At 47.7% G+C, this 141554-nt stretch overlaps 8 protein-coding genes, 2 long non-coding RNA genes and 4 pseudogenes across 13 annotated transcripts; 8 read left to right on the top strand and 6 right to left on the bottom strand.

Moving 5' to 3' along the window:
- The first annotated feature begins 2888 nt into the window (after positions 1 to 2888).
- Positions 2889 to 4938, top strand: LOC103634253 (glucan endo-1,3-beta-glucosidase 7-like; annotated as a pseudogene).
- Positions 4939 to 5961: 1023 nt separating this feature from the next.
- LOC100274090 (uncharacterized) lies at positions 5962 to 15436 on the top strand. Of its 2 annotated transcripts, none has more exons than NM_001148469.1 (10): positions 5962 to 6175; positions 10698 to 10759; positions 10867 to 11383; positions 11592 to 11689; positions 11780 to 11996; positions 12078 to 12266; positions 12343 to 12507; positions 13121 to 13264; positions 13838 to 13894; positions 15030 to 15356. In NM_001148469.1, exons 1-10 carry the CDS (start codon positions 6092 to 6094, stop codon positions 15141 to 15143), a joined length of 1647 nt encoding a protein of 548 aa, NP_001141941.1. In that variant the 5' UTR covers positions 5962 to 6091; the 3' UTR covers positions 15144 to 15356. The 2 variants fall into 2 exon arrangements, with proteins under 2 accessions (NP_001141941.1, XP_008651123.1); XM_008652901.3 differs by lacking the exon at positions 5962 to 6175 and adding an exon at positions 6339 to 6483 and having other exon boundaries at positions 15030 to 15436.
- Positions 6506 to 10691, top strand: LOC103633056 (uncharacterized; annotated as a pseudogene).
- Positions 15437 to 15471: 35 nt separating the features above from the next.
- Positions 15472 to 16312, bottom strand: LOC542005 (anther-specific protein 3). Its single transcript, NM_001111653.2, has 2 exons — positions 15884 to 16312; positions 15472 to 15728 (listed from the first exon to the last, which is right to left on the bottom strand). The coding sequence occupies exons 1-2, from the start codon at positions 16206 to 16208 to the stop codon at positions 15724 to 15726; spliced, it is 330 nt and encodes a 109-aa protein (NP_001105123.2). The 5' UTR covers positions 16209 to 16312; the 3' UTR covers positions 15472 to 15723.
- A 1529-nt stretch (positions 16313 to 17841) lies between these two features.
- On the top strand, positions 17842 to 22276 carry LOC100193125 (uncharacterized). 3 transcript variants are annotated; one of them, XM_035960376.1, is made up of 7 exons: positions 17842 to 17978; positions 19019 to 19185; positions 19297 to 19361; positions 19523 to 19567; positions 21161 to 21285; positions 21405 to 21513; positions 21920 to 22276. In XM_035960376.1, exons 2-7 carry the CDS (start codon positions 19038 to 19040, stop codon positions 21953 to 21955), a joined length of 528 nt encoding a protein of 175 aa, XP_035816269.1. In that variant the 5' UTR covers positions 17842 to 17978; positions 19019 to 19037; the 3' UTR covers positions 21956 to 22276. The 3 variants fall into 3 exon arrangements, with proteins under 3 accessions (XP_035816269.1, XP_008650870.1, NP_001131757.1); XM_008652648.4 differs by lacking the exon at positions 17842 to 17978 and adding an exon at positions 17983 to 18482; NM_001138285.1 differs by lacking the exon at positions 17842 to 17978 and having other exon boundaries at positions 18338 to 19185; positions 21920 to 22255.
- Positions 22277 to 60216: 37940 nt separating this feature from the next.
- LOC111589759 (uncharacterized) lies at positions 60217 to 61280 on the top strand. The gene is made up of 2 exons (XR_002748888.1): positions 60217 to 60789; positions 60891 to 61280. It is a non-coding gene; the product is annotated as an uncharacterized lncRNA (long non-coding RNA).
- Positions 61281 to 62398: 1118 nt separating this feature from the next.
- Positions 62399 to 64866, top strand: LOC100193825 (ATPP2-A13). Its single transcript, NM_001138907.2, has 3 exons — positions 62399 to 63381; positions 63726 to 63844; positions 64173 to 64866. The coding sequence occupies exons 1-3, from the start codon at positions 63040 to 63042 to the stop codon at positions 64600 to 64602; spliced, it is 891 nt and encodes a 296-aa protein (NP_001132379.1). The 5' UTR covers positions 62399 to 63039; the 3' UTR covers positions 64603 to 64866.
- LOC109941184 (rRNA biogenesis protein rrp36-like) lies at positions 64786 to 68395 on the bottom strand. Its single transcript, XM_020541702.1, is given in 10 exon segments — positions 64786 to 65381; positions 65473 to 65515; positions 65634 to 65677; positions 65679 to 65726; positions 65926 to 65958; positions 66520 to 66594; positions 66679 to 66733; positions 67066 to 67118; positions 68051 to 68186; positions 68322 to 68395. Coding segments are annotated over 10 exon segments (660 nt in total). The 3' UTR covers positions 64786 to 65282.
- A 10411-nt stretch (positions 68396 to 78806) lies between these two features.
- Positions 78807 to 81001, top strand: LOC100280475 (uncharacterized). Its single transcript, NM_001153395.1, is given in 4 exon segments — positions 78807 to 79506; positions 79601 to 79857; positions 79967 to 80113; positions 80229 to 81001. Coding segments are annotated over 4 exon segments (1005 nt in total). The 5' UTR covers positions 78807 to 79250; the 3' UTR covers positions 80574 to 81001.
- A 7991-nt stretch (positions 81002 to 88992) lies between these two features.
- On the bottom strand, positions 88993 to 92690 carry LOC109941183 (cyclin-dependent kinase B2-1). Its single transcript, XM_020541701.1, has 9 exons — positions 92638 to 92690; positions 91061 to 91214; positions 90688 to 90736; positions 90360 to 90532; positions 90055 to 90228; positions 89876 to 89969; positions 89713 to 89782; positions 89477 to 89626; positions 88993 to 89230 (listed from the first exon to the last, which is right to left on the bottom strand). Exons 1-9 carry the CDS (start codon positions 92688 to 92690, stop codon positions 88993 to 88995), a joined length of 1155 nt encoding a protein of 384 aa, XP_020397290.1.
- Positions 92691 to 92818: 128 nt separating this feature from the next.
- Positions 92819 to 106660, bottom strand: LOC103634252 (uncharacterized; annotated as a pseudogene).
- A 2436-nt stretch (positions 106661 to 109096) lies between these two features.
- LOC103633055 (UDP-glycosyltransferase 85A2) lies at positions 109097 to 111793 on the top strand. Its single transcript, XM_008654738.4, has one exon. The coding sequence runs from the start codon at positions 110058 to 110060 to the stop codon at positions 111549 to 111551; it is 1494 nt and encodes a 497-aa protein (XP_008652960.1). The 5' UTR covers positions 109097 to 110057; the 3' UTR covers positions 111552 to 111793.
- Positions 111794 to 120803: 9010 nt separating this feature from the next.
- Positions 120804 to 121492, bottom strand: LOC103633053 (uncharacterized). The gene is made up of 2 exons (XR_002263814.1): positions 121372 to 121492; positions 120804 to 120981 (listed from the first exon to the last, which is right to left on the bottom strand). It is a non-coding gene; the product is annotated as an uncharacterized lncRNA (long non-coding RNA).
- A 5980-nt stretch (positions 121493 to 127472) lies between these two features.
- On the bottom strand, positions 127473 to 129419 carry LOC103634251 (dnaJ protein homolog; annotated as a pseudogene).
- Positions 129420 to 141554: the final 12135 nt, after the last annotated feature.

The raw sequence follows: 141554 nt of genomic DNA, 5'->3' as shown, positions 1-141554 counted from the left end.
TTCATAGAAATTACTACCTTGTATGATTCTTTAGGGAGGATCCACTCCTCCAAGTATGAAACAACTCAAAGAAAGGAAAACTTGCATCCCATAAAGGATAAGTTGAGGAGAGTTGTCACAACTTATGGAGATAAGGCTCTAATCCCTATCTCTCAATCTTATCTATGTGATTACATGTTAACCTGGGATCAGGGTAAAATAATTGTGAAATATGTTGGTGTCCACACTAAAAGAAAAGTGATGAAGAAGTGTATGTGGGTACCAAAGGCGTTGACTAACACTTAAGGACCTAATTCAATTTGGGTACCTAAAAGCATGGCCTAAATATGTGGTTGCAGGTCTACTCCTCCGGTGGATCAAGCTGGGTGCTTGATAGTGGATGTACAAATCATATGACCGGAGAAAAGGACATGTTTCAATCCCTACACCTAACCCAAGAGTCACAATAAATTGTGTTTGGGGATAGTGGTAAGAGAGAAGTGGTTGGTATTGGTAACATTCCTATCTCAAGCAACCAATGACTCTCAAATATTTTATTAGTAGATTCTTTGAGTTACAATCTATTATTTGTTTCACAATTGTGTGGAATGGGTTTCGATTGTCTATTTACCATCACTCATGTGAAAATCCTTAGAAGGGAGGATTCCTCTGTTGCCTTTACATGTTGGTTGACTGGCAAGCTCTATCTTGTTGATTTTAGAACAAGTGGAGTGTCATCCGACACCTGTTTAGTGGCAAAATCCGATAAGGGCTGGCTTTGGCATCGCCAGCTAGCCTACGTTGGCATGAGGAACTTGGCCAAACTTCAAAAGGATGGACACATTGTTGGACTAACAAATATTATTTTTGAGAAAACAGATTTTGTGGAGCATGTCTAGCAGGAAAGCAACATGGTGCTCATCTAAAGAATGTGGTCACCACCAAAAGTCCACTGGAACTTCTTCACATGGACCTCTTCGGTCCAGTGGCATACATAAGAATTGGTGGTAGTAAGTATGGTTTAGTTATTGTTGATGATTTTTCTTGTTACACTTGGGTTTTCTTTTTGAGTGATAAAGGTGAAACTCAAGAAGTCCTGAAGAAGTTCATGAGGCAAGCTCAAAATGAATTTGAGTTAAAGATTAAGAAGGTGAGAAGTGACAACGGGACGAAGTTCAAGAATACCGGTGTTGAAGATTTCTTGGGTGCCGAAGGAATCAAACATGAGTTTTTGGTTCCGTACACTCCACAACATAATGGTGTTGTGGAGAGAAAGACTCGTACACTTATTGAAGCCACAAGAACAATGTTGGAAGAATACAAGACACCGGATAACTACTGGGCACAGACGGTCAACACCGTTTGTCATGCAATCAACCGTCTCTACCTCCACAAAATATACAAGAAGACAACTTATGAACTTCTTACTGGTAACAAACTGAAAGGGAAATAGGCTCACTACTTTTCCTAAATAATTTTGGTGGTTGAATTGCCCAACACAAATAATTGGACTAACTAGTTTGCTTTAGATTATAAGTTCTACAGGTACCAAAGGTTCACAACAAACCAATAAAAAGTCCAAGAAAGGGTTCAAATAAAAAGAGCAAAAGACAACCGAAGGCTGCCCTGGTCTGGCGCACCGGACTGTCCAGTGTGCCACCGGACAGTGTCCGGTGCACCAGGGAGATCAACTCCAAACTTGCCACCTTCGGGTTTCTGGAATTGCCCTCCGCTATAATTCACCGGACTATCCGGTGTAGCACCGGACTGTCCGGTGTGCCAGCGGAGTAACGACTATCTGCGCCAACGGTCGTCTGCAAAAGCTACAGGAACAGTGAACAGTGCGCGACTGCGCGCGCAGAGTCAGAGCAGGCGCTAGAAGGTGCACCGGACAGTGAACAGTGACTGTCCGGTGCACCACCGGACTGTCTGGTGGCCCCACATGTCAGAGCTCCAACGGTCGAACCCTAACGGTTGGGTGATGTGGCTGGCGCACCGGATAGTGTCCAGTGGCGCACTGGACTGCCCGGTGCGCCCTTCGACAGCAGCCTTCCCCAACGACCACTTTGGTGGTTAGGGCTATAAATACCCCCAACCACCAACACTTCAAGGCATCCAAGTTTTCAGCCAACACATTCAATACAAGAGCTAGTGCATTCAGTACAAGACACATAGAGTGAATCAAAATCTCTCCAAGTCCTAATTTCACTCAAAGCAATAGTGACTAGAAGAGAGAGTTTTACCGTGTTCTTTTGAGCTCTTGCGCTTGGATCACTTTTCTTCTTCCTCCTTTCTTGTTCTCAAGATCATTGTAATCAAAGCAAGAGACACCAAGTTGTGGTGGTCCTTGTAGTGGACTAAGTGTCTCGTTTGATTGAAGAGAAAAGCTCACTCGATCTAAGTGACCATTTGAGAGAGGGAAAGGGTTGAAAGAGACCCGGTCTTTGTGACCACCTCAACGGGGAGTAGGTTTGCAAGAACCGAACCTCGGTAAAACAAATCACCGTGTCATCCGCTCTTATTTGCTTGTGATTTGTTTTTGCCCTCTCTTTCGGACTCGATTATATTTCTAACCTAACCCCGACTTGTAGTTGTGCTTAAACTTTATAAATTTCAGATTTGCCTATTCACCCCCCTCTAGGCGACTTTCAATTGGTATCAGAGCCCGGTACTTCATTAGAGCCTAACCGCTCAAAGTTATGTCGGGAGCTCACGCCAAGAAGGAGATGGTGACCGGCGAGAAGCCCGCCACAAGCCACGGAAAGGCTCCATCGGGAGAGTCCGGCAACAAAAGGGAGGAATCACCTCCCCACGTCAAGTCGCACCGGAGTGGCGACAAGAAGAAGAAAATGAAGAAAGCCTGTCTGATTACGCGTGTGAGGGTCAGAGAGGAGGGAGGGGCTGTGGAAATGACGGGGAGAAGGGAGCTTCTGTTGCTTGCGCTCTTGGGAGTCCTTCAGCTAGCTCTTCGTCTACCTTCCGCAGGTGAGGGTCTTCGGTTTCGTAATCGACTCTTGTCAGTTCGTGAGAGCTCTATTGTTAGCTGAATGAAACACTTGATAGTACTACCTTTCTCTTCTTATTTTTTCCTTTTTGTTTCTTGTGGAGTTTGAACTGAACTACTATTCGCGATGATGGTTGCCACTTGCCAGCTGCAAAATTCAGTCTCAAATAGAAATTTAGCTTCACTCGAGCTTGCGGTTAAGATGCCAGTGGCACAGTCCAACCTTCTCAGTCTAAATCTCTTCTTGAGCTGTTGCTCTACGCTATTCTTTCACCCTCATCAAACTATAGCTGTCTGTCTGGTCAGACGGCTTCCTCCATTAGTTGTCTCGTCTGATAGAGAAAGGAACAAGTGCTGGTGTGGAATAGGAGTCGTGTCTGCATTCTCTGGAGCTCTCTGAGCCACACGAATCCACGCCCACCGTCCCCTCAGGGCTTGTTCGGTTGCTAGAGGATTGGAGGGGATTGAAGAGGATTAAATCCCCTCCTATTCAATTTTGAATAGGAGGGGATTTAATCCTCTTCAATCCTCCTCAAAACACTAGTAACCGAACATGGCCTCAAGGTGTTAACATGCCATCAGGCCACAACGACATGTAGTGATGTGCGGTGAAACAGACACGGTGACACCATCACCTAATTACATACAGATACAGTTCTACAAATGTTTTTTAATTCACGTGTTTAGACCGGACTTCGCCCTCGACGTGTCGAGCACTCGAGCTTGGAAGTGGCTTATGTGTTCATTGGAGGTCTTTGGAGCACGAGAATTTTTTGAAGAAACGTCTAGCTTTTATGATACCCAGTAGATTGAATGGTTGATGAGTAGAAGAAGTACATTAAGCTGAGACACGTGTATGCTTGCAGCGTCGCAATCCTTCATCGACATCAACTACGGCGAAGCAGCCGACAACCTCCCACTGCCATCGTCCACCGCGCGCCTCGTCAAGTCCACGATCATCACCAAGGTGCGCCTCTATGGGACCGACCCGACCATCATCTCCGCCTTCTTCGAAATGGGCGTATGGCGTCTCCCTCCTCCTGGGCGCCACCAACGGCGACATCGCCAACCTCGCTTCCTCGCCCGCCGCCGCCGCGGCCTAGGTCGCCGGGCACCTCCCAGCCTCATCACCGACTGTCTCCATCGTCTCTGTCGGCCACGAGGTCCTCTTCGCCAACGCCTCGCTCGCGTCGTGGCTCATCCCGGCCATGCAGAACCTGCACGACGCGCTGCCGCCCAACTCCAGTGTCAAGGTGTCCACCGTGAACGCCATGGACGCGCTGGCGAGCTCCGACCCGCCCTCCTCCGGCGCGTTCAAGCCAGAGCTCGCGGCGACGCTCGACCCGCTGCTAGCGTTCCAAAGACCGACTCGTCGTTCCTCATCAACCCGTACCCCTACTTCGCGTACCTCAGCGACCCGCGGCCAGATACGCTGGCCTTCTGCCTGTTCCAGCCCAACGACGGTCGCGCCGGACGCCTGGTCCGGCCTCACGTACACCAACATGTTCGACGCGCAAGTCGACGCCGTGTGCGCCGCGCTGGATGCCAAGGGGTACAAGGACGTCGACATCGTGGTGGCCGAGACCGGCTGGCCGCACAAGGGTAACCCCGACGAGGCCGACGCCACGGTGGAGAACGCGCGCGCCTTCGTGTCGGGCCTCGTGTCGCACCTCCGTTCCCTGTCCAGCATGCCGCGCGCGCCCGACAAGTCGGTGGTGACGTACATCTTCGCCATGTACGACGAGGACCTCAAGCCCGGCAAGGCGTCAGAGCGATACTTCGGGTTGTTCCAGACCAGCCTCGCAGAGACGTACCCGACAGGGTTGTTGAGGAACGGCACGACCGGACTGACACCAGCCACGACCAGTGGCAGAGCTGGGATTTCTCTAAGTATACAGTCAGATATAGCACTTTCATACCGGCTAAATAAATTAAATCGAAAAATACATAAATAATGCCACATATGAACTTTATTTGGACACAATAATTGTAATTGAAATAAAATTGGCTTAAACAAACGATTAACTAATTAAAAATAATAATAGATCTTCATCTCTATAACCAATTTATCAATTGTCTGGGTGGTTTTCGTTAGCAAAACGATACTTGTTTACATCACCTGCAGAAAGCTTAAAGAAGAAAAAAGTGATGTTTGGTTTATTCAAAGTTGAATGTTCTTGTTCCTCAGACAGATTTTAGCCGGAGATTTCAGCAAACCTGATTTTAGCAAATCTTCTAAAGTATCCATATACAATACAATATATCTAAATACTACACACTAGGCTGACCGTCTACTGACGGCAGTCCACAGCCGCTGGGCGCCTAGTTGCCACGCTAACTACGTGTTGTGTGGCTGCTTGTCCGCCTGTACGTCACGTCTTCTCTCTACGCCGTTCTTGGCTACTCTTCTAACCCTAGCTAGATAGTCCAAAAGTAGGGCCCAGGCCCTAGTGGCCATAGGCCTATCTACGCTCCTGGCCACGACGCCGCCGCCAACGACGTTCGCCGCGGTGCTGAAGCCAACACTAGGACAGCAGCCACATGTGGGGTTACAGTATGATACAGGGAACTTTCTAATAAGAGTGCCTCCGTCGGTGCAGGTGACTCCAGCGCAACAAGGCTCGACGGCGGCAGCTTGGCCTTCCGGCCTCTGCAAGCTAGGGTAGGGACGACTACATTAAGAGGGACCACCATAGCTTGCACCACCCTTATGATCTATAAATTTGGAATAACCACCAGACCATATATATCTTAGTATTTAGAAATAAACAATAAAAATATTTGTAGCTTAAACGCCGTTTCTCACGCTCCCCGTCTCGTGGCAACGCACCGTTACGACCAGTAGATATATTATTTATAGAGTTTAGTTGAAAATACAGCGGAGGACAGAGAGTGTGGAACTGTGGATCGTACAACTCAAAGACTAGCAAAGAGGTCAGGTGACCGGCTCACCGCTCGGAGTCGCGGCTTCAGAAATCAGAATCAGAGCACCTGCCTCTCTTCAGTTTGTTGCCGTCTCTCTCTCTCCTCTTGACGCAACTCCTCTCCTATCTTCTCTCTCTCCATCGCTCCCTCCTCCGCGCCGCGTTGGCACCGAACCCTCCTGTCATGGCAAGGCCGCCGAAGGAGGCGATTGATACCTTCATCAGCATCACGGGGGCGGACGAGGCCGTCGCCGTACGCAAACTCGAGGTACCGCCCAAAGGCCTTTCCCTTTTCCTTTTCACTTCCCCCTGTTCAATTCAGACTCCGGAATCTGGCGAAATCGGTTAGGCTCGTCTTCGATGTGGTCATGCTGGGGCGAGCGTTAGGGCTTGGTGTCTAATCGTGTTTTCGGGTGTGTAGCGGATGGAGTTGGGGTTTTGGTGTGATGCGACGAGATGTCATCGGGATCAGGTGCACCAGATTTGCATGCCAGCCTTATTAACCCACATGGCTTTTTGAATCGTGGAGTCATTAGCAATTGCTGGAATTGGTGTGCAGTTACGGAATGGATTTTGGTACCAACTCTCCTGTCTCGTCGCTTTTTTTTGGTCCCCTTTCTGTTTTTTTATCTTTAGTGCCTGTTTGTTTGGTCGGAATTGAATCTCATTCTAGGAATATCATTCTAGCAGTTAGATTCAGTTGGAATTAAATTATCTAGAATTATATTAATTTCAATTTTTTTGTTTGGATGTGCAAAGAAAGTAATTTTTAGAATTGGATTCTAAATAATTGTTTGAATAATCAGAAATTCAAATGAAACAACATGGCACTAGTTTACCAGATCCGATTAAATGTTGTTCAGTTGTTCTGCAGTTGCCGCATGTTCGGTTTGCAAGAACAGTGGATGAAGAAAAAATGCAACAGTAAAATCAAACACACCTTGACGTCGACGGTTGATCAACAATCAATATTACCTATGTCAATCTCTCAGCAGTCAATTTACATCATCTGCCACCTTCCCTTGCGAGCCGCCGAACCCTCCCATCCCGCTGTCATCGTGGCTGCTGTGTATACTATCAGCGGCGGCTGTGCTCATGAGCTGCTGCTTGATCTCCTTGTAGTTGTACTCCACCGACACCTGCTGATGGGCTTGCTGGTGAGCATCTGCAGCTGCTGATCAGCCTGCAGTTGTCATGCTTCATTCTGCTGCCGCCGTTGTTGTAGCCGAACAAGTAGCCGTCGAAGCCCAGCTCCTTGCCATGGCCATTGCCGTACTGTGGCTGCTGCTGGCTATGTGCGCAGCCGCTGTCCCATGAGCTGCAGCTTTGCTGGTCTCTGCCGAACACGATCATGCTGCCACTCTCCTCTTTCACCACATGCTGCTGCTGCTGAAACTGCTGCTGCGTGTGCAGTAGTGACATTGGGATGCCAAGGCTGGCGATGCCGGGGCTTAGCATGTAGTCTTGGTGTCAAGGTCCGTTATAGCGATGGCGGTACTGTAGCACGCCCTTAGGTTGGTTAGATAAAGATAATGCTCGTTTGGGATAAGATTAGAATTAGAGATAAGATTAGATCTAGTGCTTAAAGGTCAAGTAACCCTCTATATATAAGGAGAGAGATTGTATCAATTGAAGGTAAGCAAGAGATTAGAAGTAAATCCCTTCTCTCTTGTCGGCCATGGGCAAAGCCTTGCAGCCGGCCTCCCCAGCGCCCTCTAACCCTAGTCGTCGCCCTCAAACCCCTCGCCTCACCTCCGTAACCCTAGATCCATAACAATCTAGTATTGGAGATGTCAGGCCCTCCACCCACCACCGCCTCACCTTCGGCGTCCTTTGCGCCACCACCGGCCGCCTCAGTCCCTGCCCTTGCGTCACCGGCGACGACATCGACCCTCACCCTGGAAGTCGTAGCCCAAATGGTTGCCGATCTCGGTCGTTCCGGGGCGGCCATCACCGTCTTCCTCTCCAATTTTCCACCGCCACGGCACACATCCCATACCACCCTTCCGCCGCCGTTGCATGCATTGCCGACACCACCGGCATCGGCCCCGCTCTCCCTTCCAGGCTCGATCCGCCCACCCAGCGCCTCGACGGTACCATGCCTGCACATTCATCTGTTGCCCATGCCGCCGTCACCTTCCCCTATTCCATCATACGCCATGGCTATTGGGGGACCCTAGTACACCATGCCTTCGTCGCAAACACAGATTGCGACATCAGGTGCAGTTAACCCTCAGGGAGGCCTACCCCTTTACCTCATCTCCATGCCACCATCACCATCACCAATTCCATCGTACGCCCTCTCATCCACAATGGCGCTGGAATTCACGATGTCAACGTCTTCTTCACCGACCCCGTCGTTCACCACCCCCATGCCTATGCCACCACAACAACACTGTGATGATGTCTTCTACGGGGGCATGGATGGCATCCGGGCATCGACGACGTAGCTACAGGTGGTGGCACGCTGCCTCCTAGCGCGTCGGGAAGGACATCACCACATCTTCAAGCGGTGGTGCATAGTCGTCCCAGCAACCTTGCAGCAGCTCACGAAGAAGAAGGCAATTGCGCGGGCGAGTGCTGCAAGGTGTCAGCGGCGGTGCGATTGCAGGCTGCGGCGCGTGGCCTTCTAGTGCGCCGACAGATGCTCGAGGCAGCCTTTGCGGGAGTCGAATTCGGCACACGGGGCCGCGACCTTGCCTTGTTGGACGGCCATCAGCAACCGCGCTGGCCCGCTGTCTCCAAGCACGAGCATGGTGCGTGTCACGCGGGCGACGAACTCCAACTCTACGACAGCGGCGGTAGGGAAGGCGCTCCCCTCCTTGTCATCGGCAAGGGCGTACTGCTTAGCGCTACCACATTCCGCTACCGGCCGACACGAGGGCGCCTTCGCTGGTCATTGTTGTGACCTATTCCAGGTGGCCATCCTTGTGCTCCCCTTTCGTTTAGCGTCCATGGGATTCAGGTGGCTACACACGTGCAGGTCCATGCGCGGAGGGTGTCCGTCTTATCTTAAAGGGTCAAAAAAAATAAAGAGTCGTGGTCTAATTCAGATTTGGAATAATAAAATAAGGCGAGATGTAAAATCTTTCTTTTTAGGTGTTAGGTTTGTGTCTAGCGGAGTTATCATTAGCGTCATCGTTAGGTTGCAGCTCGAGGACGACCTCTTGTCCAGGAGGGGTGTAGTGTCAGGGCCCAAGAGGGCCTGCTACAGTGACGGCGGTACTGTAGCACAACCTTTGGTTGGTTAGACAAAGATAAGGCTAGTTTGAGATAAGATTAGAATTAGAGATAAGATTAGATCTAGTGCTTAGAGGTCAAGTAACCCTCTCTATATAAGGAGTGGGAATGGGATTGTATCAATTGAAGGTATGCAAGAGATTAGAAGGAAATCCCTTCTCTCTTGTCGGCCGTGGGCAAAGCACCGCTGCCGGCCTCCCCAACGCCCTCTAACCCTAGTCGTCGCCCTCAAACCCCTCGCAGCCCATCCAGTGAACAGTACCGCGGGTATTGTAGTACTGTTTATCAGCGGGTATTGTAGAACAGTACGCGCCTCCCCAACCAACAGCCCGGCGGCGCCCAAGTGTCGGAGTCCTGGTCCTAGACCTCAAACCTACCACTCGTACTACTTCCGTAACCCTAGATCCATAACACCTGGTGTGGCAGTGGAAGTGCTAGTGCAGGGATGATGGGGTTGTAGTGGAGGGCTCCGTAGGCACTGGAGAAGAAGCTGTTGTAGGTTGCCATGGGTAAAGATGGCAACATTTGTTGGAGCATCAGGTTGAGGCTGGGCTGGTGGTGCTGCTGCCGCGGCGCGGTGAGGTTGTCGGGACGGTGGCAGAGAGGCGTCGGGAGGAAGGGAGAGGAATCCTTTTCCATCTTTAGAGGCTAGGAATCAATTTTGGCTTTCGATTCGGGTCAGGAAAGTAAGTAGAATGTTGATTTCCGATTCCTAGAATCAAATTCTAATCCAGCCCAATTCCGAGTTCCGACCAAACAAACTGACCCTTATATAATTGTCATCAAAAGTGTCTCTTTTGTTTCAAAAAGAAGGTTCAATTTCCGTTTCACTCAAGTGAAAAAGGGTCCATGTTGGTCACAGGGCATTCAGTTTGATTGGCTCATTCTGTTTAGCAGTATTTCTGTATTTGCAGAAATATCTCGCTTTTACATATGGGTGTTTATAGTTACAATTCCACGATAAGCCTGTTAGAGTGTTGGCTACATTTGAATATTTGATATACTATCATCCAATGTGCTCGATCCAATCGTACAATGGAACTCACATAACAATATTGTTACCTTGCTATTCCTATTGTTTTATTTTTCAGGTGTCTAGATACTGTAACTCTTATCTTTAGATACCACCTATGAAGTGGTAGTTAAACTGCAGCACTATTTTGCTTCACTTGACTAAAATAGGGTTCAAATTGGTCACAGGGTATCCAGGTTGGTTAGCATCGTTTTCAGTATCTGGTCCAGTTTGCTGTCCATGTTCGAAATGATTACTTGATTTATTTTGCTTGTACTATCTGCAGACATTTCCTGTACTTATTTACATATGAGTGTTCATAGTTACATTTCCAATGAGCCTGTTGAGTGTTGTCTACACTTGTTAGTTGTTACCATACTATCATACAATGTGGCAATGTGCTCGATTGATCTTAAGAGCAAAATCACATAACAGTTTGTTAGCTTTCTATGCTATGATTTCTCTTTAAGAAAATTCTATTTGCATCTGTTTTTACCTATCATCTAGTCATAGTGGCTAACTGATTAATGTAATCCAGGAACATGGTGGTGATCTTAATCGAGCAATAAATTCACATTTCAATGATGGAGACAGCATATTGTAAGTGTTTCAGCTTTCCTAAACATGTTTTCTATCATTCTTTGGATATCGAAGTTCGTTCCTGGCACTCATACTGTCCAGAGTAGTAACATGTTTATTGTTTACAGGAACGGAATCAGTCAAAACGCCATGCCTGCTAGTCGTGATGATATGATGGACCTGGATGGACCACTTGATAATACATTTCAAAGATCTTTGTTGCCAGAGAGTTTCCGTGCCCCTTTTGCTCTAATGGATCCAAATTTCCAGGACCAATTTTTTGACAGAGTTGGCTCCACTGATGGTGTCATTCGTGAACCGCTAGTTTCACATCCAAGAGAGGTGAGGGAGATACCTATCGAAGTTAAGGATGGTGATCCTCAAACAGGTTCATCTGGCCAGGATGTTACTGGAAATGAGTCTTCAAATGGCCCTGAAGTCCCTGAAACTATCATAATTGATGATGTGGACGGTGGATTGTTATCTGCACCATCTGTTCCACATCCTATTATTCCTAGCAATACATCTACTGTGCCAACTGCTCCTCCATTGGTTCATGTTAATGACTATGATGAGGACATAGAAGAGGAAATGATTCGGGCAGCAATTGAAGCTTCAAAGAAGGATTCTGAAGGACTGGCAAATGTAAGCTAGCTGTGTGCGTTTGTGCTTTTTCTCTCCAATACCGATGAGTGCATGCACATATTTTTCTCCACCATCTTTTGCGAATCTTCAATTTTGCTTTAGGACGTCTGTGTGCATGTTCACTTGTGTGTCTGTGCTCATATTTTGTCCCCAACATGCTTACTTGAACCTATCTTGATGTCATCTCTAATTTTTCAATAATCATCAGATAGTCGAGCAAGGAGGCCAGCATCAAGAGGAAGTGAATTTGAGGGACCATTCTTCTGATAAAGCAGGCATGGAAACCGCAAATGGAATAGTTGAGAGGTGAATGTTAACTTTACTACCCACCTCTTCACTCAGGCTACCCTACTACAGTATCATTTGATTCCTTATACATGCAATTTCCTTTTGGAGGCAAGGACTAGCTTCAGAAAAGGCTGGAACATCTAGGCAACCAATAGATGACGAGAGCTTCCAGGAGGAGGCTGAAGATGTAGAAGAACAGCCGTTAGTTAGGCGTCGTTCTCGGCGTGCCCCTTCTGAGGACAATGAATTACCAAAAATAGTGCACCCAGGTGCTAGCCCTGTTCTGAACAATCACCAGTATAATGGAGATGATTTCCCATCTGAGGTATTATATAATCTGTGGTTCCAATGTGCGCTAAGACATTAGATGGATTTGTTTAATTTCTGACGTCTTTTTACAATAAAGTGGGGTGGCATTTCTTCTGAGGAACATGATGAAGCTGTTATGCTTGAGGCTGCAATGTTTGGTGGAGTTCCTGAAGGACCAACATATCCTTTCTCTATGCCTTCTCACAGAACCTCTACTTATTATCCCCCAATATCTCATTCTCCATCACCAGCATTAACTGAACAGCGGTTATTACGAGAGCAGCAGGTTTGAGGTCTAAGATTTATCCATTGCTCATAATTGCCACTATGGGTGAGCACTTTTATAAATTTTAAATTTGTAGGACGATGAGTACCTTGCATCGCTACAAGCTGATCAAGAAAAGGAGTTAAAGGCCCTACAGGAGGCTGAGCTCCGTCGCCTTGAAGAAACAGCTGCGAGAGAAGCTGTTCTTGAGAAACAGAAGCAAGAGGAGGAGGAAAGGCGTAAAAAACAACTTGAGGAAGAGGTATCTTTCTGTCACATGTAATCTGCAAGGTGAAGGGTTTATAGTCAACTATCTTAAACACTGGAATGCTAGACTACAGCATCAGTTCATCAGTGTGATCATATAAAACTCAGTTCTCCTTTTGTCTTATGTTTGGATGTATATTGGTTTAGGTTTAGGTTGTGAGTTGTAGTCATTATATTAATGTCATATGTTTATTTGGGAGTTGGGACTGTAAACCGCTGTCTTCTTTACAGGAGGTTATGACAACTAGCCACTTCATCTCACCAATTTCATTTTGGCTTAGGGTCTATTTGGATCTCATTCCCATATTGAAGTTCTGGATTCTATAGTGAATGTAGAATCTGGTTTCTGGATTAAAAAAATAATAAGTGGGTGTTTGAATCTTATTCTTATAGTGATCATTGCCTCTGCATAGTGAAAATCTCGCCAAATAATGGGTTTGGGATAGATAGCTGGATTCTAGAATCCAATTGTTTGGATCTCATTCTCATTTTTCTTAGGAGATCCAAACAGGACTTTTGATCAGTATTTTCATTGTTTATGGTTTTTTTTCTTGCCTGGATATTTGACTACTATTTGTCATGTTGTCCCTGATGTTTTGATTAAATAGGAACTAGAGTCCAGTCTCACTTCGAAGCAAGCATCATTACCACCGGAACCGTCTCCAGACGCAGAGGGTGCTGTGACAGTTGTAGTCCGAATGCCTGATGGTAGTCGACAGGGGCGCCGCTTTCTCAAAACTGATAAACTTCAGGTAAACAATTTTGAGATGCTTGAATCCAGAACAAAAACTAGGGATGAAAGTGGGTATCCAAATTGTTAGGATAAATTCAATATTTAATATATATACACACATATAGTGTGTGTGTGCGCTCGTGCGTGGGGGTGTGGGGGGGGGTGGGTGTGTGTGTGTGTGTGTGTGTGAAATTTGATGGTAATCTTTTATTATGTTATCAAGCACATTATTACAAATAAGAATAGAATTGTGCATAAATTTTTTTATATTATTTGTTCCCTACAGCAAAAAAGTTGAAAAATATTTGTATCTGAATTTTATATCTACCATTTAAGATATATGATAAATTTGAGATTTACCTTTTATGAATCTTTACAAGCCCAATGCTAAGAACAAGAATATGAATTTGCTTAGCATATTCTATATCCTATTTATTCCTAATTAAAGAAAAAAGATCAAAAAATGATTTCTGAATAAGTATCCATTTTCACCCCTAACAAAAACATATGCTAGCCGAGTAGCCGTCTTTCCTTCTTTTTTCTTTATATTTTATATCCAGTGATTAATACTTTCTTGCTGGCTTGCCTGCAGTTCCTATTTGATTTCTTAGACATTGGGAGGACTTGCAAGCCAGGGACCTACAGATTGGTAATTGTCTACCATTCGTTTTTAATGAAATTTTGTGTTAAAAATAACTTGTCAGTTTCCTGTTTTCTCAAATAAATCAGATCGAGTTGCTTTATTCATAAGTCAGGGTATGCTACTACGTGGCTTTTGAGCGATGTTTCATTGTCTCATGGATGCTTCTGTAGCATTAAACGTGAGAGTTTAATCTCACCACAACAAGCATGGGTGATCACAAGAAATACAAAACAGCCAACTAACCAAACATTATATTAGCAAATGCAACTTACTTATAACATGGCAACCAAACACAAACACATTGTGCACACTTATGCTGGCTTAGTCTATCCTGCATTAGACCCAATGCAGTGAATTGCTAGTGCAAGCAACCAATTGCTCCCGTAGTGTTTCCTTTTGCTTCTATGAAGGCTATGAACTGTCAGGGTTTATTCTAGTGATCTATTTATCTATCAGTCTTACTTTGCTTCCAGGCCATCACTTTCCTATGTCTGATATTCTTAAGAAATGTTATAAGTAGTTAGGTTGGTTTCATATCATTGCTCTGAAATGGTTTGCAGAAAAAATAATAGAAACCGAAATCCCCTTGGGACCCTTCTCATTTCCCAGGGTGAGTAATCCCTAGGGGTAACATTTGAATAAGATATTTAGTTACATGTGGGGGGTTTTCCCTCCCTAGGTTTAGCCTTCCAAACTAGCCCTGAAACTCGTGCTTTCCTGGGAGCATTCGGGCAAAATAGTAACTCCCTCCGTTCCCAAATAGTATTCGTTTTAGTTATGATTTTTCTTTCTATATTCAAATGGAGGATGATGAATCTAGACACCCATAAAACAAATATTGTATGAATCCACTAATTATCTAAAACGAATTTTCATTTGTGACAGGGAGTATATATTTGGCTGGATGGTGTTTTTTTATTATTGTACTCATGCATCATCTATGGCCATTACATTACAGTTAATGACTGGTGACCAGGCAGCTATCCTTGTTTGAAAGTCCCTGATCCAGAGTTCAAGTCTTTTTAACTATGGAACATTGACGCGTAGTCAATTCTTTGACGAGTTTTCTTGTGGCACCTTTTCATTCTACTGTTTAAATCCGCCCAGCCTTGTACCTTTTTCAACATTTCGTATCATGCAGGTGAGGACATACCCAAGGCGCACGTTTACCAACAGCGAGGGTGACGTATCATTCAGTGATCTTGGCCTAACAAGCAAGCAGGAAGCCCTGTTTCTAGAGCAGATCACGGGGTAGAGGATAATCGTTAGGCATGGTTAGAGATACCACAGCTGGGCAGGAGAATTTTACACAAAATACTTGCACCATATCGCCAGTGAAAACTCGGTCTGTCAAATTGGTTGGGTTGGTCGAAGAAAGGTTAAAAATTCTTTTGTGGCGCCATGTGTCGTGACGCATTGCGCTTTGCATGCAAATTGGTTGGGTTGGTCGAAGAAAGGTTAAAAATTCTTTTGTGGCGCCATGTGTCGTGACGCATTGCGCTTTGCATGCTTTACGTTATTATATATATGCGTGATACTTTATACCTACGCATGCATGATGATTCGTTTCAGTGAGCCCTGCTGTGCAGAGTGGGTTCTGTATTATTGTTGGTTCTTTGAATCAAAGCGATGTTGCACATTGCACAGCCACAGGCCGGTCGTGTGCGTACAAGATCGCAAAAGGGCACGCGACCCTCAAGAGTTTGCTTTAGCATTCACTACGAATGACGGAATGAGGACACCGAGTCGACTCGACGCCGGTGGCCTTTTATTATTCAGCGTGTTTGGATCCCTTGCCTTTTGCCCAGTGCATCGCACTGGCTATCATCAGCTCATTACTCTGCACGCATGACAGCAAAGAGCAAATCATCAGCACGGCATATAAAAAACGACAAATAAAGACACATTTTTCATGCGTGGCGGATGGCGGCATGGCGCAGTGTGTGTCATTCATGGCGGATCAGCACGACAAATAACTAGAGATGGAGGCCTTACGGCAGCTGACTGGCGGGAGGCCGCACTTGGCCGGCAGGCTGTTGATGATGCTGAACGTTCCGCAGGCGCAGTCCCTGGACACGGCCCCCAGCGCGGAGCAGCACTCCGGCCCGGGCGCCGGCGGAACCTGCCCCGGCAAGGGTGGCACGCTGTAGCGCAAGCAGGGGGCCAGCCCGCGCAGCTGCCCCGCGCACGTCTGCTGCGCCTCGGCGCCACCGCCCAGCCCCGCTGCCAACACCAGGAGCAGCAGCAGGGACAGCGCCGCGGGCAGGCCGCGCGGCTGCACCTTGCCGCCGCCGGCGGCTGTCGTCGTCGTCGCCGTCATTATTCCAAACTGAAAAGCACCGGCCGACCTGACCGTCGTCTCGCGTACGCGGACCAGCAGCGTGCGTGCTGCTTCGCACGTACTGGCTCTGGACTGGGTCGCGGTGTGCGTGTGCCGTGTGCGCGCGCTAACGGCGGGATTTATAGGCGTTCATTAGTGACTGTGGCCTCGAGAGCGACGGCGGCGAGCCTCGCGTTGCTCACCTACGTCTACGTGCGCGGCGGCCGCGCGTTTGGATGGAGGAGCGCCTTGCATCGCAAGCGTGTGAGCCACCGAACGTGTCACACACGCGTCGCGTACGCAACTTGCTCGTGGGCTCGGTTGGACTGACGTTTGGAGCGGCAACAAACAAGATGCCATGATCGCGATGTGTTGGGCCAATGCGGCGGGCATCGCGACGATCGCGGCCCATCCAGCAAGGAGGCGGCGCTTTGAGTTGGCGACACACATTGGCTATCACGAGGCTTCATGGCCCAACACATGTACAGTACGAATAACTGAACCTCGCTAGGGGGGAAACCGGGAAAAGCGGTAGTACCTCGGTCTACAAATACAATCAACATTCCGCAAGTTGAACGCTCCTTTCATCGGAGCTAATCTTTATATTGTTCTAACCATAATATTGAGATCGAGTTGTGTTTTTAAGTTGTAATTTAGGTTTTGTCTATTCATCTCTCCTCTAGCTAACTTTCACTATGACCGACTGATCGATGGAGTTGCCGAGCGATCGCCGTGATTGTTATCGGCTGAAGTGAGACTAGGCCAGTCGATGTTGACCACGGTGTTGGAGCACGCATGGTTAGTGACCTATCTTGATTGGTATCTACCATCGGTAGCTGACTTGGCATTACATGATTGGTCGGTGTTATTTTTTTAAAATTTTCAAAAAGTCTAGAAAAATAAAAAAAATTGAATCCACCAGGTAAATAGAGGGGTGCAAATAGAAATTTACAAATAATTAAACAAAAGCATCGTAAATAGCAATATAGAACACATATAATTATTTTGAAGCACACCACATATAATTTTTAGAAACACATAGTTCATAATGTAATATCAATTCATATTTTCATATGTTCACATCTTTTAAAGAACTCCATTCAGTTCCAGTGGCATAAACATAACATAACTATATAAGTCAGGCCAAACAATAGTAAAATTCTAAGTTTGAACAGCCACACTTGACAAAATAAAATTTAGTATATGTTTAAACATCTAATGAGCATTAGACTTAAAGAGAAGTAATAAAAACCAGCATTTGGTAATCACCAAAATCATGTGTGAAAAAAGATTTAAAGTTAGTATTCTAAGGTTTATTGACTCCCGTAAGTGAAAAGTCAGATCCAGATTCATTTTGTTAGTCCCTTCGTCTCAAAATATTAGTCGTTTTAGCTCTTGATTTTTACGTATACATTTAAATAGAGGATGATGAATCGTGACGCATATATAAAATAAATACATTCTTTATTATATGAATCAACTAAAATGGTAAAACGAATTTTATTTTAGAATGAAGAGGGTATTATTTTACGGAACAGATGTAGACATATAGGTGAAATTTTACATCTAAACACATCCATTGGGTACGATTGATGGCTACGTATAGCACAACAGCCACTCGAGGAGCAGTCGAAATGGGTTTGAGTGCCAAAATCCTGCGAGATCCATCACCTGGAAGCTACTGTTCTGGACGTACCTCTTGGTTTTGCTCGTGCGCTGTGAGCCACACCACAGCCACTATCTGTGCGACGAAGACCTGCCACCGGTTTGGTGAGTTTACAACTCCCCTTGATGCCACTTGTGAGTGAACCTAGCAGGCTAGCAACCTAAGCACATTATTAGTATTTAATTTGCTAAACAAACGCTGCAAGGTGATGTGACGTGTTCATGGACAGCTAATTCCAGATGCGTCATTACAGCATCCGTAGCTTATCCTGCGGATTAGGGCTTATAAAATCGAGTTTAGTTAACGAGAACGATATGAAAAATGAAGCAGTTGCATAGTTGAGGACTTGAGACAAGAACAAGGTCACCGAGAAACAGAAAAAAAAAAGAACAAAAAGGAAGACAGCGAAGTTGTCTACATCACTTGACTTGCGAGCGACCGCGGCTCACGTCGGCTGCATAAATTGCTTCGTAGACTAGTACCACACAGTTTGCGAGAAGGGGAGAGGTAGAGGTTCCGAGGTAGAGAGATAGAGAGGAGGAGAGGGAGGGCGAGGCGGCGGATCCGTCACTCCGTTCTTCTCCGCTGATCTGGAGGAAGGAGGCGAGGTACGCACTGCTATCTCCTTCCAGTTCGTTCGAGAAGACGGTCGTTGGGTGATTCGGCGGGCGCTCCTGTTCTGTAGTAAAGTTGTTTGTTTTTTGTCTCTTGTATGTTTGGTTTCTTGATCGGAAACAGAAGTCCCAAATTCTTTCTTTTGCTTGGTCAAGTGCCAATTGGGAGGCAGAACGGAAGACAGAACCTCCATGCGAACTTTAGTCGCGCTGATTTCGATGGAATCGGAACTGATTTAGGTGTATTTTAGCTCTGATTGTTCTTGGCAGGAGTACAATTTTAGTAGCACCGTTTGATGGTACGGTTCTTCTGGGTGGTAAATTGCCCTTCCTGCGACGCGATGTCAGACTTCGATCTCTGTTGGAAGACGCTAGACATTGCAGACATAAATATTTTTACTGCAATCATGAGCTCGAAATCCAAATGTTAATCAGTTCACAGTTCAGACAATCGCTTGAACATGTTTAAAAGCTGGACGAGGTTTCATCTACTCGATTGAATCCTCGTCTTCGCCGCTAAATCGTTGCAGGGGAGTTGCAAATCCATCAATGGCCACTCCAACCACCTATTCAGTCCGCATATCCTCGGAGACCCACAAGATTGAAGCCTGGGTGGTGTCTGACGAAGCTTTGGCCAGGCAACTGCAGGAGGAGGAGAACACGCGTGACGCTGCTGCCGACACCAGAGAAGTCGCCGGTAACAGCTCTCTGAATCTCCCCCTTATTCAGAAGTGATTGCGTTAGTTACTTAGCTGTAGTCAACTAACACGGTCACTGGCCACATGTCCATCCTTCATTTTCTATTCAGGCAATGTACCCTTGGAGTCATCGTCACCGGCTGTTGAGTACAGGCCTGCACAGAATGCAGCTCAGGTTTGTTGTTTGGGCACTCTTGTCTTTGAACCTTTTGGTTCATTGGGATTGTCGTCTTACTCTTACATGAAAAAGACTCCATTTGTCTCAACTTACTCTTACACGAAAAGGACTCCATTTGTCTCAACTGGAAATGTGACGATGATTTGTATCCACATTAGGTTGCAAGGGAAGACAATGTGGACCCAGATAATATGTCATATGAGGTATGCTGATATTGTTTCCTGTGATGGAGTGGAAAGAATGATATGAAACTCTCATCTCATGTAGGATATGCTAGTAGGCAGTAGCAAAGAGAAATTATTTTCGGAATTTTTGTAGTAGAACAAATAGCTTGGAATGGAATGAATGATCTGAAATTCTCATCTCATGTAGGATATGCTAAGCTTCAAATTACTTTTGGGGTTTTTGTATAGAGCTAGTTTTTTTCTTTCCCTGAGGGCTAACTGAAAATCTGGTGCATTATTTCCTATCAACAGACTAAGTGCATCCAGCTAAGATTGAATGTACATCTCTGGGGAGGCTTAACCTTTTTAGAAAAACTAAATGATTGGAAGGGATGCTAAGTTCGTCAGCAGTCTATCTTTTCAAGTACTCTTTGACAATATAATATTCAGTGTATACAGCATGTGATTGGAGTCCAACTATCCAAGCATATATGTCAGTAGGTGAATATTGATGGAAGAAAATGACACAGCGCTTCCTTTTCTCTGTGGACATTGTGCTAAGAGCGAAGTGCATCAACAGTCTCTAAACTTGTTTGATGATGTCCCCTAGGTCCTAGAACTATTAATTTGTAGTTTTATCTCCCAACTTGCTAAATATGTCTCTTCAAGGGGGAAAATATGTTTTGCAAACTCTATCTCTTGGTGGAAAGTGGAAACATGAAAACTCGTTCAAAATACATATTTTGAGGTCAATTTTACTAACCAGTGTGTAACTGCCCATCTACCATTTCTCTCCTCTCTCTCATAAATTGAGCAACACCCACAAGGGTGGACCGGTGGAGCAACATCTTCAAAGATGTTTGGGCCTTGAGTGACACAAAGCAAGTTCGGGGACCTAAAACTACAAATTAGTACTTTTGGAACCTGGGTGACACCTCTGAACAAGTATAAGGACCGCTGGTGCACTTCACTCTTGTGCTAAACCCTAGTGCTAGTGCCACTTCTAGATAGTGAATCTTGAGACCACAAAGCTGAAGTATTCTTTAGTGCCAATTATATGGTTTGGTCCATTCCTGTCCTTGAGTCCTTGTGCACTATACAGTAGAAACAAGGGCAGGCTAGTGGAGCTAACTTCAGGGTTTTCTTTGAACGGAATGCAGGAACTCTACCTTTCAATTAATTAGAAAAAGAGGGTTTATGTACAAGCAACAGATAGAAACAGCGTCTTTGGCCAGAAACAGGAGAAAAGGAAAATGAAAACTCTCCCTGGATGCTAACTATAGCGTTGAGTTAGGTTCACAAACTTGAAAAGTTGAAAAACACATAAGAGCATGTTGTTTTGAAATATATAAGAGTGAGCAGATCAAGCTGACTTTCAGGTTATAGAACAAGAATTAGGATTAATACATTCCAGAAGCAGCTGGGCTAGGCAGCAGCAGCAGCTGCTGCTGCATCTTTCAGCTTTAACTAAAATCTACTCCCTCCGTTCTTTTTTATTTGTCGCTGTTTAGTTCAAAAATGAACTAGCGGGTGACAAATATTCGAGAACGGAGGTAGTATCACTTATGGTGGATTTCTTGATAATATTATTTATATGGAACTCTCATTTAGTTTATTCTGTAACTGCTGTAGCAACTACAAGCATTAGGGGAAGCAGTAGGAATTCAGTCCAGAGGGTTATCTGATGAGCTGATATCTTATTTGGAGCCATTTAGGAACAAGTGCACTTTCTTCTCCAGGAAAAAGAACAGTGAGGAGTATGTAACCGCATAAATTCAACTTTGCCATATTTGCTCATCCTTTAAAATTTAGAAGTAAAAATTTTGAATCGTTAAGTTGCTGACAGATACATCGCTGCACTGTACCTTCCCTGCAGATGTGTGATCTGCAAGACAACATATAGAAGCCGGCAGAAATTGATAAGACTACCCTGCAGCCACTGTTATCACGCAGATTGCATAACTCGTTGGCTTAAGATCAACAAGGTAAAGTTCTGTTTTTTGAAATACAAAAGGAAAATCTTCCTTTTTACAGATGGTAGTATATGCTTCAAAGGTTTAATCAATTTTTCTGCTGATTATGAATACCTTGCAGTCTGGGGCTACCATGGGGGGTAGTACAAATCAATGTTTAGGAAAAGGAAAATTTTCAATACTAGTGGGTAAAAAGCCAAAAAAATAATCTAAGATAAGCACCTAATGAATACTTAGATTATATAATGCATCCTAATAATTTGTGTTGTTTATTTTGACTCTTAACTTATTTAAGCTGGATTGTATAATCTAGAGGGTAAACAAACAGGACCCAACGCAGTTTCAGGGCATGTGTTGTTTGAATCCATTCGGTTTTCCATTAGAGTACCACCTGATCTCCACCTGTGTGTTTATTCAGGCATGCCCAGTCTGCAACGAGGAGGTGTTTGGATGAACTGCAAGGTTCCTGGCAGATGCTGCGGTTTCATCGTTACTTGCTTGCGGCATGCTTTTGAGAAGACGTTGGACGCATAAGGTCCATTGTTTGTGATTATGTTGTGAGCCTAGTTTGGTGCCCTTTGCTTAAGAGGACTGGCTCTGCCCATGCATGGGTCGGTCTACACGTGTGCTAGTAACTGGACCAGGTCGCGTTTTGTGATGCGTCTATCCATCTTGGTTTTATCACAAATTGATAGATCTGTTGTGTGGGTAGTTTGGTTGCCGTTTTCTGAATATAATGGATGGTGTTTTTGCCCCCTTTTTGGGAGAAGTTCAAGCAAAGAGCAGTTCAATACTGTCGGCGTTTCGAGACCGGGGGTCCCCGAGCCGACGAGTGAAGTGTCGCCGCGTGCCCCAGCCCAGATGGGTCGACGCGAGGCCGAGCGCGAAGGGGGGAAAGCGAGGAGGCAGGAGATGGGTCGTGAGAGAGGTGGAAATCCCGCGGCCTTCGTGTTCGTCCCGCGCTCAGGTCGGGTGCGCTTGCAGTAGGGGGTTACAAGCGTCCACACGGGGGAAGGAGCGAGCGGCCTCACGCGAGCGCCCGTCTCGTCCTCGTTCCCGCGCGGCCGACCCTCTCTAAGAGGGCTCCGGTCCTTCCTTTTATAGACATAAGGAGAGGATCCAGATGTACAACGGGGGTGTAGCAGAGTGCTACGTGTCTAGCGGAGGAGAGCTAGTGCCCTAAGTACACGCCATCGTGGCGGCCGGAGAGATTTTGGCGCCCGGTTCGTGTGATGTCGTGGCCGTCGGAGGAGCGCCGGAGCCTGGTGGAGGGACAGCTGTCGGGGCCGTCGAGTCCTTGCTGATGTCCTCTTGCTTCCGTAAGGGGGCCAAGAGTCGCCATCGTCAGGGAGCGTGCGAGACGCCATCATCGCCTATCTGGCGGAGTGAGCCAGATGGGACGCCGGTCTTGTTCCCCGTAGCTTGAGTCAGCTTGGAGTAGGGTAATGATGGCGCCTCCTGTAGATGTGGCCGGTCCGCGCCCTGGGTCGGGCGATGTGGAGGCTCCTCCGAGGTCGAGGTCAAGTCCGTCTTCCGTGGCCGAGGCTGAGTCCGAGCCCCCGGGTCGGGCGAGGCGGAGTTCGTCGTCTTCTGGGGCTGAGCCCGAGTCCGAGCCCTGGGTCGGGCGGGGCGGAGTACGTCGTCTTCTGGGGCTGAGCCCGAGTCCGAGCCCTGGGTCGGGCGGAGCGGAGTTCGCCGTCTTCCGGGGCTTAGCCCGAGTTCGAGCCCTGGGTCGGGCGAAGCGGAGTTCGCCGTCTTCCGGGGCTTAGCCCGAGTCCGAGCCCTGGGTCGGGCGGAGCGGAGTTCGCCGTCTTCCGGGGCATAGCCCGAGTTCGAGCCCTGGGTCGGACGGAGCGGAGTTCGCCGTCTTCCGGGGCCTAGCCCGAGTCCGAGCCCTGGGTCGGGCGGAGCTTCCTATGGTGTGCGGCTGGGCCTGACTGCCTGTCAGCCTCACTCTATCAAGTGGCACCGCAGTCGGAGTGGCGCAGGCGGCGCTGTCTCTCTATCAGACTGGTTAGTGGAGCGGCGAAGTGACGGCGGTCACTTCGGCTCTGTCAGCTGAGGGGCGCGCGTCAGGATAAAGGTGTCAGGCCACCTTTGCATTAAATGCTCCTGCGATTTGGTCGGGGTTGCTTCTTGGCGAAGACAGGGCCTCGGGCGAGCCGGGAACGCATTCGCCGCTGGAGGGGGGCCTCAGGCGAGGCGGAGATCCTTCGGAGTCGGCTGCCCTTGTCCGAGGCTAGGCTCGGGCGAGGCGTGATCGAGTCCTTCGAATGGACTGATCCCTGACTTGATCGCACCCATCAGGCCTTTACAGCTTTATGCTGATGGGGGTTACCAGCTGAGAATTAGGAGCCTTGATGGTACCCCTAATTATGGTCCCCGACAGTAGCCCCCGAGCCTCGAAGGGAGTGTTAGCACTCGCTTGGAGGCTTTCGTCGCACTTTTTTGCAAGGGGACCAGCCTTTCTCGGTTGCGTTTTTGTTCCGGTGGGTGCGCACGAGCGCACCCGCCGGGTGTAGCCCCCGAGGCCTCGGAGGAGTGGTTTGACTCCTCCGAGGTCTTAACGCCTCGCGCAATGCTTCGGCTGGTCTGGTCGTTCCCTCATGCGAGCTGGGCGTAGCCCGGGTGTACGGTCGGGTCCCAAGTTCTCGGGCTGGTATGTTGACGCTGTCAACGGTCTGGCCGGAGCCGGGTTTGCGAGAGCAGCCCCTGAGCCTCTGCACAGGGCGAGAGGGCGATCAGGGACAGACTCGACTTCTTTATATACGCCATTGCGTCGCCTTTCCGCAAGGAGGAGGGGGGAGAGCGCCATGTTGCCCTCGATGGGCGCCGAACATGGTGTCTCCGGTGAGCTGCAAGCGGGTGATCCGAGCGGATGCCCGTGCCCCATTCGTTAGGGGTCGGCTAGGGGCCCAGAGGCGCGCCCAAAAGTACCTGTGGGTGATCTGCCAGACCCGGTCCCCTGGTGACGGGGTCCGAGGGATCGATGCCTCCCTCTGATGGGATTCTGTTACAAGATCGTTCCCGCTGGTCTCGGAAATGTCCTAGGGTACCTCGGGAGCGCAGCCCGAGCCTCGGTTATGTATCGAACGTACCCATGGTCATCCCTCGCTCTGTGTCTGAGGCAGCTGTGAACCCTTCGGGGGCCAGCCTTCGAACCCCTGATCAGTAGTGGGCGCGGAGCCCGAGTAGCCTGAGGCGGCCGTTGAACCCTTCCGAGGGGCCAGCCTTTGAACCTCTGACCAGTAGTGGGTGTGGAGCCCACGTGCTCTGAGGCGGCTGTTGAACCCTTCTGAGGGGCCAGCCTTCAAACCTCTGATCAGTAGGGAGGCTCGGAGCCTGGTTCCTTCACAGGGAAGGATCCTTTCTGGGGTATCCCCCTTTCTCGGTCCCTGTTGCAAGAGAGAGAAAGAGGAAAAAAAGGAAAAGGATACGAAATCGAACGACGCGGCGTACCTTTTTTGACGTGGTCGTTATGGCGAAGGCGAAGCGTCGCTTGCTTCTCCTGCCAGAGGCGCCGCCTGTCCTGCCGCGGAGTTAATGCGACGGGGCGAGTGGTTCGCGGGGCAGCCGTTGCGCGTGCGCGAGCCGTTCGAGGAACGGAACACGGGCGCGTTGTCTTCACGCCGTGAGAGAGGGTTCTCTCGCTGCCCCCGGATGGGACGTAAGCTTGGCTGACGACGTGACCGCTGCTTCTGCCTGCCTGCCATCGCCATCACTGCCAGCCCAATTTTGACCGCATTTGACCGTCGCGCTTGGCATTGCAGGGTTGCCTCGAGTCGCGGTATTGTCTCCGCAGTCGAGGAGGCGTGGTAGTGGCGTGAGTGGTGGTGCAGTTACTCACACGTAGCAACCGGCGCACCAGTTGCATGACGCGTGGGCCTGGTCCTCCAAGCTGGGCGCGTTGGAAGTCGGAGAGGTGCGCCCACCTGGCGCGGTTGCATGCCGCCTGCATGGCTGCCCGCCCTTTCGCGTGCTGGTCTGGGCAAAAGTGGAGAGCCATTTGTAACCGCTGGGCGGTTGTACGCACCGCGCGCGGTGGTTTGGCTTCTTCTGCCCTGGGCCGGCTTGCATGACGCGTGGGACCTAGCCCCCGCGCCGTGGGGGAGGACCTTGGAGCGTGTTGGAGAAGACTCAGCCCACAATGGCTGGGGACGCAAGTAGGGAGAGTCGCCTTTAAAAGGAGGGTGACCCTCTTGGAAGGCGACCGTGTCTTCGCGCTCCCTTATGCATCGTATCTTTCCACCTTCCAAGCCCCCGGATGGGGGACATCCGCCGTCTTTCTGCTTCGTCGGAGGAGGAACGCAACTCTACGGGAGTTGGTACCTTTCAGCCGTCGTTCGGCTTCAAGGATTTTCATCATGCAGCCCGGCTACACCCCTCCGCCGGCGGTCACCCAAGACGGTGACCTCCAGTTCGATGGAGGGGGAAAGCGAGCCGGGCTGCGGCCTCTGCCCCTCCCTCAGCCTCAAGGATTTTCATCACCCTTGCTGGGGCGGAGGGCGAGGCGAGTTGGGAGGCCGCCTCCGCGTGGGTCGGTAACCCTTTTCTTCCCCCGGCGTCTGGGGGAGAAAGGCATCTCCCAGCTCCGCGGAGGCTTCCCCCAGGCATGCCGGGGTAGGCGGACTGCCGTTGCTCAGCCAGGGTGCAGCATTCCGTCCTCCGCCCGGACGATGGTTGCGCCGTGTGCGGGCCGGCCGCGTCCAGGCCTTCCTCGCGCCGACAGCCGCATCAGTGGTTCGCCCAGCACGTCGTGTGCCGCGAGGGCGGCGCTCATGTTCTGGGCGGCTCCGGCGAGGGCGAGGACCCGTCGGTGCGCTTTGAGGCGTCTGGCGCCCGCTGGCGCGGTCCTGAGGTGGCGGCAGCTGGAGAAGGCTTCTTTGTCAAGGAGATTGCCAACTCCGCCCGTACCCCTGGACCTCCGTCTTCCGGCCTGAATGGCTTGTTCTCGTCCTCGGTGAGCGAGAGCCCCCGTGCCGTAGCGCCCGCCTGGAAGCCACTGCTGGAGCTGCTTCTCCGCTTGGGGCGGAGGTCATCGTTGCTGCTGCCAGAACGGGCGGCAGCGAGCCACCCGTCGGCCTTCTGTTGCTTCGCAGGCCCCCCAATCGCGTGGGGTTGCTCGTACCTGCGGAGGTGGAACCGGAGTTCCGTTTGTAATGGCACTTTGAGTGCCGGTGTTTTTGTTCATTGTGGTTGTCGAGGCCTGAACATGTATGTAATTTCGGCACGGAGCCGTGCTTTTTCCTCATTTTCGAGCACTAAGACTCGCCTGTTGGTTGTCTGAACCGCTTCACCAAGCGCGAGTCGCCTCGTGTAAAGGCGACGAGTGAGGTATCCGTATCCCGGAGGCGTAGGAGTCCCTCGGCTCGGCCAGCCTTGTTGTCCGAGGCTTCCCTCGCTTAGTTAGAGGAAAGCCCTCGGCCGCTCTTCGATGAGCTGAGGCCAGGGGTAGCGGTGCCAACGCAAACAGAGGCGGAGTTGGCTCGAAAAGAAGACCAGGTCGGCCGGAGCCTGGCCGGGTCGTCCGTTAGCGGGACCAACACCGGAATCAACCTGCCGAGGCCTCGGGCCAGGCTGATGTCCTTGGGGGTCAGCTAGCCGAGGCCCCGGGGTGACCGGCCGAGCCGCCTGCTCAGGCCGGATTCTTGGAGAAGACCCCGACGGCGATGGCCCGGGCTTGGTGATGACGTTGTCCTTCAGAGCGGAGACCCTTGGACCGCGTCGTCGTCCGAGGCTAGGTCGGACCTCGCCAAAGGTGTTGTCGATGCCGAGGGTGCTGCCGCTCCCTTTAGCCGCCAAGATCCGAGCCTGCAGGATCGGATTATCTTGTAGCGCGTGTTTTCTGCGGCCGCCGAGGCCGAAACACACCCTCTCCGTATTGTAAAGCCGCGTCTTCTTTCCTCTTGTTTCGAGTATCTGGACTTTTTTGTTGGTAACAGAACTGTTTGTGCGAGCGAAAGTTGCTTCTCACGGAAGGTGATGAGTGAGGTATCCGTATCCCGGAGGCGTAGGAGTCCCTCGGCTCGGTCGGCCTTGCCGCTTACGCGCACTCTTACCCGTCCATGGGGTTCTGTCACCGACGCAGTCGAGAAGGCTCGAAGAATCGCTCCGGCGGAAGAGCTTCCGAACATGAAGACTTGTTCGGTCCGCGGAATCACTTATCCGAACGTGAGTTACTTATGGCAGAAGGTGATGAGTGAGGTATCCGTATCCCGGAGGCGTAGGAGTCCCTCGGCTCGGTCATCCTTGGCTACTTACGTGTACTCCGTCGTTTTCGGGATCCACTTTCGAAGTAGTCAAAAAGCACGAAAGACATTCCGGCGGAAAAGATCTTTTTTCGAGGAAAATTTCGACGCAGAGGGGGTTCCCCCCTTTTAGCCCCCGAGGGAGGGTCGGGCTTTGCCGAGGCAAGGCTGACCCTTCCTTGATGACTAAACTTTGCGTGGGAGCGAGGTATATGAACAACTTGAAAACATCTTAAGGGTAGAAGCGACGTAGCTGTTGGATGTTCCAAGCGTTGCTGTAGACCTCGCCTTGACTGTTGGCCAGCTTGTAGGTTCCGGGCTTTAGAACTTTGGCGATGACGAACGGCCCCTCCCAGGGGGCGTGAGCTTGTGTGACGGAACCTCCCAAGTAATTAGGCCCACCTACAGTTGTCCTTGTCTAACAGACTTCAGACACCCTGTAGATGTTCCTAAGTCACTTGACAAGCTCGGTATCTTTCCTTACCTCACCAGGAACGTTTCACCCGTCTTGCAGACATTACAGAACATCGGAGATAAAGAAATGCGGAAGCAATTACATAAACTTACATTTATTTAGAAAGTAAGATTAAGTTACTTATTACAGACCAGAACTAAAGGCGAGTGCAGAGTAGTAATATTATACAAACCAAGGGAGGCACAAACTCCTCCCGATAGGCTATAAGCAAAAGATCCTAAGTGGAGGACCGAGTCCTCCCGCACTTCAGTCTTGTTTTTCCTCATTTGGTACCACCTTGGAGCAAAAGCAACAAAAGTTTGTCGCTTCCTCACCTAAAAACAACAAAGGGATAAACCCTGAGTATGGGATACTCAGCAAGTCTTACCCGACTAAGGAAAAGACTCTCAAGGGGATGCTGGATAAATAGGAGTCAAGGAGAGGCTTTAGCAAAAATCAACTTATACTTTTGCAGAAGTAGCTTACTAAAGTGAGTCCTTACTTTCAATCTTTTAACGCCATGTTAAGTATTAATAGACTCCATTTGCATCTAGTCTAGTTTCACATCACATCAAGACAACATCATTTTTATCCATCGTGTTCGCCTCTTGACTCTAGGTTGTAGAAAAGTGACCAAGTCTTCATAACCGCGAAGGTACGGCGATCCGAATCGATTATACTCAGCTGAGGATCTCCAATCACACGACATATGTAGCACTTAACCCTTGCATATGTCAACCCGCCACCGGGGTTCTTAAGACCGGATCAGGTTCACGCAGACCGAGAGCACAGATACACCACCGTCCAGCCTCTTGCCACGGAGGGTACACGCTACTCTCGCCACCGCTCCACGCCCATCTCGTGTTGTCTTATTCCGGCCTTAGTCTGCCCGAGGCAAGGCTTACCCATGACGAGGCATGTGACCAGTTAAAGGGTCCTCGGTCAGCACGCCTACATACGCGTTAATCCTTAACCAACCTGGGTAGAACATCACCTGTTCCTACCCCAAGTTTCCATTTAAGTATTTCCACCCTTAGGAATGTGTCTGTTCCTTAGGATGAAAGAGCATCACGGGGAGCTTTGCAGTAAGATCCCACTATTGCTCCAAATGAAAATATTCTTGCAGGTAGAAGCTATCCTCTCCATGGTTAAATTGAGGACAACTTCTATCCACAAGATCTAAGCAAGGCTAAGCATTTTTGTAAATCATAATTTTGATACTTCACAGAAGTATCTATAAAGGTATGGATATCAAGGAAAGCAATGCATCAAAGGGTTTCAAGTAACTCCTATGAACTTAATGCACATTTCACTAGACTTAAGTGTGCGAAAAGTATTTAAAAACTCAAGGAAAGGGGTTGCATGCACCGGGGCTTGCCTTCGTTTACAGGTGATTCAGGCTCGGATCCACAAATGTCGAAGTAGAAACTATTCCCGGCCTGAGTGTCCAAAGGTGGTTGTACTTGCTCTTCAGTTACTTCTACCTCTTCTTCTCGTTCTAATCATAACCATACATATGTATAAGAATGGATGCCATGGGATGCTCATGAGGATGCAAAGACAACATAAACTTATTATTTATGTCTTGAATACAACTTGCCTTCACGGGGTTCCGGGAACTTAGGGTTTCCGGAGTCGGTAAAGGAGTTCATGGAGCAGGGGGGAGTGTTTTGGGTTTAGTGATCAAACAAGGTCCAACTCAAACCAAACTCTACCCATGGCTTCTAAATAATGTGATAAGCTTACATAAAAAGTTTGGGAAATTTTGGGCTTATTATTTATTCTCTAAAAATCCAGAATCAATAGTTTAGGTTATTTTAAATACCCTAAAATTCCTTGTTCAAACTAAAAATCATAAAACTATTTTTATTAAATACTATGGAAAATAACAAGCCTAGGAAAATTAGTCTCATATTTTTAGGATTTTTCTATAATTTTCTACAGATTTCTAGAGTTCTGCTGTAAAAGAAAAAGGAAAACGATAAAACAGTACTGGGCCGATTCTGGCCCAACAAGCCCAGGTCCAGGGAGAACAGTGCTCGCGCCCGCGCGCGCGCGCGCGCCCGCGCCCAGGCAATTTTGCAGAAAGGGCCTCGCGCTTCTGGCTAAACAGAACTAGGTCCCTTTACTATTGTTTTGAGTCACTGACGGATTGCACAAATTCCCTTGGGGTTCTGTCAATTCACAACACGAGATCCCCGACGGCGCTCAAGCGCGGCCGTGCTCCGACGTGCAAGCAGACCGGCCGATTGGGGCAGTGACCGGTGCTCCCGAGCGACATACACGGAATTAAACTCCTACGGAGCATTTCCCCTAACCTAATTGTACTAATGGTGGACTGGGGAGTTCCGGCCACGGTGGCCGTAAGCAAAATGGGGACATGATCGTGTTCCCGGCGACCCAGGGCGGTCTAGTTCGATTCAATGCTTCGGTAAGCATCAAGAGGACACAAAGATGTTGAAACAAGAGAACCGAGGGTGAGATCGGACCTGAAACGGGCTGTCCACGGCGAGCTCGATTCACGGCGGCGGAAAATGGATTTGGGGGAAACGAGAAATTCAAGTGCGCGGGTGGATGATTGTGGCCGATTAGCGGTGGCTGGATGCGTAAGGATGTGGTGAAGCTCACGGCGGGGTCAATTTATAGAGCTTCGAAGCGGTGGCACTTAATTTGATCGCGATGCGTCGACGGCCGGAGAGGAGGAAGAAGCACTGGCTTCGCGGGTACGTGGCCAACGACGTGGCAGTAACTCCGGTGAGCCACGGAGGGTTCAGAGAAGGTCATGGCGACACGGTGAAAGTGTAGAGCCACGCGGCACCCGGCCGAGAGGCGGCGGTCGACGGCGAGTACTTACCGCCAGCCACAAAGTCGAAGGAAGACAGGGGGGGGTTCGTCGGAGTGGTGGCCAGCTCACTGGTGACGAGGACCTTACCGCGACAGACTTATCTAGTGACCGCCGAGCACGAATCACAGCGACGACGATCGACGGCGACGGCTACCGGCGACGGGCACGGGAAAGATCTTCTTCAGGTTTAACGGTTACTGTACCATGGCCATAGTTCATCAGTGCACCAGACCGAGCGAGTTGAGAGCCATTTTTCTCCAGATTTCATGTGACGACAGGTCCAAGTCTCTGCACCAAAGTTGTAGTGCTACATACCAGCTACAACTCAACTATAGGACTTGATCACATTTGAGCACTGGATCCAAATCAAAATCAAGCTCAAAGTTCACCCCATAGCACTGCAACTCTGAAATTCAGCTCCAAACAGTCTGACAGCCAGTTTTGGACTGGGTTTTTCTCCAAATTCTTCATAACAACTATGCTTGCACCCTTTAGCAAAGTTGTTCTCCTATAATGGGTCTTCAACTTTGATGTGGTGACCTAGGGCAAAAACCCTATGCTTTGCAAGTTACAAAGCCCTAAAGTGGAGCCTTTAACACTGAATTTCAGACTTAGTGTAGAACTCAAATGAGGTCCATTTTGCACTTAAGTCCAAATCTCAGGGTTTGGCTTGTAAATTCACATATTTGTGAACCAATTGGCTTTAGATGCATAAACATAGTAGTTTTTACATTTTAGTCCAAAGGTTCATCACTTTTGCACATAAGCCCCTAGGGTTTGGACTTAGAGTTTTCCAGGGTTCCAATTAGGGTTTCTGGTATCCCAGGGGTACAAAAAGTGATTCAAGTTTATTCTTAGGGTCATTTTATGACTTTTACCCTAAAGTCTTTTGGTTTTCTTAACTTGGGTAAAGTTGTACCCCTTTAACTACTATTTAGGGTTAAGTCCATTAACCAGGGTTCCATTTGCAAAAACATTAAAACAATACAACTTGTTTGAAATTTTTGCCTAGTGAATGCACTCTAGGTGTGTCAAACATATGCAATGCCAATGCTCATGATGCCATGCTCAAGTTTTAGTTATAGTAACACCAGGGGTGTTACATCCTTCCCCCCATAAAAGAATCTCGTCCCGAGATTAAAAATCCTAGGGTAGGGAATGGTAAAGGAAACGCATCACATTTTTATTTCCTTATTTTTGGTACAAGACAGGGGTGATGTGGGGGTTACTTCTTTATTACAACAGCTATACAGGCTTTACAATTTACATGAGGCTAGGAAGCCTGGGAAATTCTTATCTAAAAAGTCTTGGGTTTCCCATGTAGCCTCATCTTCCGAATGTTGGTTCCACTGTATCTTGTAGAACTTGAGAGTCTTTCTTCGGGTGACCCTGTCCTTTTGATCCAGAACTCGAAGAGGATGTTCCGAGTATGTTAAATCCGGTTCCAGGACAACATCAGTCACTTCAACGGTTCGATCAGGAACCCGAAGACACTTCTTCAATTGTGACACGTGGAACACGTTATGCACGGCAGACAATGTTTCGGGGAGCTGAAGTCGATACGCCACTGGCCCATATCTTTCCAGAATAAGAAAAGGACCAATATATCGTGGTGCAAGTTTTCCTTTAACTCCGAAACGCGATACGCCCTTCATTGGTGATACCTTCAGGTAGACATAGTCCCCTTCAAGAAAATATAAGGGCATTCGCCGTTTGTCTGCATAACTCTTTTGCCGTGCTTGAGCTTTCTTCATATTATGGATAATTCTATGAACCTTTTCTTCAACCTCTTTCACCATATCAGGTCTAAAGAAGTATCTTTCTCCAGGTTCAGACCAATTTAACGGAGTTCGACACCGACGTCCATATAAAGCTTCAAAGGGTGCCATCTTGATACTTTCTTGGTAGCTATTATTATATGAAAACTCCGCTAAAGGCAGACATTCATCCCATTTCAGTGAGAAATCCAAGACACATGCCCGCAGCATATCTTCAAGTATTTGGTTCACTCTCTCAGTTTGTCCACTGGTTTGAGGATGATAGGCCGAACTGTGGAGTAATTTAGTACCCAAGGAGTTGTGAAGTGCTTCCCAAAACTTGGCTACAAATTGAGGTCCACGATCCGACACAATGGTCTTTGGAACACCATGCAAACTGAGAATACGGGCAATGTATAATGCTGCATAAGTGGCTATTGTATATGTGACTTTAACAGGTAAGAAGTGGGCAATCTTCGTGAGTCGATCAACTATAACCCAAATAGAATCATACCCTTTGGCCGTCCTGGGTAATCCCACAATAAAGTCCATACTGATGTCTTCCCATTTCCATGTTGGGATTGGCAAAGATTGTAATGGACCAGCAGTTTTCATGTGTATGGCCTTGACACGTCTGCAAGTGTCACATTTCGCCACATAGCGTGCAATTTCGATTTTCATCTTTGTCCACCAATAATGTTGCTTTAAGTCTTGATACATCTTAGTGCTTCCGGGATGAATAGAATAGCGACTAAGATGTGCTTCATCCAGAATTTGCTGGCGGAGCTCTTCGTTCTTTGGCACTACTATGCGGTTTTTGAACCATATCACACCCTGATCGTCTTCCTTGAAACACTCGGCTACTCCAGCCTTTATCTTCTCTCGAATGTGCTTCATACCCAGATTATCCTTTTGAGCATCAATTATTCTTTGCAAAATGATTGACTCAAGCCTTAACTGATTTAGAGTCCCTTGATGGATGATCCCCAGGTTTAGCTTTTCCATTTCCTGACACAAAGTGTTCTCGGAAGTCTTTGCCATAAGACAGTGGCAGGAAGTCTTACGACTCAATGCGTCTGCCACCACATTGGCCTTGCCTGGGTGATAATGGATCTCCAGTTCATAGTCTTTAATAAGCTCAAGCCATCTTCTTTGCCTCATATTTAACTCTGACTGGGTGAAGATGTACTTTAAACTTTTATGATCTGTATATATGTGACAGATATTACCCAGCAGATAGTGACGCCAAATCTTTAGGGCATGAACCACAGCAGCTAGCTCTAGATCATGAGTTGGATAGTGCTCCTCATGTCGGCGCAACTGCCTTGAAGCATACGCAATCACTCGGCCCTCTTGCATCAGTACATAGCCGAGCCCACTGCCAGATGCATCACAATATACGTCAAAAGGTTTAGTGATGTCCGGTTGAGCCAATACCGGAGCAGTGGTCAATAGTGTCTTCAATTGCTCAAAGGCTTCATTGCACTTAGAGGACCAATTGAACTTAATGTCATTCTTCAACAAACTTGTGATTGGCTTCACAAGCTTAGAGAAATCTGGTATGAATCTGCGATAATACCCAGCTAGTCCAAGAAAACTCCGGACTTGGTGAACAGTTGTTGGGGGTTTCCACTCCAGAATATCTTTGACCTTGCTAGGATCTACCGCAATTCCTTTAGCCGATAACACGTGCCCCAAAAATTGAATTTCTTCCAGCCAGAACGCGCACTTGCTGAACTTGGCATATAGCTGATGTTCCCTGAGGCGCGTCAATACAATCCGTAAATGCTGAGCATGGTCTTCTTCATTCTTAGAATATATCAAGATATCATCGATGAAGACTACCACGAACTTGTCCAATTCAGGCATGAACACCGAGTTCATTAAGTAAGTGAAATGGGCAGGAGCATTTGTGAGCCCGAAAGACATTACCAGGTATTCAAACAATCCGTATCGCGTAGTAAACGCGCTCTTCGGTATATCCTCGGGCCGAATACGGATTTGATGATAGCCCGACCTGAGATCAATTTTGGAAAATACCCTCGCCCCAGTCAGTTGATCAAATAAGATGTCGATCCTTGGAAGAGGGTACTTATTCTTGATAGTGACCTCATTTAGGGGTCGATAATCCACGCACATTCTCAAGGTTTGATCCTTCTTCTTAACAAAAATGGCGGGACAACCCCACGGGGACGAGCTTGGCCGGATGAATCCTTTATTCAGTAGATCTTGCAATTGAGTCTTCAGTTCCGCCAATTCATTAGGGGGCATGCGGTACGATCTTCGGGAGATGGGAGCCGTACCGGGCTTTAGCTCAATTACGAATTCTACATCTCTTTCAGGGGGCAGTCCAGGCAAATCTTCCGGAAATACATCTGGAAACTCACATACTACCGGAATGTTCTTGATCTCCGATACAATAGCTTCATAGACTCTACCAGAAGCTTTGGCTGGATTGGTTGCGGGGAGAGTCAAGAAAATCTCTTCTTGGTTATAGCTCAACCTGACGGTTCTGAGTTCAGTGTTGAGGATTGCCTTGTATTGGGTTAACCAATTCATTCCCAAAATTACATCTATATCCTGGCCTTTTAGAACAATCATGTTAGCAGGAAAGTTCCGTCCGGCCATTGTTACTGGCACTCCATAGGCCACTTCTTTAGTATAAATGTGTCCCCCAGGTGAATGAATTTTAAATCCCTCCTTTGATTCATGGTATGCAATATGATGTTGTTCCACAAACTTCTTGCTAATAAATGTATGTGAAGCACCAGAATCAAAAAGAATAATTGCTGGGTGACTGGCTACGGGAAACGTACCCATCATCACCGGTTCTCCTTCCGGTGTAGTAGCCACTTGAGTGTAGTATACACGCCCCGTTTTCTTTGTATTCTTCCCCGCAGCATTTACTTTGGGCTGAAGTGATTTCCCAGATCCTTGCGAAGCATTAGATTGATTTTGCCTAGGATATGGGCAGTCTTTGATAAAGTGTCCCGACTTGCCGCAATTAAAGCACCCAGTTGAAGAACTAGGCAAGGCAGGGAATCGAGTGCCTGGGGCACCCGGCTGTTTTGGGGTAGTGGGGGCATTATTGGGGCGGATAATGATAGGCTGCTTGAAGGGAAATGAAGGTGGACGAGAAAAAGGGCGATTTTGGTTTGAGGGTCGAATCACAAACCGTGGTTTCTTCGCCTGGCCCTGATTAGGCCGCTCACCACCAAATCCCTTATTCTTTCCAGAATTTGTGTATTTGGCTTCAACAGATAAGGCTGTGCTGACTGCCTTTCCATATGTGAGGTCTATGCATGTGGCCATTTTCCTTTGTAGCCGATCATTCAGTCCCCGCATAAAACAGTTCTTCTTCTTCAAATCCGTATTCACCTGGTCAATAGCATATTGCGACAGGTGATTGAATTTGTTGAGATATTGAGTAATGGTATCTCCACCTTGTTGTAACTTCATAAACTCCTCTTGCTTCATATGCAGCACTCCCTCAGGGATGTAGTGTTCACGGAAAGCTGCTTTAAACTCATTCCAGGTGACTTGATGATTATCAGATTGAATAGCCATAAAGTTTCCCCACCAGGTACTGGCAGGACCACGGAGTTGTTGTGCAGCAAACAACGGCTTCTGCGTCTCTGAGCATCGAAGAAGACCAAACTTTTGCTCGATAACCCGAATCCATTCGTCAGCTTCTAAGGGATCTTCTGCTTTGACGAATAGAGGTGGACGAGTTTCTGAGAAATCCAGATAAGTGGTCTCACGGGGACCCTGCGGATAACCTCTTCCCGCCTGCTGCTGGAATTGTTGCTGACCCGCCATTTCCCTAAGGAAGCGGGTATTATCGGCGGTGGCATTCACCAAGGCGGCGATCGCCTCGGCTAACGTGGGAGGAACTGGAGGTGGGTTTGGGGTAGTATCCCGTCCCCCGGAAGTTCCTGCTGCATCCTGTCCTCGAGTCCTGGTCGGCATCTGTGGCAAAAACATTTGAGGTAAACATAATGTGCCAGAGAAAACCTTCCATTTTACATTACTATAAAAAGTAATGATACAGACTCGATATTACATAACAGGATACAATACCCATTTTACAGGAGCTCAACCTATTAACAGGATACAATACCCATTATACAACAGTACACCCTACAATACCCTACCATACTCTACTCTACTTCTATTACACCCTTATTCCTGCTTGCCATCAGTCTTGGCGGCTTCATCGTCAGGTGTGGGAGTCCAGACATCAACCAACCTCAAGGAAGGAGGAGGCTCAAACAGGTCTAACTCCCCACCCAGCGCACGTCCCGCAACGTGAGATGGTCCAGCTTCTGCCTCAGCAGGTGGTGCAGGCTCACTTGGGTGTAGTTGTGAGTATAACACATGGACTTCCTCGTGCAATGTGTTGCAGTAAACCTGCAGGTCATCAACAGTCGAGCTAAGTTCTTTAACTCGGGCCTGAGCCCTTGCTTCCTTAGCACACATTAGCAAACGAGACTGCACGGCCCAGTCAAGTGCTAAGTCTCGATCAGCGAGTTGATCCTGCAAGTATCGGATGTCCCTTCTCAGTTCGTTGATTCTATCACCGTCAGCGACCCAAGCATCAGTCCTTTGTTGCAGTGCTGCCTGAAGTCGACTCACACGAGCTTCAAGGTCTCCGATAGGGTCGTTACTTCCACTGCTGCTACTTTCATGTCGGGGAGCCAATTGATGCCGAGGCACCCCAATTGGTCCCGTAGACTTGCGTGCCGTTAGCCTGGTACGTGGCGGCATCTTTTCTAAGGGGGAAAATGTTATTAGTATGATTCTTAGCATGATGCATGTATAATTACAGAATCAACCTTAGTCGATTCAACCTTCTATATGTTGCACTCTTCCTATCTGGTCTTTAAGATAGACTTCTTCAGAATACTTAGGTAAGAAGAGAAAAGAATTCCTAGGTAAGACTTTTGAAAATTCTTTTGAAGATGCTTCATAATATCTGCCAAGAAGGGCTACGCTCCGATACCAGCTGTGACGGAACCTCCCAAGTAATTAGGCCCACCTACAGTTGTCCTTGTCTAACAGACTTCAGACACCCTGTAGATGTTCCTAAGTCACTTGACAAGCTCGGTATCTTTCCTTACCTCACCAGGAACGTTTCACCCGTCTTGCAGACATTACAGAACATCGGAGATAAAGAAATGCGGAAGCAATTACATAAACTTACATTTATTTAGAAAGTAAGATTAAGTTACTTATTACAGACCAGAACTAAAGGCGAGTGCAGAGTAGTAATATTATACAAACCAAGGGAGGCACAAACTCCTCCCGATAGGCTATAAGCAAAAGATCCTAAGTGGAGGACCGAGTCCTCCCGCACTTCAGTCTTGTTTTTCCTCATTTGGTACCACCTTGGAGCAAAAGCAACAAAAGTTTGTCGCTTCCTCACCTAAAAACAACAAAGGGATAAACCCTGAGTATGGGATACTCAGCAAGTCTTACCCGACTAAGGAAAAGACTCTCAAGGGGATGCTGGATAAATAGGAGTCAAGGAGAGGCTTTAGCAAAAATCAACTTATACTTTTGCAGAAGTAGCTTACTAAAGTGAGTCCTTACTTTCAATCTTTTAACGCCATGTTAAGTATTAATAGACTCCATTTGCATCTAGTCTAGTTTCACATCACATCAAGACAACATCATTTTTATCCATCGTGTTCGCCTCTTGACTCTAGGTTGTAGAAAAGTGACCAAGTCTTCATAACCGCGAAGGTACGGCGATCCGAATCGATTATACTCAGCTGAGGATCTCCAATCACACGACATATGTAGCACTTAACCCTTGCATATGTCAACCCGCCACCGGGGTTCTTAAGACCGGATCAGGTTCACGCAGACCGAGAGCACAGATACACCACCGTCCAGCCTCTTGCCACGGAGGGTACACGCTACTCTCGCCACCGCTCCACGCCCATCTCGTGTTGTCTTATTCCGGCCTTAGTCTGCCCGAGGCAAGGCTTACCCATGACGAGGCATGTGACCAGTTAAAGGGTCCTCGGTCAGCACGCCTACATACGCGTTAATCCTTAACCAACCTGGGTAGAACATCACCTGTTCCTACCCCAAGTTTCCATTTAAGTATTTCCACCCTTAGGAATGTGTCTGTTCCTTAGGATGAAAGAGCATCACGGGGAGCTTTGCAGTAAGATCCCACTATTGCTCCAAATGAAAATATTCTTGCAGGTAGAAGCTATCCTCTCCATGGTTAAATTGAGGACAACTTCTATCCACAAGATCTAAGCAAGGCTAAGCATTTTTGTAAATCATAATTTTGATACTTCACAGAAGTATCTATAAAGGTATGGATATCAAGGAAAGCAATGCATCAAAGGGTTTCAAGTAACTCCTATGAACTTAATGCACATTTCACTAGACTTAAGTGTGCGAAAAGTATTTAAAAACTCAAGGAAAGGGGTTGCATGCACCGGGGCTTGCCTTCGTTTACAGGTGATTCAGGCTCGGATCCACAAATGTCGAAGTAGAAACTATTCCCGGCCTGAGTGTCCAAAGGTGGTTGTACTTGCTCTTCAGTTACTTCTACCTCTTCTTCTCGTTCTAATCATAACCATACATATGTATAAGAATGGATGCCATGGGATGCTCATGAGGATGCAAAGACAACATAAACTTATTATTTATGTCTTGAATACAACTTGCCTTCACGGGGTTCCGGGAACTTAGGGTTTCCGGAGTCGGTAAAGGAGTTCATGGAGCAGGGGGGAGTGTTTTGGGTTTAGTGATCAAACAAGGTCCAACTCAAACCAAACTCTACCCATGGCTTCTAAATAATGTGATAAGCTTACATAAAAAGTTTGGGAAATTTTGGGCTTATTATTTATTCTCTAAAAATCCAGAATCAATAGTTTAGGTTATTTTAAATACCCTAAAATTCCTTGTTCAAACTAAAAATCATAAAACTATTTTTATTAAATACTATGGAAAATAACAAGCCTAGGAAAATTAGTCTCATATTTTTAGGATTTTTCTATAATTTTCTACAGATTTCTAGAGTTCTGCTGTAAAAGAAAAAGGAAAACGATAAAACAGTACTGGGCCGATTCTGGCCCAACAAGCCCAGGTCCAGGGAGAACAGTGCTCGCGCCCGCGCGCGCGCGCGCGCCCGCGCCCAGGCAATTTTGCAGAAAGGGCCTCGCGCTTCTGGCTAAACAGAACTAGGTCCCTTTACTATTGTTTTAAGTCACTGACGGATTGCACAAATGCCCTTGGGGTTCTGTCAATTCACAACACGAGATCCCCGACGGCGCTCAAGCGCGGCCGTGCTCCGACGAGCAAGCAGACCGGCCGATTGGGGCAGTGACCGGTGCTCCCGAGCGACATACACGGAATTAAACTCCTACGGAGCATTTCCCCTAACCTAATTGTACTAATGGTGGACTGGGGAGTTCCGGCCACGGTGGCCGTAAGCAAAATGGGGACATGATCGTGTTCCCGGCGACCCAGGGCGGTCTAGTTCGATTCAATGCTTCGGTAAGCATCAAGAGGACACAAAGATGTTGAAACAAGAGAACCGAGGGTGAGATCGGACCTGAAACGGGCTGTCCACGGCGAGCTCGATTCACGGCGGCGGAAAATGGATTTGGGGGAAACGAGAAATTCAAGTGCGCGGGTGGATGATTGTGGCCGATTAGCGGTGGCTAGATGCGTAAGGATGTGGTGAAGCTCACGGCGGGGTCAATTTATAGAGCTTCGAAGCGGTGGCACTTAATTTGATCGCGATGCGTCGACGGCCGGAGAGGAGGAAGAAGCACTGGCTTCGCGGGTACGTGGCCAACGACGTGGCAGTAACTCCGGTGAGCCACGGAGGGTTCAGAGAAGGTCATGGCGACACGGTGAAAGTGTAGAGCCACGCGGCACCCGGCCGAGAGGCGGCGGTCGACGGCGAGTACTTACCGCCAGCCGCAAAGTCGAAGGAAGACAGGGGGGGTTCGTCGGAGTGGTGGCCAGCTCACTGGTGACGAGGACCTTACCGCGACAGACTTATCTAGTGACCGCCGAGCACGAATCACAGCGACGACGATCGACGGCGACGGCTACCGGCGACGGGCACGGGAAAGATCTTCTTCAGGTTTAACGGTTACTGTACCATGGCCATAGTTCATCAGTGCACCTGACCGAGCGAGTTGAGAGCCATTTTTCTCCAGATTTCATGTGACGACAGGTCCAAGTCTCTGCACCAAAGTTGTAGTGCTACATACCAGCTACAACTCAACTATAGGACTTGATCACATTTGAGCACTGGATCCAAATCAAAATCAAGCTCAAAGTTCACCCCATAGCACTGCAACTCTGAAATTCAGCTCCAAACAGTCTGACAGCCAGTTTTGGACTGGGTTTTTCTCCAAATTCTTCATAACAACTATGCTTGCACCCTTTAGCAAAGTTGTTCTCCTATAATGGGTCTTCAACTTTGATGTGGTGACCTAGGGCAAAAACCCTATGCTTTGCAAGTTACAAAGCCCTAAAGTGGAGCCTTTAACACTGAATTTCAGACTTAGTGTAGAACTCAAATGAGGTCCATTTTGCACTTAAGTCCAAATCTCAGGGTTTGGCTTGTAAATTCACATATTTGTGAACCAATTGGCTTTAGATGCATAAACATAGTAGTTTTTACATTTTAGTCCAAAGGTTCATCACTTTTGCACATAAGCCCCTAGGGTTTGGACTTAGAGTTTTCCAGGGTTCCAATTAGGGTTTCTGGTATCCCAGGGGTACAAAAAGTGATTCAAGTTTATTCTTAGGGTCATTTTATGACTTTTACCCTAAAGTCTTTTGGTTTTCTTAACTTGGGTAAAGTTGTACCCCTTTAACTACTATTTAGGGTTAAGTCCATTAACCAGGGTTCCATTTGCAAAAACATTAAAACAATACAACTTGTTTGAAATTTTTGCCTAGTGAATGCACTCTAGGTGTGTCAAACATATGCAATGCCAATGCTCATGATGCCATGCTCAAGTTTTAGTTATAGTAACACCAGGGGTGTTACAGCTTGTGTCGACCTCGGGCGTCTTGTCGCAGCCGAAGCACCAAGTCGCCCACCTGGAGGTCTCGGGACTAGACCCCTCGGGCGTGGTAGCGTCGCATGGACTACTGGTACCGCGCCGAGTGTAGTAAGGCCTTGTCCCGAGCCTCTTCCAGCTGGTCTAGCGAGTCTTCTCGACTAGCTTGGTTGCTTTGGTCGTCATAGGCCCTCGTCCTTGGGGAACCGTATTCCAGGTCTGTGGGCAAGACAGCCTCGGCCCCATAGACTAGAAAGAACGGCGTGAAGCCCGTGGCTCGGCTCGGTGTCGTTCTCAGGCTCCAGACCACCGAGGGGAGTTCCTTCATCCATCGCTTGCCGAACTTGTTGAGGTCGTTGTAGATCCGAGGCTTGAGCCCTTGCAGAATCATGCCATTGGCACGCTCTACTTGCCCATTCGTCATGGGATGAGCTACGGCGGCCCAGTCTACCCGGATGTGGTGATCCTCGCAGAAGTCCAGGAACTTTCTGCCGGTGAACTGGGTGCCGTTGTCGGTGATGATGGAGTTCGGGACCCTGAAACGATGGATGATGTTGGTGAAGAACGCCACCGCCTGCTCGGACCTGATGCTGTTCAGGGGTCGGACCTCGATCCACTTGGAAAATTTGTCGATGGCGACCAACAGGTGCGTGTAGCCCCCGGGTGCCTTCTGCAAGGGGCCGACGAGGTCCAGACCCCACATAGCAAAACGCCATGTGATGGGTATCGTCTGCAGAGTCTGAGCGGGCAGGTGGGTCTGCCTTGCGTAGAACTGACACCCTTCGCAGGCGCGGACAATTCTAGTGGCGTCGGCTACCGCCGTTGGCCAGTAGAAACCTTGTCGGAAAGCATTTCCGACGAGGGCTCGAGGTGCTGCGTGGTGGCCGCAAGCCCCCAAGTGTATTTCTTAGAGGAGTTCCTGACCTTCTGTGGTGGAGATGCATCGCTGGAGGATGCCTGAAGGGCTGCGGTGGTAGAGCTCCTTCCCTTCTCCCAGCAAGACGAACGACTTGGCGCGCCGCGCTAACCGCCGAGCTTTGGCTCGGTCAAGGGGTAGCTCTCCTTGGTGGAGATATTGCAGGTACGGGGTCTGCCAGTTTAGATCAGGCGTGACCCCGCTTTGCTCCCCCTCGACGCGCAGTGTTTCGCCCTCGGGGGCCGAGGGTACCTCGGGCCGAGCCGAGGGTGCCTCGAGCGGAGCCGAGGGTGCCTCGAGCGGAGCCGAGGTTGCCTCGGGCTGAGCCGAGGGTGCCTCGGAAGGTGCCGAGGGTACCTCGGGCTGGGCCGAGGGTGCCTCGGGCTCGGGCGCGTCGTCGATCTTGACGGAGGGTTGATGCAGATCTCGGGAGAAGACGTCCGGGGGAACCGTCGTTCGCCCCGAGGCTATTTTTGCCAGCTCGTCCGCAGTCTCGTTGTAGCGCCGAGCGATGTGGTTGAGCTCAAGCCCGTAGAACTTGTCTTCCAGGCGCCGAACCTCATCGCAGTAGGCCTCCATCTTTGGGTCGCGGTAGTGGGAGTTCTTCATGACTTGGTCGACGACGAGCTGCGAGTCACCGCGAGCGTCGAGGCGTCGGACCCCTAGCTCGACGGCAATCTGCAACCCGTTGACCAGGGCCTCGTACTCAGCTACATTGTTGGACGCCGGGAAGTGGAGGCGTAACACGTAGCGTAGGTGCTTCCCGAGGGGCGAGATGAAGAGTAGGCCCGCGTCGGCTCCTGTCTTCATCAGCGACCCATCGAAGAACATGGTCCAGAGCTCCGGTTGGATCGGGGCTGTTGGTAGCTGGGTGTCGACCCATTCAGCCACGAAGTCCGCCAAGACCTGGGATTTGATGGCCTTCCGAGGGGCGAATGAGATTTGATAGTTGCCTAGAGGGGGGGGTGAATAGGGCGAAACTGAAATTTACAAATATAAACACAACTACAAGCCGGGTTAGCGTTAGAAATATAAACGAGTCCGCGAGAGAAGGCGCAAAACAAATCGCAAGCGAATAATGAAGTGTGTGACACGCGGATTTGTTTTACCGAGGTTCGGTTCTTTCAAACCTACTCCCCGTTGAGGAGGCCACAAAGGCCGGGTCTCTTTCAACCCTTCCCTCTCTCAAACGGTCCCTTGGACCGAGTGAGCTTCTCTTCTCAAATCAAAGCCGGGAACAAAACTTCCCGCAAGGGCCACCACACAATTGGTGCCTCTTGCCTTGATTACAATGGAGTTTTGATCACAAGAACAAGTGAGAAAGAAAAGAAGCAATCCAAGCGCAAGAGCTCAAATGAACACGGCAAATCACTCTCACTAGTCACTAGGGTTTTGTGTGGAATTGGAGAGGATTTGATCTCTTTGAATGTGTCTAGAATTGAATGCCTAGCTCTTGTAATTGGTTGAGAAGTGGGAAAACTTGGATGCAATGAATGGTGGGGTGGTTGGGGTATTTATAGCCCCAACCACCAAAAGTGGCCGTTGGGAGGCTGTCTGCTCGATGGCGCACCGGACAGTCCGGTGCACACCGGACAGTCCGGTGCCCCCTGCCACGTCATCACTGCCGTTGGATTCTGACCGTTGGAGCTTCTGACTTGTGGGCCCGCCTGGGTATCCGGTGCACACCGGACAGGTACTGTTTGCTGTCCGGTGTGCCAGCATGGGCGATTCTGACTCCTGCGCGCGCTGCGTGCGCATTAAATGCCGCAGCAGGTAGCCGTTGGCGCGAAGTAGCCGTTGCTCCGGAGTCGCACCGGACAGTCCGGTGTACACCGGACAGTCCGGTGAATTATAGTGGACGAGTCGTTGGCTTTTCCCGAAGCTGGTGAGTTCCTGAGGCCGACCTCCCTTGGCGCACCGGACACTGTCCGGTGCACACCGGACAGTCCGGTGAATTATAGCCGAGTTGCCTCAGGGGATTCCCGAAGGTGGCGAGTTTGAGTCTGAGTCCCCCTGGTGCACCGGACATGTCCGGTGGCACACCGGACAGTCCGGTGTGCCAGACCAGGGGTGCCTTCGGTTGCCCCTTTGCTCCTTTGTTGAATCCAAAACTTGGTCTTTTTATTGGCTGAGTGTGAACCTTTTACACCTGTATAATCTATACACTTGGGCAAACTAGTTAGTCCAAAGATTTGTGTTGGGCAATTCAACCACCAAAATTAATTAAGGGCTAGGTGTAAGCCTAATTCCCTTTCAATCTCCCCCTTTTTGGTGATTGATGCCAACACAAACCAAAGCAAATATAGAAGTGCATAATTGAACTAGTTTGCATAATGTAAGTGTGAAGGTTGCTTGGAATTGAGCCAATATAACTACTTACAAGATATGCATGGAATGTTTCTTTCTTATTTAACATTTTGGACCACGCTTGCACCACATGTTTTGTTTTTGCAAATTCTTTTGTAAGTCCATTTCAAAGATCTTTTGCAAATAATCAAAGGTAAATGAACAAGAGTTAGCAAAGCATTTTCAAGATTTGAAATTTTCTCCCCCTATTTCAAATGCTTTTCCTTTGACTAAACAAAACTCCCCTTACAGGAGATCCACCTCTTAGTGTTCAAGAGGGTTTTGATATACATTTTTGAAAAACTAATTTTCTTCTCCTTTTGAACACAATAGGATATCAGTTGATAAATACTTTTGGAAAGCACTAAGTTTTTTTTTTGAAAGTGGTGGTGGTGCGGTCCTTTTGCTTTGGGCTCATTTCTCCCCCTTTTTGGCATGAATCGCCAAAAACGGAATCATTAGAGCCCTCCAAGTACTATCTTCCCCTTTGGTCATAAGTAAATGAGTTAAGATTATACCAAAGACGAAGTCCGGTTCTTTGGGGCTTTTACTCTCTCCCCCCAAAGACAAGGTCCTTTTCTTGGAGCGATGGCGAAGAATGAGTTACGGAGTGGAAGCCTTTGTCTTTCGCCGAATACTCCAATTCCCTTTCAATATACCTATGACTTGGATTGAAATAGACTTGAAAACACATTAGTCATAGCATATATGATCAAAAGTATAAATGAGCTATGTGTGCAATCTAGCAAAAGAAGTTGCGAGAATCAAGAATATTGAGCTCATGCCTAAGTTTGGTAAAGGTTTGTTCATCAAGAGGCTTGGTAAAGATATCGGCTAATTGATCTTTAGTGTTAATGTAAGAAATCTTGATATCCCCCTTTTGTTGGTGATCCCTAAGAAAATGATACCGAATGGCTATGTGCTTAGTGCGGCTATGCTCGACGGGATTGTCGGCCATTTTGATTGCACTCTCATTATCACATAGTAAAGGGACTTTGGTTAATTTGTAACCGTAGTCCCGCAGGGTTTGCCTCATCCAAAGCAATTGCGCGCAACAATGACCTGCGGCAATGTACTCGGCTTCGGCGGTGGAAAGAGCGACCGAATTTTGCTTCTTTGAAGCCCAAGACACCAAGGATCTTCCCAAGAACTGGCAAGTCCCCGATGTGCTCTTCCTATTAATTTTGCACCCCGCCCAATCGGCATCCGAATAACTAATCAAATCAAATGTGGATCCCCGAGGGTACCAAAGTCCAAACTTAGGAGTATAAGCCAAATATCTCAAGATTCGTTTTACGGCCGTAAGGTGGGATTCCTTAGGGTCGGATTGGAATCTTGCACACATGCAAACAGAAAGCATAATGTCCGGTCGAGATGCACACAAATAGAGCAATGAACCAATCATCGATCGGTATACCTTTTGATCCACGGACTTACCTCCCGTGTCGAGGTCGAGATGCCCATTGGTTCCCATGGGTGTCTTGATGGGTTTGGCATCCTTCATCCCAAACTTGTTTAGAATGTCTTGAGTGTATTTGGTTTGGCTAATGAAGGTGCCCTCTTGGAGTTGCTTTACTTGGAATCCTAAGAAATACTTCAACTCCCCCATCATAGACATCTCGAATTTCTGTGTCATAATCCTACTAAACTCTTCACATGTAGACTCGTTAGTAGACCCAAAAATAATATCATCAACATAAATTTGGCACACAAACAAGTCATTTTCAAGAGTTTTAGTAAAGAGTGTAGGACCGGCTTTTCCGACTTTGAATCCATTTGCAATAAGAAAATCTCTAAGGCATTCATACCATGCTCTTGGGGCTTGCTTGAGCCCATAAAGCGCCTTAGAGAGCCTATAGACATGGTTAGGGTACTCACTGTCTTCAAAGCCGGGAGGTTGCTCAACATAGACCTCTTCCTTGATTGGTCCATTTAGGAAGGCACTTTTCACGTCCATTTGAAAAAGCTTAAAGCCATGGTAAGTAGCATAGGCTAATAATATGCGAATTGACTCAAGCCTAGCTACGGGTGCATAGGTTTCACCAAAATCCAAACCTTCGACTTGGGAGTATCCTTTGGCCACAAGTCGAGCTTTGTTCCTTGTCACCACACCATGCTCATCTTGTTTGTTGCGGAAGACCCATTTTGTTCCTACAACGTTTTGGTTAGGACGTGGAACCAAGTGCCATACCTCGTTCCTTGTGAAATTGTTGAGCTCCTCTTGCATCGCCACCACCCAATCCGAATCTTGGAGAGCTTCCTCTACCCTGTGTGGCTCAATAGAGGAAACAAAAGAGTAATGTTCACAAAAATTAGCAACCCGAGATCTAGTAGTTACCCCCTTATGAATGTCGCCGAGGATGGTGTCGACGGGGTGATCTCGTTGGATTGCTTGGTGGACTCTTGGGTGTGGCGGTCTTTGCTCTTCATCCTCCTTGTCTTGATCATTTGCATCTCCCCCTTGATCATTGCTGTCATCTTGAGGAGGCTCATTTGCTTGATCTTCTACTTCATCAACTTGAGCTTCATCCTCATTTTGAGTCGGTGGAGATGCTAGCGTGGAGGAGGATGGTTGATCTTGTGCATGTGGTGGCTCTTCGGATTCCTTAGGACACACATCCCCAATGGACATGTTCCTTAGCGCTATGCATGGAGCCTGTTCTTCACCTATCTCATCAAGATCAACTTGCTCTACTTGAGAGCCGTTAGTTTCATCAAACACAACGTCACATGAGACTTCAACTAGTCCAGTGGATTTGTTAAAGACTCTATATGCCCTTGTGTTTGAGTCATATCCTAGTAAAAAGCCTTCTACAGTTTTAGGAGCAAATTTAGATTTTCTACCTCTTTTAACAAGTATAAAACATTTGCTACCAAAAACTCTAAAGTATGAAATATTTGGCTTTTTACCGGTTAGGAGTTCATAGGATGTCTTCTTGAGGATTCGGTGTAGATACAACCGGTTGATGGCGTAGCAAGCGGTGTTGACCGCCTCGGCCCAAAACCGATCCGAAGTTTTGTACTCATCAAGCATGGTTCTTGCCATGTCCAATAGAGTTCGATTCTTCCTCTCCACTACTCCATTTTGTTGTGGAGTGTAGGGAGAAGAGAACTCATGCTTGATGCCCTCCTCCTCAAGAAAGCCTTCAATTTGAGAGTTCTTGAACTCCGTCCCGTTGTCGCTTCTAATTTTCTTGATCCTTAAGCCGAACTCATTTTGAGCCCGTCTCAAGAATCCCTTTAATGTCTCTTGGGTTTGAGATTTTTCCTGTAAAAAGAATACCCAAGTGAAGCGAGAATAATCATCCACTATTACAAGACAATACTTACTCCCGCCGATGCTTATGTAAGCAATCGGGCCGAATAGATCCATGTGGAGTAGCTCAAGCGCCCTGTCGGTCGTCATGATGTTCTTGTGTGGATGATGAGCTCCAACTTGCTTTCCCGCCTGGCATGCGCTACAAATCCTGTCTTTCTCAAAATGAATATTTGTTAATCCTAAAATGTGTTCTCCCTTTAGAAGCTTGTGAAGGTTCTTCATCCCAACATGGGCTAGTCGGCGGTGCCAGAGCCAACCCATGTTAGTCTTAGCAATTAAGCAAGTGTCGAGTTCAGCTCTATCAAAATCTACCAAGTATAGCTGACCCTCTAACACTCCCTTAAATGCTATTGAATCATCACTTCTTCTAAAGACAGTGACACCTACATCAGTGAATAGACAGTTGTAGCCCATTTGACATAATTGAGAAACGGAAAGCAAATTGTAATCTAAAGAATCTACAAGAAAAACATTGGAAATGGAATGGTCAGGAGATATAGCAATTTTACCAAGACCTTTGACCAAACCTTGATTTCCATCCCCGAATGTGATAGCTCGTTGGGGATCTTGGTTTTTCTCATATGAGGAGAACATCCTTTTCTCCCCTGTCATGTGGTTTGTGCACCCGCTGTCGAGTATCCAACTTGAGCCCCCGGATGCATAAACCTACAAAACAAATTTAGTTCTTGACTTTAGGTACCCAAACCGTTTTGGGTCCTTTGGCATTAGAAACAAGAACTTTGGGTACCCAAACACAAGTCTTTGACCCCTTGTGTTTGCCCCCAACAAACTTGGCAACGACCTTGCCGGATCTGTTAGTCAAAACATATGATGCATCAAAAGTCTTAAATGAAATGCTATGTTCATTTGATGCATTAGGAATCTTCTTCTTAGGCAACTTGGCATGGGTTGGTTGCCTAGAACTAGATGTCTCACCCTTATACATAAAAGCATGATTAGGGCCAGAGTGAGACTTCCTAGAATGAATTTTCCTAATTTTGTCCTCGGGATAACCGGCAGGGTACAAAATGTAACCCTCGTTATCCTGAGGCATGGGAGCCTTGCCCTTAACAAAATTTGACAATCTTTTAGGAGGGGCACTAAGTTTGACATTGTCTCCCCTTTGGTAACCAATGCCATCCTTAATGCCAGGGCGTCTCCCATTATAAAGCATGCTACGAGCAAATTTAAATTTCTCATTTTCTAAGTTGTGCTCGGCAATTTTAGCATCTAGTTTTGCTATATGATCATTTTGTTGTTTAATTAAAGCCATATGATCATGAATAGCATCAATATCAACATTTCTACATCTAGTACAAATAGTGACATGCTCAATGGTAGATGTAGATGGTTTGCAAGAATTAAGTTCTACAATCTTAGCACGAAGTATATCATTCTTATCTCTAAGATCGGCAATTGTAACTTGGCAAACATCAAAATTTTTAGCCTTAGCAATCAAATTTTCATTCTCTAATCTAAGGCTAGCAAGAGAAATGTTTAATTCTTCAATCCTAGCAAGCAAATCATCATTATTATCTCTAGGATTGGGAATTGAAACATTACAAACATGAGAATCAACCTTAGCATTTAAACTAGCATTTTTGTTTCTAAGGTTGTCAATCATCTCACGGCAAGTGCTTAGCTCACTAGACAATTTTTCACATTTTTCAACTTGTAGAGCGTAAGCATTTTTAACCTTAACATGTTTCTTGTTTTCTTTAATTAGATAATCCTCTTGGGAGTCCAAAAGGTCATCCTTTTCATGAATAGCACTAATCAATTCATTTAGTTTTTCTTTTTGCTCCATGTTAAGATTGGCAAAGAGAACACGCAAGTTATCTTCCTCACCACTATCATTATCATCACTAGAAGACTCATATTTAGTGGAGGAGTTGGATTTAACCTTCTTCTTTTTGCCGTCCTTTGCCATGAGGCACTTGTGGCCGACGTTGGGGAAGAGGAGTCCTTTGGTGACGGCGATGTTGGCGGCGTCCTCGTCGTCGGAGGAGTCGCTTGAGCTTTCGTCGGAGTCCCACTCCCGACAAACATGGGCATCACCGCCCTTCTTCTTGTAGTACCTCTTCTTCTCCTTTCGCCTCCCCTTCTTGTCGTCACCTCGGTCACTGTCACTAGATATAGGACATTTAGCAATAAAATGACCGGGCTTACCACACTTGTAGCAAACCTTCTTGGAGCGGGATTTGTAATCCTTCCCCCTCCTTTGCTTGAGGATTTGGCGGAAGCTCTTGATGACGAGCGCTATTTCCTCATTGTCGAGCTTGGAGGCGTCTATTGGTTGTCGACTTGGTGTAGACTCCTCCTTCTTCTTCTCCGTTGCCTTGAATGCAACGGGTTGAGCTTCGGATGTGGTGGCATCATCAAGCTCGTTGATCTTCCTCGAGCCTTCGATCATGCACTCAAAACTCACAAAATTCCCGATAACTTCCTCGGGGGTCATTTTAGTATATCTAGGATTACCACGGATTAATTGAACTTGAGTAGGGTTAAGGAAAATAAGAGATCTTAGAATAACCTTAACCATCTCGTGGTCATCCCACTTTACGCTCCCGAGGTTGCGCACTTGATTCACCAAGGTCTTGAGCCGGTTGTACATGTGTTGTGGCTCCTCCCCTTTGCGAAGTCGGAACCGACCGAGCTCCCCCTCGATCGTTTCCCGCTTGGTGATCTTGGTGAGCTCGTCTCCCTCGTGCGCGGTTTTGAGCACATCCCAAATCTCCTTGGCGCTCTTCAACCCTTGTACTTTGTTATACTCCTCTCTACTTAGAGAGGCGAGGAGTATTGTTGTTGCTTGAGAGTTGAAGTGCTCGATTTGGGCCACCTCATCTTCATCATAGTCCTCATCCCCTACCGACGGTACCTGTGCACCAAACTCAACAACATCCCATATACTTTTGTGGAGCGAGGTTAGATGAAATCGCATTAAATCGCTCCACCTAGCGTAATCTTCACCATCAAAAGTTGGTGGTTTGCCTAATGGGACGGAAAGTAAAGGTGTATGTTTGGAAATGCGAGCGTAGTGTAGGGGGATCTTACTATACTTCTTGCGCTCTTGGCGCTTAGAAGTGACGGAGGGCGCATCGGAGTCGGAGGTCGATGTTGATGAAGTGTCGGTCTCGTAGTAAACCACTTTCCTCATCCTCTTGTGCTTGTCGCCTTTCCGATGCGGCTTGTGGGAAGAAGATTTTTCCTTCTTCTCTTTGTGGTGAGAAGAGGAAGACTTTTTCTCCTTCCGTTTGGAGGAGTTCTTCTTCTTCTCCTTTCTCTTGGTGCGGGACTCTTCCGATGAAGTGCTCCCGTGGCTTGTAGTGGGCTTTTCGCCGGTCTCCATCTCCTTCTTGGCGTTATCTCCCGACATCACTTCGAGCGGTTAGGCTCTAATGAAGCACCGGCTCTGATACCAATTGATAGTTGCCTAGAGGGGGGGGTGAATAGGGCGAAACTGAAATTTACAAATATAAACACAACTACAAGCCGGGTTAGCGTTAGAAATATAAACGAGTCCGCGAGAGAAGGCGCAAAACAAATCGCAAGCGAATAATGAAGTGTGTGACACGCGGATTTGTTTTACCGAGGTTCGGTTCTTTCAAACCTACTCCCCGTTGAGGAGGCCACAAAGGCCGGGTCTCTTTCAACCCTTCCCTCTCTCAAACGGTCCCTTGGACCGAGTGAGCTTCTCTTCTCAAATCAAAGCCGGGAACAAAACTTCCCGCAAGGGCCACCACACAATTGGTGCCTCTTGCCTTGATTACAATGGAGTTTTGATCACAAGAACAAGTGAGAAAGAAAAGAAGCAATCCAAGCGCAAGAGCTCAAATGAACACGGCAAATCACTCTCACTAGTCACTAGGGTTTTGTGTGGAATTGGAGAGGATTTGATCTCTTTGAATGTGTCTAGAATTGAATGCCTAGCTCTTGTAATTGGTTGAGAAGTGGGAAAACTTGGATGCAATGAATGGTGGAGTGGTTGGGGTATTTATAGCCCCAACCACCAAAAGTGGCCGTTGGGAGGCTGTCTGCTCGATGGCGCACCGGACAGTCCGGTGCACACCGGACAGTCCGGTGCCCCCTGCCACGTCATCACTGCCGTTGGATTCTGACCGTTGGAGCTTCTGACTTGTGGGCCCGCCTGGGTGTCCGGTGCACACCGGACAGGTACTGTTTGCTGTCCGGTGTGCCAACATGGGCGATTCTGACTCCTGCGCGCGCTGCGTGCGCATTAAATGCCGCAGCAGGTAGCCGTTGGCGCGAAGTAGCCGTTGCTCCGGAGTCGCACCGGACAGTCCGGTGTACACCGGACAGTCCGGTGAATTATAGTGGACGAGCCGTTGGCTTTTCCCGAAGCTGGTGAGTTCCTGAGGCCGACCTCCCTTGGCGCACCGGACACTGTCCGGTGCACACCGGACAGTCCGGTGAATTATAGCCGAGTTGCCTCAGGGGATTCCCGAAGGTGGCGAGTTTGAGTCTGAGTCCCCCTGGTGCACCGGACATGTCCGGTGGCACACCGGACAGTCCGGTGTGCCAGACCAGGGGTGCCTTCGGTTGCCCCTTTGCTCCTTTGTTGAATCCAAAACTTGGTCTTTTTATTGGCTGAGTGTGAACCTTTTACACCTGTATAATCTATACACTTGGGCAAACTAGTTAGTCCAAAGATTTGTGTTGGGCAATTCAACCACCAAAATTAATTAAGGGCTAGGTGTAAGCCTAATTCCCTTTCAAGATTGTTTCGCCCATGATTTCCATCGCCCACTTTGCAATCCTACCCGAAGCCTCTCGGCATTGGATGATCTCCCCCAGGGGGAAGGATGACACCACAGTCACCGGATGAGACTCGAAGTAGTGTCGCAACTTCCGTCGTGTCAGGATCACTGCGTACAGCAGCTTCTGAATTTGTGGGTAGCGGATTTTGGTTTCGGACAGTACCTCACTGACGAAGTAGACTGGCCTCTGAACGGGCAATGCATGCCCCTCTTCTTGTCTCTCGACCACAATCGCGGCGCTAACCACCTGAGTGGTCGCGGCGACGTAGACCAAGAGGATTTCTCCGGCAGCTGGGGGCACCAAGATAGGCGCCTTCGTGAGGAGCGCCTTCAGGTTCCCGAGGGCTTCCTCGGCCTCAGGGGTCCAAGTGAAGCGCTCGACCTTCCTTAAGAGGCGGTACAGGGGTAGACCTCTTTCGCCGAGGCGTGAGATGAAGCGGCTCAGAGCCGCGAGACATCCCATGACCCTCTATACGCCTTTCAAGTCCTGGATGGGCCCCATGCTGGTGATGGCTGCGATCTTCTCCGGGTTGGCTTCGATGCCTCGCTCGGAGACGATGAACCCCAAGAGCATGCCTCGGGGCACCCCGAAGACACACTTTTCGGGATTGAGCTTGACACCTTTCGCCTTGAGACACCGGAATGTCACTTCAAGGTCGGAAAGGAGGTCGGAGGCTTTCCTCGTCTTGACTACGATGTCATCGACGTAGGCCTCGACCGTGCGGCCAATGTGCTCGCCGAACACATGGTTCATGCACCGCTGGTACGTCGCGCCCGCATTCCTCAAGCCGAACGGCATGGTGACATAGCAGTACATGCCGAAGGGTGTGATGAAGGAAGTCGCAAGCTGGTCGGACTCTTTCATCCTGATTTGGTGATACCCTGAGTAGGCGTCGAGGAAAGACAGGGTTTCGCACCCAGCAGTGGAATCCACGATTTGATCGATGCGAGGCAGAGGGTAGGGAACCTTGGTACATGCATTGTTCAGACCAGTGTAGTCTACACACATCCGCCATTTCCCCCTTTCTTTCTCACAAGCACAGGGTTGGCAAGCCATTCGGGATGGAATACCTCTTTGATGAACCCTGCCGCCATTAGCTTGTGGATCTCCTCGCCTATGGCTCTGCGCTTCTCCTCGTCGAATCGGCGCAGAGGCTGCTTGACGGGTCGGGCTCCGGCCCGGATGTCCAGCGAGTGCTCGGCGACATCCCTCGGTATGCCGGGCATGTCCGAGGGACTCCACGCGAAGACGTCGGCGTTCGCGCGGAGAAAGTCGACGAGCACTGCTTCCTATTTGGGATCGAGCCCGGAGCCGATCCGGACTTGCTTGGAGGCGTCGCTGCTGGGGTCGAGGGGGGCGGACTTAACCGTCTCCGCTGGCTCGAAGTTGCCGGCATGACGCTTCACGTCGGGCACCTCCTTAGAGAGGCTCTCCAGGTCGGCGATGAGGGCCTCGGACTCGGCGAGGGCCTCGGCATACTCCACGCACTCCACGTCGCATTCGAACGCGTGTTTGTACGTGGGGCCGACGGTGATGACCCCGTTGGGGCCCGACATCTTGAGCTTGAGGTAGGTGTAGTTGGGGACGGCCATGAACTTCGCGTAGCAGGGCCTCCCCAATACCGCGTGGTAGGTTCCTCGGAACCCGACCACCTCGAACGTCAGGGTCTCCCTTCGGAAGTTGGAGGGTGTTCCGAAGCAGACGGGAAGATCGAGTTGTCCGAGGGGCTGGACGCGCTTCCCAGGGATGATCCCATGGAAAGGCGTAGCGCCCGCCCGGACCGAGGACAGATCGATACGCAGAAGCCCGAGGGTCTCAGCGTAGATGATGTTGAGGCTGCTGCCTCCGTCCATGAGGACCTTGGTGAGCCTGACGTCGCCGATGACGGGGTCGACGACGAGCGGGTATTTCCCCGGGCTCGGCACATGGTCGGGGTGGTCGGCTTGGTCGAAGGTGATGGGCTTGTCGGACCAGTCTAGGTAGACTGGCGCCGCCACCTTCACCGAACAGACCTCCCAGCGCTCTTGCTTGCGGTGCCGAGCCGAGGCGTTCGCCACTTGCCCGCCGTAGATCATGAAGCAGTCGCGGACCTCGGGGAACTCTCCTGCCTGGTGATCTTCCTTCTTGTCGTCGTCGCGGGCCCTGCCACCCTCCGCGGGTGGCCCGGCCCTGTGGAAGTGGCGCTGAAGCATGACGCACTCCTCAAGGGTGTGCTTGACGGGCCCCTGGTGATAGGGGCACGGCTCCTTGAGCATCTTGTCGAAGAGGTTGGGACCACCGGGGGGTTTCCGAGGGTTCTTGTACTCGGCGGCGGCGACAAGGTCCACGTCGGCGGCGTCGCGTTTCGCTTGCGACTTCTTCTTGCCCTTCTTCTTGGTGCCGCGCTGAGCCGACGCCTCGGGGGCATCTTCCGATGGGCGGCCCTGGGGCTGCTTGTCCTTCCGAAAGATAGCCTCGACCGCCTCCTGGCCGGAGGCGAACTTGGTGGCGATGTCCATGAGCTCGCTCGCCCTGGTGGGGGTCTTGCGACCCAGCTTGCTAACCAGGTCGCGGCAGGTGGTGCCGGCAAGGAACGCGCCGATGACATCCGAGTCGGTGATGTTGGGCAGCTCGGTGCGCTGCTTCGAAAATCGCCGGATGTAGTCTCGGAGAGACTCTCCCGGCTGCTGTCGGCAGCTTTGGAGGTCCCAGGAATTCCCGGGGCGCACGTACGTGCCCTGGAAATTGCCGGTGAAAGCTTGGACTAGGTCGTCCCAGTCGGAGATCTGCCCCGGAGGCAGGTGCTCCAACCAGGCGCGAGCGGTGTCGGAGAGGAACAGGGGGAGGTTGCGGATGATGAGGTTGTCATCGTCCGTTCCACCCAGTTGGCAGGCCAGACGGTAGTCCGCGAGCCACAGTTCTAGTCTTGTCTCCCCCGAGTACTTTGTGATAGTAGTCGGGGGTCAGAACCGGGTCGGGAACGGCGCCCGTCGTATGGCCCGGCTGAAGACCTGCAGACCGGGTGGTTCGAGCGAGGGACTCCGATCCTCCCCGCTGTCGTAGCGTCCCTCACGCCTGGGGTGGTAGCCTCGGCGCACCCTCTCGTCGAGGTGGGCCCGACGATCGCGGTGATGGTGCTCGTTGCCGAGGCGACCCGGGGCCGCAGGCGCTGTGTTGCGCGTGCGCCCGGTGCAGACCGAGGCTTCCCGCATGAATCGGGAAATCGCGACACGATGTTCTGAGGGGTACCCCTGCCTCCGGGAGGCGGAGCTCTCGGCCCGCCGGACCGCGGCGCCTTCCAGGAGATCCTTGAGCTCTCCCTAGATTCGCCGTCCCTCGGTGGTTGATGGCTCCGGCATCGTGCGGAGGAGCATTGCTGCTGCAGCCAGGTTCTGGCCGACCCCACTGGATGCGGGTGGCGGCCTGACCCAGACATCGTCGGCGATGCGGTGCTGGAAGCCCTGGGGTAGATGACGCATTTCTCCGGTCGGAGGTTGGCCCGCCCATGCCTGCCCGGCGTCCCGGCGGATTGGCTCAAGCGCTCCTGCTCCCTCGTCGAGCCTGGCCTGCACCCCGCGGATTTGCTCGAGTTGTGGGTCGTGACCCCCCGCCAGAACGGGGACCACAGCTAGCTCCCGTGGGATGTCAACGCGAGGTACCGGCCTAGGGAGATCACCGTCCTCTGGCATGCCAAGATGGTTGCCTTCGGAGGGACCCCCTAGATCGACGTGGAAACATTCGCGGCTCGGGCCGCAGTCCTCGTCGCCGAGGCTACGGCTACCGTCGGAACAGTCGGAAAGGCAGTAGTCGCATGCGGTCATGAGGTCTCGCATGGCGCCGGGGTTGCCAAGTCTGGAGAAATCCCAATGGAAACTGGGCTCGTCGTCTTCCTCGGACCCAGAGGGCCCGCAGGTCGAGACGTCCGTCAGCCGGTCCCAAGGTGACCGCATTCGAAACCCCAGGGGGTTCGGATTCGCCTCTACGAGAGCGTCCGCCAAAGCGGAGCCGCTAGGCGGGTCGAGGCTAAATCTGAAAGGCGTGGGATGGGAATCGGTCGGTACCTCTTGGTCGACGGGCGGTGATGAGGTCGCGTCGGGGGCTGACTGCACCGTCGTCTCAGGTACGAGGGCGACATCCAGCAAGCCTCTCGCGAGCGCGCTAGCGTCGTCCGTTCGCTCGGGGTTGACGTGTCGCGGGGAGACAGCGCTCGTCTTCGTCACAGGCGCGAGGCCAATGCCCGGCGCACCCCCCGTTGGAGTGCTGGCGTTGTCGTCTCGCTCGACGGTCGACGAAGTGCCGCCTCCTGCTTGGCCTTGGTTGCCCCGCCTCCTCCTCCTCCGTCAACGGGGAAGAGGACGGGGCGAGCTCGAGGGTTGTTCTTCCACCACGCGGGGAAGACGTCGTCGATCCCGCCACCGGCGGGCGGACTGTCAGCCGCCATTGTCGCTGTCGCCCGGCGGTGGAAAGAGTATCATGTCGTAGCTGCCGTCGAGGGACATGAACTCAAGGCTCCCGAGACGGAGCACCGTCCCGGGCCGGAGAGGTTGCTGGAGACTATCCATCTGGAGCTTGACGGGAAGCTGTTCGTCAACACGCAGTAGGCCCCTACCTGGCGCGCCAACTGTCGGCGTTTCGAGATCGGGGGGTCCCCGAGCCGACGAGTGAAGTGTCGCCGCGTGCCCCAGCCCAGATGGGTCGACGCGAGGCCGAGCGCGAAGGGGGGAAAGCGAGGAGGCAGGAGATGGGTCGTGAGAGAGGTGGAAATCCCGCGGCCTTCGTGTTCGTCCCGCGCCCAGGTCGGGTGCGCTTGCAGTAGGGGGTTACAAGCGTCCACACGGGGGAAGGAGCGAGCGGCCTCACGCGAGCGCCCGTCTCGTCCTCGTTCCCGCGCGGCCGACCCTCTCTAAGAGGGCCCTGGTCCTTCCTTTTATAGGCATAAGGAGAGGATCCAGATGTACAACGGGGGGTGTAGCAGAGTGCTACGTGTCTAGCGGAGGAGAGCTAGTGCCCTAAGTACACGCCATCGTGGCGGCCGGAGAGATTTTGGCGCCCGGTTCGTGTGATGTCGTGGCCGTCGGAGGAGCGCCGGAGCCTAGTGGAGGGACAGCTGTCGAGGCCGTCGAGTCCTTGCTGACGTCCTCTTACTTCCGTAAGGGGGCCAAGAGTCGCCATCGTCAGGGAGCGTGCGGGACGCCATCATCGCCTATCTGGCGGAGCGAGCCAGATGGGACGCCGGTCTTGTTCCCCGTAGCCTGAGTCAGCTTGGAGTAGGGTAATGATGGCGCCTCCTGTAGATGTGGCCGGTCCGCGCCCTGGGTCGGGCGATGTGGAGGCTCCTCCGAGGTCGAGGTCAAGTCCGTCTTCCGTGGCCGAGGCTGAGTCCGAGCCCCCGGGTCGGGCGAGGCGGAGTTCGTCGTCTTCTGGGGCTGAGCCCGAGTCCGAGCCCTGGGTCGGGCGGGGCGGAGTACGTCGTCTTCTGGGGCTGAGCCCGAGTCCGAGCCCTGGGTCGGGCGGAGCGGAGTTCGCCGTCTTCCGGGGCTTAGCCCGAGTCCGAGCCCTGGGTCGGGCGGAGCGGAGTTTGCCGTCTTCCGGGGCTTAGCCCGAGTCCGAGCCCTGGGTCGGGCGGAGCGGAGTTCGCCGTCTTCCGGGGCTTAGCCCGAGTCCGAGCCCTGGGTCGGGCGGAGCAGAGTTCGCCGTCTTCCGGGGCTTAGCCCGAGTCCGAGCCCTGGGTCGGGCGGAGCTTTCTATGGTGTGCGGCCGGGCCTGACTGCCTGTCAGCCTCACTCTGTCAAGTGGCACCGCAGTCGGAGTGGCGCAGGCGGCGCTGTCTCTCTATCAGACTGGTTAGTGGAGCGGCGAAGTGACGGCGGTCACTTCGGCTCTGTCAGCTGAGGGGCGCGCGTCAGGATAAAGGTGTCAGGCCACCTTTGCATTAAATGCTCCTGCGATTTGGTCGGGGTTGCTTCTTGGCGAAGACAGGGCCTCGGGCGAGCCGGGAACGCATTCGCCGCTGGAGGGGGGCCTCAGGCGAGGCGGAGATCCTTCGGGGTCGGCTGCCCTTGTCCGAGGCTAGGCTCGGGCGAGGCGTGATCGAGTCCTTCGAATGGACTGATCCCTGACTTGATCGCACCCATCAGGCCTTTGCAGCTTTATGCTGATGGGGATTACCAGCTGAGAATTAAGAGCCTTGAGGGTACCCCTAATTATGGTCTCCGACAAATACGATGATTTGATTCCGGAAAGAAACGATATTGCAGATGTTGCACCATTGCTTGTTTCAGTAGGAAGAGCCTATGGCTACTAGAATTTTGAAATCCACCTCCAAAATATCCTGGGTCTTGGATTAGCATGATTGGCCGCTTAAACAATTGGCACCGATTCTGACAGTACTAATTGTTTAATGGCGCATGATCCGATGCTGACTCAGATCCACACCATTAGGTCTAGAATTCTTGTGCGGGGTACATGTTCTCCGTCCTGTTGTCATATTGTTGCACTTTTGTGCTGTTCTCTGATTTTATCCGGTGTTGGAAAGGAAACGTATCTAGTGCTCAAAGAGATACGGTGCTCATGTGCATATTTTAAATCTGATGCATCCATCTTGTATTTAACGACACCAGCTAATTTTACGAAGAACCTCTTCTACCTGGGGAGAAAGGTGGAAGGGGTTTTCACAAAATTGGTGCTACTGTTAGATACGAAATAGATGTTTTAGATTTAAAATATGCACACGAGCACCGTACCTCTTTGAGCACCAGATATAATGTCGGTTGGAAAAGGGATGGGGACAGATGTGGACAGGCAACCAACAAACCTCACGGGATGAACATTCTGTGGTCGCTCCTGAAGTTTCCTTTGAACCAACAAGTGACCGGCACCGGCCTTTACAATTCCAATTCCCAAGAGCCTTTTTTTTTCTTCTCTGTAGCAGCAGTGAGCGTTTTTGACCAAAAGGGCAACGCCCCCTGTTTCATTATAAGAAATAGAAGCAGCAGTGAGCGTGGATGAGATGATTTTGTATTTTCACTTTTAGTTAGTATATAAAAGAAGAGGACGGTGCCATGTCCATCTGAGACTATCATGAGTATTCACGAGCACCTTCTTTTCAGTCCATCGGCAATGCCATCCAACTGGAGGACATCATCTATCAGGCACTGCACCAAGCACTGGCCGTCTCAAACAAACGTCCATTTCTCCAGGCCTCAACAGAGCAGCGAGCAGGTGACTTTAGCTGCCGATGCGTGCAAGCCCCCGTTCAGATCGGGAAACGGCAGCGCTGTTAGGCAGCAGCACACGTTATTGGCAGGCACGTCCGAGTGTTCCTGTGCATCTCTATCTATCTATCTGGCCATGCTGCTGAACCGTCCGAGATCGCTTTTGCTTCGCTGAGTCGCGTCTCGTCTGCCTGTCCAGAGATGGAGCAAACTGACGCAGACACTTCACAGTTTATTATTGTTTTTTTTTCCAGAGGAAGAAAATAATAGTATCCATTAGTTTGGGGAATAATTGTTCAATCATGCATGCAGGCATTCGGGGGAAGGGAAGCCTTGCTGAAATGGCGGGTCAGATGATGCAGGCTTGAAGCGTAGTCAATGGTAGGTCTGGTGGCGGTTGTTAAGGAGGAGCGGTTTCTCTTGTGTGTCGGATCAATTTAAGACTCTGCAGTCCGTCTCATGAACTCTTGTTTCTTGTACAGGAGCAGAAACTCGGTTGTCTGAAACATCCAGCGGTTCTTTCTCTCGTGCCCCCGCCCCTTCAAGAGCTGAAACCGCGTCTACGATCCTCAGCCTCTCACCCCTGTTGGTTTCTGGAATCCATCACGTCGCTATCGGATTATTACAGCTCCATCTGCTTGGAGAGCAAGAGCTCCATGCATCCAGCGCATGTGCATGTACCATGAACATTTTGCAGACGCACACGCGATGCCTCTGACTTCAGTCGGATAGCGATGCGTTTACATCTCGTGTTGGGATGTTCATGTATCTACTTCAATGATTCAATCTATGTGTGTGATGAAGTGGATCAGCATGAAATCCAACTTGGACTCTGTATTAATCTATTCCAATGCATAGTATGTTGCATTGCATCTGCAGTCGAGGTTTGTTTGATTGGAGTGCACACGTGGTCGCTCCACGCCACACCTTCTGGAGCTTTCTCTGGTAGAGTTTTCTTGGAGCACCACCGAGCGCAGCGGTTGGATGCCTCTGCAGATCATCCAAACTTAACTACGCCATTGTTTGTTCCGTTGTTGCCGATAAGAATGACAACTAGATATGCATGCATGTTAGGGTTTCTTTTCTCTAAAGGAGGCATTTATCTTATCTTAGGACCATTTTGTCGCGTCTTTGTACTTTCGGCCACGTCTCTTTCTCAGCTTCAGTTGTTCCTCTCGTCACCTGTTCTAGAATACCGCAAGTACAGACTACAGACCGGAGTAAATTAATCTGTTCTCGAATTTGTGGTCCACTAGTTTATTTTTTTAGCTAGAATATAATAAATAAATAAAATATGTTTAACAACAAGGGCAACAAAATTGATACTCTCTCCGCCCTAAAAAAGTCAGACTTTAGTTTTGATTTTCTACAAGCACTTATCTAGATTTAAAACTTGAAGGGCAACATTTTTGACAAAGGGAGTACATAGTCTTTCTCCATATTTTCTAGAAGAAAAAAAAGAGGAAGGGATGGATACAGCGGTGGGATGACCCTACCGTTCCAGATCCTATAAAGCCCTGTGAAATCTTCTCTAAAATTTGATCCTATATTTTTATTATGTATTTCTAGTTTCGTTATTCATTGATGTTTTAATATAAGTCTAATTTAAACCATTATATTTGTCTATTGTAAGCGGTTTAGTCAGTCTCCTAATATTTTTTTTCTGGGCTCCGTAGGAAAAAAGTTATCGTATTCAAAGAGCAGGTAAGCCAGAGCATGCGAGCTTCGTTTCAAAATAGATGTCGTTGTCGTTTCTCAGTAATCAGATGTTTTCAATTTTAACTCTAACCGTACCTGTATTTTGTTAATGCAGGACAGAACAACTGTGGAGTCATCGATAACGATAACCATCTGCCATGGGCAGGCTGGAGACAGCACACGACGACGACCGAGAGACGATACGACACGCGATCACCCCCCACCTCGAAAAAAACTGAAATAAAAAGCTACGCTTTTCCCCTTCCCTGGTGCTTTACACCGCAGAGAATCCCGTCAACCCATGGCCACCACACCGCTGCTTGCACTAGATACTAGGCTTGCTCTCATCCTTTCCACTCGTCGTCTTCCACGGCTTCCACGCCTTGCCTTGCTGCTGATGCTACTCCATTTCCTCCCCCGGTACAGCCTGACCCAACAAACGCACCCCCAAGCTACCAACGCACGCAAAGCACGGACGGGCGCATACAGCTTTCCCTTTCGCGAGTGCGTGCCCCTTCTCTTCTCTAGTTCTCTTCTCCGTCGCGTCAGAGATCAGGGAGAGACCAGAGCAAACAACAACCACCGCTTGTTTCATCAAGAATCGTGGAGGAGAACCGAAAGGTGTAGTAGCCTTTTCCGGTAGGGCATCTGCTAGAGCCGGCCGGTTGAAGCAGGGGAGCGAGAGGAGGAGGGCAGCCGAGCAGGAGCATCGCAGTGGTGGTTAAGCAGCAGCAACGACGACGACGACGACGCTGAGAGGTTTCCCCGTTCCCGACGGCACGTCCACCGAGGCGGCGCCATCGCGATGGGTCCTCTGGCGCCGCTGAGGTGTAACCCGCCGCCGCCGTTCTCCAAGTCGCCGGGGTCCCTGCTGCTGCTGTCCAAGTCGCTCACCCTCTACTGCTGAGCCGAGCCCCCTCCTCGATCGGTTCCATGGGCGCCGTGGCCTCGTCGGCGGGTGGGGCCCGGGGAGGCGATGGCACGGTGCTGGGCGACCTGCCGGAGAACTGCGTCGCGGAGGTGCTGCTCAGGCTGGACCCGCTGGAGATCTGCCGGATGGCGCGGCTCAGCCGCACGTTCCGTGGCGCCGCGTCCGGGGACGGTGTCTGGGAGTCCAAGCTACCGAGGAACTACGCGCGCCTCCTCGCCGTTGCTGCGGCCGGCGATGGGGAAGGTGGGCAGGCCGCCGCGTCGGCGCCGGGGGCAGAGCTGCTGCCCAAGAAGGAACTGTACGCGCGGCTTTGCCGTCGGAACCGTTTCGACGGCGGCAAAAAGGTTCTTATTCGCCTTCTTCAAGAGTTACATGTCACCTCTCTTTTCTGTGTGGTTATGCTTAAATTGTACTCCCTCCGTTTCGTTTTAGTTGTCGCTAGATAGTTTCAAAATTGAACTATCCAGCGACAGCTAAAAAGAAACGGAGGGAGTAGCTAAGTAGTATGGTTGCAGAGTCACGTTCTGATTGCTTTGATTAAGCTATATGGAATCTGTTGAATCAGTTTGTGAGACAACATCAAATCGCGCAGACATCAAATCAGTTTGTGTTTGGACGTTTTGGACTCTGATTAGCATATTGATTTTGCCACTGCTCAGACATTAGATTTGGGTGCCACATTGTGCAGGAGTTCTGGCTGGACAAGGGCGGTGGAGGTCTATGTATGTCAATTTCTTCAAGGGCGCTTTCAATAACAGGCATTGATGATAGGAGGTATTGGAACTTCATTCCCAGTGATGAATCAAGGTACTTCAATCTACTAGCAATCAAAATCTCCTTGGCAATTTTCTACTGATCATGCTTTATTATATATAAATAAAAACCCCAGAATCTTGAAGCATATATTTGGTTACCGGATTGCATGTATTATTATTTGGCGGTGTTGGGATTGCATATATCAATCACATCTTGTTTGCTTCAACCATGTTTAGTGACCTGGTGTATATGACGATCAACATAGTGAGTGTGTTGAATCGAGTACTTGGAGAAAATAGGACATATGCTAGCTTTAATGCCTATCCAGTTATTGCTTCAACTGTACGTACTTGTTATTTTACCTGCACCGCTTGTGCAGATTCCGCACGGTTGCGTACCTCTCGCAAATCTGGTGGTTTGAAGTGAGAGGGGAGGTTGAATTCTTCTTCCCAGAAGGCACGTACAGCCTATTCTACCGCATTCATCTCGGCCGACCATTCAAGCGTCTTGGCCGGCGAGTCTACAGCTCGGAGCACGTCCACGGCTGGGACATGAAGCCGGTGCGTTTCCAGATGTCGACCTCCGACGGACAGCATGTTCAGTCCAAGTGCTACTTGAGCGATCCCGGTATCTGGATCAACCACCATGTCGGGGACTTCGTCGTGAAGGACTCGAGCAGGCCAGTGAACATCAGGTTCGCGATGATTCAGATAGACTGCACGCACACGAAAGGCGGCCTCTGCGTGGATTCGGTCGTGGTGAAACCTCAGCACCTCTCGCAGAAAAAAGCGCCCTGGACTTACGTGTAGACTCGTCGAACAAGTTGCTGCTGCTGTCTAGGGAGGAGGGATATGATCCATAGTTTCCTTTTGGATTGTTCTACTACCAGATGTGCGTTTTGTTTACAGAAGTGCGGTTTTTTACATTTGCACTTATACGCGTATTTTGCAGTCATGTAATGTAATTGAAGGGGTAAGTGATTTTTTTAGTTCCTCTTGTCCCCCCTAGGAACATGTTGGACCTCTGTAAATTGTTCGTTTGAACTTTGAAATGTACATCGGCTGTGTTCTGCCTATCAACTTGCACTACCAAACCATTTGTCGGCCTAAATTTCCACTAACATTCCGAATTAACAGGATTTGTCATGCACATGCACCTATATTAGTATCGTCCATTAGGATAGGAACTACACATAATGTCTTGTTCTTGATTGCGCTGTTGTTGCCAGAGGACGAGAGCTGGAATATGCCACACAATGCAAACATGCTTCTGCAGCTCTGTCACTGTTCAATTCAGGCGTGACATTGTTATTAAACTCAATGAAAGATTGTGCCCGGGTTCAATTCAGGCGTGACATTGTTATTAAACTCAATGAAAGATTGTGCCCGGGGCTGACGAATGTACGGCTAGGGCAACAACTTGAGAGAGGACACCGACTGTCCAGCCACCATCCTAAAATCATCCTTCCGCCTCAAGAATCAAGAAATTATTATGCATCATCTCCATTCCGTCGGTATGGCATGCACCGATGATCTTTGGAAGCATTCTTCCTCCTCCGCTTTTCTATGAAGGCATCAAGCTTTCCTGCCTCTTGCGAGCAATGAACACAAATGTTAAGAACCGGGACAAATACCCCACATTGTTCAAAAAGAACTCCCAGAAAACCTTGTAAACTTTACCTTGAGCTCATTGTACTTGTTCAACAGCTTCCTTTTCGCGAAGCTCAGCTGGCTAAGAAAATGAAAGGGGGAGTAACCATCAGGTTCAGGAACAGAGAGTAACCATTTCATCTAATATAGACAGACAGTGCGGAAAGGAAGGAGGCATTGGGATTGAGGACTCACATTTCTTCAGATAGTATGGTCATTTTCCGGCCTTCGCTCGCTGCTTCCCTCTCTTTCTTGATATGCTCACGCAAGATCTCTGATTCAACTTTTTTTTTGGGAAATGTATGGTAGATATTTATTAATATAAAGAATAAAGAGGACAAAGAGCATGAGCAGTCGCTCCCAAGACATAAATCAGAAGTAAACTAACTAGAGCACAGGGAAAAGAACTATCTGCTATCTATAGGAATTTACAAGCGAGGAGAAAAGAGTTGATTTCTCTTCAGAAAAGATCTATGATTCAACGTTCTTTTGAGGATGAGACTTCAACTGCTTACCCTGTAGTTAGTTACATTCCAGGAATCAACTAAACCAATCGATCATATTGCTCCCAAAAACATACAAAAGACAGCTTTAAAAAATTGACTCGTTAACAACTCCATATAAGGATGCGACCATCAAATTGTAGATGTCAACCATCTGTGGATTGTAGCAACTTGTTTCTGGCGATGGCGATGGCGAGGCATAAAAACTAACATCATCTTGTCCTAGCTCCATTCAGATCAAAATTCACATAATTGTTGTCTAGTTTGCGATGCAACAAGTAATTATATTCGCAATATATGTTTAGTCGATAAATATAGATATCCATACTCTTTCTAGTGATGCAGTATGGCCACCATTGCCTTTGCCTACACGGATTGAATTGTTGAAGTGAACATACTTCAATCAAATATCAGAAATCCAGTGGACAAAAACCTAACCAAATTCGCTATCAGTAAATGTTCAGTATTACGTTGAATTCAGGAAGTTTAACTCACTAATTATCACAAGATAAGCATCAACTTTTTATGAAAAAGATAATTTTCATGGCAACAGCCAACATGTAAATATACATACAGTCCATGCGACATGACTCTTCATTTCTTCAATGGTATTTGGGTCCTTAGATTTTTTAATCATTTTTTGAAGACTCTACAAGAAAATGCAGACAGGATTATTTTCGTTGAACAGAAACATCTTCTAATCAATGAATTTGAATATGAACACTGAGCACACTTCTTTTTCAGCAAGAAAGTCTTCATCAATTAAGAAATTGTATCTTTTCCTGAACCTGCATACCAACCAAATTGGTAAGTGTCAAGAATTCATCAAACTTACAGCCAGTACCAGAGTGAACAACCAAATAACACTTGAGGAGTAATGCTTTTGGAAGGAAGATGAATGGGAATATCAATTGGGTGAAATAAGTTAGGGGTCTGAATTCGCTCATTCCAATAGAAAGCAGATAAATACATGCTTAGAGCATTATGCTGAAAACACACTTGAGAACCTCTAACAGTATATCAAGATATAATATCAATGCAGAAATTAACAAATAAAAATGCTTCAAATGTGTGTGGACCAAAGAACAATTACATACGCATCTGAGTATCCAACTCTCACCCTTCTTTGCCAACAGATCCATATACAAGCTCAAATCTTGGATCCCTTCCAACCTATGAGAAAGAGCTAACTCCGAAATTGATATCAATTTAGAAGGCAAAGTGCACAATACCACCTCTCAAGATAGAGTGATAATTACACATTTGCATGAAAGAAAATAAGATGAAGATAAGAACACTAAGGGCTGGTTTAGTGACAAGGGAATTGGAGGGGATCCATGCGAAGGAAATTGGTGAAAGAGAACACTAAGTGGAAGTACAAGAAGTCAATATATAAACCACACTCTTTCATGATAAATATTGAAGTTAATGAATATCAATTGAACTGGTATCTTTTATATAATAAATTGAATATTAAGATGCATTCTTAAAACATCATGATTGCATTTCTCAAACCTTGAAAGGGGTAGACCAATGCCAGAGTGGGATCTAGAGAAGGGATAAACCGAGACAAGTCTTCCCCGCAAATACAGAGAGGCTGCTTTGAGTGACTCAGTGAGAGCTCTCATCACTACATTAGGTGTGCCCCTTCATTTCTCAAGCCTCAATAACTAAATGAAATTATCAAATAAATAGGATAAAGGAACTGGATTTTACATGTAACGACATTCGAAAACATCTAAGCTGCAGCAGCGAAGCATGGCCAATCAGACAGATGACTGAAAACACACTGTTATTCGTGCATAAGTTTGAAGAGGGAACCACTGGGAAAACTCTTCAGTGGCTGCTCCCTCTGTACCAAGAGGTTACCTCTGTCAAAATCGGCAATGCTAGAACCACCTCTTTCTGGCTTGATGACTGGTTAGATTTCGAACAGATCGCAGACTACTTGCCTGCCATCGCGAGTCATGCAAAGAACCCTGGTGCAACTGTCAGTCAAGCAGCTAGGAGGGGTCGAAAACCACCTGAAACTGTACTTGAGCAGGCCTGCTCGACAAGAACTCAACATTCTTCAGCAAAAGCTCCATGATTTTTCACACACTAACCAGGAAGAAGAACAAAACAGGAAACCTGAAATCTGGGATGCTGTACAAAGTGATCAAGTCAATGGCTGCCTCTGAACTTGAAAAACCGGAATTTGTGTGGAGTTCCTTCTCTCCACCAAGGTTAAAAAACCCGAATCTAGTGAAAAAAGGGATCATCAGCAATGCCACATGTGACCTATGCCATCAAGCAGATGAAGACAGCGACAACATCATCTTCAAATGTCCATTTGCTTCCTCCTGGCGCAGAATCGGCGTCGTTCCCACAAATAACCTCTCGGCGTCTAAACCTGGGAAACCGGTCTCCCGCCCATGATCGCCGAAAAGCACCGAGTCATCCTCATTCATCTTTGTCGCTGAATGCTATGTAAGAAGAAACGATATAACACTATCTTCAGAGGCGTGACGCCGTCCATTCCAATTTCCAAGACATATCAGGTTGGGGCCGCTTCGTGTAGAAAGAAACATGACGACGTGATCGTGATTAGGCTCGGCCCATATTACTAGCACGTGCTAAAGAAAGGCCAATAATTGTCCCTAGGGGCCATGGATGATCGGCCCAGGTGTGATATGAATTTCCAGCCCTATATCTTCTCGGCAACGATGTTCTTCTTCCTGATATCTTGCTTGCGTGACAGACAGTCAATTCCACGTAGAGAGATCCGTGCTGTTGAGTTTGTGATCCAAATTCTGAAGAAAGCGGCCAAGTTGGCGAGCGAAGCGGAGGCCCGTACCATATACACCTCAGCAGAACGGTGTGGCAGAGCGTATGAATAGAACAATAATCTCCAAGGCTCGGTGTATGCTGTCCAACTCAGGTTTGAGCCGCAAGTTTTGGGCTGAGGCCGCTTCCACTGCTTGTCATTTGATCAATTGTTCACCATCCACTGCTATCGATAAGAAAACTCCAATTGAGGTTTGGTCTGGTTCCCCCTATGATTATTCTCAGTTGAGAGTGTTTGGTTGTACTGCATATGCACATGTTGATAATGGTAAACTTGAGCCTAGAGCAATTAAGTGTGTTTTCTTGGGTTATGGATCTGGTGTTAAAGCATATAAATTGTGGAATCCTGATACACAGAAGGCATTTTTTAGTAGAAACGTTGTGTTCAATGAATCTGCCATGTTTCCTTCGGTTGTATCTACCAGTGCTACTAACCAGAATTCTGAGTCTATCAGTGTGCAGGTGGAGCACGGAGGGAATGTTGATGATCATGCTCCACCATCTGCTGAACCTGCTGAAAATTCTGTTTCTGAAATTTCATCACCTGTTGTGGAGTCTCATCCCCAGTCTCTTGCTGAAGGCCGAACTAGGAGGCAGATAGTTCGGCCCCAAAGACTGATTCAAGAGTGCAATGCTGCTTTTGCTTTGGCTGTTGCTGAAGAAGTTGATAATGTTCAGGAACCATTGAATTATTCAGAAGCTATATTGTGTACTGATAGTGAAAAGTGGATGAGTGCTATGCATGAAGAAATGGAGTCTCTTGATAAGAATGGCACTTGGGAACTAGCTCGGCTGCCTTCTGGTAAAAAGGCAATTAAGTGCAAATGGATCTTCAAAAGAAAAGAAGGTATGACTCCAAAAGAGCCTCCGCGCTTTAAAGCAAGGCTAGTTGCAAAAGGTTTTAGTCAGATTCCAGGAATTGATTACTCTGATGTCTATTCTCCTGTTGTCAAGCATAGTTCAATTCGTACCTTTCTTAGTCTTGTTGCTGTACATGACTATGAGCTTGAACAGTTAGATGTGAAAACTGCTTTCTTACATGGTGATTTGGAGGAGGACATTTATATGGACCAGCCAGAGGGGTTCATTGTTCCTGGAAAAGAAGACTATGTGTGCAGGTTGAAGAAGTCCTTATATGGTCTGAAACAATCTCCCAGACAATGGTATAAGAGGTTTGATTCATTTATGCTTTCTAAGGGCTTTCAGAGGTCTCAATATGATAGTTGTGTTTATCTAAAATTTGTTAATGGATCACCTACATATTTGCTGCTATATGTTGATGATATGTTGATTGCTGCCAAGAGCATGAAGGAAATCACTGCTTTAAAGGCACAACTTAGTAGCGAATTTGATATGAAGGATCTGGGTGCTGCAAAGAAAATCCTTGGCATAGAGATAGTCAGGGATAGGAAGTCTGGACTGCTGTACTTGAGCCAGAAGAATTATATTGAGAAGGTCCTTCGTCGTTTCAACATGCAAAATACTAAACCTGTGAGTACTCCGTTGGCTCCTCATTTTAAACTGTCTGCTAAACAGTGTGCTGAAACTGATGCTGAGCTTGAATATATGTCCAAAGTTCCATACTCTAGTGCTGTTGGGTCACTCATGTATGCTATGGTTTGTTCTCGTCCTGATTTGTCTCATGCTATGAGCGTTGTTGCTAGATACATGTCTAATCCTGGTAAAGAGCATTGGAAAGCTGTTCAGTGGATTTTCAGATATCTACGTGGTTCTTCTAGTGCTTGTTTATGTTTTGGTAAATCTGGAGATGGTCTGATTGGCTATGTTGATTCAGATTATGGTGGTGATTTAGACAGGAGGAGATCTCTTTCAGGTTATGTCTTTACTATTGGAGATTGTGCTGTGAGTTGGAAAGCTCGTTTACAGGATACTGTTGCTTTGTCTACCACAGAAGCTGAGTATATGGCAATTGCAGAAGTTACTAAGGAAGCCTTATGGTTGAAAGGTATATATTCAGAGCTATGTGGAATTAAGTCTTGCATTACCATCTATTGTGATAGCCAGAGTGCCATTCATCTCACCAAAGATCAGATGATTACTGAGAAATCCAAACATATTGATATCCGTTATCACTTCATTCGTGATATCATTGAAAAAGGGTTGGTGAAGGTATGCAAGATCAGTACTGATAATAATCCAGCTGATATGATGACAAAGCATGTTTCTGTTGCTAAGTTTGAGCTATGCTCAAACTTAGTTGGTATTATAAATTAGTCCTTAGTGGCTGTTGGCGTCGGCAAGATAATGATGCATTTGTTTAAGGTGGAGCTTGCTATTATGATGCTACAAGGAATTTGTCTCAAGGTGGAGTTTGTTGAGTTTGTGATCCAAATTCTGAAGAAGGCGGCCAAGTTGGCGAGCGAAGCGGAGGCCCGTCGCCGGGAGGCTTGGGCCGGAGCGCAGCGAGGCCAACTGGCCTTCCCGCAGCCCAGGGACGCCTGGGGGGTGCGGGGGGCGGAGCCCCCCGCGGTACGGATCGTTTTAGGGTTTCACCTCTATAAATATCTTTGTAAGTCGCAGGAGATATCTATCTCAATTGTAAATCTCCTGCGATCTGTAACCACCCGAAAATAGTGAGAAGTTGCCTGCCGGCGCCCGTGGTTTTTTCCCCTTCACTTTGGAGGGGTTTTCCACGTTAAATCCGTGTCTTCTCTGTGATTGATCCTATTTTGTATCGCATTTATTTCTAACACGTGCAGTGCAGTGCAGCGCCGTTGCTTTCCACAGGCCTACGAGGCTATGAGTGTGAAGACCTTTTGTTAGCTTCCGGCGAAGGCGATCGGCGACGGTAACTGCTCATCAGAACGATGCGACGGGTGGACGCCTCGGCTTTCTGCAGAAGCTACGCCGTTGCTCTCTCCTCTTCGTTCTAGTTCTAGGATACAACGGGACCGGTTCTGTTCTGAGAGATGACCTGCCTGCCTGGTTGTTTTGTTTGTTTTCTTGCTCCTCCAGTCCTCCTTCTTGACCACTCATGCCTGGGTATGCTGCTTGTGCTTGCCAGCCATGCCCTTGAATTGACGCTTAATCAATGCAGCTCGCTTGATTATTATTATTATTATTATTATTATGTGTCCCTTTCAGACACCGTCCTGAACCAACTGCACAAATGCCTTTTACAGCGCATTGAAGTGGTGGTGGATCCGTGGATGCGAGCAACCTATGCACTCCAAGTCCAACTGGATTAGCTTTGCTACGGCGCAGAGCTTGCTGTTAAGAGCACACCGAACAACGACGACACATGCATGTGCGATTGTGCGTCCGTCCAAACCAACGCTAATGGCGAGGGGGGGTCGGTCTTGCTTGGTTCGCTAATTCAATGTCCACAGCTGTGGCCTGTATGGCGTTGGCCCTCTGCTGCTTAACAGTCTTTTATGGACGTGTCGTGTGCTTACCAACAGATGAACAGCGACAGGGGGGGGGGGGGGGGGGGGGGTGGGTACGGCAGAGAGGTTAGCTGTTGGTGAAGAGAGAGCAGAGGACATTGGTCATGCATCTTGTTCATGTGCTCTTGCAAGAATGGGGCTACTGCTCCTTTTTCTTTATTTACTTATTTCTTGTCGCCGCCTTTTTCATCCTGGTACAATGATACTATTTGCTCGCTTTCTTGGACGATACAAGCCTGGTAAAGTGGTGGCCAGGAAGTGGCTTTCGTTTCAACTCGTGTATATTGCCTGTCTCCTGTGAAGAACTGACCGACAAACTTCCTTCTGTTTTGTTAATTGAGCGGAGCTCTCAGCTCGCTGTTGAACAAACCAAACCCGTAGCGCGAGTGCCCTGTAAATTAATACATGTTGAAGACATATATTTTCTTATGAACGTGTTGAATTCAGAGAGGGAACATGAATTTTTAAGCTATATTATTATATGCAGCAACCGACAGTGCAAAAGCAAAATGCTGCATTTTTTTGAACTTCATTTTATAGTTCGCAGAAGAAACGTTCAAGAAGTTGGTGTGTGTGTGGGGTTGAATGGCTGTTCGCTATGGAGAAGTGGAAAGCATGAATTCTACCGACACAACTACTTCCGATTACACTTGATGACCTGAACAATCACAGTACAGGCGTACTCTCTTGCAAGGTTTCCACACCAAAACGTGACAGCGCGATTCAGATTCTCGTCCTGCCCCCCCACCCCACCCATGTGAATCGGCTCCTTTCTCCACCACGGCCATGTCCAGCGCAGCATGAGGGCCGTTAGAAAATCGAGATATTTAACAAGGACGAGACACTGATTAGGTAATCATATATACTAATCTCCACCCTCTTGAGATGGGGACGCTTTTCCTGAGGCGAAGCTTCAGAAAGAATCAGATGGCGTTTTTGGCACGTACTAGCTATAGTAGCTAGTAGCTGCGCACATCTCGATCGACATCGATCGGCGGCCCTCCCTCTCCACGCCCTCAAAAAGCGCGGTTCGCGAAATACATTATGGCGGTATATATATATCCCAAAATCAAAAGCTAATAAAGGCGAAGCATTATGGCAGGGAAAAAGAAGATAGAGAAAAACGCACTAGTATTATTGTTGGGTAAAGAGGCTCGGCATTATGATCGCTCCTAAGAAAAAGCCTACTGTTCGTACGAGTTATGCTTGCTCCATGGTCAGTTACGTTCTTGTACTTTTTGTAGCTTTTGCAGGGGCATCAACTCGGAGATAACTCCGTTGCCGTCGCGGCAGAATTTAGCTGGGTCACTGAAGAACGAGGACCGTGAAACTGTGGATCTCGACCGGACAAGTCGCGAGCTGACCCGGTAAAAGTGCAGAGGGCCGTTGACCTCCATGCATGCATGACTTGAAGAAAAAACAGCAAGAAGGCAAATTCTCACGTTGGTCGCATCCAACTTTAATTGTTTATTTCTTGAGCATGTCAGGAACTCTGACAGTGCCATCTTATTATCACCAGTATCGAAATCAGTTTATTTGTCGAGTGTTTGAAGCACTCGATAAATCCTGGAAAACACTCGTCGAAGACTTTACCAAATGTGACACTCAGCAAAGAAAGCTCGGTAAATTATACATCGGCAACGGCTTCTGCCGAATACTTTTTACCGGGCACTCGACAAAGTCTTTGCCCAGTGTCACTCGATACTCGGCAAAGAAAACTCATCATCACGGCATCAGCTAACGCCGACGGAGCATGCGCCAAGTGATACTCGGCAAAGGCTATACAGGCACTCGACAAAGAAGCTCCCCATGGGTTTTTTACCGTGGTCTAGGTTTATACTCATAGTGTGTGATAAGTTTCACGAAATATTTTCAATTTTTTATCACGACCTCTACATATGATATCATGACATGTAGACAAGTTTCATGATTTTCTGACTTTGTTTGGGTTTTATACAATTTTTAAACAACATGATCGCAAGTTCACGGTGATGTTACGTGAGCATGGTGCTCAAAAATTCCGGTCTGCTCCTTAAATCGGTCGTAATTTGTGCTAAATAACATGAATATCATTTTTGCATTTATGATTTTCTATTTTTCGAGTAACTTGCAGTTCAAATCTGAATTACCCGAGTAAATTCAATTAAAAGAACAAAATATAATAGTTATAACAAACATTTTTATAATTGTGTAAAAATGGAACATATAAGTCTACATAGTGTATGAACATATCACAAAAGGTTTGGTTAGAAAAAGAAAAAAAAATTACTTTGCCGAGTGCTCGGCAAAGCGTAGTTTGCTGAGGATCGGGCCTGAGACATTCGTCAAAATAGCTTCTTTGCTGAGTACCAAAGCCCGACACTCGGCAAAGCGTAGTTTGCTGAGGATCGGGCTTGAGACATTCGGCAAAATAGCTTCTTTGCTGAGTACCAAAGCTCGATACTCGGCAAAGATAACGACCGTCAGCTATAGACGGTTGCTGACGGCGAGCGTGAAAGGGAAATGTGCCCTTGGGCCATTTCTAAGTATTTTGGTGATTGAGTGCAAACACAAGTGCTTAAATGTGAAAATATGCCCATGGATGAACAAAGTGAAAATCACAAGTTAAGGTATGTTTCTAAGCCTTAGTACATTGGTTTTGTGTACTAATATTCTTGTCTAAGTGTTAGAAACAGGAAGAAGAAGAGGAGTGGAGGGCTGCTTCGGGCTGGGGCACCGGACTGTCCGGTGTGCACCGGACAGTGTCCGGTGCGCCAGACCAGCGCGGAGCAAACCAGCCGCTCTCGGGTTTTTCTCCGGCGACTTCGGCTAAAATTCACCGGACTGTCCGGTGTACACCGGACTGTCCGGTGAGCCAACGGTCGGCCGGGCCAACGGTCGGCCGCGCGATCGGCGCGCGATACGTGGCCGAGCCAACGGTCGGAATGGGGCACCGGACTGTCCGGTGTGCACCGGACATGTCCGGTGCGCCAACGGCGCCCAGATCTGTAACAGACTGCAACGGTCGGATGCACTGTTTATGGAAATAAATCGGGCACCGGACAGTGTCCGGTGTGCACCGGACTGTCCGGTGCGCCCGACGACAGAAGGCAAGGATAGCCTTCCAGATGTGTTCTCAACGGCTCCTAGCTGCCTTGGGGCTATAAAAGGGACCCCTAGGCGCATGGAGGAGTATATATGAAGCAACCTTAGAGCATTCTTGATCATCCACACTCAGTCTTTGCGCATCCGATTGTCATTCTAAGTGATTCGAGCTCCGTTCTTGTGAGAACTTTGAGATAGTCTTTGAGCTCGATTCTTGGCCGTGTGTGTGCGCATTTTGCTGTGGATTTGTGTGTGTTGCTTCCCTCCCTTACTCCGTATTTCTTTGTGAATCTCAAGTGTAAGGGCGAGAGACTCCAAGTTGTGGAGATTCCTCGCAAACGGGAAATTGAAAGGAAAAGCATAACACTGTGGTATTCAAGTTGATCATTGGATCACTTGAGAGGAGTTGAGTGCAACTCTCGTCCGTTGGGACGCCACAACGTGGAGTAGGCAAGTTTTGTACTTGGCCGAACCACGGGATAAATCACTGTGTCTTCTCTGTGTTGAACTCTTTGTGATTACCATATTGTGCAAGATCTTCTCTCTAGCCACTTGGCATTAACTGTGCTAACACTTAATCAAAGTTTTGTGGCTTAAGTTTTGAAGTTTACAGGATCACCTATTCACCCCCCCTCTAGGTGCTCTCAGAGCGTCGTCGTTCGACGTGTGTTTGGCTCTGTATGTTCATGTGCCAAGAGTTCTGCTCTTAGTAAACGTGTTCATTACCGAGAGTAGGACTTTGTCGAGTGCGACCCTCGGTAAAGCGCCGAGAATTCGGTAAAAAGTCGGATTCCGATAGTGCGTGATCCGCTTACACAGGCGGCTGTGAAGAGTCAAGACTGAAGAGTACGCACAACGGCTAAGACTGTTTCTTACAAACTACGTACTTAACTCTGTTAGGTTAGGAAACCGACAAGAGCGGGCAGCTTATTTATGTGATTAACTACTGTACGGAACCAGCAATCATAAATGCCGCCATCTGTACTTTTCAGTCGCTGGTTAAACATGTAGTAGCTTCCCCTTGGGCACGTGAAGAGGACGCACAGACGGATCAACGGCTACGCATGACTGTTAATTTAAGCAGTGAGAAGTGACAGTACCAGTAGCTGTTTGTTAGATGAGAAAGGAGAGAGTACTGGAACTAATAATGAAACCTAGTGCCAGTGGTATTAGTTTCAACCCCGTCCTGACGAGATTCATCACTAGAACTGTTCGTACGCAGCTGAAAACAAGCTACTAGTACGGGGCGGGGCACACGGCCATATATACTTGCGTACGGCTACGAGATACGTATGACCGATACTGATCCGTGGCTGAAGAACGACAGATAGGTCAGCTGTGCCTGTGCGCATAGAGACGTGCATCGTCTCTCGTCGTCGTTTGCGTCTTTTGCGCGCCAGATGCGAGATGATGTGTACAGGGATGTGGTCGATGCGGCCGGGCCACGACGAGCGACGACGACGACACGAGCGAGGCTGAAAGGATGCTCCAACGCCTGCGGTCAGCTGACGATGCCGACTGAGGCCGGGCGGGGGAGGTCGCGCCGGCCCGCCATGCATGCCTGGACGCCGAGCACGCACGCACGCCATGTGTGTCCGGTGCAACCTCAGCTCCGTCTGTCGATCAACTTGCTGTGCGAAACGCGGCTGCCATCGTCGCGTCCAAATCTCGTAGAGGAAATAGAGGTACCGGCGGAGGATTAGTTCTCTGTCAACAAGAAGGCATCCGAAGCTGGCCAGTGGTTGGTTAGTGGCATATCAGCAACTTGCATGGCCAAGCCGAAGCAGGCAGGCCGGACGCGCGGTGGCTGTCATGATGATGAGAGGCGAAGGCGAGTCAACATCCCGCTGGCTTGGCAAGCCGACACTACTCGCAATCGCATGCAGCTGCAGCCATGCTCTGCAGTTACCAAATAACAATCCAGGGCCAAACCGCACGTGCTACCGTTCGCGGTTGCAGTTGCAGCCGTGGGCAGACGAGTAATTTCGTCCCGCCACGCTGCGCTGCTTCGTCGTAGGCGCCGCGTCGGTCGGATTCGGACGCTCGCGAGCCGTGGGTGGTGACTGGGCGAGTAGTAGGTGCAGGGTCAGGTGTCACCGTTGCCCGGGCCCGGCCGCCCGTAGGTTATACGGTCGCTTTCCGATCACGTCGCCGGAGCCGGAGGCGGGGCGGGCGGCCCACACACGGTGCCGATGTGGGGGGTTGGCCTGCCGCCGCGTGGACCTGCTGTCGGTGCGGCTCCTCGGGCCACCGACGGGTGGGCTCGGCAGCAGGAATAGGAATCGGCTTGGCTTGCTTTCTTTTGGCGGGAACTGGGTGGGTGACACCGTTCCGTTGGGCCCAAGTGGCGTGGGCCCGCCTCCTTATAGGGTAGTTTCATCCCCATCCCGTCGTCATCGGTGACAAAAGTTGTAATAAATAATCCTTCGTCGCCGTCCACACCCCACCGTAGAATAGAACAGTCGATGTATTCCTGCATGCAAGCAAATAAGAGCTTTTTACCGCGGACGCCGGAAGCGGCATGACGAGGAAGCAATTGGAGAATGCACTCTCGGTCGCCAGCGGCCAGGCCCCCGTCGCGCCGCTTCGATTGATTTGGGAACTAGGCCTGTTGCCATATACGGCCATCGCCCGCACACTACCTGATCGACATCTCATCATCGTCAGCCATCATGCAGCTAGGCAGCTAGCTACCTACCAGCCTTGTCTAATTTATCACCGAGGAGATACAGATGGGGCCAGTCACAGGGCAGCGAAGCTGCCGCCTTTCCATCATACGATGCGACAACCAGAACGGAAATCTCTGGCATGGAAAATACTGCGCTGTACAGCTGTACTACTACTCTACGTACCGATCGAAATTCCCCCCGGTGATTCGTGCTGGGTGACATGCATGATGCCTGCAGGCTGCAGCCTGCTGCTGAGGCCGCTGACTCGCTGTCCACCGCGGGCCTTCCAATTATCACTCCCACCGATCGGAATGGATCCGGTCCGAAGCCGGCACAACGGACACTTGGAGGTGAAGGCACCGGTACCACCAGTCAGTACCACCACCACCACCAACAGCTTTGTGCCGAGTGAAAGCAAAGCACCGCCGCCGCCAGCGCTGGGCACGGAAGAAAGCGAGGCGGTCGATGCCATTGCCCAGTCGCGCGCGGCTATGTGGCAGAGCCAGGCTCGGTTTGGCTGGCGCCCGCGCCAACGGTTGCTTGGCTGCTAAGGTCCCAGCCCGCACGCACGCCAGCACGGGCAAGAGGCCCGTCAGCCGTGGCCGTTCTCCGAAAGCAAGCGTGCCCCCGCACCAGCACCAGTACTACCCACGCCACCCGCCTTCACCTACTACTCCTGCCACGGTCAAAACCGCACGGCAAGAAACGAACCGGACCGGAGCCGGGCAAGAAAACGAAAAAGGCTTTTGCTCCGCCTCGGCGGCGGCGTGCCTGGTTTCCTGTGCCGTGATCGCGTGGCGTCGTCACCCGCTCGCATGCCGCGGGCGTTTTTTTTTTATCGGTATAAATATTCTGCTGCCCTGTCCCTGAGTTGTACGCGCTGTTATGTTCCCAGTTCTCTCTCTCTCTTGCCCATCCCCCACCTCGGCTGGCTCAGCTCAGCTCCTAAACCCGCACCTACCTCTCTGCCTGCTGCCCCGGCCCCTGATCCTGATTTCCCCAATCGAGAGTCCGAGACCCGAGAGGAGGCACAGGCACCTGCGCTAGCTGCAGCTGCAAATCGTCTTCCCCAGATCCGGCGCCGCCTAGTTCGCTCCTGCTCGCGACAGCGCCCAGAGCCGTCCGCGTGCGCCCGCAGAGATCGTTTCGGGGACAGCCGAGCAGAGCAGAGCAGAGCAGAGCTGACTCTGCCGCTTGTTGCCCGTTCTTGGCTGCTGTTGCTGGCGAGAGCGCGCAGGAGGAGCGGCTGATTTTTGATTCTCTCTGTCCCTCCCTCCCTCGCTTCGCTCGCGCGGGGTGCGTGCACGTACCATGAGAAGATGATGCGCGCCAGGCCCAAAGGTACATTCGCCGACGCGATGAGGGAGAGCTCCCCTCCTCCTCCTCCCCCTCCGGCTCCGGCTTCGGCAGCGGTGAAAGAGGACGAGTGGGAGGTGCGGCCCGGCGGGATGCTGGTGCAGAAGCGGAGCCCCGACGCCGACGCCCCCGCCGGGGCGCCCGTCCCCACCATCCGCGTCAAGGTCAAGTTCAACGGCGTGTACCACGAGATCTACATCAACTCCCAGGCCTCCTTCGGTAAGTAATACTAATACCATAGCACACCAGTGAGATTCCTGGCAATTCCACGAGCTGCTTCTGACCGAGATGGGCGCGGGCGATGCTCCTGCAGGTGAGCTGAAGAAGATGCTGTCGGCGCGGACCGGGCTGCACCCCGAGGACCAGAAGCTGGTGTACAAGGACAAGGAGCGGGACTCCAAGGCGTTCCTGGACATGGCCGGCGTCAAGGACCGCTCCAAGATGGTGCTGCTCGAGGACCCCGCCGCGCAGGCCAAGCGCCTCCTCGAGCAGCGCCGCACCGACAAGGCGGAGCGCGCCGCCAAGTCCATCTCCCGCATCGGCCTCGACGTCGACAAGCTCGCCACCAAGGTAGTAAGGGTCGATGGAGCAACCTTACTACCACTTCTTCTTGCTCACGGTGGCCACGTACGGGTGTTCAATTTTTGGGCTGTTCAACTTACTCGATGCGGTGGTGCAGGTGTCGGCGCTGGAGGCCATCGTCAGCAAGGGCGGCAAGGTGGTGGACGCTGACGTGGTCGCCCTCACCGAGGCGCTCATGAACGAGCTGGTCAAGCTGGACTCCATCGCCGCCGACGGCGAAGTCAAGGTGCAGCGACGAATGCAGGTCAGTGCGTACGCGGTAGCCTTAAATTCCTTGCCGCTTCTTGGGGACGAATTCGCGCGCGCCGAGAGCTCAACCGCCCGCCCAGCCCAACCCAACCGATGCGATGATTGCGCAGGAGAAGCGGGTGCAGAAGTACGTGGAGACGCTGGACGCTATCCGCGCCAAGAACGCGGCGGCGCCCAAGGCCAAGGCCAAGGCCAACGGCGACATGAATGGGCACGCCAAGGCCCGCGCGCCGCAACTCCCGCCGCGCCCGCCGCCCGTGTCGCAGAGGCGGAACTTCCAGCAGCCCTCCCCGGCGCCAGCGCCGCCCACGCAGGGCTGGGAGTCGTTCGACCTGCTGTCGTCGGTGCCGTCCACGTCCTCGGCCACCGTGACCACCACCATGGCGGCCGCGACCACCACCACCTCGCCGGCCGGCGTCTCCCCGATCCCGCGGTTCGACTGGGAGCTCTTCTGAAGCCCTCCCTCCTCGCGGCGCGTCGGCGTGCCGGTTGGTCGATCAGACGGTACCTACCTCCCTTGTCCATGGATCTTCCCTGCTCTCATCAGTAGTGCCATTGTTTCTTCTGTGGATTCTTTCCATTTCTTTTCGCCTCATTCTCTCTTCTTTTCTTCCATTTCCTTTCGAATTTGTATATCTACTATATGTCTACAAAAAGAACAGAGAGACCGACGCGGTGCGGTGAGTGTGTTCACTGGGTCAAAAGTCCGTCAGTTGACAACTCCTCCTCGTGAGGATCCATCCATGCATGTTGTTCAGTCACAGCAAATAAGTGGTGGTCTTATTATGATGGCGATGAAGAAGTTTTCATGACAGTACACACACATATAAATAGCATGTATATTTTGGTAACATTTATTTATACGCTTGTGTATGGTTACGATGATTGCTTGATTTCCATTCCAGTGCAATTGTGCAAAGCTTGTGTGTGTGTGAGAGAGGGGGCGACTGAGATTTGCTGTGCAGGCGCATCATTGATTGGGTTCTGGGGGCTTCTGTTTTGTGGCCTTGTGGGAGCCGGGCACAATTATTGGTGGCCACCCCGCGTGGGCGTGCCTGCCAGTCCAGGCGCGGCGGGACCGACGGGCGCCGGCCGACCAGTGAGGGTGCTCTGCTCGACTGATTCGTGACTGGGTGCGCTGTGTTATGTCTCGCCCTCGCGAAACCGTGTGTAGTGTGTGCTTCTCTATTTCAGTCAACGCTTCAGTACAGTTTCAATTTCATTGCTTCGAATGCTAACATCTTTTTCCTTCTCGATTTGGAAATTGGCACATCTCACCTGACTCAGCAATTATTTTTTTTACTCTTACTTATGCCAATATTTAGGCGGTGGTCAGAAACATTTGTTAGTTTTATATGAATTGATTTTACTTAGGAATGAAGGGAGTATTTAGAGTTGGTTTGTAACCACGTTTTTTTTTTTTGAGTTTTGAGTAACCACGTCTTAATAAAATTCAGATGTTAGTAGCTTTTTTTTTGAACCAGGTGTTAGATACTTATCAACATAGTTTGTATTAGTGCATAGTTACGTCTAACTAAAAAAATACGTACAAGCCCTCATAGAAAAGCACAAGTCTTATCCCTTCGTCTAAAATAAAAACATGTCACTGTAAAATTTGTCGAACAAAGTGACTTGAGGTAAAATAATCATAATGGTATATTTACTAGAACAAGACTAATAACGCAGTTGGTTTTTAGTCTACTTATATAGTAGTTATCTCTTCGCTATTACTATATATGGCCTAGATGTCACTATTATAAAGTTTTATTTGGTTTTTATGTCAAAGCGGGTTGTAAACATATAGTCCGTTTCTCACCTCTCTCCTCCACTTCAGCATATAGTTGACTTAATTTGTTTATTGCATTTGCACTTAGAGATAGTTCTTATAAAAAGAACATGTCGCTTGATTAATCATCTACATTTACGCTTAGATAATGGTAGCATTTAGCTAAATAAGGAGGCTCTATGCAACTTAGTTACAGACAAATAAGCAAGGCCGTTATGGAGGAAATAAATTGGATAGTCCGACCACTTGTCCTGATGATACAGTCAGTTTATAGGTCAAAAGTTTGAATCATACCACCTAGGAGTATCTTAAATGTCTTTCCTAGGCTTGCTCTCTAAATTCTCATTTAAAGAGTCGTTGTTTGAATAAACATTGCCGTCTCTGTATTTTCATCGCCCAACAGTTTAAAGATCTAATTAGTGAAGCCGTTAAAGAAAACATGTTTTTTTACCAACATCTTTATTTCTGTCGATAGGGGAGGAATATAAAGAGACTAGTTGATCTAAGACGGGACATTCCGGACATAGTATGGAAGAACCACGGGGGAATATAACTTTTTTTTTTAAGTTGCTCTAACATGGGACATGTCTAAGTCTCAAAAATACATGGGACATGCCACATGTGGAAGCAAAAAAAAAAAAACCCGCAGAGAAGCTGGTTTAAACCTAGGAGTGAGGCATAACTCACAAAATTAGATGGCTAACAAAAGCAAGGGCTTAAGAGCCCTTTAACACACTCGAGTGGCGTTTTCAGCAGTGTACCGCGTGTCTCGGTCCAAGCTGTTTGTAAAACTCTGATCAAATAAATGGTTGATGAGCGTTTCCAGGCAGCATCATGCATCGAACAAGCTCGACAATATAAAAGGGTGCCAGTTTGCCTCCCAGCTCGCGTTTCTCAACAAGTCTGACAGTAGAAGCCACCTAGCAGCCGTGGACCGCCTATGTATGATACCCCTACTACTAGTAGATCTGTAGGTGGAAGTCACAGGCTCACAGCTGAGCAAAATCAGTTTGTTTGTAGTAGCCCCGAGCCCCCGATGGAACAAGGAAGCTCTAGAGTCTGGACTGGAGAAGAGACGACCACGTGCACGTTGAAGGACCACGACCAGTCGTGTCCAGACCTAAAGCGGTTCCTAGAGCGCACTTTCCAGGGCCCAATCGAGAAATGCCAATTGCTAGGAGCCGTTGCGATGCAAGCGACACGCCAGGCCAGCAAAAGAAAGCCCATCGATCATCTGCCGTTCGCTGATCATCCTTCTCTGTAGACTGTAGTCCTATCCTATAGATAGATGGAGATTACTACTAGAGAGCCATTGCCCACGACCCATTGGGTTGGGTTTGGGTGTGTCCGTGCCAGTGTGTGGAACCTCTGCACTACTTATACTAGTACAGAAGAGTCGATTAGATGAAGGGCCATGTGGGTCCCACGGTCTGTTGGCACGGAAAGAGAGGGGGACGTCGATGAGTTGGCAAATGTGGGCGATGACGAGGGTGTAGCCGACTTTTGGAATCTTCAGACTGTCAGCAAGGTACTCTAAATTTCGTCCTTTAAATAAATATTCTATGTTATTTATCGTGTTCTCTAAGAAATTTCGTCTTTTATATCTTATCTAACTCCAGTAACGTCCTCTGTAGCTATATTCTAACAAATCTTGTTTACCAGATTGTTTTATTCGTTGCATTAAATACTCGATGTCACCATTTAGCAAATAAAATAATCATGGCGTGACAACAAAGGCTAGCTGTTGGATCCATTGCATGTGGGAGTGAGCTGAGCGGTCTATAGAGGAGCCTTCTCATCCGCTATATGTAGAGGAGCAAGGACGACCTCTAAATTTTAGGGGACATGATACCGGCTGTTGCTAGAGGTGTAAAGAAGTCGTTCATGCGCTATATTTATGGGACAGATCGCTTTACCGTCTCTCACCGAAGTCGATCTCATGCCGCCCATGCATGCTGGGCGAGCAGGAATTCCGTATAATTCCACGCAGCCCATCGGCACGCAATAAAGGCGAGGGACGAGAGGCCGGCTTCATTGTTGTCACTTGTAAGCCATGAAATTTTAGGTTGTAAGCCGACAAAGCCACGCCCACGCGATCGCGTACACCTTGCGTCCCATATAATAAATAAAGTTATAGAGCTCAAAATTTATCCTAAAATTAATACGGAACACATCTCTAGACATGAGACCACCTAATTTATGGCGAAAGTTAGAAAATCTATAAGACATTAAAGAATGTGAAAGTTGCCTAAAGGGGGTGAATAGGCAAGTTAAAACTTTTTCAACCAAAACTAGAAACAAACTGGGTAAAACCAGTTAACTTTGGAAATGAGATGTTCTAAATGATCCACAGGGTTCAAAGTAGTATATCTGAGAAGGGCACTTCTCAAAATCCACACACCAAAAAGATATGAAGAAATCTTCCATGGAAGGGTGAGAGAATGAAGAACACAAACAAACACAATGAGCAAGAACATAAGAGACACAAGATTTATCCCGAGGTTTGGTCACACCAGAAAAGGTGCCCTACTTCCTCGTTGAGGCGCCCACAAAGAGCCGGGTCTCTTTCGACCCTAATCCTCCCTTCACCGACCACAAAGGTCAAGCCCATACAATAATATTTGCTCAAACGAGCGGGTAATACAAACTTTCTTGTGGTCTTCCACAAGATCTGGAGACTCACAAGAGACACCTAGTCGTCTAGGAGCTAGAAGCTCCAAGTGTAATGAATCCACAAAGAACTCGATGTAGTACCAAAGATCGAATGGATAAAAGCAAGAGGGATTTAGAGATGAAGCACAAAAATTGCAGCTCTCAAGCTCACTCAATGATTTCTCTCCAAAGATTTGAAATGGGAGAGGCAAGAGATGTGTGAGAGAGTGGGAGGTGTTTCTTAGGTTAGAAATGGAGTTCAGAACGAAGAACACAAACAAACACAATGAGCAAAAACATAAGAGACACAAGATTTATCCTGAGGTTCGGTCACACCAGAAAAGGTGCCCTACTTCCTCGTTGAGGCGCCCATAAAGAGCCGAGTCTCTTTCAACCCTAATCCTCCCTTCGCCGACCACAAAGGTCAAGCCCATACAATAATCTTTGCTCAAACGAGCGGGTAATACAAACTTTCTTGTGGTCTTCCACAAGATCTGGAGACTCACAAGAGACACCTAGTCATCTAGGAGCTAGAAGCTCCAAGTGTAATGAATCCACAAAGAACTCGATGTAGTACCAAAGCTCGAATGGAGAAGAGCAAGAGGGATTTAGAGATGAAGCACAAAAATTGCAGCTCTCAAGCTCACTCAAAGATTTCTCTCCAAAGATTTGAAATGGGAGAGGCAAGAGATGTGTGAGAGAGTGGGAGGTGTTTCTTAGGTTAGAAATGGAGTTCAAATCGTGCTCCCCTTGTATGGGGAGAGAGGTAGGAGTGAGTATATATATGTGGTGCTTCAAAACTAGCCGTTTGAGCCAAAACCCGGTCTAAAACTGTTGACCTGCCCCTAGGGCAGTTGAACCACCCCTGGCAGGCCTGGCAGACTGTCTGTCAGTCTGATTGGCAGACTGGTCAAGTTGACCAAAACCGGTTGAACCTCTTTTGAAAACCGGTTGAACCTCTTTTGAAAACCAGTTGAACCTCTTTGGTAGACCTGTCAGCCTGTTTGCTAGTCTGACTGGCAGAGTGCTGTGCAGTCTGGCCAAGTTGACCAAACCAGTTGAACCGCCTTGGGGGGGGTTGAACCGCCCCTGATGACTCTATCGACTTGTTCGTGAAAGTCACCTAGAGGTGGGTGGATAGGCGGAAACTGAAATTTACAACTTTAAACACACTACAACCCAGGGTTAGCGTTAGAATAAATGTTAAGTCCGGGAGAGAGGGGAAAACAAATCAACTAAGAAAATAAAGCGGATGACACAGTGATTTGTTTTACCGAGGTTCGGTTCTTGTGAACCTAGTCCTCGTTGAGGTGGTCACAAAGACTGGGTCTCTTTCAACCCTTTCCCTCTCTCAAACGGTCACTTAGACCGAGTGAGCTTTCTTCCTTGATTTCCTGGGTCATTTAGACCCCGCAAGGACCACCACACAATTGGTGTCTCTTGCTTCGCTTATAAGGCTTTGAGAGTAAGAATGAGAGAAAGAAGAAAGCCAACCAAGCAACAAAGAAACACAAGACGATCTTCTCACAAGTCCTAAAATACTAGAGTTGAATTATGGACTTTGATTGGATCGGAGGCTTTGATTTGTGTCTTGGAGTGTTGCACTTTGCTCTTGTATTGAATGGAGAATGTTGAATGCTTGGATGGTTGGAGTGGAGGTGGTTGGGGGTATTTATAGCCCTCAACCACCAATTCAACCGTTGGGGCAGGCTGTTGTCGATGGGCACACCGGACAATCTGGTGCGCCACCGGACACTGTCCGGTGCGCCAGCCATGTCACCCAACCGTTAGGGTTCTGGCGGTTTCGACCGTTGGAGCTTTGTCTTCTTGTGGCACCGGACAGGGACTGTTCAATGTCCGGTGCGCCTCTGATGGCTACGCTACTCTGCCGTGCACTGTTCATCTAGAATTCAGCTTTTGCAGGCGACCGTTGCGCGAAGTAGTCGTTGCTCTGCTGGCGCACCGGACGTCCGGTGGCACACCAGACAGTCTGGTGAATTATAGTGGAGCGGCGCTTCTGAAACCCGAAGGTGGCAAGTTCAGAGTCGTACGGCCCTGGTGCACCGGACACTGTTCGGTGGCACACCGGACAGTCCGGTGTGCCAGACCAGGGTGCTCTTCGGTTTCTTTTGCTCCTTTCTTTTGAACCCTAACTTTGATCTTTTATTGGTTTGTGTTGAACCTTTATGCACCTGTAGAATATAATCTAGAACAAACTAGTTAGTCCAATTATTTGTGTTGGGCATTCAACCACCAAAATTATTTATAGGAAAAGGTTAAACCCTATTTCCCTTTTCAGTTCGCCAGTCTGACTAGCAGACTGTTGGTCAGAGGTCATAGGGGTCAGAGACCAGTTGAACTGCCCGAAAAACCAGTTCAACTGGTCTTGACCAGAGAGTTCAGGAGAGAAAACCCCTGTTCAACTGCCCGAAGGCAAGTTCAACTGGTGTATTGTCAGAGAGGTTCACAGTTGAAGTTGAAGTTCAGTTGGAGTTGAGAAAGCTCAACTATAGTTGAAAAAGCTCAACTGCAGTTGAAGAAGTTCAACTCAGCTGAAGTTCAGCTCAGCTGAAAAAGCTCAACTGCAGCTGAAGAAGCTCAACTCAGCTGAAGTTTAGTTCAGCTGAAAAGCTCAACTCAGCTGAAGAAGCTTAACTCAGCTGAAGAAGCTCAACTCAGCTGAAGTTTAGTTCAGCTGAAAAGCTCAACTGCAACTGAAGAAGTTCAACTGCTTTTCATCAAGAACACTCTTAGTTTCTCAAACCTAACCACGGTAAAAAATAGAACGTTCAAGAGATTTTTGGTTTTCAAAAATAGCTTTTGAATATAGAGGCTTGAGCTTTGGCAAACACCAACCTTCTTTTTTGGACCCCCCTTGATAGTACGACGATTCCTATACTCAAGTTAAATAAAATACTAGGTGAGTGCCCGTGCGTTGCAACGGAAACATATAATACCACAAAACAGTTATGTTCCGCCTATTGGAACATGGTCTAGACCTGGCGTGGTTGCAGGGGCTAATACCATGTTGAAACCAGGTCAAAACCTGAACGATCATTCCAAACTGCTATACTCCACAAAATTTCCTGTTGATAGTGCCATCAATACAGTTGTATTATAGTGGAAAGCAAGAAAAAAAATAATAAGGCGTCCTCGTTGAAGATAGCTCTAGAGTTTTTCAGTATTCAAACAGTCAGGCACAGGACACTTGTAAGTGCTCTACGTTTCTGAACATGTTAGTTTAGCAATTGATGGATTGCTTTATTCTTGTAATTTTCTCGGACAAATGTGCAAGGTTATTTGATTGTTTGATTACATGTCATGCCATATCTGACAAAAGCTGGTCGACAGATCAATTGTACAGATTGTAACTACTTGAGTGCTTTTTTGGGCACTCGATTTCTAAGCAGCATTTGCTACGAACCCACTTGATGGGCAGCAGTTCAATTTCAGAGATGATGTATTGTACTGTTTGATCTTGGAAGCAAAGCATAAAGTTTACTTTCAGCCAGTTTCTGTAAACCATCATACAAACTTTCGGATGCTGCACTTGATTGGTTTGCAATTATTAGCCACTACTGTTACAAAGCTGCATGTTTCACCTTTTTGGCTTTCTTACATCTGAAAGATAGTAGAAGAGAACATTCGGAATAAAATGGTCCTTTACCAGATTCATCAGTTCTGACCTTTATGGTAAAAAAACCAGCTTCGGTGCAAGTGATAGCTGCTGGCTCCTTGATTCCCACTGTTGGGAGCCCTCTGACCCTACAACCTAGGGGAAAAGGTTACTGGTGAACGCAGTTGCTTCATACCTTTCCAACTGCAATGTTCTTGGCTTTCCTTGAACCAAGAGTAAAGAGGACTTTGCATGGTAATCGACACAGATGCCTTTCTTCATCTTCTCTTTTAATCCCCATGATGATATAAAACAACCTTCACAGAAATAAACCATTTCGTCTATACAATGGGAGGGAGAGCCCCTCAGTAGATCCTATTTTCTTATTATTTCTGGACAAAGAAAGAACACCATTAGTCACTGCTTTGCACTATGCTTTTACCTCCATATAAAGCAGCATATCTAACAAACAAAAAGAATAATTAACACATCCAAGGGTGAGCATTACCTTTGTCAACAACTCGAAAATGATAGTATCCTCTCTTAAGGACTCAAAGGCCGTGTCTCTAGAACTGCCAGAAATAACCAAGTGATCACCATCGCATCATCACCATAAGTAAATAAATAAATTTGCTACAAATCAAAGAATAGAAGCTGCAAGGATTATGATTCAAATTATGCTCAAATAATACTTCAGCTGCAAGGATTATGATTCAAATTATGCTCAAATAAGTTTACATAAATAACATTGCAGTGTCAAGGCAATGTAGTAATCCAACGTCATGTTATAAGTCCATGAATATGACTATGCAAGGACACATCAAAATTGCACAGGGCCGTGTCGTAATAGGCCCCGGTTGTGTCGGATAACTCCAACAATAGCCAAGCCAGCAAGCTCAGCTACTGACTGCTCATATAGATTTGGAACCTTTTTCACCGCTTCCTCACTGGTTACTGCCCACAAACAAGACTTTCGACGCCCTTCAATCCAGTTCACGACAGCTTGCTTCTTGTCAAAACAGAAGTCATCTGATTTGAAGAATAAGATATTGGTTAGCCTAGGAAATTAATAGCAACATACACGCAAAAAATATTATTAGCTCTTGTATCAGTAATTCTGTAGTCATTTGATGCACAGACCTACGCTGATGAAAGGAGTTATGGCTATACAAATAGAACACCAAAGCTGTAACTTGCCTCATACAGTAGTTATTGTTAGATTCTACGGTGCCTAAGATCAATTTCTAAGCCCCTAGAATAACAATCCGTAACTACAAATTCTCGATGACAAGTGTGTTGCATACTTTTCACTGACCTCAAGTAAACCATAGCCATCGGAGTCAAGACCAGGGACAAGAGTGGACAGCTTAGTGGGCTTCCACTGGGGGTACACGTGCCAGTTCGGCAGCTTGCCTACTCCTGGCCACATCTCCTCATTTGGGGTGCCCAGCAACCTTTCACCCAAAGAACAAGATGGAGCATTAGACACCCACCAAGAATTCAGAATGCAAACAACGAACTAAAGCACTGGAGGCATTACTTGAAGATGTGGAGGAGCTGCTGTAACTCGGAGTCGCCAGGGAAAAGTGGCTGATTAGTAACCAACTCAGCTGCCATTTACAACCAAATTAGAAATCATATATGTTGGTTTGAATTCTGAAGCAGTTTGCTTTGACAAGAATATGTGCTCATTGAAATGGTACCAAATATGCAGCCCACGGACCAAATGTCAACTGGCGTGGAGTAGTGTGTGGCGCCAAGAAGAACCTCGGGCGCCCTGTACCACAGCGTCAGAATCTGCACAAACAATTCAGACTCCACTATTTAATCAGACGCAAGATGCATGGCTGATGATGAAGACCAGTGGCAGTGGGAAGCAGACCTCGTGCGTGTACTTCTTTACAGGGACGGTGATGGCACGGCTGAGTCCGAGATCAGCGATCTTGAGCGCCATGGTCTTGCGGTCCATGAGCAGGTTGTGCGGTTTCAGATCACGGTGGAGCACCCCGCGGCCGTGAACAAAACTCACGCCCTTGCACAGCTGGTACATCAGGATCTGCAGACGCACCAAGGCCATCAATTGAGTCATGCAGACGCGGGTAACACATCCACACAAACACCTCGTCGTGCACAGGGTTTGGTTGTGCCATTGGAGAGGAATAGAGGATACAGAAAGAGAAAATTCACCTTGACGGTTTGTGCGGGGATCTTCTCGTGGCTGGCGTGATAGCCCCGGATGAACTTCTTTAGGTCGGTGTCCATGTACTCGAAGATGAGGTACAGGATGGTCTGCCCCTCCTTGTTGACGCCCTGCTTGAGGTCGAGCAGGCGGACCACGTGCGGGTCCTGCGACAGAGCATCTGTCATTAATACAGACCAAGAACAGTAGAACACTACACATGTGACAATGTGACATGCCCAACTTTAGTTGTTGAGAGGATAACTGAAAATCTTATACTATCTTATCTTACCTCACCATCATTATTCTGATAGGGGAACATGCCTCACTGTTGACCCTCCATGGTAGACATATCCAATGGTGCGAAGAATATCCAATCCAGATGCTGCTAATAGATATTCACAATGAGTTGAATGTGACATAACATATATAAATAAAAATCATTTAGAATGATCAGAAGGCTAACAGGTGCATTGGGAGCCTCTTTGCCTCGGCTTCAGCACGATTAGCAAATCCTTCTTTGTCTCCACGAACATACTGAGAGAAGAATTAATTGAGGAATCTAGCTAGCTTCTACTCTCTTTCCCTTTGCACATTCTTGATCACAATAAATAGAGTGAAACCAACACCGTCACATCAAAAAAAAAATAAGTGCTACCATATCGTTAGTACATATAGAGGTAATTGTTTTTTCCTCAGGTCAGCTAACCTTGAGCCTATCCTGAAGCTTTTTAGGGTTGTCCTTATCACTTGTCAACTTAGAGGAAGCCATTGTTGCCATTGCAAGATGGCTAATATAGTCCTCGAACAGTTCGCTCCCAAAAAGAAGGGTAAACACCACAATACCATCCAATATGTTCTCCCTGGGAAAATGGACAATTAGAATTGAGCCAACATTGTATGGCCAACTTCTCAAGATTTAGCTTACTGGAAGTCATCTCAGATAGCAACTACACAGATCAGCATGAGATGTTAACACAAAAAATCTAACGATGTCTATTTTGTCAAAACCAAAATTTTGCAGGAGAAAATGCATTTAAACAAATTGATATCTTAGGTAACATGGTGTATGCAAACCATGATGTTGTACTGGATTTCTCAATTAAAAAATACGCGGCACAGAAACCTTGAAGGTTAGACTTTTTCAATACCAGATATCGTAGTTATATCAGATAATATCAAATGTCGTGGTTATATCAGATAATAGTTAAAACCAAATTAACTATTCTAAATAATCAAATTTTCCATGAAAGATATATTTCCATAATAACAAGTCCACAACTTAAGACAGATTTTGATAAGAAAACTAAAATTAGTTACCTCGGCAACAACTATCAGATGGATTGTAAGCTGAAACTGTTTTAGCTGAAACAATGGAGTTTTCTCTATTTTTATACTTGGATTTATTCCTTATTATAACATGTTGTATTCCCATTGCTACGAAAAGACGATATTTGTACTACTTTTTACTCTCTTCAAATCTCTATCTCTTAAGCTATGTTTACCCATTTGATGTTCACTAAACTAATGGCCTAATAGCACTGCAGCAGCTGTAGATTCAGAGCATTGACAACACAACAGTACACAATAATATTCAGACGGTTAGAGCTCCTGCATCTCTGATCCAAAAACACAAAAACAACACAAATTAGTTCCCTATTATATCTACAATTTTATAACAATCCAGTAATTCAGAAAGACAGGCTGAGTCAAAAGGAAATCTTGACTTCCTCATTCAAGCACAAATCATGACCAAATCAGAGTTGTGTTGTTGAAGTAAAAATATGTTCCATGCTATCCTCAACAGATTTATAGACTGAATCTAAATCATCAGAATTAAAAACTTCTGATGCAAGGATGTCAGGTGTAGTTGACGGTATGATTACAGGTTACAGGTGTAGCATATAAGGGGCTGACATTGATATCAAATTATCATTGTCCCACAGTAGGTTTTCTTTCCTAGCCATCCCCATCTTTGTCGTAGCTAGGTCTTCCCTGCCAACAAGAACAAATGACATGGGGAATCATGTAATTTGTCTGGTGCCTATAATATGAACCATGTATCAAGAAAAATTCAACTGCGCCATATCAAAACATAGAATAGAGAGTGGACTCACATGGCGAAGCACAAGAGATACACCAACTGGTAACAAATCCAACTGTTGATGACCAAACTTTTCAGCAACCATAGCCAGAACAGTAAGTTCTTCTGTGTTTCTCGCTGAACCGCTGGCAACTTCACAATACACAGTTACACGCCAGAAGAGATATTTTTGTTGTCGTTACCTTGGCTTCCCGAACTCCACCTTGGCTGGTAATGGCAGCTCCACGGCTTCCATCCACCGGACCCGCAAGGCCTAGGGCCACCGAAATCGTACCCCTCCTCACCTCCAAAACCACCTCAAATCGGCACGACGGGCGTGCCATTTGTTCTTGTTGGCAGGGAAGACCTAGATACGTTGGCGATGGTTGTTGCCTTGACGGCGAGCTTGGCGAAGGGCTTGGTGGCGGCGATCTAGTCGAGCTCCTGGAAGTCGCCCCTGCCGGCGTCAGCCTGGTCACAGGATCCGGAGATCACGAGGAGCGACCAGGCGGTGGCTTTGGAGAGGCCCGCGAGCCCGTGGACGCATCCTGGGCCGGAGACGGTGAGGAAGGCGCCCGAGGAGCCCGTCAGGAAGTCGTAGGCGGCGGCGTACCCCGCGGACTGCTCATTGCGGAAGGCGACGAAGCAGACCCCGGCCGCGGCGGCATGGGGCGCGAGGGAGGTGACGAAGAGCAAGAGCGCCTGCTTGAACACGCATGCGCCTGACCACAGTCCAGGTCCCCACCGTCGGTGCACCCTCGGCCCCTGCGGACTGTGGCGACGCAGTGGAGGTGGATGCCGAGGACCCTACCATGGATGCCGCGGCGATTCCATTGAGGCACGAGGGAAGGGGGCGCGTGAATGGCGGCTCTACGCGTTCTCGGGCGCGCACCTAGAAGGCCTCCTTCTGTCGTGCGCGCAGGGGGCAGGGGCTAGAGAGCGGGGGGGGGCGGGGGCGGAGGCAGGAGATTGCGGCCGTGGATTGCGGCGGTGGAGGCGCGGATTGCGGCGACGGGAGCTGCGGACGCGGACGCGCGGTGGGAAGATGGCAGAACCGTGCACCAGTGGGAATGTGGACGCCTACACTACACACTTAAGGAGTAGTAGAGATAATTAAGTAAACTCCTTGAGTCATTGGTGTCTCATGTGTGATTTCTCCATGGCGTTGCTTTATAAGGATCACAAACATTATTGTCTCACATTTTGAAGCAAACACAAATCAAACCCTGTGACTTATGCCATATCACCATATATGAGTTCAAATCATGGCTTCAAATCACCTTACTGATGCATCAACATGTTATAACTCTTCATAGCTGATTAGTTCATCGACTTAGTGCAAGTACTCTCTTCTTCACCTTAGCCATGGTACCTCGGTCCACAAGCCGTCGCTTGGCCTTCACCTTCGCTTAGTTCCTCGAAGCCCTTTCCTTGCTATCTTCACCCTATCAAGTCATTCTTGAGTCACGTCATATTGAGCATCCATTGAGAGAATCATTTCTTCAATATTGTGAACCTTGCTTGAATGTCTTCTAGATATAACTGTTAAGATCAATCAAGCTCTAGTTTGATTCTCATAGAAGCATATATGGACTGGTAGTAATATGGTCAAGCCAATTCATGATTCCTCATATCTTATCCACTTTGGCTTGACCAATCCTCTTAATCACTTTATCCTCTATTCTGATCATATGTATGTAATGATTTCTCAGGTCTTGTCCATATATTCAAACCAATATAGAGATCATATTATATCCATTTACATTGTCTCACTAGTTATTTAACCTTGTGTTGAATCTTTGTTCACTGATCATTATACACTATTCAAGTATGTTCATCATACTGAATTTCCTGTTCAACACTTAGCAAACTTGTTAGACCTTTAAATGTGTTGTTATCCAAATCACCAAAACTCACAAAAGGGATGAATGCACTTTTAGAATGTTATATCTAAAATAAATAGACATGATTTAATATATAAGCACCACATGCACCTAAGTGTCATATGTATCTGATATATCCTCAACAATAATAGATTTAGCTTCCTTCTTCTGATGTTTTCTAAGAAATGTTAACAGACAAACTATTCAAGTCGACTTTATCTCCCTCTACTTCTTATATGGTACTAAAGTTCATCACTCTTACTTCTATTACTAGCATATAGCTCGTGCCAACACTATAATCCTAGAGAGGGAGGGAAAGAGTTGGCGATGGGCGATGGCAGCAGCAAGAGTGAGGTGGGCAACAAGGACATGGGGATGGGGAGGGGGAGGCTCAAGGCAACAGGGTCGTAGAGAAGGAGTGAGGGACTGAAAGTCGCCTAGAGGGGGGTGAATAGGCGGAATCTGAAATTTATAAACTTTAAGCACAACTACAAGCCGGGGTTAGCGTTAGAAATATAATCAAGTCCGAAAGAGAGGGCGAAAACAAATCACAAGCAAATGAAGAGTGAGACGCGATGATTTGTTTTACCGAGGTTCGGTTCTTGCAAACCTACTCCTCGTTGAGGTGGTCACAAAGACCGGGTCTCTTTCAACCATTTCCCTCTCTCAAACGGTCACCTAGACCGAGTGAGCTTCTCTTCTCAATCACTTGGGACACTAAGCCCCCACAAGGACCACCACACAATTGGTGTCTCTTGCCTTGCTTACAATTGAGTTGGGAACAAGAAAGAAGGAATAAGAAAAGCGATCCAAGCGCAAGAACTCAAATGAACACAAATGTCACTCTCTCTAGTCACTATTTGATTGGAATGAACTTTGGACTTGGGAGAGGATTTGATCTCTTGTTTGTGTCTTGGAATGAAGTCTAGAGCTCTTGTATTGAATGCAATGGCTGAAAACTTGGATGCCTTGAAGTGTGGTGGTTGGGGGTATTTATAGCCCCAACCACCAAAGTGGCCGTTGGGAGGGGCTGCTGTCGTATGGCTCACCGGACAGTCCGGTGCGCCACCGAACAATGTCTGGTGCGCCAACCACGTCACCCAACCGTTAGGGTTCGACCGTTGGAGCTCTGACAAGTGGAGCCAACGGACAGTCTGGTGGTGCACCGGACAGTCATTGTACACTGTCCGGTGCGCCTTCTAGCGCCTGCGCTAACTTCTGCGCGCGCAGGCGCGCACTGTTCACTTTCACTGTTCATTTGCAGACGACCGTTGGCGCGAAGTAGTCGTTGCTCCGCTGGCACACCGGACAGTCTGGTGTTACACCGGACAGTCCGGTGAATTATAGCGGAGCGGCTTCCCCAAATTCCCGAAGCTCGCAAGTTTGAGTTGATCCTCCCTGGTGCACCAGACACTGTCCGGTGGCACACCGAACAGTCCGGTGCGCCAGACCAGGGCAGCCTTCGGTTGTCTTTTGCTCTTTTTATTTGAACCCTTTCTTTGACTTTATATTGGTTTGCGTTGAACCTTTGGCACCTGTAGAACTCATAATCTAGAGCAAACTAGTTAGTCCAATTATTTGTGTTGGGCAATTCAACCACCAAAATTCATATAGGAAAAGGTTTGACCCTATTTCCCTTTCAATCTCCCCATTTTTGGTGATTGATGCCAACACAAACCAAAGCAAATATAAAAATGCAGAATTGAACTAGTTTGCATAAGGTAAGTGCAAAGGTTGCTTGGAATGAAACCAACAAAATTATTTCAATAGATATGCATGGATTGTTTTCTTCTTATTTAAAATTTTGGACCACGCTTGCACCACTAGTTTTGTTTTTGCAAATTCTTTATAAAATTCTTTTCAAAACATTTTGCAAATAGTCAAAGATATGTGAATAAGATTGAAAGAAGCATTTTCAAGATTTGAAATTTTCTCCCCCTGTTTCAAATGCTTTTCCTTTGACTTAAACAAAACTCCCCCTTAATGAAATTCTCCTCTTAGCGTTCAAGAGGGTTTTACAAATTTTTGAAGATGCTATAACTTTCTCCCCCTTTTGAACACAATAAGATATCAATTTTAAAAACTTCATTTTTAAAAATTGGTGGTGGTGCGGTCCTTTTTCTTTGGGCTCATACTTTCTCCACCTTTGGCATGAATCGCCAAAAACGGATACTTTGAGTGAAATATAAGCCCTTTTACTTTCTCTCCACTGGCAAACAAATAGATATGAGTGAAGATTATACCAAAGTGGAGAGCGATGCGGAATACTAGCAAATGTCAAAGGAGTTGAGTGGAAGTGTCGTTTTTGCCGAATACTCCATTTCCCTTTCATTTCTATGACTAAGCATAATAATACACTTGAAAACACATTAGTCATAGACATAAAAGAGATATGATCAAAGGTATATAAATGAGCCATGTGTGCAAAGAATCAATCAAAATTTCTAGAATCAAGAATATTTAGCTCATTCCTAAGTTTGGTAAAGGTTTTCTCATCTAATGGTTTGGTAAAGATATCAGCCAATTGATCTTTGGTGTTAATATAGGCTATCTCGATATCCCCCTGTTGTTGGTGATCTCTCAAAAAGTGATACCGAATGGCTATGTGCTTAGTGCGGCTGTGTTCAACGGGATTATCCGCCATGCGGATTGCACTCTCATTATCATATAGGAGAGGGACTTTGCTAAATTTGTAGCCATAGTCCCTAAGGGTTTGCCTCATCCAAAGAAATTGCGCGCAACAATGGCCTGCGGCAATATACTCGGCTTCGGTGGTAGAAAGAGCTACTGAGTTTTGTTTCTTTGAAGCCCAAGACACCAGGGATCTCCCCAGAAACTGACAAGTCCGTGATGTGCTCTTCCTATCAATCTTACACCCTGCCCAATCAGCATCGGAATATCCTAGTAAATCAAACGAGGATCCCTTGGGGTACCAAAGACCAAACTTAGGTGTATGAACTAAATATCTCAAGATTCTCTTCACGGCCCTAAGGTGAACTTCCTTAGGATCGGCTTGGAACCTTGCACACATGCATACAGAAAGCATAATGTCCGGTCGAGATGCACATAAATAGAGTAAGGATCCTATCATCGACCGGTATACCTTTTGATCTACAGATTTACCTCCTGTGTCGAGGTCGAGATGCCCATTGGTTCCCATGGGTGTCTTGATGGGCTTGGCATCCTTCATTCCAAACTTGGTGAGTATGTCTTGAATGTACTTCGTTTGGCTGATGAAGGTGCCCTCTTGGAGTTGCTTGACTTGAAATCCTAAGAAATACTTCAACTCCCCCATCATAGACATCTCGAATTTTTGAATCATGATCCTACTAAACTCTTCACAAATAGATTTGTTAGTAGACCCAAATATGATATCATCAACATAGATTTGGCATACAAACAAATCATTTGCAATTGTTTTAGTAAAGAGAGTAGGATCGGCTTTTCTGACTTTGAAACCATTAGTGATAAGAAAATCTCTTAGGCATTCATACCATGCTCTTGGGGCTTGCTTGAGCCCATAAAACGCCTTTGAGAGTTTATACACATGGTTAGGATACTCACTGTCTTCAAAGCCGGGAGGTTGCTCAACATAGACCTCTTCCTTGATTGGTCCATTGAGGAAGGCACTCTTCACGTCCATTTGGTAAAGCTTAAAGCCATGGTAAGTAGCATAGGCAAGTAATATACAAATTGATTCAAGCCTAGCTACGGGTGCATAGGTTTCACCAAAATCTAAACCTTCGACTTGTGAATACCCCTTGGCCACAAGTCAGGCTTTGTTCCTTGTCACCACACCATGCTCATCTTGTTTGTTGCGGAAGACCCACTTGGTTCCTACAACATTTTGGTTAGGACGTGGAACTAAATGCCATACCTCATTCCTCGTGAAGTTGTTGAGCTCCTCTTGCATCGCCAGCACCCAATCCAAATCTTGAAGTGCTTCCTCTACCCTGTGTGGCTCAATAGAGGAAATAAAATAGTAATGTTCACAAAAATGAGCAACACGAGATCGAGTGGTTACCCTCTTATGAATATCGCCGAGGATGGTGTTCACGGGGTGATCTCATTGGATTGCTTGGTGGACTCTTGGGTGTGGCGGTCTTTGATCTTGTTCATCTTCCTTGTCTTGATCATTGGCATCTCCCCCTTGATCATTGTCCTCCTCTTGAGATGGCTCATCTTCTTGATCTTCTCCTTCATCATCTTGAGCCTCATCCTCATCTTGAGTTGGTGAAGATGCTTGCATGGAGGAAGATGGTTGATCTTGTGCTTGTGGAGGCTCTTCGGATTCCTTAGGACACACATCCCCAATAGACATGTTCCTTAGCGCGACGCACAGAGCCTCTTCATCATCTAATTCATCAAGATCAACTTGCTCTACTTGAGAGCCGTTAGTCTCATCAAACACAATGTCACAAGAGACTTCAACTAGTCCAATGGACTTGTTAAAGACTCTATATGCCCTTGTGTTTGAGTCATAACCAAGCAAAAAGCCTTCTACAACCTTAGGAGCAAATTTAGATTTTCTACCTCTTTTAACAAGAATAAAGAATTTGCTACCAAAGACTCTAAAATATAAAACATTGGGCTTTTTACCGGTGAGGAGTTCATATGATGTCTTCTTGAGGATTCGGTGTAGATATAACCGGTTGATGGCGTAGCAAGCGTTGTTGACCGCCTCGGCCCAAAACCGATCCAAAGTCTTGTACTCATCAAGCATGGTCCTTGCCATGTCCAATAGAGTTCTATTCTTCCTCTCCACTACACCGTTTTGTTGTGGCATGTAGGGAGAAGAGAACTCATGCTTGATGCCTTCCTCCTCAAGGAAGCCTTCAATTTGAGAGTTCTTGAACTCCGTTCCATTGTCGCTTCTTATCTTCTTGATCCTCAAGCCGAACTCATTTTGAGCCCGTCTCAAGAATCCTTTCGAAGTCTCTTGGGTTTGAGATTTTTCCTGTAAAAAGAATACCCAAGTGAAGCGAGAATAATCATCCACAATAACTAGACAGTACTTACTCCCGCCGATACTTATGTAAGCTATCGGGCCAAATAAATCCATGTGGAGTAGCTCCAGTGGCCTGTCAGTCGTCATGATGTTCTTGTGTGGATGATGAACACCAACTTGCTTCTCTGCTTGACATGCGCTACAAATCCTGTCTTTCTCAAAGTGAACATTGGTTAGTCCCAAAATGTGCTCTCCCTTTAGAAGCTTATGAAGATTCTTCATCCTAACATGGGCTAGTCGACGGTGCAAGAGCCAACCCATGTTAGTCTTAGCAATTAAGCAAGTATCGAGTTCAGCTCTATTGAAATCAACTAAGTATAGCTGACCCTCTAATACTCCCTTAAAAGCTACTGAATCATCACTTCTTCTAAAGACAGTAACACCTGTATCCGTAAAAAGACAGTTGTAACCCATTTTGCATAATTGAGAAACAGAAAGCAAGTTGTAATCTAAAGAATCTACAAGAAAAACATTGGAAATAGAATGGTCAGGTGATATAGCAATTTTACCAAGTCCTTTGACCAAACCTTGATTTCCATCCCCGAATGTGATAGCTCTTTGGGGATCTTGGTTTTTCTCATAGGAGGAGAACATTCTTTTCTCCCCAGTCATGTGGTTTGTGCACCCGCTGTCGATGATCCAACTTGAGCCACCAGATGCATAAACCTACAAAACAAATTTAGGCCTTGTTCTTAGGTACCCAAACGGTCTTGGGTCCTTTTACATTAGAAACAAGTACCTTGGGTACCCAAACACAAGTCTTTGACCCCTTGTGTTTGCCCCCAACATATTTGGCAACTACTTTGCCTGATTTATTAGTAAGCACATATGAAGCATCAAAAGTCTTAAATGAGATGTTAGGTTCATTTGATGCAATAGGAGATTTCTTCTTAGGCATTTTAACATGTGTAGAAAGCCTAGAGCTAGAATCCTCATTCTTATAAATAAAAGCATGGTGAGAATGAGTCTTCTTTGCATGAATTCTCCTAATCTTATCCTCAGTATAACCAGCAGGATACAAAATATAACCCTCATTATCCTGAGGCATGGGAGCCTTGCCCTTAACAAAATTAGACAACCTTTTAAGAGGGGCATTAAGCTTGACATTGTCTCCCTGTTGGAAGCCAATGTCATCCTTAATACCAGGACGTCTCCCACTATAAAGCATGCTACGAGCAAATTTAAATTTCTCATTTTCTAGTTCATGCTCGGCAATTTTAGCATCTAATTTAGCTATATGATCATTTTGTTGTTTAATCATAGCAAGGTGATCATGAATAGCATCTACATTAACATCTCTACATCTAGTGCAAATAGAAACATGCTCAATGGTAGATGTAGAGGGTTTGCAATCATTTAATTCAACAATCTTAGCATGTAAAATGGCATTCTCATCTCTAAGATTGGAAATCGAAACATTGCAAACATCTAATTCCTTAGCCTTAGCAATTAATTTTTCATTCTCACTCTTAAGGCTAGCAAGAGAGGCATTCAATTTATCAATCTTAGCAATCAAACTAACATTATCATTTCTAAGATTGGTAATTGAATCATCACATACATTAGATTTCTCAACCTTAGCAATTAAATTAGCATTCTCAATTCTAAGGCTAGAAATAGTGTCATGGCAAGTGCTAAGCTCACTAGTTAATTTTTCATTTTTCTCTACCTCCTGAGCATAAGCATTTTTAGTCTTAACATACTTTTTGTTTTCCTTAATAAGGAAGTCCTCTTGGCTATCCAAGAGTTCATCCTTCTCATGAATAGCACTAATCAATTCATTCAATTTCTCTTTTTGTTGCATGTTAAGATTGGCAAAAAGAGTAAGCAAGTTATCCTCATCATCACTAGAATTATCCTCATCACTAGAAGTTGCATACTTAGTGGAGGATCTTGATTTTACCTTGTTCTTCTTGTCGTCCTTTGCCATGAGGCACTTGTGGCCGACGTTGGGGAAGAGGAGGCCTTTGTTGATGGAGATGTTGGCGGCGTCCTCGTCGTCGGAGGAGTCGGTGGAGCTCTCGTCAGAGTCCCATTCCCGGCAAACATGGGCATCGCCACCCTTCTTCTCCTTCTTCTTCCCCCTCTTGTCATTATCCCTGTCACTATCATTAGATAAAGGACATTTAGCGATAAAATGACCGGGTTTACCACACTTGTAGCATACTTTCTTGGAGCGGGGCTTGTAGTCTTTCCCTCTCCTTTGCTTGAGGATTTGGCGGAAGCTCTTGATGATGAGCGCCATCTCTTCATTGTCGAGCTTGGAGGCATCGATGGGGACCCTACTCGGTGTAGAGTCTTCTTTCTTCTCCTCCGTTGCCTTGAATGCAATGGGTTGTGCTTTGGGTACGGAGGAGGAGGCGCATTGCTCGATGATCTTCTTGGAGCCTTTGATCATCAATTCAAAGCTCACAAATTTTCCTATTACTTCCTCGGGAGACATTAGTTTATATCTTGGATCACCACGAATTAATTGAACTTGAGTAGGGTTAAGAAATACGAGTGATCTAAGAATAACCTTGACCATCTCATGGTCATCCCATTTGGTGCTCCCGAGGTTGCGCACTTGATTTACCAAGGTCTTTAGCCGGTTGTACATGGCTTGCGGGTCTTCTCCTTGGTTGAGCATGAAACGACCGAGCTCCCCCTCGATCGTTTCCCTCTTGGTGATCTTCGTCACCTCGTCTCCTTCGTGCGCGGTCTTGAGCACGTCCCAAATCTCTTTGGCGCTCTTCAACCCTTGCACCTTGTTATACTCCTCTCAACTTAGAGAGGCGAGGAGTATAGTGGTGGCTTAAGAGTTGAAGTGCCGGATTTGGGCAACCTCGTTCGAATCATAGTCTTCATCCACCGGCGATGGTACCTGTACTTCAATCTCAACAACATCCCAAATGCTAGTGTCGGCGTTTCGAGACCGGGGGGTCCCTAAGCCGACGAGTGAATGTCGCCGCGTGCCCCAGCCCAGATGGGTCGACGCGAGGCCGAGCGCGAAGGGGGGAAGTGAGGTGGCCGGAGACAGGTGTGAGAGAGGTGGAAATCCTGTGGCCTTCGTGTTCGTCTCGCGCCCAGGTCGGGTGCGCTTGCAGTAGGGGGTTACAAGCGTCCATGCGGGAGAGGGAGCGAGCGGCCTCACGCGAGCGCATGTCTCGTCCTCGTCCCCGTGCGACCAACCCTCTCTAAGAGGGCCCTGGTCCTTCCTTTTATAGGCGTAAGGAGAGGATCCAGGTGTACAATGGGGGGTGTAGCAGAGTGCTACGTGTCTAGCGGAGGAGAGCTAGTGCCCTAAGTACATGCCGTTGTGGCAGCCGGAGAGATTTTGGCACCCAGCTGGTGTGATGTCGTGGCCGTCGGAGGAGTGCTGGAGCCTGGCGGAGGGACAGCTGTCGGAGCTGTTGAATCCTTGCTGACGTCCCCTTGCTTCCGTAAGGGGGCTGAGAGCCGCCGTCGTCACAGAGTATGCGGGGCGTTATCATTGCCTATCTGGCGGAGCGAGCCAGATGGGACGCCGGTCTTGTTCCCCGTGGCCCGAGTCAGCTCGGGGTAGGGTGATGATGGCGCCTCATGTTGACGTGGTTGGTCTGCGCCCTAGGTTGGGTGATGTGGAAGCTCCTCCGAAGCCGAGGTCGAGTCTGTCTTCCGTGGCCGAGGTCGAGTCCGAGCCCTGGGGTCGGGCGGAGCGGAGTTCGTCGTCTTCTGGGGCTGAGCCCAAGTCCGAGCCCTGGGTCGGGCGGAGCGGAGTTCGCCGTCTTCCGGGGCTTAGCCCGAGTCCGAGCCCTGGGTCGGGTGGAGCGGAGTTCGCCGTCTTCCGGGGCTTAGCCCGAGTCCGAGCCCTGGGTCGGGCGGAGCGGAGTTCGCCGTCTTCCGGGGCTTAGCCCGAGTCCGAGCCCGGGGTCGGGCGGAGCGGAGTTCGCCGTCTTCCGGGGCTTAGCCCGAGTCCGAGCCCTGGGTCGGGCGGAGCGAAGCTTCCTATGGTGCCTGCGGCCGGGCCTGACTGCCTGTCAGCCTCACTCAGTCAAGTGGCACCGCAGTCGGAGTGGCGCAGGCGGCGCTGTCTTTCTGTCAGACCGGTCAGTGGAGCGGCGAAGTGACGACGATCACTTCGGCTCTGTCGGCTGAGGGGCGCGCGCTAGGATAAAGGTGTCAGGCCACCTTTGCATTAAATGCTCCTGCGATTTGGTCGGTCGGTGCGGCGATTTGGTCAGGGTTGCTTCTTGGCGAAGACAGGGCCTCGGGCGAGCCGGAAATATGTTCGCCGCTGGAGGGGGGCCTCGGACGAGACGGAGATCCTCCGGGGTCGGCTGCCCTTGTCCGAGGCTAGGCTCGGGCGAGGCGTGATCGAGTCCCTCAAATGGACTGATCCCTGACTTAATCGCACCCATCAGGGCTTTGCAGCTTTATGCTGATGGGGGTTACCAGCTGAGAATTAGGAGCCTTGAGGGTACCCCTAATTATGGTCCCCGACAGCTAGTGTGGAGTGAGGTTAGATGATGCCTCATTTTATCACTCCACATGTTATAATCTTCACCATAAAAAACCGTTTGTTTGCCTAATGGGATGGAAAGTAATGGAGTACGTTTAGAAATACAAGGGTACGTAGGGGGATCTTACTAAACTTCTTGCACTCATGGCGCTTAGAAGTTACGGACGGCGCGTCGGAGCCGGAGGTGGATGGCGACGAAGAATCGGTCTCATAGTAGATCACCTTCTTCATCTTCTTCTTCTTGTCGCCACTCCGATGCGACTTGTGAGGAGGTGATTCCTCCTTCTTCTTGTTGCGGGGTTCTCCCGATGGAGCCTTCCCGTGGCTTGTAGCGGGCTTCTCGCCGGTCACCATCTCCTTTTTGGCGTGTTCTCCCGACATCACTTTGAGCGGTTAGGCTCTAATGAAGCACCGGGCTCTGATACCAATTGAAAGTCGCCTAGAGGGGGGTGAATAGGCGGAATCTGAAATTTATAAACTTTAAGCACAACTACAAGTCGGGGTTAGCGTTAGAAATATAATCGAGTCCGAAAGAGAGGGCGAAAACAAATCACAAGCAAATGAAGAGTGAGACGCGGTGATTTGTTTTACCGAGGTTCGGTTCTTGCAAACCTACTCCCCGTTGAGGTGGTCACAAAGACCGCGTCTCTTTCAACCATTTCCCTCTCTCAAACGGTCACCTAGACCGAGTGAGCTTCTCTTCTCAATCACTTGGGACACTAAGCCCCCACAAGGACCACCACACAATTGGTGTCTCTTGCCTTGCTTACAATTAAGTTGGGAACAAGAAAGAAGGAAGAAGAAAAGCGATCCAAGCGCAAGAACTCAAATGAACACAAATATCACTCTCTCTAGTCACTATTTGATTGGAATGAACTTTAGACTTGGGAGAGGATATGATCTCTTGTTTGTGTCTTGGAATGAAGTCTAGAGCTCTTGTATTGAATGCAATGGCTGAAAACTTGGATGCCTTGAAGTGTGGTGGTTGGGGGGTATTTATAGCCCCAACCACCAAAGTGGCCGTTGGGAGGGGCTGCTGTCGTATGGCGCACCGAACAGTCCCGTGCGCCACCGGACAATGTCCGGTGCGCCAGCCACGTCACCAACCGTTAGGGTTCGACCGTTGGAGCTCTAACAAGTGGGGCCACCGGACAGTCCGGTGATGCACCGGACAGTCACTGTACACTGTCCGGTGCGCCTTCTGGTGCCTGCTCTGAATTCTGCGCGCGCAGGCGTGCACTGTTCACTTTCACTATTTATTTGCAGACGACCGTTGGCGTGAAGTAGCCATTGCTCCGCTGGCACACCGGATAGTCTGATGTTACACCGGATAGTCCGGTGAATTATAGCGGAGCGACTTCCCCAAATTCCCGAAGCTGGCAAGTTTGAGTTGATCCTCCCTGGTGCACCGGACACTGTCCGTTGGCACACCAGACGGTCCGGTGCGCCAGACCAAGGCAGCCTTCGGTTGTCTTTTGTTCTTTTTATTTGAACCCTTTCTTTGACTTTGTATTGGTTTGTGTTGAACCTTTGGCACCTGTAGAACTCATAATCTATAGCAAACTAGTTAGTCCAATTGTTTGTGTTGGGCAATTCAACCACCAAAGTTCATATAGGAAAAGGTTTGACCCTATTTCCCTTTCAGGGATGATCTAAATAATTTTGTCCATTAAATTTGAGTAACGGTCACCAGGTCGCATCGGACTATCCAGTGTGCCACTGAACTGTTCGGTGTGCCATGGGGCCAATGACTGGCAACGGTCGGCTTCGCCACGAAAGAAAGTAAATTGCATACTGTTCACTGTCCGGTGCACCCGTGGATAGAAGGCAATCAGAGCCTTCCAAATTAAGATCAAATGACTCCTTTGGCCCTTGGGACTATAAAAGGACACCTAGACTCATGGAGTTGTAACCCAAGCGTACCAAGAGCACACCGAAACTCCGATTCAACGCAACCATGCTTTGGACTCATTCTACAGAGAACTGAGCGTTTTCTTGAGAGAAACTCTGTCGTTTTGATTTTGTGTTCTCTCCTTTGCTTATGTGTGTGGTGTTTCTGCACTTGTACTCTTGTGTGTTGCTATTCCCCTTACTCTTGTGCTTTGATTAAGATCATTTGTGTAAGGTGTGAAAGACTCCAACGTGTGGAGATTCCTCACAAAGGGGATTTTAGATAAGAAAGAAAATCATGGTACTCAAGTGTGATCTTTAGATCACTTGAGAAGGGTTGAGTGCAACCCTTGACCAAAGGAGATCACCACAACGTGGAGTAGGCATGGGCCGAACCACGGGACAAAATCGATGTGCCTATTGTGCATTTACTTTATTGCGATTGTTGACTTCTTGAGTACTCTTATTCACTTGTGTTATTGCTCTTAAGTTTAATACATATCTCAAAGGAGCAATCAAGTGAAGAGTTCTCCTCTCTCTCTCCATCTCTACACACAACAAATTGGCTTTAGTTTTCACTAACACTTGTTCTAGGCGACTTTCAGCACCCACGGCTTCAATCACCGAGGTCGATGGTGCCACCACACGCGGATTGACGACCGTGTGGCCCACCCTTCTTCTCCCCGGCCACCGGTGCGCTCTCTCTCGGCAATGGTAGTTAGTGTACGGCCATGCAACCGGGAGGACGTGTCTGGCCTATATAGCTAGAGAAGGAGTCTCCCCCCTGCCAGGTCGCAACTAGCGCACACAAGCATCGCGTGAGATCCCAACAACCCACGCGCTCCGTCCGTCCGCCATGGTTGAGAGGTTGGGGCCACTGACATCATGGGCCCAACTACCAGACTCACCATGCCCCAGACTGAGTGCGGTTGCGCAGCTGTCATGTGGGGACCATCTATCGGCATCTGAACGTGTTGAGGTCGCCAAGGGCGCAGTCATCGGCGGTGGGGTCCGCACAACAGGCACGCAGGGCTTGCGGCGTGTCCATCTAGCAGGCCGCGCACATCAGGGTGAGGTTAGTGGGCCGAGCAGGAGAAAGCCGACCCAACAAAGTACGGCTGCATTTCTTTTTCTTTTTCTTTTTCTGTTTTCTTTTCTTTTTTAATTTCTGTTTTCAAATTCTAATTTTCAAACTTAAACTTGTCTCACCCATTTGAATACAAATGCAACAATACAATAACACCAACATGATATGCATATCTCTGTATTTATTTATTTATCATTTGACTAATTCAATTCCATTAGATGAATATGAAAAATGGAAAAAATTAAGTGATCACATAAATCTTTTTATAATCTCCTCGTACTCATGTATTTTTGTAACTTCAAATATTTGGGTATTACATAGGGACTAATCTTTAGCCCCTTCATTTTATTCCATTTTAGTCTCTAAATTGCTAAATATGAAAACTAAAATAGAGTTTTAATTTCTGTATTTGGTAATTTAGGTACTAAAATGGTATAAAATAGGTGGACTAAAAATTAGTCCCTCGAAACTAAACACCTTCTTAATATGTCGGAAGATGAAGAGTCAAGGAGTAACCGCGAATAAGCTTCAGCTGCTGTTAGGGATACTTGGGGCTTTTCAACCTAGTGTTCTCACTGCTCTTATGGGTGTTAGTGGGTCTAGAGAGGCTACTCTCATGGACATTTTATCAGCAAGAAATACTGGTGGATATATTGAAGTGGAAATTTTTATATCTGGTTACCCTAAGAACCAAGAAACATTGGCATGATATGTTATGAGTTATTTGGGCATTAGGCAGTTATATTTTAGCCAAAAATCTCATTTGCAATTTTTTAATATGTTGGGAGATGAAGAGTCAAGAAGTAACCACGGATAAGCTTCAACTTCTGTTAGGGATACCTGGGCTTTTCGACCTGGTGTTCTCACTGCTCTTATGGGTGTGAGTGGGTCTAGACAGACTACTCATGGACATTCTTCCAGTTGCTTCTGTTGATGCCAAAAACTGGCATTGTCCATTGTATTCTTTTGTTTATAGTTCTTTGCTCTGCACTATTCTTTAGCTCGTGCGGTGGAAAGACTCACAGCTGTTGCTGGGGTGCAACGAAGGAAACCCTTATTCAGGAAGATGATGTACTTTAGGACCTAACTCGTGCCAGCTGAGAAACTATTCCTGGTTGAGCATGTTATATACAGTTTTTGTTTTCCAATCATTAAGAGTAGGGACGAAAACGGTTTCGGAATTTTTCGGTATTCCGGAAACCGATTTCGAAATTTTTCGATCGGATTCATCGGTAACGGTATTTTTCAAAAACGGAATCGGTTTTCGAAATTTTCTATCAGAATCGGTATCGGAATCGGCGTGGTGTTTTACCGACCGTTTCCTTTGGTTACCGGTTTTTGTCGAAAAATACCGGATTTGTGTCTCAGAATTTTCCGGAATTGTCTCGGAATTTTTCGGAATTGTGTCTCGGAATTTTTCGGAATTTTCCAGCATGTGATTTTTCGCATCGCATGTACGTCTCTAGATAAGGATTACTTATTTTTGTATTTTTTGGACGCCTTAAGATTTTTTTTTGGGATAGATAGTGTTGGAAGGCAGTTGGGATTAACGATTTGGTCTCTCGAATGAATTCACCGTTTTCATGTATATGTTATGTATTAGTAATATATAATGATAGAGAGTCGACAGTATGTCTTTTCTACGCACTAGGTTTTAGGGTTTTCCTGTGAGGTTGTGAAAAACTCTTTATGTGAGAAAAAATATTTGATAAGTAAGTATGTCATGTCAGCTAGATCGGGTGGATATTGTGAATTGTGAACTTTGAGTATATGAACTTGTGATCTTTATGAACTTGTTATACTGTAAACTTGTTATATTGTGAACTTGTGATCTTTGTAAACTTTTTATATTATAAATTTGTGATTCTTGTGAACTTGTTATATTGTGAACTTGTTATATCATGAATTGTGAACTTGTGGTCTTTGTGATCTTTTGTCAACTTTGTTGTATTATGAAGTTTGATATATTTACCGATCGTATTTTAGATTTTGACCGTTACCGGTGTATTTTCCGCACCAAACTTTCGTTTCCGATATTTCCGAAATACCGATATTGTTTCCGTTTCCGGAGTTATCATTTTCGATTTTGTTTCCGATAAAAAAAATGAAAATAATAATGGTTTTAGTGTTTACCGACCGTTTTCGACCGTTTTCATCCATAGTTAAGAGTTCTAAGCTATCTGCAATTTTGCGGTATGTTTTGTGGCTGCTTTGTGCCCTGGTATCCTGCAGCCTGTCATAGCTCACACGGTTTGGTCTATTGTAACTTTGTAAGTTGGCACAGTACCATGACGCAAAAACCATTTTTACCCTGTTTTTTAGGTGCCTGAATTGTAAACTCCATCCAAGGGTGGGCATGTTACGCTTGAGCATCAAGGGATACAATCCAATACGTTCTCTGTTCTTGCGGCAGCCTGTAAGCCCACCAATCCAGGTTGTCCATGTCTAGAAAAGAATCTAGCACTTATTTTTTATTGCTTTCTTGGATCTGGTAATAATAATTACAAAAAAAGTAGCAGTGCTCTGGATTAAAGTACAGCTATTAAAGTGATAAAACCGTACCGTGACCCATATGTAATTGATTGCATAAATCATCAGCTGTATTATTGTGGTTGTCAACTCTACTGCATTGATGTTGATGCTGCATTTGCAACCTGGTTGTCGGATGCTACATATTTATCATTATTTATTTTTTTATTAATGACAAAGCATGGATACAATGAATAGTGTAAACAGTCTGATGTTAACAAAAGTAGAATAATGAATAGTGTTTTTACATATTAATGTATTCGGGCATATATCTATTATCTTCTTATGTTAGTTATAAATAGAATACGTGAACTTCATGTTAGTGCGAAAAAAAGTTCGTCATGACTGATGTCCATTTTTGGATGTCGGGTGTGGGTTTCAGTTTCACGTCGCGATTGCCGTCCAGGCTGGCGTCCATCCGCTATGGACACCACGATGATGCCCCCGAGCAGATACCGTGCTACATCATTTTGTCCGTTTCTACGATGATGCGGCCGGCGGCAGGGCTTATTGGCCAATGATGTTCACTAATTAAGCGAGCGATTGATTGTTCGTTAACCACAACGAAATGCTGTTGGATGGTTTCTGTCCTGCTGGAGTATATAAAGAGTTAGTTTACCTCCGAAAGAAACCCAACACTGTGCTCTTGGCCGCTACGCAGATTATTTCCCTGTTGAGGACTCGATCGATTTTGTTTCGTCCTGTCGATCTGAATCTTGATCCGTCTGCTCGATCAGTCGACGATCATGGATTCGACGGAGCCTGAGGTGGCGGCTGCGACGGTGGAGATGATGCCGCCGCACGTAGTGTGCGTGCCGTACCCGGCGCAGGGCCACGTCACTCCGATGCTCAAGCTCGCGAAGCTGCTCCACGCCCGGGGCTTCCATGTCACCATGGTGAACACCGAGTTCAACCACCGGCGCCTGCTCCAGTCGCGTGGCCCCGAAGCAATCGACGGCATCACCAGGTTCCGCTACGCCGCTATCCCGGACGGGCTCCCGCCCTCCGACGCCAACGCCACGCAGGACGTCCCCGCGCTCTGCTACTCCACCATGACCGCTTGCCTCCCGCACCTCCTGTCCCTCCTCAGGAAGCTCAACAGCGACGACCCTAGCAGCTCTGGCGCGCCGCCCGTCACCTGCCTCGTCGTCGACGGCGTCATGTCGTTCGCCTACGACGCGGCGAAAGAGATCGGCGTGCCGTGCGCCGCGCTCTGGACCGCCAGCGCGTGTGGCCTCGTGGGGTACCGGCACTACCAGCAGCTCGTCCAGTGGGGCCTCGTCCCGTTCAGGGACGAGGCGCAGCTCGCGGACGACGCGTACCTCGACACGGTGGTCCGGGGCACCCGTGGCATGTGCGACGGCATGCGGCTGCGCGACTTCCCCAGCTTCATCCGCACCACGGACCGCGGCGACATCATGCTCAACTTCTTCATCCACGAGGCCGGGCGGCTGTCGCTCCCGGACGCCATCATGATCAACACCTTCGACGACCTCGAGGGGTCGACCCTCGACGCCGTGCGCGCCACGCTCCCTCCGGTGTACACTGTCGGTCCGCTCCTCCTCCACACGCGCCGTGCCGTTACGGTGGGCAGCGAGCTGGACGGCCTCGGCTCCAACCTCTGGAAGGAGCAGGACGGCCTCCTAGAGTGGCTAGACGGCCAGGCGACAGGCTCCGTCGTGTACGTCAACTACGGGAGCATCACCGTGATGTCGAACGAGCAGCTGCTGGAGTTCGCGTGGGGGCTAGCAGGCAGCGGCTACCCGTTCATGTGGAACATCCGGCCAGACCTTGTGAAGGGTGACACTGCCGTGCTGCCGCCGGAGTTCTTGTCCTCCGTGAAGGACCGGGCCATGCTAACAACATGGTGCCCGCAGGAGGCTGTGCTGGCGCACGATGCAGTGGGGCTCTTCCTCACGCACTCTGGGTGGAACTCAACCCTAGAGAGCATCTGCGCAGGGGTGCCCATGCTAAGCTGGCCCTTCTTCGCGGAGCAGCAGACCAACTGCCGGTACAAGCGTACAGAGTGGGGCGTCGGGATGGAGATCGGTGGCGAGGTGAGACGCGCAGAGCTGACAGAGACGATAAGAGAGGCCATGGACGGGGAGAAGGGGAGGGAGATGCACCGGCGTGCCGCAGAGTGGAAGGAGAAGGCCATCCGAGCCACAATGTCAGGTGGGTCTGCGGAAAACAATTTGAACAAGGTTGTCAATGAGGTGCTGCTCCGCAAGATAGGTTGAGTCTCCGGTCAAGAATACCTTTACTCTTGTGTTGCCAAACACAAAATGCTCATAAAAGTCTACCTTACTAATGTTATATTCGTCAAGAAGAGCTCTTCTGCACAACTCATGCAATACCATTTCACTCATATGTCCAAGACACATAAGCCAAAGATTAGTAGCATCATAATTAGATGATGAAGAAATTACAACAACATCACATGTAATTGTAGTACCATGAATACAGTACAAATTTAGAGATAGGTAGGATGATCTTGCCTAAGGGAATCATAGATTTTCTTGGAATGATTCTATAGAACGGTGCTAGACTTGGCTAGTGGCGTGGCACATGGTTCGGGTGATTAGATCTGTCGAAATTGATAGGAACTTCTGACCAGCACAAGAGCTCTAGAGTAACCAATTGAACAAAATTCACTTCTTTAACTTCAAGCTTCTGCTTTCCCTTGGATTCATAGGAACTAGGTCCTCAAAAGATGTATATAATGTCCTGAGTCAGCTTTGGGAACTTGGCTTTATCCTCTTTATCTGAGACGTAGATTTTCTTGCTCGTCTCAGGTCTCTAAGACTCGAGCTTATGCATGTTGAGGACTTTTTCAGAAAAACTCTTGAAGTGATGACACTCTCTTGTTGTGTGTTTGCCATCTGGATAATAAATGTAGGGTCCTTCTAAAAATTGCTAAAAACTTGTCTTTTCATGAAGTAAAGGTTCGTTGTTGAGCTACCTGCTCTATTGTTGGCGCGAAACGATGTTATGTTTTGCGCTTTATGTCCTTACCTTTCTCTAGTTCGATCTTCTGCTCTCTCTTTTTTATTTTGTCTTTTGAGATGATGATACATGTTGGAGGAGTTCTACACTAATAGCATACTTATCTACAAATTGAAACAGAGAAGCAGTAGTTATTGGGGGTCTTACGTACAAGCTTCTATAATAACTCCTAATCCATAAAGCCCTTGTGAAAGACATAGATGGTTGTTTCCTCATGCATGTTGGAGATGTATGCCTTGAAATCTTGCCACCTCATAGTATAGCTACTCAGGGACTTGTATTCTTTCTAGAGGACTTATTCAAGATCACAATTACTCTTCTCTTGATCACAAGTCATGTTGAAGTTGTTAATGAATTGATGTTTCAAATCTTCCCATGACTCAATAGTATTCACAGGAGGACTGAATAGCCACTTCCTAATGGTAGAGCCAAGACATATGGGTGAATAGTTTGCTATGATAGCAGAGTCCCCTCCTACTGTTGTGATAGACAACTAGTGAATGATGAGCTAGTATAATGGATTGGTGCGATCATCATATGGATCAATTGGGGTAGGCTTGAAGTTCCTTAGACAACCTACTTTCCTTAAACGACCGATAAAGTTTGAAAATAACTGACAAATGTCCCAAAGTCAGATCCTGCTGAACTCGATCGCAGTTTGAATCTTCTCTCTCTCCAATAATAGATCTGCTCTCAATCTTGTGCTCATAATTGTTTTGGTCTTATGGTTGATAAAATTTTATCAATTTGGTCTGAGGTCTTCGTGGAGGAGTCGGTCTCAGTCCTTAGAAGGTTGAGCTACTGGCCAAGTCCTATCATGATGATTGTGTGTGAGAACCAAGGACTCGATACTTGAATGACTAGCTTTTTTACGAGTGTTATGGTTCTTCTCGAGTTGGTGCAACTGAGGGTTCAGTTTGATCAAGGCTCAATTCTTATGGAGTTGGAGCCTTAGTGCACATAGTCGTATAAGCTAACATGTTGTTGATCTAATTTAGGTATTCATAGGCTTATGCATTGTCCTTAAGCATCAATGGTGTGAGTTGATCAAACAATTGCTTTGCTAATATGACAATCTATGTATGTGTAGTATAAACTTGTTGACCATGGAAGTTAACCATCTAGATCTAGTCGTGAACAGTTCTACCTGCCATATCATGTCTTCTACATTCCTTCAACTCTTGGCTTCATTGTCATCTTTAGGGTCATAATGATGGATATCTTGGTGTCCATCTACTGAGTAAGCCATGAACATGAAGTGGTCTTTAAATTGATCATATGAATCTAAGTCCAAACACTAGTATAAGTTGGAGTCAGTGTTGGTGTAGAAGCCCAAGTTTGACTTGAGTCTAAGTCCAAGTTGGTGTCGATGTAGAGTTAGAGTGTGAGTCAATATCACGAAATCAGGACGGCTTAGATCCAGTGCGATGAAGGTTGGATCTTTATGATCTTGATCATGGGACGCTAAAGTCACAAAAAAGCCAAGGATGAGCCCGAGATTTTTGAGTGAATTGGCGGCAGATCTCAAGGTACCGAAGATGAATTCTTCTCCCAGTGTGAAACCAATTGTTTCCATCAATCCTCTATTGATAAATGCGACTACCCCTACTGCACCGGCCTGCTACCACTGCAACCCACCCCCATGCCTATGCCCCGCGTGTGGCCCGCGCCGCTCACCGCTCGGCCCCAATCGCGCTTGCCCACTGCCCGAGGGCCCAGACGCAAGACAACTGACCAGTTGCTCCACACGCATGCACGATAGTTCCCAGCGTTGTCGGGCCCTTTCATCTTCCCAAAAAATCTATAACCGCTCAGCATCGCGACGCCCATTTTCTCACCTTCGCAGTTCGCCCCCTCCTCTTCCCGCACTCGTGCAACAACCTCCACCCCGATGTCGCCACCGCCTAGTGCCCTTGGCCGAGTTCATCGGTACCACGCAGGAGCACACCCTGTAGGGTGCCGACCATCATGTTCAGAGTTTGCTGCCGCAGTTCGTGCCTAACCCGCCCCGCCGTTCGCCCGTGGTGAGCATGTCCCTTCCTCTCTCCATCCCCTCCTCCTATACCCTTGTCACGCACGACGTGGAGGCTTCCCGCGATGGCAGAGGCTCGGCCGAGCCGAGCCGGTCGCCTCTCTCCCCTTCTCCCTGGCCACGGGTGTGGCCCAGCTGCCCCGGCTTGCCCGCCCCACAGCGCCCGACAGCTTAGTCCCTTCCTCCCGTGCCTCCCCTAGCAGTGCTCTCCCTAGCCTCGACATGGCCACTATGGCCAACGTCTGTCGTGACCGGCATTCGCCACGGTCGGAGCGGCCTTCACGGCCGGCATCCCGCACAGCTAGCCAGCCACAACCTCGGTTAGCCCCTGCGCAAACCCCGACCAGCCATCGCACGAGGTGAGTGTCATGCCCTCGCTCGTCATGACAGGCTGTGAATCATCTAGGCCCCTAAGTGGTGTTTTGGTAATTAATGACAACTGATTATGGACTAAGAGTTCCTTGAGTATGAGATTGCAGGACTGAACCACAAGGTACATCAAAGTTCTTAAGGAATCATTAACCATTGATTGTGGATCAAGTGAAGGCAAAGGTAAAACATAGGTTTTTTGCTTTTGCCGGTCAGCAGGTGTTTAGAGAAGAAACTGACTGGATTAATCGGATAGACAGTCGTACTATTAAGAGGGGTCAATGAACTTGAATGGTGTATAACTTAGTGCCTCGTAGAGCATAAACGGTACATGTGCATGAGGGCTAACAGCGCTACGGGTTTCAAAATTAAGATTCTTTTAAATCAGCGTGAAAACCTTTTTTGTCTGAGGACGGCGGACCGTCCGAGCCAGATGGTCGGACCGTCCGAGCCAGATGGTCGGACCGTCCGTGACTCTGCCAGAGAGGTAAGCTAGTCGTCTGTCTCTGCCTCTTTATGGCGGTCCGTCCGGCCCCAGCAGGCGGACCGTCCGCGTAAGAAGAATCAAGTTTGGGCAGGGACGGTGTGTTTTTGAGTATTTGTACTACGGACCGTCCGGGGTTTTTAGCCGGACGGTAAGTGGTCCATGTGCGGACCGTCCGGCCATGATTGGCGGACTGTCTGCTCGTATTATTGAGACTGATCAAGTTCTCGGTTACTCAGGTGTGTCAGGTTCCGGACCGTCCGACCTTGACTTTTCTTACAGCTCTGACAGGTTTCAAACGATCGATATAGCCATTACTGTTACGGCGAACCGTCCAGCCCTAAGGCGCGGACTGTCCACGTGTACGCAGAATCTGTGCAAGTTGCACATAATGGCTACATATGTGTTGAGGGGTTATAAATAGAAGTGTAGCTCGTGCGTGGAGGCTCCCTTGGCCATTTCTAGCACACATTGAACTCATTTGAGAGCCTTCCACTCAAACACTCACACCAGTTGATTGAGATCGCATTCTAGTGAGTGATTGAGACACTCTAGTGCATTTGCATTCGTTGTGATCTTTTGAAGCACTAGGTGGTACACCGAGCAAGCGTCATCGACTTGTTACTCTTGGAGGTTGTCGCCTCCTAGACGGGTCGGGTTTTGTCTCCGTTGAGCTCTCCGTGAAGATTGTGGAGGAGCCGCAGAGTTGATTGTGAGAGGTTTGCGCCTACCTCGCCGGAGTGGCAAAGGTGACACTAGTGAAATCAAGGTATTGAGTGAATTCTTGTCCACTTGGCTCAAAGATCAAGTCGTGTCTTAGTAGAGGAGCAAGTGAGAGCTTGAATTCCACCTCAACGTGGATTAGGGGTGAACGACAAATCACCGATACCACGGGATAAATCTCGGTGTCTTTCTCTCAACTATTTTACATTGTTTACAAGTAGTTGGTAACTTATATATTGTTTATCTTTGTGGCATTAGATTAAATTGATCATTACATTTTGTTGTGTCATCAAGGCTAGAAATATTTACTTCTCTTGTTGTTTTGATTATATTTGTGTAGTGTATTTTATTTTAGTCAAAATCATCTATTTACCCCCTCTAGCCAATGTCCTAGATCCTACACAAGCACCACGCGTCCACTCCTCATCTACCCTTGCACATGGCCCCCGCGCGACATGATTTGTGGAACCGCACGTGCACGACAGCCCAAACCATGTTCTTGTAGAGCGCACTCGTGTTCGCTTACTTTTAGCACGTCGTCGGGACTCCAACAAAGTCAGTCTACCCCCTGCACGCATTTGTCTACCCTCGTCTCCCCTGTATGCATAGCCTCGCTGTTGTGTCGTCCTCTATCGCGTCGTCGCGTGCCCTGTTTCGCGCACCTTCTCGGGCGTCGTTAATTCTCTTCACTTAGAACTTCTCATATTAATTAAATTACATATTTAACCGGCAGTTGGTGGTGTAGCAAATTAATTGAAAGTGATAAGTAGCTCTAATCTACATTTGATAAATGTCGACTAATGTGTTTATGACGAGTTAAATGTTATAGTTCATATTCGTATAACACAAACGTGATAAACTTCTCAATCGTAGCTTCGATCTCGGCGTTTCTTTTTCTCGCATGACCATATAAGCGAGCTCTATTTTATATTGCACGTTTTTATAATGTTTCCCTTCATAAGGTGTAATGTTCTTATGCATGTGTATGTTTGTTTGCTTGTGTCTGTTCGTCTTTGTTGCGTGTTGCCAATAGATCGTGATCTATTCAAGAGTTTTGAGGAATCGTTGATCAAGCTTCAACGACCAAGTGAACAAGCTCCTTGAATTCTATAAGGTTGAAGACCCTAAGCATTTGTTTTGTGAAGGCAAGTGTCCTCTGACCTACTTATGTCCTATTCACATGATAATTCACTTCCCCACATTACATAATTGAAACCTAATGATTTACTAGCTTTCTATTTACCTTGTCCTTGATTACCTTTTGGGTTATTATGGTTAGCTTTATGTTAGTGCTCTACTTTAATCAATGAACATGGTTTTGGTCATTGGGAACGGAGGCATCTATTATCCTTTTATATTCTCGCTCAGGGAACTAGGTACGGGTGTTGTTCCCATGATTTTTTCTTGAGGGTGGAGGGTATACGATTGGGTACGTTAAATGGTCTCTATGCAGTGGTCATTTCCAATATTCGCATAGTGAGGACCCTAGGGAAAGGCCACGTAGTGAAATCTTGCCTACTCACCTTGGAAGTGTTTAAGGGTGCGTACATCCCAAGGCAAAAGGGATCATGACTCATGGGTAAAGTGTGCAACCTCTGTGAGAGGAATGAAACTGATATATTAGTCGTGTTCACGGTTAAGAGTGGTCTTGGGATCCTCTTTGATTAGAGTTATAGATGATCTGAGATGCAATGGTTACATATGATGATGATGGTTCTATTAGTGATGGTTCTGATTATGGATTCTAGTATTTCCTCTATGAGGAGGTACTCTTTAGGATGACAACTTGGGTTTACTGATAAAACTTAGCTTATATTAATGAATAAAACTTGACAATATACAAGCAACTTGCTTTCAGCCTAACCCCATATAAAGCTAGCCCACCTCAGCCAAACGGGACATGTACTGAGTACGTTGATTTGTACTCACCCTTACTTTCACAAAACACCAGGTTGCCTTTGGTGCGACTTATGCTCAGGTAAAGAAGAGGAAGAAGAAGAAGAAGGCGTCGAGGCGGATCTCCCGGAGTTCTAGGACGTCGATGAGTTCGAGGATTAGGCTAGCGACCTTTCTAACGAGCTTTATATGGTGATTTTATTTACGTTGGCTATGTTTTTATTATGTGCACTTTGATATAAATAATGTAAATGACTCTAGTCTGTAATATTATTACTTACTCTTTATTATTATTCGAAGTATTGTGCTATGATGAATCATTTATGTAATCGTTGTGTACATGAGTTCTGATCGTGGCACGTATATGGTTCACATTCGGTTTGCCTTCTGAAACCGGATATAACACTATATATAGGTCCTATCACTCAGTAGAGCATATTCCTAGGATAGAGGTGAAGCACAAGACATCGAATAGTGGTGATAGTAGGAGCTCGGTGATCAATAGTTGTAGTGGCGAGCACTGGAGCATAGATATAGCACACACATAGATGTTAGGCTTGAGAGAGTGGGAAGGAGGATAACATGATTGGTTGGGGGGATAAGCATGAGCTCGTCACATTTCATGGCAAGCTAATGGTTAGTTTGGGAGCCACAAACCGAGAGGATTGGAGAGGCTAAAATATACTCCTTATTCAATTTTACTAGGTGAGTGCCCGTGCGTTGCAACGGCAACATATAATACCATGATGAATTATGTACAAATGTGTGTTTCATTGTTATAGCAAAATGTCCATGCTTTGCACACAATCATATTTGATAACCATATAAAAAATATATGTTCTATACACATTTGGATCTTTTATACACATTTAGATCTCGAGATGTCCAATTCCCTCCAACGAAATAAGTCCAAGAAATTTTGTTTGAGACCTAAATGACCTCAGAACAAATGTTTACATTCTGACAAATCTTTTTAAGATGCTAGAACATATTCGATCTTTAAAAAGAACCATAGATTCCAATATGAAAAATCAGCTTGCTGACATTACCTTGGCTCCACGGTGTCGTTGTCACCGCCACACAGGAACATCGGTCCCTCGTAGCCGCCATAATACGCCCTCCCTACAACCGCGTGCACAACAGCGCAACAAAACAGCCTCACATATAGCAATAAAAGGCAACAGTCAAAGACATATACTCAGTCATCCAGGACACAATCAAAATCCTAGCCCACCATTTTATGTGGCACAATTCTGGAGAAACTACAGCTAAATTCCAGACAATGCCCCCACAAATATGCTAACTGCAAACACTAACAATGTACGTTCATTAAATCTCTATATTACAGCACAAATCTAAATAATAACAGGTATACAATACTCACCCAACTCCTTTAATGCAATATCTTGTGATAGTATCCCATTAATAATCATTTTTTTGGAAGACCTATTGTCTATAACAGCAGGAAGCTAGGAACTGATATAAGCGGTCCTTTATCTTTTATTTCCCTGATCACTCGTTGGATTGAACCGTATACAACCACAAAATTTCCTTTGATATTTTCATCTCACTTTCCATTTTCCAAGAATGCAACAAATAAAATCCACCCGTGAAGAACCCCTGTTGAGTTCATGTAGCAAGAAATAGGTTCTACGCACTGTCTCCCCCTACATTGCTTCATCCTTGACGACGGTCTCGCCCAAATCCAAGGACATGGAATCAGAATTTAGGAAGGGGACTGAGCCGAGCAGACCGGAGGCTAACCTTGTTGGTGCCCGTGGACCTCATGTCAACGCAGTTGTCGTAGGGGAAGAAGGGGGCGGCCCCGCAATGTCCTGCACCCACAGCGCGGCTTGCACTTTCCCGTGAACCACCCACAATGCAAAAACTAATAGGAAAGCAAAACAAAATGTACCATATTTACCAAAAGATGCTCCATAAGTTTAGTGTCAGCATCAGTCCATCCATCAACTACACTTATTGCCATTACAATAAGATCAGCTCCCAATACAATAAGATCACCTGCATAAACAATGGTCAACAGATGGAGTAAGTCCAACAAACTATAGAAACGTACATCAAACAGATACAAAAGGCCCTCGCATACCCTGGTTCACGGGAAACAACTTAAGTGAAAAAATGAGGTTTACAATGAGACAACAACCAGACAAATCTGAAAAAAAAAACAAATATTCAGATCCGAAACAAGAGAGTAGAATTACTACATCAACATGGGAAACAACTTAAGTGAAAAAAATGAGGTTTCCAATTTTTAGGATTCCACTGAATGTACAACAGCTCCAGCCTCTTTTCTTGTGCCTTAGCAGCTACACGAGCGCAAAGTGTCCAAAAAGGAGCATCACAAAATCTATGATTGCAAAGAAAATATGTCAGTCATTTTCTGAAAATGATACGAACCCAACCAATAAGCATATCACTGACTGAAACATTGAGAAATTCACATGACACGTGCAGTTGGCACACTCCTGATTTTAGTTTCAGCGGTCTTTGAAACGTAGGGATTTCACCAGAATTGTGAATTTCTTTGAAATGCATGCCGTGGATCAGGGAGTATAAAAATTTCATAGAAATTTGTTTAAGCGGTAGCTCTACCGGAACTATGGCCTATTCAATGATAGTCACCTCCTCTCGGGCCTCCTGGTGCTCTTTGTCCGCCACGTCACCAAGTTCGGCGACACGGCCCACGCGGACCGGCTCATCTTCTCATTCCAGGATCCAGATCCAAAACACGCATACACAAATCTATATTAAAAAGGATTATCACCTTTGTGTTGGTCCAGCACCGATATTCGACCAACACTCTAGCCATATATATTTTCATCAGTTAGCCCATTAACAGGTAGAACAATTGCTTGATATAATTATCTTAGATGAAATAAATTATGTTTTGCTGAGGTCAAAGCATTCTAGAGGAAGATACCTGAAAAAGAATAGAAAAATAAGTGTAATGAGACATGCATGTCGTTCCAAAGGAACAATGGCCATAAAAAGAAATGTTTTCTCTGATTGAATTCACAATCATTAAGTTCTTTGTTCATTCTTGTTCCTGCTAGTTTGCTCATCTCTATCGTCTCTCAGCTCTCACCTGCTTATTCACCATGCACCACCGTCGCTCCCTTCCCCGCTCTCGCACCCTATGCTGCAGAAATAGGGATTTTTAAATCTGAGGCGAAAGAGGTGTGCATCAAAGATTCCACTCCAGTTTGCATATATATGAGTAAAAACAGAAAGCAAAGAAAGTGAGAATAATATTCTCACACAAAGTCTGTAAAAAATGCATAGGCATATATGAAACTATTAGTGCCAGTGGCATACCATTTGTATGTTTCATTAGTTATCCTTCTTTCTTTAGTGAACAACATCGTGGTTAACATATATGCCTATGCAGAGAGACGGAGTGTGGCGGCAATTAGCAACGAACAGCAGGCATGAACAACCATCAGTTACCCAAGGTGAAAAGTCGTATGATCTGGATAAATAGAGTTGCCCATGGTCAAAGAGTCCTATGAGCTGGAGAAATAGAACTTACGTTCTCCTCGATGTAGTTCAGGCAACCATCGTTTGGCACAAAGGCAGCAATCTTCTTCCCGTTCTTCACCAGCTGGACACGAGCGCACTTACAGATAGTAGAGTTAGGCTGCTTAGCCTCAATGTCGTTGCAAATGAAACAAAGTAGTGCATGTCAGGTATTGCTTAACTCGCCTGTTGTTTAGAAGAAACGGAATCTACTGTTCCGTGAGCTCACATCTTCTCAAGGACGATTCCCTTTGCGTGAGATGACCCAGCAAAGGGTTTCTTCCACTCGTTGCCGAGATGGCTCTTCTTGTAGGCTTTGTCAGCCCACCTCTAGTTCCTTATGTGGGTCTTGAGCTTGCGCCCAACTCCCATACCACGTGTCTTACTGCAGCAGAATCACAAATGTTAGCACCCGAAAATATATGCCAACACCAAGTGTAGCACATCAAACATCTTCAGTTTAAAATAGCAGGAAGATATATAGCTAAGTGCTTAAGCTACCGCTTGCTCATAAACCATAAAAGGCTGGATTCTAATTCATTCAGCTAGCAACAAGCATAACATGCCAAATGAAGTCAAGTCTTTGTAGGCTCAGTTTCTCAGACGTAAAAGCTCCATGCACAAAGGATTACAAGGCTTTGAAGCAAAGTTTACAAAGCAGAGTACTACTAATCTGTATGATTTAAGTAACCGAACTCTACTCATTGATAACCTCTACATTGGAATGAGCTTCATGTTCAGATTTAAGATATAGCCATGAGAGTACTGTTAACTTGGGAAGCATGATGCTCTAAGGCCGTGCTCAGCAGAGCATGCATATGACCGTGCAAAATACTGTTTTGCATTGTAGACTACAGTGAAGTTCGATATAGGGAATGAGATAAGGTGTGGGATACAAAGGATGCTAGAGACAGCCTAAACATAACAACCTAAAGACTTATATTCAGTGACGATATGAGCTAGTTATATGAAAATTAAGGCTAAAATCGCAAAAAAAAACAATGTGAAAATATCAATATTCGCATGATCATTTCAAAGAAGGCTAATACGAAAAATAAAAAGAGTTGTTGTCCTAGTTCATAACTACCAGTGAGAGTAGATGTGAATATGTGATACATCGCAGGGGGTCAACAATTCAACATGCCACCATATCTCAATGAGCAATGGAGCCACATGAGTACTACTGTCACCATTAATGAAGGCACACATCCATAAATCTAGACTAATTGTGAAAATATATTCAGTTCACTGTCATCGTCCTCAAGTGTCGTAGTTGAGCCTCTTCTGGTCAGTGCAGATGATTTGGACCAGTGTACGCAAATAACAGCGGTCATCGGGACCTTGTTCAGCTATGTGCTGAGCGAGCTCGAGCAAACCTCGATGTCAGTTAGTTCCACCCTGAATAGATCCTTGGTGATTTTCGGCGGAAGGGAAGAGAATCCCTGCTAGAACCCTTCCACTTCCACAAAAAATATTCTAAAATAAAATAGCATCAGTAAGAGGTCAACCAACACCATCTAGAGCTTATCAACAAATAGTTACGGTCTTTCAAACACCGATACAGAGAAAATTATTGTTTCCATGAAATGTCATACAGGAGAGCCAAAAAATTGTATGCCTCATAATTAGGCTGTCAACCTTAAAAAATCGGTCTCTGTCTAGCACCTTCTAAACCCAACCCATATTCATTATATGTGGAGAAACATTCAAAAACAGAAGCATCAACCTGAGTTCAAAAAATAGAGGTTGTTGCACCAAAATACACTTTCCAAAGAGAACACAGACATACCCTCTATCTATTCTACAAGACACCATGAGCACGAACAAAACATAAATGAATCTAACCAGCAACATTCGATTCCTGGTACGATCGAAGAAAACGAATGTATGAGTTCATTGAGACAACACCATTAATCGCTACAAAACACTGTATTAAACACCAGAGATTAATCCTGATATACATCAAAGTACTGACTAACTGAAAAGAACACTTCAAAATCACTATGTAATTAATTATGTTGCTTGGAACAATCAAAATACATAAAAATAGAACTAATGTTTTTTAGTAGCATTCAGTTTTACTTTACAACTGTTGCGGCCAAGGTAACTGAATGAAACAGGCTTAGAGAAATAAAGCTAAATTTAGGTACAGAGTTCAGAATGCTAGGGCATATAATATACTTATTCATAATTCCTAAATCCATTTGATGCAATATAATACTTGTTGAGAACATATTCATTAACAATTTGGAGAATTGTATATCAGTATAGCTGTGAACACATTCAAATTAAGACTAAGAAGTGCCAACTACCAAGCATGCTGATGTTCCCTATGTTCTGAAAATTTTGAAATGCGATACAAAATTGAAAACTGATCAGATAGATAAATTACCAAATAAAACAGACCATAAAGAAAGATGGTTTAAGGGTGCAAACATATGTTATAGAAAAATGACTTTCTTTTGAAATTTTTGCATGGTTAGCATCGGAAGTTTAGTGCCTGACCATTTTAGCTCCTGCTTGTACTGCAGAATGGAACGCTGAAGGATCTACAGATGAGACATAGATCTGCAATATGCAGTTTTCCCCAGAAATGCACTTAGCACAACCAACTCTGATGCTAGGCGAAACCATAACGGCAATTACAACCACAGGTTCCAATCACCCTATGAACGGATAGCTTACCGGAAGGTTGGTAACATCCATGGCAAGCTTTACTAAGTCCTTGTCACATGCTATGTCAACATGGGTTGCACCTCCCTGCAGCAAGTTTGTTATGGTGGCTTATAAGTAATGGACTTGTAACATGATCATGAATAAGGTTGAGTAGACCAATAACAGCTTTATTTCCACCGATTCAGACAAATTTTGGTTAAACACCTGTGCAGAAAAAAGGCTCTTTTAACAGGCACTTTCTAAATTTAACTAATTTATAGGCCGCATTCTATTTTGTCTTAAAAAATACACACATGTGAGAAAATTATAGGTTGCTTCCTGGTTTTCATAGATGTTGATTGTATGCGAAGAGAGTAGGTTGATTATACAGCTAACTTGTGTTGATAATGACTTCAATTAACATCCTGGATGAAGAATAAGGAACATTGAGTCCTGCGCAATGACCTGCTGTCTGATTCTAGACTTCTTTCTTGACAAAATCATCAGCGACACAATCTTAGATTATTCGTACCTCTAGAAGAAAACAACAGATAAAAACAGTGTAATAGAGACCTCTCTTTTTCACATCATATAGTCTCAAAGAAGTCTGCAAGAACGAAATAGTAACTCTAGTAAGCGATGACAGGTAGATGTATTGTCCACACCTTATCTGCAGCTGCGACAACAGATGCAACACTGCTCCTGTCAAAGTTCTGAAGCCCGGAAATTATCTGCACAGTTCAAGAGCCAGTGGCTATCAGCTAATCATCGCTAAGCAAGGATAACTCATCCAAACAAAAGAAAGACTCCTTCAACTGTCCACTCCGAAGACGGCAGTACATCCACAGCTCTCCTTCCCCGCCAGCAGCCAGCTTCTCCCTCCCCGCAACTCTCTTTCCCTACAAACCTCACCACAGCCGCCATGCGCCATGCGCCGCAACCCGTGCATTGCCGCTGGGGAGAGCGGTTACGGACACGCGCTGAGCAGAGCAGCAAGCGTCGCGCGATTGAGGAGTAACCCACCGGCGAGCGAGTGAGGAGCTCGCACAGCAAGGACACGGCGAGCAGTAATGGCGGCGAGGAGGGGGCGCCAGTGGTAGAGGAGAGGAGGAGGTGCGCGACCGCCTGCGGGATGAGGAGCGACCGACGGCGGGTGAGAAGCGACCGACGGCGGGTGAGGAGCCGCCGCGCGAGAGCTGCCGCGCGACCGACGGAGAGGCTGCGGGCGCGCCGGCGCGGGCATCTCTAGGGTTTTTCCTTAGATGGGCCGTTTACGATTGAATTGATAGATGAGCCTTATACAAGCCTGCCAAATAAATTCTATGTTTTCTACCGCAGCGCAAATAAATGGTACCATATCGCCTAGCCAAAGAGTGCAGTAGCAACTTATAAACGTGGCTGCTATAGAGAAAGCAATCAACTCTTGTAATCAGTTAGTGGTATATTGTGAACATGTATTGAATTTTTGTGCGCGCGGATGGACGATCCAGATTGAACAACAGCGATGTGGATGGACGATCCAGATTGAACAACAGCGATGGACGATCCAGATTGAGCGAAGGCAGAACGGCAGGCTACCCTTAGAGCCTTAATAAGTAGTAGAGATATAAGAAGGGGTTTAGCCCCTCCAACCCCTCCCGTTTTTAGACTCCTATACTAGTCCTAAGTGTTGATTCCACATCTTACCATAGATATGAGTGTCAAAGGAAGGAAATTAGCATGCGGTGAACCACTTAAAAAGTTTACACTACTACAAAAATTGTTTTAGGAGATATCAATTTTTATTTTCAGGTAGAGGAACAAAAACTATCTTCTCCTAAAATATATGAGCCTTTTTGGAGGTGGACGTTCTATTTCGGAGGTGGACAAAAAAAATGGTCGCCTCTTGAGATCGATTTATGGAGGTTATAATTTTATTTTTGGAAAACTACCTGAATTGGCCATCCCTTAAAATTATTATAGAGATAGACCATTGTAGAGGCGGTCACCTTAATTAATAGGTTTGGCTCTGTAAATCTATTTTCAGATGAGGCTATCTAAAAGACCTTAAAAAAATCAAGCCCAACCCACTAATCATGTTCGACAAGTTTTCGTTTTGGACCGTTTTCATCTTTTTTTGGATGGGTTCGACATGTCTTGTCTGGATGGGCTTAAATGTTATTTTTTTTAAAAAAAATATTAGTGAAGATAATCACACGTATACACTGATAGAAGAGCGCACCGAAAATCAGTTTTGGTCGTCCGGAAAAATCGAGACTGCAATAATGTTATGGCCCTGAAGTTTAATCTTAGGATAAACGAAAAGATACGGACCTACGGTAAACAGCTTAAATAAGTCAAAAAAAATATAAAAAAAGATTTAGGGTTATTGAATTTATCAAAAGACCTCCACATAACTAAAACCTTCATATAGTAAGTAAATGGTTCTGAGTTACATTGAACTCAAAAGTAAACGAAAAAAAAAAGGTCACCGTGAGACCGCGCGAATCGCAGAGGCCCTTCAATAGCCCAATTCCACGGGGCCATGGAGGCATGATGCTGAAAGCAGCCCAGAGCCCGTTACGTTGCGTAAGGCGTCGCGGCTGGCCTCTGCTCTGACAGTTTGATGGCATGCTACTGGCCTCTTTCCATTTCGCTCCGTCAGTCAACTGAATTCCGCCCTGCCAAATAATATCGAAACCCCGTGCTTTGGTCTTTCGCGTTCTCACATGTGTGTCACCACCGCGTCTTTGCTGCTTTTATTTCGTGTGTCGAGAACTAGACAGGAGCAAGCGTCGTCACCGCAGTGGATTTCTCGCGTTTGTTCGTGCTTCATGCATGTGCGGCGCAGCCCATTGCTACGTACGGAAGCGATTGATTGCGGATAGGTCCAGTGGCCATCTGACCCTGTTCGTGGTGCAGCTGCACACAGGACCCCCTGCTTCAGCAGAGGCGACATGTACGTAGCGAATCAGGCGCCAGATCTGACGCACAGGCCGGAACAGCACGCATACTCACTCACTCACTCACTCATCGACGGATCCACACTCATGCACGAAGCACGACACGAAACAACCGCGCGCCCAACCTGGCACTGCCCTTTTACTGTTCCACTGTTGGGCCAACGTGCGACATGTCTCTCTCGCTTCTGCTAGTATAGCGTGTTGCCATATGCCCGGTGTGAGCTACTACTAGCTTAGCTAGCTAGGAGGGTCCGGCGCCATGCATATGCAAGCGGTCATGCGTGCTGCTTGTTCGTTCTCTTCTCGGCCGCGCCGGACGCCAGGGGCCGGATCGGCATGGGACTGCTGGTGATCATGGCCGGCCGTGTCGATCGATCGTTCTCGGAAGGTTTCCTTCCATTCAGTGCCGCAATCCATGCTTTATATAGTTGCTACGGGTGTATTAAAATACATAACAATGTTAGTGCTAATGTGTCATTATATAGGAACTAATCCTTAGTAATACTGCATGCTTGTAACAGAAGTATCATCAGACCAATACAAGCGGGCAAACTCAATAGTCGCCCAAAGCGAAACAACAAATTTGCCGCAAGCTGCCTACTGCTGGGCGCACTGCACCCTCTGCCCACCGCCTGGCACATCGTCTCCTCGTCGTAGGCCTCCTGGTGCTGCTGCTGTCGCCTCCGCATCTCCTCTTTGATGTTCACGTCATAGGGCATCGTATCTTCGCACTCGTCCAGCTCCATGTCAGTGTACTGTGATACTGGCTTGGGCGGGAGAACAGCCTCCAGGGCCTTGCACTGCTCCAGGCTCAACGAGTCCGGGAACTCCACCGAGAAGTGGATGTACAGCTTGCCCTTCATGAAGGGCCTCTGATACATGGACATGCCTTCATCGTTGATTGCCTTGAAAGAATCTGCACAAATTTAAAATAATCATAATCATATGTCAGAATCAAAGCCATGAGAATGGAATTGGATTGTTGACAACTGACACGGTACCACCAAGACACCAACAACATTTTTAGATATTAAATTTTGTTACAACATAAAAGGAATTGCAGATTTCCAATAAAAGTGTGACCATCAAAGACAATAGCTTTAACTAACAAATCAACACCATCTATATCAACTAAAAAATAGGTTGTCCGTATTTGCATAAAGAAATACCAGGAAAACAGTGAATATCAGGAAAAATAATTGGCAGATATGACAAAAACTTAAACATCACAATTTTGAGCAGCAACAATGTAAAGGCATCATCAGTGGCGCATGTAAAATATATACCGTGTCAAGTAGTATCCCCGAATGATCTCCAAAACTTAGCTGCACAATAGTCGCATCACGGTCTGAGTCCTGATCTATCTGGACAACTGGGACTGGGATTGCCTCATCAGATGTCTGGGGTGATAATTTTCCCAAGAATACACATTAAAAAGCAAACTGAATAAATACAGAAGTGGCGTCTGCCACTGATTAAACCAGTCGTGTGAAATCATACCGTTGAAGAAGCTCCCAACACATTAGCTGAGTTGATAGATTGGCAACAAATTCTGGGAAGATTTACAAAGCACAAAGATTAGTACATATGTTGTGAAGATTTACAAAAGACAAAGATTATTAGTACATATACAGTGTATATAGAACATGGAAGTATTATACAGGACAGATCTATCTATTACTATCATGTATATACTATAACTTAGGAATTAAGAAACAATAGAGTTGGGGATGAAGAGATACGAGATGGCAGACATAACTTCCCAAATGAATCCTACTACTGCACAACTTATCATAGGCACAGGCAAAATTTCCCATATACATACACCAATCTAACAAATCATCAACGGACAACTCTACGAGACCATCGAACAACGGTGAATTAGACGGTCTAAATGGAAAAAAAATCTATGCAGAGATCGTGTATAAGTAAAACCCATGGAGCACAGGCTAGAGGCGTCCAATCATGTTGATGCTAAAATCCTTCCGTCTAATCAATCTGCTCACGGCACATGGTAGACGGAGATGTTTGATCCGGCTGTTTACGCGAGTTCGATCCAACTGATCGTCACTTCGTCAGCTAGGACAGACACAAAGGGACACACGGAGATCGTCATGTAAACGTGTCAGTCCTGCATAGAATTTTTTCCCTGGTCGAGATGAAAAAATCCCTATAGCAAAAGAGAACTAAAGCCGGCACCTACGAAACCATTGGCACTCTAATACGAGTACCGCAAGTGGATAATCCCGCTGAGACTCGAGGCTGCCAGCGAGTAAAATCCGACCAGCGCGAGGCGGCGAGCACGACGTCAGGGAAACGGGCCCCGCGGGGATCAGATCGCTCACCTCCGGGCGGGGCGGGGCAGAGGGCGCGCGGCGCGGAAGCGCAGGTGCCCCCGTGACGGGGTAGGCGTGGCAGCGGGGGCGAAGGGCAGGAGGCCGTGGTGGGAAGCGGCGAGCGCCATGGGTGGGTGCGCGCAATCTGGAGCGGAGCGGGGCGGAGAGGCGTGCGGCGTGTCATTCTGCCCACCGTGACCGTCTCCGCCCTCAGCTCACTGGAGTGGCGTTGGCGCCGGCCGGGGACGGAAGGGGAAAGGTCTGGGGTCTGGGGTGGGCTGACTGAACACAACAAAACATAGAAGGAACCTTTCAGCTTACCCATGAAGACGACGAACATCAACAGAACCAAGATCAATCACAAATTTGGTCTTCTCCAGGACCTTGTGCTGGTAGGGGGGTCTTCATCATCCGCTTCATCGGCTTCTCCACCCAACCCTGAGGTCCCCGCACCAGCTCCAGGCGCAGAAGGCAGGGTCGAAGCCGCCACTATCGCCAGAGGTGGGGTCATGGCCACGGTTGGGGCGAGTTGGGCAGACGCGGGGGAGCTGAACGCGTGGTGATGGGGGAGGCCGAGGCGGGGACCACGCGGCGAGCAGGGCCAGGGTGCACAGGCAAGGGGCGGCAGGCTGGGGATGGGGGTGGCGGCGGATTTGGGAGAAGAGCTTGCGAGGAAAGGGGAGGTGGTTGGCGTTAGGCGATTGTGAAGGCTGGCGAGCGGGGCGAAATCCTCGCGCGGATGGGGAGGAAGGGGGCAGAGCTACCTCCGGATGAGGATGGCGGCGTTGAGTGCGGCGATGCGCACGGAGAGGGAGGTCGGGTTGCGGGAGGGAGGATTCGCGGCGGGGGCAGGCAGTTCGCGCGGCGGGATTCGCCGCGGGCGTTGCGGGTTGTGGGAGGGGATTTGCGTCGTGCGGGCTGCTCGAGCGGGGGCAGTCTACAGTTCGCTCTTAATAGTTGTAGAGACTAGTACTACTAGTTATATTCCACTAGCTCCACATGCATGCATGCTCAGATCAGTTAGTTCATCAGAGCCGACAGTGAGACACACTGATCAAGTCTCAAAACACACGCATGCATGCAATGCACGTACTCCTCCTACTATACCACACGTACAGCATCTTCTTTCTTGCCCATGCCTCTAATAAGGGACTTTTAGTCGCTCCTGTCATTTCATATCAAGCAGACCTTCCAGCACATTATATTGCTTGCGACGTAGACCGGTAACATGCGATATCAAGGACTCTACTAGTGGCCAAGAACGAACAGTCTCCGGCACATGTGGACTAGCTAAGCTAGTAGTATTGTTCTAGCTACCTACCTAGCTGCTAGAATATATGCTACGTCCGACTAGCCAGGATCGAGCTAGCACATTTCTTTTTCTTCTTCTTCCCACCACCAATCACGCAGTAGTGGTCGATCGCCGATCGATCGGGAGCAGGAAAGCAAGTACACCGGAAATTAATTGAAGGGCAAAATTAAAAGTTCCCGCTTTGTTCAGCACCTTCGTTCCCAACATCGTCTCGAGTTCTTGACCAGCTAGCTCACGCGGTCACGCCGCTGTCCAATCATCCGCACAGTACAGGGATGTACAACAGTGTGTCCAGAGGAAATTGGAGGGCAACTGTACGTGTGCGTGTGTGCGAAAGCACCAAGCGTGCTGCTGTTCCCCTCCATCCATCATGCATGCATGAGGGCCACAGTAACCCTGCTACACGTAGTACCTAGCTAGGGTTCAATTCAGTGGTTACACCAAACCACTAGTAGCTAGCCTAGCGCCCCCCCCCCCCCCCCCCCCCCCCCCCCTACTAGTAGGACATGGATCTCATGCGCACAACAATGTGCGGTTAGGTGCAAGTGCGAACATAGTAACATACAACAGATTGTCAAGACATATGCATGTCGCCCCGGGCCTGCTTCCGATCCTGAAGAATCTTTGCCAGCCAGGAAACCTTTGGTGCCTTGCATGCATGGACGACGACCGCCCGAGTACGTGGCCGGCCGCCGTGGACGGTCCGGATGGGAAGAAATCGCCTGGCCTGTCGCGCTTGCATTGAAACAATCTCTAGACGTAAACCCGGCCCTCTTGATACCGAACGCTCGGAACGATCCAACGCCGCCACTGTTCGTCTCCATGCCGCGCGCACGTACCCCTTCGTGCATGAATAGTGTGTGCATGTGTGGATGGAGCCCCTCCGCTGCTGGCCGGCCCTTGATCGGGTTTGGGCCGTACGTATCTTGTCCGGACGTGCCGCCCTCTCGACCGCGCGCGTTGCGTGCAGCTCGATGCATGGATGCTGCTAGATGAGTGTATGTGTTCAGACTTCACAAGGTTTTTGTATATATGTGCGTCAGATATTTGTTGAGTGCAAGGCAGTCCAAACTGAAGAGAAAAGCTAAGGTTGGCGTGCAGTGTGCGTGGTATATACTATTGTTACGGAACTACTTGCATTGGACAGTAAAAAGTCAGTTACGCTCTTGCGTCTCGGATTGGGTTGCGAATGATGTGATCAACCTTGACTTTCTCAATCGAGAGCGTCTATATATACTGCGCTTATTAGGTCAGAAAAAGAATTAATACGTGATCTGAATGCGCATGCACGATCCAGCTAGCTGGTGGTGCAGTACACATACTCAGACAGAGGAGGAATAATGAAAAGGGATCTGCATTTAAACCAAAAGTGGATGTGAATGATACAAAAGTCTTTGACAAGTCCACTGCAAGAGGAGAGTTCAACATGCCGGACTTCTCTATCACCGGTGATTTTAGACAGTTTTCAACCACGCTTGATTCAACTCAGTGGCGGACCCAGCGTTTGATTATAGCCTGGGATAATTTCGTTGAGCTAATTAAAGCATGTAGTTTGTACAATGTTATTCTACAATAGAAATCTACGGAGACAGTGGCTTCAGAGCCCGGGCAGGAGTCTGCCACCGATTCAACTCATAACTTAACGGTGAAAATCAGACTTTGGCAGATCCCTGTTGTGTTTTCATCTCGGACCCCCCTGAATGCTGAATGGAACTATAGACCTACAAAGGCTGGCATATTAGGTGCAATCATTATTGAGACGGGGTGTGGTTGATTCGCAGAATATATTAGCCATTTCTCCTCTGGTCTAGTTTTACCTTATTAGAAAGCTAGAATCGCATGCGTTTAGGACAGAGACAGTACTGAAGATCCATGTGGCTTCATGGTCTTATATATACACGCAGCTATATATATCGTCTGTGTGTGTTGTAGACTTGCATTGTAGTAGTATCGTTCAATCGTTCTGTACTTGTGCTCCTATATGCATGGCACTGGCAGCATGGGACGAAGGCAATAGCGTGTACGACAGCTCCTGGGAAAGCAGCAGCATGTGGTCGGGCGCCGAATTCGCTGATCCATCCGGATGTGTGTATCAGGCACGTTGCAGCTTTGCCGGCGATTCAATTCCCTGCGGCGGCATGCACGCCGCATGCCGCGCGCAGTTATGCATGGCCAGGGACAAATTAAAGATCGCCTGTGTCGTGGCGCAGCGGCCTCCAAGTTTCCGCCTTCAGCAACAACCGGCGGAGCGGAGGCGATCACCGCCGGCCTTGTGGCACCTCCTCGCATCGCATGCAGTGCAGTGCAGCTGGCATTTCGATCGGCCGGGTGCGGCGCCGGCAGCTGAGCGGCAGCCAGTGCGTGTGCGTACAAGTACAAGCACGCCCGGACAAGATCCGAATCGAATGGCACGGTCCATGCAGAGGAATGAATGAAAGATCGTGTATATGTATATCCGATTCTTTAATTCCAAATGATTATTTGTCAGGTTTGGATAACGCATACTACTATTATATATACTATATGAGACGTCAAAATTTGACTATCTTATTTGCAGTGCTCGCGGCGCCCCCCAGCAGCTAACGTGCCTTGTGTGTAGAGAAGAAATATTATCCGTCGGGAAATGGAAATAAATCATTATATATGCGCCACACTCGGTTGTTGTTCCGTCCGTGTGTGCTGGTTGGGTGGGTATGTCAGATGAGATCGATCAGACACACACACCTCGTATGTTGGCAGGCGGCAGCGGATGGACGATGGTGCGCCGGCCGCCTCGGCCAACCTGTGCCTGACCGACCGACCGGCGACCGAGGCCGATCGCCGCCCCCATCTCGCATCATGCATGCGTTGCTCGTCGTCGTCAAATCAACGACCGAAAGCAAGCCAGCTCTCTGGGCGCTGGGTGCGGTGCGCCCATTCCTGACGTTAGGTGCAGAGACGGACGACGAGAGCGAGCGAGCGAGAGGCCGAGCCGCCGAGGCCGCGGGACTGTGAATTGAAGTGACGCGCCCACATGCCTGCACCTGGGCTGCTGGCCTGGCCGCCCGGAACCGGGAGGAAAAAGAAGCCTTTTTTCTCTCTGCTTCGTCCCTCCTTTTTCTCCGTGCCAAATCAAGGTGCTGGTTGGCCGATCCGATCTGATCGATATCGATCTACACACGCATGATTGGCTCGATCTGCAGCGTGCTACCGCTTGTAGTTGTAGCTGTGCGGAGAAGCCTGAGCGCCACCAAGCGCGTCACACAGGCAGCTAAGGCCGATCCATCGCGAGCCATCGAGGCGCAACCATGCATGCGGCACCGTGTTGGCGTCATGCACGGTGGTTGCGACGGTGGAGGACCACGCACGGGCCCGACAATCGACGTAGATATCGAGCCAGCTGCTGATCTACTAGGTCTTTTCGCTCTCTCCCCACCAGCTGGCTCGATCGATTTCCATTCCATGCTGCACATTGCACACTAGCTTGCTTGCGAGTTGAGACCAGCCGCGCGCCCGCCCGCATGCATGCATGACTGCATCTATCTTGTACTGTCTCACTTCAAGTGGGCTGCTGCGCCTGGGCACGACAGCCGGATCTCTGGTCCTCCTGTCTTCGTATAATAGGATAGGATGGATGAGCACACACACATTTGACCTCTCATTCGTTCCTCTCCCCCACGCCTGGCCCTATTCCACTGTTCCTTCAGCTCTAGCATGCAAAATAATAAAAAAACAGACAAACTACTGTCACAGCAGAGAGAATAAAGAAAATTTGCTTGTGGCGTTCTCACGTACGTTATTCCGCATGAAGATATTAGAGCGCTACAGTGTTGTCATGTTGCGCGGTAGCTAGGTTGGCGCGCGTGCGTGCAGGACCGGCCGGCCGGGGCAGCATGCAAAGGAGGCTGTGTGTGGGGAGACCAGACCAGCGAGGCTAGCTATGTGTGAATGTCCTGTACCGCGACGCCGCGCTAGGCTGCACGAGCGCCATGATTGACGTCCGTCCTCTCGAGCTTTTACTGATGAGGAGGAGGTCGTAATCGACGTTAGACTAGCTCCAACAAGGAGCTCTAAAGGGTCCTGTACCCTAAATTTAGAGGACGATGACGTCCTCTACTCCCTCCAACAACGTCCTCTAAACGGTCCTCTAAATTTAGAGAACGCTGCTGGATCCTCTATATATAGAGTTTCTCTAAACGGTTCTCTATCTATTTGAATACTTTAAACAACCGGTTTAATAAAACTAAAATATGTACAATACATTTGAGAGTATGACAAATACGTATGTACAAAAATTAAAAAATTAAAAATGTCTTTAATATAGGTATTTATATATAGAGGACGTGATTTAGAGGATGTTGTTGGAGAGAAAGTAGATATAAAGAGATGGAATCTTTTAGAGAAGACTGTAAAGGACAGATATAGAGGATGTATATAGAGGACGTTGCTGGAGACAGCTGGCCCGGATCGGGTGGTAGTAGGGCCGTTCTGAATTGACAACACCAAGAGCGTTGACGCCGCGTCGGGGGAAAAAAAACTCCGATACAGTGAAAGGCATAACAGCACAGGGATCAGTGGACGAACAGTACGTGGTTACCAGCATGTGATTGTAGCTGTTTATAGGGGCATCAAATCGTTGCAACGCCTACTTCTCATTACCGGAATATCCGGTTCTTTGCCGAGTATTTTTTATCAAGTGTTTTTTGCCGAGTATTTTTTAGGCTTTACCGAGTGCTCCAGTCACTCGACAAAATGCTCGATTCCGGTAATTTCTGTCCTCTCCCCTACCAGTCTGCTGTGCTCTCGCACGCGTCAGATAAGGGGAGCGGCGGCAGCCGTGGGTGCGGGGTGCCACATAAACACCGGCATCAGAGGGGTAGTAGTAGTAGATCTAAACGTTGCTGTTGCCAGGAACATAAGAGTGCGGTGCGTTGCACAGGCCGATCTGCCACCAGTATTTCGTGCAGACCTGGGGGCATATAACAGCAGAGATCGATCGCTAGCCGATCTCTAGCTAGAGTCCGTTGGTTCGCAAGGATTGCACATGCAGGTGGTAGCTGCAATTTGTTGTATATCTGGAAAGCTCAGAGTAAAGCATGCATGCTTTGACAAGGAAATTTGACAAAAATCTTTTGGAGATAATTTGCCATGCATATATATGCATTAGTTAGATATCGGACATGTGGTCATGGATACTGTGGCGTCCAAGAGAAAGCAAGCTGCTGCTGGAGCTCTGAAGAAAAATGAAGACGATCAGAATGATGGACAAATACAAACAAGTGATGGGGCTTAAGTTGGTTAACCGCTGACGAAACTGGAACAGTGGAACGGCGTTTGGCGCGTGTGCTGCTGATCAGCCAGTAGTAGTAGTAGCAGCAGCGTATTGTTTTCACGCTGTGTAGTTCCTTCTTGGCTGTAACGTCCTGCAATGTTTTTAGAGGTAACGGTGTGTGAAATGAACGTCCCATGTCCCGTCCGGCCTTCCAAGGTCCCGGGAGGCGAGCTGTGTCCTCATCCGTTCCGTTGTGTGGCGCAGCACGCGCGCATGCACACTTGCTTATCCAGTCCCCTGGGCGCGCACATGCGTGCGTGATGAAGCCTGCTGCCTGCACACACACACACACACACACAAATCCTATCCTCTTGCTCGCACAAGGTAGCCAGACAGAATTCAGGATTCCAGACACATGCAATTCGACACGCACAACGATTGAAGCTATAGTGTCCACAAATAATAAATCTCCCTTGCTGCTATATGTATATCCATCCACTTGATGCACACCCACTGGCCACTTATGATGCATACCGTGTATGCTTTGTTACTGGCGCACACATGTACTTGGAACCTGTAACTCGAATCGGGTGGGAGGAGAAACGGACAGTGTGCCGACGACGATGATTGCAGGATCCACATGTGTGCACTGCTCGCCCCGGGCCTCCTGGAGCCCTGAGGAATTCATTCATTTTTGCGCCTCTGCTCTGCTTGGAAGCATTTGGGCATTCAATCCGCGCCCATGTTCTGTGGGCGCCAGGCCTCCTCCTCCTCCTGACCTGACCATGACAACTGACAAGCTCGCATAGCAGCCGCTGCTGCTTTTGCTCCACCTGCATGTCAATCGTCATGCTAGCTACGAGTACAGTATATCCTTATCAACAACCGCTGCGCCGCTGTCCGGTTAAAAAGGGGCCATGCAGTGGCAGTCCCCTCCCCAGCCTCAGTCCATGTCCAGCCAGATTCTTTACACGCACGCACGCTCGCATGGGGGAAACCACCTCCTGCCAATTAAGCCTGCACCCGTCCTGGAGGCACATCGTCTCTTTCCCTCCCCTCCCCTCCGTTGTTTCAGCTGGGTGAATGAATCTGACTGTCACTTCACCGGTTATTAGTACTGTATTATGGACGATTAGTCGCTGGATCTGTAGTTGTCATTCATTCAGTCCTGCAAAACCCTATTCATCTGCGACCTGATAGTATAATCAGTAGGAATACTATATACCAAAGGATTGGTCTTTGCCAATGGAGATAACATATACAAACATGTCAACTCACAAGTGGGCGGGGGGGGGGGGGGGGGGGGGGGGGGGGATTCAATCGACAAGGTGGTCCAGGTCATCTGGGATGTAGTATATATACATATATAACAAGCAATATATATTTGTATAGTATAAATGAGCCAAATCCTTGTTACTGCGTAGCAGCTAGCTAGCGGTAGGTGGACATAGAACTTGATAGACTGACTACTTCAATCCTTTCTAGGTACGGTGGTAGAAACTAAAGAAGCTAGCCTAAGCTAGGCTAGACTGGGAAGAAGACAAGCATGGCCGAAACGCACGCACAGAGAGACACAGAGAGCTTTCTTTAAGAGGCACGCAGGGTTTCACCATTGAATCCTACGACGTCTCGTCGTCAGGGAAAGAGCATGGCCAGATCGTCATCATCGATCTTCAAATTTCTGACAACCCTTTCTTATTGAACGAAATATATATGTGTGTGTCAACCGAACCATTGCTATTTAAATGAAGAGGAAAAAAAAGGGGTGCAGAAAAAAAAAGTCGTCGTGGGGGGAGATCTCCATCGGCAGTACGAGGTGAAATGAGTGCTTGGATGAATCAGACCACCTGATCGTATCGCGTCTGCAATCTTGAGCTCAGGGCCTTCCACATGGCCACCTGATCATCGCCAGCGTCACCTTCTTGTTCTTCGCAGCTGGCAGTGCACCCGCTCCGTAGCTGGCGAGAGCATTTGACCCCGCGTAAAGTAATAAATCCGGGTCGCCGCGCTGACTTCTATGCTATCTCTTAAAACGTGAGCAGCAGAACTGGGGGCAAGGTCAGACTCGCAAACAAAACAAAACAAAACAAAACAAAACAAAAAAGACGGTGATGTGGTGTGGAGCTGGACACAGGCACGCACGCACGCAGGCTGACTCGGACTCGTACACTGGCAAACGGCCGGGAGGTGCCGTGCGTACTTGGCATTTAAGGGAGCCACAGTGTTCGTCAGAGGTCCATGGAGAGAGAGAGCCCTGAATTCTCGAGAAGTGATCGAGAGATCGATGCAATCTTCTGCAAAAATAATCCTGTCTTCCCTGAATATTTCTGCCAGGTCTGACTTTCTAGACCGGTGGGTGACTCATAAGAGCGTCACAAAATCGGATAGAGAGAATTATGTATAGTATGTTACTATGTTTTGACAGAATCTCCAGGTATATGATGCCTTGCAGTTGCAGCGCATATTGCTGTATTATGTCCTTTTCTTTTTGTATTTAAATCCATGGCCTCTCGGTCTCGTGGAAGGGCCAGAACGCACTTGTATATAATATCATATATATATATATACATGCACATTGTATTTTTCGATAAGACATAATCTAAAAGGAGTCACGTGCATGGGATCAATTCATGGCGGAGAAAAATTCTGGAAAGTTTTTTTTTTTGCGGATAAAATGTGAGCAAAATTCTGTCTCTATAAGACATTAAGACTATCCACCCGGCCCGCCCTATTGCGTCCTCACCGCCAGTGTGAATGGTCGTGGCGAGCATTTGGAGGAGGAATTGAAATCCGCATGTGTGGGATATCGATCGAGCCGACGACAGCGAGCAGCTCACGTAGCGCGCGCGGGAGAGTGGTCGCATCGGAGGGGCGAAGAGACAAACAGATAGATGGCTCAGGGCCAAAGCTGTTCGGCATCGGTCCATCGCTCTGCACTGCAGATGGCTCGGTCGCCGTCACCTGTCACAGCCAAATCACTCATCCCACCGCCCGGAGTCGTCAGTCGTCACCGTGTTTTCACTTTGCCTTCAGCGCAACCCTCGAAAGAGTTCCTGCCGAACCGCCAATTGCACGTGTGGATACGAGTACTTCCTCGTGTCACAGAATAATTACACAGCTTTTGCGACGAGTTAATTTATTGTATGTTTAACTAGATTTATCTATATCCATACTTACTATATTTAAAGCACCAGTTTCAACGGTCGTCTCGTGTCATCTTTTTACAAATAACCCCTCACAGCTATATCAAATTAATCCGTTGCACGTCGTCTATAGATGGCCAAACGGCGTCCAGGCACGGGCCAGACATCCGCGGGCCACAACTCTAGCTCAGACACGTCATGCCGGTCTGCTGACTGTGCTGGGCCAGCCCGTTAGCCCGTTGGCCCATTTGATTAAATCAGCATAAAATGTTAAAAAACAGTGCGAAAGACACTGGGTGAAACTGTCTTACCAGTAGAACGTCATGCTCAGATGCTTTTAATATTGAATATAAATTATATATATGTATATACGTTTTAAATAAAAAATATAATCATGTCGGACCGGGCCAGCACTACGAACCGAAGCTACAGCCAAAGCACGATGTTCTTGACTCTTGCAAGCATTAGGTTGTTTCTAAGACCATATTGACGCAATGGACACCATGATGTTTAAGGTTGCTGAATTGGATGGAGCAAAAATGATTTGTCACATTAATAGTAAAATGAAAGGTTATTTGTTGGTTTTAAGCGTTATTAATTGCTACGAAGTAGTATCATTTATATGGAGCGCATCCAGTTTTTATTGATGCATGACTTTAGCAATCACTCCATATTTTGATCTATTTTTTTAAGTTTGAGTTCATGTGACTTATTTTAGAAACTTGAGCCCACGAACTTTCTCTTATTTGGTCTTTGTATGGTGGAATTATGTCATTTTATAATCTCTGTTCATTCAGTCAATCGTTGTGATCTTTCTTCTAATCGCTCACTTAATTGGTTCTATTGTACCAAGACATATTACATGGAGTAAACAATAACATCAGTTAGCCAAATCAAAAAATATTATACAGAGAGCGGAGACAATCAATAAAAAAACTTACAGTTTTTTTGTGGATAATTTGCGTGGGTATTATTGTAAGCCGTCACAACGCACGGGCAACCGACTAATATATATATATATATATATATATATATATATATATATATATATATATATATACATATATATATATAAATATATATGATACCGTTGACTTTTTTTGAAAACTTTAACCACACGTCTTATTCAAAATATTTATTCAAAAATATAAATTTTAAGTTAAGCAAAAACTATCTCAAGTGATAAAACAAATCACAAAAATATAAAATGATAACTCATTATTTTTTGAATACGACAAGTGGTCAAAGTTTTTTTTAAAAGTCAATGGTGTCATATATTTATGAATGAATGGAGTACCTTATATAAAGCACCACTTTAAACATTGCAACAGCTACACAAACAAAAGCACCCAGAACCATCTCACCTTTTAAAGCAAGGGACGAGATCAGTTTAAGTCTTTTCTTTGTCTTACTCACTCAAATCTAATGGTCTAGCTTATTTGGATCATCCCTCCCTCATTAGGGATGACAATTTTACCCACGGGTTCGGATATCGGGTACGGGTACGAGCACGAAATTTGACCCGCATGTCTTGCCCGAACCTGACCTGTAGTAAAATCGTGTCGGGTACGGATTTGATTTCTTACCCGCGAGTACCTAACGAATATCCGAAAATAGTGATTTTAGATTTTCGACCTGCCAGTACACTAGCTAGCTGTCCATCCTTGGCAGCTCATCCTACTGCCATCCCTCCCTGTGTGCTAATTATTCTCATCTGGTTCTATTACTAATGCCAGTACGTTTGATAAAGTGATAGTACATAGTACTAGTGCTAGCTAGTACAAGTACTCGAGCTAGGAGAGTGTTACTACACCAGACGACTATGCTAGCTACTCTCTGATCCCGACGAATTGGAAGTTTATCACCAAAAAAAAGTAGCAACACACATCTAGGGCTATATCTGCACGACTTCAATGTGCAACAACATTATGTGCCTCCGGTGATCATGGTGATGTGCGACACTCAGAAATGCACTAGACTTCATTTAGGGAGAATGCACCAAACTGCTATACCCGATGGGTACCCGATATCCGTCCGATACCCGATAGGTACGGACACAGGTACAAAATTTTACCTATGGGTATAGTAATGGGCGGATATAGATAATCCCCGCGGGTATGGTCGCGAGTGGGTATTTACTCTACCCGATCCAAACCCGACCCATTGCCATCCCTATCCCTCATCAATCACGCTCCCCCCACAATCCACTCACATGGTCAACGGTGCCGAGACCACAGTTGGCGGTGGCATACGGGTTAGAGGTGGCGCGCGCGATGTCGACCATCAGGGTAGAGCACACTGGAGTGCAGTGTGGGGGACTCGAGGCTTGTCCCATTCAGGTGCACGATGTTACCGAGGGTGACGACATTGGGGGAAGTTCCTGTGGACAGTGGCAGCGGCGATAATGGTGAACCCATGGCGCAGCGTTGACGATGATGTCGTCGTAGTGGCCAGAGTTGTCGGTGAAGCATACGACGGAGATGACGTGGATGGCTATGTGGAGGCAGCCGAGTGCGCGTGACGGGCTCGTAGAAGAGACTTGGTGTTGTCCGTCGAC

Source organism: Zea mays, chromosome 7 (assembly GCF_902167145.1).
Source record: "Zea mays cultivar B73 chromosome 7, Zm-B73-REFERENCE-NAM-5.0, whole genome shotgun sequence".
NCBI classification, from domain to species: domain Eukaryota; kingdom Viridiplantae; phylum Streptophyta; class Magnoliopsida; order Poales; family Poaceae; genus Zea; species Zea mays.
The sequence above is the reverse complement of the archived record's forward strand: the minus strand, read 5'-3'. Positions and strand labels throughout refer to the sequence as shown.

Coding starts and splice junctions, on each gene's coding strand:
- LOC100274090 (XM_008652901.3), top strand. CDS start 6,364: ATGTCATCGGGATCAGGTGCACCAGATTTGCATGCCAGCCTTATTAAC. Junction 12,508..13,120: donor AAAAACAACTTGAGGAAGAG/GTATCTTTCTGT, acceptor TTGATTAAATAG/GAACTAGAGTCCAGTCTCAC. Junction 13,265..13,837: donor TCAAAACTGATAAACTTCAG/GTAAACAATTTT, acceptor GCTTGCCTGCAG/TTCCTATTTGATTTCTTAGA.
- LOC542005 (NM_001111653.2), bottom strand. CDS start 16,208: ATGACGGCGACGACGACGACAGCCGCCGGCGGCGGCAAGGTGCAGCCG.
- LOC100193125 (XM_035960376.1), top strand. CDS start 19,038: ATGGCCACTCCAACCACCTATTCAGTCCGCATATCCTCGGAGACCCAC. Junction 19,186..19,296: donor CGACACCAGAGAAGTCGCCG/GTAACAGCTCTC, acceptor TTTTCTATTCAG/GCAATGTACCCTTGGAGTCA. Junction 21,514..21,919: donor GTTGGCTTAAGATCAACAAG/GTAAAGTTCTGT, acceptor GTGTTTATTCAG/GCATGCCCAGTCTGCAACGA.
- LOC100193825 (NM_001138907.2), top strand. CDS start 63,040: ATGGGCGCCGTGGCCTCGTCGGCGGGTGGGGCCCGGGGAGGCGATGGC. Junction 63,382..63,725: donor GTTTCGACGGCGGCAAAAAG/GTTCTTATTCGC, acceptor CACATTGTGCAG/GAGTTCTGGCTGGACAAGGG. Junction 63,845..64,172: donor ATTCCCAGTGATGAATCAAG/GTACTTCAATCT, acceptor CCGCTTGTGCAG/ATTCCGCACGGTTGCGTACC.
- LOC109941183 (XM_020541701.1), bottom strand. CDS start 92,690: ATGGAAGCCGTGGAGCTGCCATTACCAGCCAAGGTGGAGTTCGGGAAG. Junction 89,783..89,875: donor GTCCGTGGGCTGCATATTTG/GTACCATTTCAA, acceptor TGTAAATGGCAG/CTGAGTTGGTTACTAATCAG. Junction 89,231..89,476: donor TTACTTGAGGTCAGTGAAAA/GTATGCAACACA, acceptor TTAATTTCCTAG/GCTAACCAATATCTTATTCT.
- LOC103633055 (XM_008654738.4), top strand. CDS start 110,058: ATGGATTCGACGGAGCCTGAGGTGGCGGCTGCGACGGTGGAGATGATG.